Source organism: Magnolia sinica, chromosome 17, assembly GCF_029962835.1.
Source record: "Magnolia sinica isolate HGM2019 chromosome 17, MsV1, whole genome shotgun sequence".
NCBI classification, from domain to species: domain Eukaryota; kingdom Viridiplantae; phylum Streptophyta; class Magnoliopsida; order Magnoliales; family Magnoliaceae; genus Magnolia; species Magnolia sinica.
In genome coordinates this window covers 10556860-10701038 of record NC_080589.1, presented here as the reverse complement: position 1 = coordinate 10701038, position 144179 = coordinate 10556860, and the positions used below count along the sequence as shown (strand labels likewise).

At 42.0% G+C, this 144179-nt stretch overlaps 1 protein-coding gene and 1 long non-coding RNA gene across 7 annotated transcripts; both read right to left on the bottom strand.

Annotated features, from left to right (window-relative positions):
• Positions 1-44681: 44681 nt before the first annotated feature.
• On the bottom strand, positions 44682-137456 carry LOC131231549 (beta-glucosidase 22-like). Of its 6 annotated transcripts, none has more exons than XR_009164428.1 (14): positions 137244-137452; positions 137066-137129; positions 129822-129880; positions 128476-128551; positions 128306-128377; positions 128078-128165; positions 127553-127808; positions 119690-119805; positions 118939-119159; positions 118510-118538; positions 118335-118437; positions 117432-117522; positions 117017-117328; positions 113666-113823 (listed from the first exon to the last, which is right to left on the bottom strand). XR_009164428.1 is itself a non-coding variant. In XM_058227769.1 (13 exons), the coding sequence occupies exons 1-13, from the start codon at positions 76116-76118 to the stop codon at positions 44833-44835; spliced, it is 1542 nt and encodes a 513-aa protein (XP_058083752.1). In that variant the 5' UTR covers positions 76119-76170; the 3' UTR covers positions 44682-44832. The 6 variants fall into 6 exon arrangements, 4 of the variants coding, with proteins under 4 accessions (XP_058083752.1, XP_058083750.1, XP_058083751.1 ...); XR_009164429.1 differs by having other exon boundaries at positions 113666-113817; XM_058227769.1 differs by lacking the exons at positions 113666-113823; positions 117017-117328; positions 117432-117522; ... (9 more) ...; positions 137066-137129; positions 137244-137452 and adding exons at positions 44682-45061; positions 45583-45673; positions 45770-45872; ... (8 more) ...; positions 75796-75859; positions 75981-76170.
• On the bottom strand, positions 114803-115323 carry LOC131231553 (uncharacterized). Its single transcript, XR_009164431.1, has 2 exons — positions 115086-115323; positions 114803-115053 (listed from the first exon to the last, which is right to left on the bottom strand). It is a non-coding gene; the product is annotated as an uncharacterized LOC131231553 (long non-coding RNA).
• Positions 137457-144179: the final 6723 nt, after the last annotated feature.

Genomic DNA, 144179 nt, shown 5'->3' with positions numbered 1-144179 from the left:
TTGGACTTGGTCTGATAAGTACAGACCAGGCCCGAACTCGGATAACGTGTGCCTGGACTCAGTACCGAGTTCAGGTCAAGCCTATTTTAAAACCCAATTGAGTCGGGTCAGCCATAACTAGGTACGACTGGAATCGATGCCCAGCTCAGTGGAAGCCGGGACTGTCTGAGAGATGGTACAGGGAACAACAGGAATATGGTAGAGCCATCAATCTATAGAACACGTGGCAAGAACATGTGACAATCAGGTCCGTTCATCTAGAGAGCCAACTCATGGATGGCCAAATTTCCGAAAGCATACTAATCTATTCTTTTCATTTCCAATATCAATTAACACCAGCCATTAACAACGATTTCTTTCCTATCATTGCTTTGCAAGCCACTGATCTGACGGCTAGGATCATCGGATGTATGCGTGTTTTGAACCATTTTCCATCCATAGTGAGGCCCAGTAAATGGACGGTTTCGATTGACATATCATCCTACCACGTGTACTGTAGGGACTCACACAGACCTGAATGAGCGAAAGTGTCCCAAACGCACGGAGTCCTTCCATCCTCGGCTGCTGCCCCTTCAACCTTCATCAAACACAAGGGTAACTTGGTCATTAAAAATAAATCATGCTGACAAAATTATCCTTGTAAGGGTAAAAAGGACTTTTTCTATTTGAGAGTGAGAAAGAGAGCGACCTGATAAGCTGTGGTTCCAGTCCCAGCACGAAAATCAAAGCCTGGTGGTAAGTCATCTCTGCTAAGTTTGGGAATATTTTGGGCAAAACGAACTTCTGATAAAGTTAGAAGAGTAAGAAGTAGAGAAATACACCCAACATCTGTGTATTTACCTCGTTCATCTCTCAGACGTCTCTTTTATATCGGTTTGGAAAGCGGATTGCGTCCTGCCCGGCCTAGACGAAGGGTATGAGACAAAACGAACTTCTGATGTATGGGTTTTATCCACGCCGTTAATCTATTCTTCCAGATTATTTTAGGCTATTAGACAAAAAATGAGTCAGATCCAAGGCTCAAGTGGACCACACAGTGGGGATTGATGGCCACCGTTAAAAACTTCTTAGGGCCCACAGAAGTTTTGGATGAAGCTGACATTTGTCTTTTCCCTTCATCGAAGTCTATGTTACCTATTTAACAGGTTATTTGGATGGAAAATAGAACTAAACATCAAGGTGGGTCTTAGGAAGGTTTCCACGGTGGGCATCATGATCACCGTTGCTTCCTGTAGTGTGTTCCACTTGACCATTGGATCTGGCTCATTTTTGGGATCATATCCTAAAATGATTTGAAAGAATGGATGAACAGAGTGGATGAAATCCATAAATCATGGTGGCCCCACAGAGCCCCTGCCTGGACAGATTTCCTTCTAGGTGGGGGCAGGTGCGTGGATGTGGACTGCCCGTTACAATTCCTGCCTTGGAAAGCTAGGTGGGACCCTCTGATGTTTATGAAAATTCCACCCCGTCCGGATCATGTTAGGAGTCGTTTGGCACGATGGATTTTCAAATCCCCTAAGTGTTTGGCGCTAAAATTATTGGGGGTTTCAAATTCAATAATGGTTTTCAAATTTATTTTAAGAGGGGTTTTTAAATCCACAGTGAGAGCTTGGATTACACCTAAAATCCTTCCTTGAGTTGCATATGTAACATGTATGTCACTGGACTATTATTCTACTAGGCACGTGGCCCACTAATGATGTCCCCAAACAATTAGATTATCAATTGCATCACTATAATTACTTAAATATGATGATCAACACCGTCCAAACATTGTTCATGCATATTAACAGCTAAAAATTGTTGGTAAATCACTCAAACATGATTTTGTGCTTGTGGCTCATCCGAGACTCGGAATTTCATCATTTTCATGCAAAACATATATTTCAATAGGCTTACTACAACCATTGTGTTAAACATTACATATAGTTTCACTAATTAAAAATATTAAAGTTAATTCAATAATGAAACTCAATCCCTCGTAAATATATCATGCTTAGCCACTCACTTTTGGATTAAAGTTGATTGCCAGGCTACCAAACACAATAGAAGGATTTCAAATCCAAATCCAGGCTCCCAAATAGGCCCTTAGGGCATGTTTGATTTCCAAGAGCTTGGGTAATACGTAGGATATGGATAATTATTACCATTTCATCCGTTTGAAAATCCATGGAAACTTCTGCATTGGGAACCGATTCAAATAGCTATTTAAAATTTTTGAACCTCAAGGTAATGTATATGATATATCAATTCCGTCCATATGTTTTACCACAATATTTTGAGGCATGAGCCAAAAACTGAGGATGATCCAACACTCAGGTGGCCCACACCAAAAGAAATAGTGGCCTCACAAAGTTTTTAACAATAAGTATTCGATTCCTGTTTTCGTATGGTGTGGTCCACTTGAGTTTTGGATATATCTTATTTTTTTTTATTATACTATAAATTCAAAAGCCATAATGGATGAATGGTGTAGATAAGCGAAATGCGTCACAGTGAGACCCATATATATTTTGTAATGTTTTTGGTCACCGTGTCAAAAAAGTAAGTAGTCAAATCAAGTGCCTTGTAAATACACAGGGAAATAATTATTACTCTTTTACCTGGTATTTACCAGTGCACTGGAAATCAAACAGGCCCTTAGGACATGAGAAGGAGGCGGATCCAAAACTCAAGTGGGATAAATATACCTACAATTGAAACCTTACGAGTCTACTTGATGTTTATCTGTCATCCAAACCACCGATAAGGTCATTAACATTGGAATGAACTGAAAACACAAAAATATTAACATTATAACTTATATGGCCCCAAGAACATTTCAACCGTGGGTGTTTAATTCTCAATTTTTTTTCTTGGTATGGCCCACTTGAGTTTTAGATCCACCTTATTTTTGGTCTTATGTCCTAACTTCATCCGAAGATGGCTCCGAGTGAAATTTTAATAGACATCAAGTAGGGCCCCACCTAGATTTTGACTAGGGCTGTACACGAGCCAAGCTAGCTCGAAAAGCTCGCTCGGCTCAGCTCGATCTACCTCGACTTGACTCGGCTCGAATGATAACTGGAGGCGAGCCAAGCTTCAAATGACCCAACTCGTTTTGAAAACAAGCCGAGTTCGATCATAGTGGATCTTGACTTGACTCGACTCGAACTCGGCTCGGCCCGAAGCTCGAGCTTGAACTCAGCCACTCGCCCACGCTCTTTCTCTCCTAGCACCAGCAACAATGTACTTATATGACTTTATCTAAAATTATAAATATTATATATATATATATTATTAATTAAATATTTGATTTGGGAGTTAGGTCGTGTGGGTTTGGTCAATTGGGTCGAGTGACTGGGTTGAGTCGGGTGCCGATTGGGTCGGGTTGCTGGGTTGAGTCGGGTGCGAGTTGGGTCGGGTTAGGATCAGGCTCGACTCGACTCGAGGTAAGCTCGCCTCGACTCGATCCACTAGCTCGCCTCGAGCTCGACTCGAAATTTTTGAAAAATAAGCTAAGCTCCAATGGTAAGCTCGAGGTTGAGCTCAAGCTCGAGCTCAAACTCGAGGAGAGAACGGACGAGTCAAGCCAAGCTTGGCCCACCTCAACTCGACTCGGCTCGATGTATAGCCCTACTTTTGACCTAGGAGTTCTATGTGCTTGGATGAAGTAGATCCCCCGTTCGGATTGAATGGTGCTTCCAACACCTAGCTTGGAGGTGTTGGGATGTGGTGGGATTTGATTGGACCATATGTCACTGTTATATAGCAAATACAAAATAGGTGGAAATGCAATTATGTAAATAGCATGATACAATATATCTAATGTAAAAGTATTATTTACAATTAGTACTTTTAACTATTGCATTTGGGGTCAGATTTTAACTATTGAAAGTATTCATTTGATGGGCCTTATTGCAGATGGGGGTACACAAAACTTTCTCACATAGGAACTTTTCCTTTTTTTTTTTTTTTTTTTTGTTTTAAAGGGGGGGGCGGCGGTTAGCTTGTCATTACAAAGTCATGTAGTACACACCCTCCATGTTAGCCAGCCCCACTAGGGATCGATACCAAGACCTCAAGCGTTGGAACGAGGTATATCGTCTACTAAGACCTCACGTGTTGATCGATACCATAAAAGAAATTTGTGACTGTACGACCTATTTACATTTGTAAGCCTTTTTACCTTGCAAGAATAAGCCCCGTATGTACGGACAGCTTCCCAAAGGTCAAAAATGCCCCTACTTTTCCTTCTGCCGGAGGATCGGCTGGTGCTCGAAGACGAGCGCTGACGCTCCTCGAACAAAGAGTTGTACGAACGATTCAGAAGATATCAAGGTTATATGGCTCCACAGTTATGTATTTATTATATCCACAACGTTCGTCCATATTTCGAGATCATTTCGGAGCATTATCAAAATAATAATAATAATAATAAATCATACCCAAAGATCAACTTTTGTAGGGCCCACCGTAAGAGCAGCGGGAAAATTGATTTTTACCGTTAGAACTTTTGTAGCGCCCACCGTAACATTTACTTTCCATCCAACTATTCATAAGGTCACAGAGACCCGGATGAAGAAGAAAAACAAATTTCATAATCATCTAGAACTTCTGTAACCTTTAAAAGGGTATCAAGGATAGAAGTTCAATTCCCCACTGCCTTATACAGTGTGATTCACTATAGTTAGATCTCTCTTATTTTTCGTCTCAAGCTTTAATATGAGCTCGCCGAATAGATGGTCGGTTTGGATGTAACACATACCTCATGATGGGACCCACAAAGCAACAAAAATTCTAAGGCAACCCAAAAAAGAAGCCCGGACTGCTGTGGCACTACCGCCAGTACTGTCGTGCCAGTCTGGCAGAATTTTTTTTATTTTTTTATTTTTATTTTTTTATTTACGAAGAGAACTTTTTTCCCTTACATTTTTCTCTAATACATAATTACGTAAATAGGTATATATAAGTATATAAAAATATATTTTTTATCTTTTAATTCATTTCTTTGTCTATTTATTTAACAAGCATATCTCCTAAACTAGAATGAGTTACTTAACGTACCACATGATTTTGGGGTAGGAAAAGCTAATTTAGCCAACCAACATAGTTATTTTCCAAGATTCCATCGGGTCGATGGTCAAAAATCCATTTCATTCACCTTGTGGTCAATTTTATTCATTTTATTCACTTCGCGGTCAATTCATTTCACTTCACGGTCATTTCCATGCATTTCACAGTCATTTCCGACGATTCCATTTAGATTCACGGTCATGTCCATACACTTCACGGTCAATTCCTTTCACTTCACGATCATTTCGCTTCATTTCACGGTCATTTCCATGCATTTCACAATCAATTTCGGTGATTCCGTTTAGATTCACAGTCATTTTCATGCACTTCACGGTCAATTCCCTTCACTTCACGGTCATTTCTATGCATTTCACGGTCAATCGCTTCACTTCAAGGTCATTTCCATGCATGTCATGGTCATTTCCGGCGATTCCGTTTAGATTCACGGTCATTTCCATGCACTTCACGGTCATTTCCATGCATTTCACGGTCAATTCGCTTCACTTCACGGTCATTTCCATGCATTTCACGGTCATTTCTGGCGATTCTGTTTAGATTCACGGTCATTTCCATGCACTTCACGATCAATTCCCTTCACTTCACGGTCATTTCCATGCATTTCACGGTCAATTCGCTTCACTGCACGGTCATTTCCATGCATTTCACGGTCATTTTCAGCGATTTTGTTTAGATTCACAGTCATTTCCATGCACTTCATGGTCAATTCGCTTCACTTCAGGGTCATTTCCATGCATTTCACTATCATTTTTGGCGATTCCGTCTAGATTCACGGTCATTTCCATGCACTTCACAGTCAATTCCCTTTCCTTCATGGTCATTTCCATGCATTTCACAGTCATTTCACATTACTTCAGGGTCATTTCCATGCATTTCACGATCAATTCCGGCGATTTCGTTTATATTCACGGTCATTCCCGGTGATTCCATTTAGATTCACGGTCATTTCCATGCACTTCACGGTAAATTCCCTTCACTTCACGGTCATTTCCACGCATTTCACGGTCAATTCGCTTCACTTCACGGTCATTTCCGGCGATTCCGTTTAGATTCACGGTCATTTCCATGCACTTCACGGTCAATTCCCTTCACTTCATGGTCATTTCCACGCATTTCACGGTCAATTCGCTTCACTTCACGGTCATTTCCATGCATTTCACAGTCATTCCCGGCGATTCTGTTTAGATTCACGGTCATTCCATGCATTTCACGGTCAATTCCGGCGATTCCGTTTAGATTCACAGTCATTTCCATGCACTTCACGGTCATTTCCACGTATTTCACAGTCATTTCCGGTGATTCCGTTTAGATTCACGATCATTTCCATGCACTTCAGGGTCATTTCCATTCATTTCACAGTCATTTCCGGCGATTCCGTTTAGATTACGGTCATTTGCATGCACTTCACGGTAAATTCCCTTCACTTCATGGTCATTTCCACACATTTCACGGTCAATTCGCTTCAATTCAGGGTCATTTCCATTCATTTCATGGTCATTTTCGACGATTCCATTTAGATTCACAATCATTTCCAAGCACTTCACGGTCAATTGCCTTCACTTCACGGTCATTTCCAGGCACTTCACGGTCAATTCCCTTCACTACACAGTCATTTCCATGCATTTCACAGTCATTTTCGGCGATTCCGTTTAGATTCATGGTCATTTCCATGCACTTCACGGTCAATTCCCTTCACTTCACGGTCATTTCCATGCATTTCACGGTCATTTCGCTTCACTTCACGGTCATTTCCAGGCGTTTCATGGTCATTTCGCTTCACTTCACGGTCATTTCCATGCATTTCATAGTCATTTTCGGCGATTCCGTTTAGATTCATGGTCATTTCCATGCACTTCACGGTCAATTCCCTTCACTTCACGGTCATTTCCACGCATTTCACGGTCAATTCGCTTCACTACACCATCATTTCCATGCATTTCACGGTCATTTCCGGTAATTCCGTTTAGATTCACGGTCATTTCCATGCACTTCACGGTCAATTGTCTTCACTTCACGGTCATTTCTAGGCACTTCATGGTTAATTCCCTTCACTATACGATCATTTCCATGCATTTCACGATCATTTCTAGCGATTCCGTTTAGATTCACGGTCATTTCCATGGACTTCATGTGCAAGTGAAGGGAATTGACTGTGAAGTGCATGGAAATGACCTTGAAGTGAAGGCAATTGACCGTGAAGTGCATAAAAATGACTGTGAATCTAAACGGAATCGCCGGAAATGACTGTGAAATACATGGAAATGACCGTGTAGTGAAACGAATTGGTCGTGAAATGTGTGGAAATGACTGTGAAGTGCATGGAAATGACCGCGAATCTAAACAAAATCGTCGGAAATGACCATGAAGGGAAGCGAATTAACCATGAAATGCGTGGAAATGACCATGAAGGGAAGCGAATTAACCATGAAATGCGTGGAAATGACCGTGAAGTAAAGGCAATTGACCGTGAAGTGCATCGAAATGATCGTGAATCTAAATAGATCGCTAGAAATGACCATGAAATGAATGGAAATGACCATGAAGTGAAGCGAAATGACTGTGAAATGTGTGGAAATGACCGTGGACTGAAGGGAATTGACCGTGAAGTGCATGGAAATGACCGTGAATCTAAACGGAATTGCCGGAAATGATCGTGAAATGCATGGAAATGACCGTGAAGTGAAGCGAATTGACCGTGAAATGCATGGAAATGACCGTGAAGTGAAGGGAATTGACCGTGAAGTGCATGGAAATGACCGTGAATCTAAACGGAATCGCCGGAAATGACCGTGAAATGCATGGAAATGATCGTGAAGTTAAGTGAATGACCTTGATGTGCTTGGAAATGACCGTGTTGTGAAAGCTATTGCCCGTGAAGTGCATGGAAATGATCGTGAATTTAAACAAAATCGTTGGAAATGACCGTGAAGTGATGGAAATGACTGTGAATCTAAACAGAATCGCCGGAAATGACCATGAAATGCATAGAAATAACCCTAAAGTGAAGTGAAATGACCATGAAATGCATGGCAATGACCATGAAGTGAAGGGAATTGGCCGTGAAGTGCATGGAAATGACCGTGAATCTAAACGGAATTGTCGAAAATGGTCGTGAAATGCATGGAAATGACCCTGAAGTGAAGTGAATTGACCGTGAAATGTGTGGAAATGACCGTGAAGTGAAGGAAATTGACCGTGAAGTGCATGGAATCGTTGGAAATGACCGTGAAATGAATGGAAATGACTATGAAGTGAAGCGAATTGACTGTGAAATGCGTGGAAATGACCGTGAAGTGAAGCGAATTGACCGTGAAATGCGTGAAAATGACTGTGAATCTAAACGAAATCACCGAAAATGATCGTGAAATGAATGGAAATGACCATGAAATGCGTGGAAATGACCATGAAGTGAAGGGAATTGACCGTGAAGTGCATGGAAATGACCGTGAACCTAAACGGAATGGTTGGAAATGACCGTGAAATGTTACGCCCTAGACTCGAAAATCGGATTCACTGGAATCTCGATCGCTAAATCCGGTGCCAACAGCCTCCGTAGTACCCCATTCTCGGCTCCCAGCGTCCATATGCCAGGTTCCGATGTTGTGATCATACAAGGAGGATTTTCCAATATACATTTATCTCGTAAGAAGCATAATCACAAGTTTACCCAAATCACAAAGCAACATCATCATCATATATCAACTAATATAAACATTTGAATATTATACTGAAAGGGAAATGCATATATCAAAATCAAAGCTCCAGAAGTCAGCTATAAGCTCCAAGCTCCATGCTACTGCAACCTAACATCACCTGCACGTATCTATTGTGCATAAGCTTATAGAAAGCTTAGAGGGTAGTGTAAGTATGTGCACAAGGTAAGTACCAAGTATTCAATATAATACCATAATCATACAATATCAAAAATACTAGTAAGATCATGAATCATACGATATCAGAGTAAGCGGAAATACTGACAAGTCTATGAGTCAATCAATATCAAAATACGCAATATAGATCAGTTATGCAAATGAGGAGTCATAAGGAGCCAAATATCAGATGTCGATGATGTAATGCAATATACAATTCCTGATGAGTTCACGAATAGTGTCAGTTGTACCTAGACCATATAAATGCAGCAACACAGTAATTCAAAATGTCATATGCCATGAATGTAATGTAATATGTGGTGTGAATGGAATGACCATATTGGAGTGTAAAATCGGGATGATAGTACGTAGTATCACTGGCTATGGGGTCCATCACAAGGGAATTTAACCGGGAGACGGTGGAAGTCCACAGAATGGTACGATCTAGGATACGGGGCTTACAAGTCGTGCGCTCCAACCGAAATCCTGGCCATTGCGACGACACATGTAACAAATAGTCGCGCACCACCAGCCCGAGTAGATAGTGAATGAATGAATGAATGAGTATACAATGCCTGCTCTACAAATCCGTACTGTACATCTCTGGGATTATCACCGGGGTCTAGTACACTCTACATGCAAATCATCGCCCACTAACGCGTGACCATGTAAGTGGAAGAGACCTCACTATCGCCTAACCAATAGTCAGCCAATATCTACCCAGCACGTTGATAGCGGACCCATTCACGAGCTGGTCAAACTCAGCCTAACTATGCCCCCTACTCTCGAGCGGGTAAGGCTACACCCCCTTTCAACCCACCACGACACAGTGAAAGAAGCGGCCTCCTGGTATTCGGCACTCAGGCGCTCATGTATCCACTCGGTCTTGACGTTAGGGCGTCTCTTAGCCTTAGAGGTTTAGGGACTTTTACCTACAGACATCCAAAGTGCCCAGATGCTCGAACCAAACATTTTCGGTGTCCCATTTAGCCATCCACGACATGCCGTAGAGGTCACAACCGATATTTGGACCGTCGATTTCTGGACTAAACCATACGCCCACGACTTACTTAGCGTCGCATGATAGACCTGACCCACGCTTACGCTCTCAACGAGTTTCTCCCACTGACGCAACACATGGCATTAACTTGCTGTCTACACTCGCTGGATGCGTGAGAAGTTGAGTTTCAGGACACCATCTACCAAAAGAAAATAACACCTAAGTGGTCTATTTAATGAATGGTTTGGATTTCAGGTTAGTCTATTTAACCATAGCTGTTTCCAATCAAGGTTTTTTACTGTTGTGTTGTTGGGCTGATATGGTATGTAAGATAAATTATTGTTTTACCATCTAAAATATCAACAATATAAATTTTTATTTCTAATTAATAATTTTAGATATCATTTTATTAAAACTTTAATAATTTAAATACTTAAATAAAATATTATTTTTACTATTATTTAATTTAGGAATTACACTGAAATAATGTACAAGAAATTTTATTTAAATTCTAACTTTAATTAAATTATTTTTTTTTACTTAAATAATGTTAAATATTAGCATCAAAATATTTATTATTTTTATTCACTAAATTATAAAATTAAAATTTTTATTTTATTTATCACATAAACTTGACAAATACACACACACACACACACACACATATTGAAATAACTTGATTATTTTATAACAATTTTAATTTCTTTTTGATAATTCATTGTGAATGTATATTTAGGTTTAATCGATAAATTATTTAAATTTTAATTTAAACAAAAATTTTGAACTACAAGGAAAAGGTATACATATATTTTTTTTAGTTAAAAATCTAATATTATACTTTATAAAAATTTTAATTTAATAAAGTTTTAAATATACATTAATCACTAGAATTCCAAAGTATAAAAATCTAATCAATTTAGTTTTAATTCCAAAAATTTAAAAATTTTCTTAAACTTAAGTTCATTTAAATTTAATTTAATTAACTCTTCAAATTTTAGAAATAAAATTTGAATTTTAATCTTTACATAACAAAAATTATCACACTGATTTATATAATATAACATTAATAATGTAATTAAATTATTATTTGATAATTTAAAATTTATTTTTATTATTATTATTTTATCTAACTATTTAAACCTAAATTCAGAATTTTATTATTATTTATTTTTAAATCTAAATTAAATAAGGTTAAGAAAGATATTAATTTGAATTTTGAATACTATTATTATTATATAAATTATTTGTTATAACATTATGTCAGTATGATTAACCTTGTTTTATAATTGACTATCTAAATTAATAAATTTACTTTTGTTTGATACATTTAATATAATTATTATATTACTTTTATGTTAAATTATTAATATCATCATTTACATAATTTTTTTTTAGAAATAATAAATTATATTTATTACACTTTTATATATTATCAGATAAAACTTTTTTTTACTTATAACATAATCATATAAATAATATTAAATACTTATGTATTAATTATGTAATATAATATTATCTTACATATGTTTATTTTAATTATGTTATATATTTTGTCATTATTTTTTTTAACCTACAATTATATTGTATTACTAATATATTATTATGTAACATAATATTTATATTTTACTATACATTAATGATCTTATAAACCTTTTTATTTTATTTTATTTTATTATATATCTTATTATATATCATATTAATACTGATTACATATTACAATTATATAATTTATAATTTGTTATTATTATTATATATTATTATTTTATTTTTATAATCATATTTGCTTATATATACTTATCAATCTTACATCACTTATATTCACCATTCTATATAATGAATTATCAATACTTTAAATAATTAATTATATATTCTATTTGTACTGTAAAATATTGTAGGATATTATAATTTATTTGAAATTTAATTTAATAATTTTTCCTCTTAACAAAACATTTAAGAATTAATAAAATAATCTTAAATAAACTATTTATTTTATTCTGTAAATTTATTTTATTTTATTTATCTATAAATTATTTCAGTATTAAATATTTAAAATAGAATAAAATAGAAATTTCTAAATGCGTAGATTCCCTACATAAAAAAAAATAAAATTAAATTAATTAACAATAATATTTCTACGAAAATTTGGATTAAATAGATATAATAAAATTGAAAATGGTAAATTTCAGGTTAAGATCACCTACCTTAAAGTCTGACGATCCGGCCTCGCTTTAATCTCTCTCTCTCGATTTACAGCGCTCTCTCTCTCTCTCCCACTCTAATTTTTTTTTTATTTGATTGATTCTTTCAATTCTTTCTCTCTCTCTTTTTTTTATAAAATGATGCGTAATGGAATAGAGGAGTGAGAATCATGGAACGGTTTCATTTAGTGGGAGGTTCGGCGGCCATTACCGTACAAAACGGAAGGAAAGTGGAGAAGGTGGTTTAGTCGTGCGGAAGATGTAACTTTCATTTTTTATTTTATTTTTATTTTTTAAGATATAGTGGGTCCCATTAACAATAATTTAAATCTAATCCGTCCATCATCTCGGCCTGGCCAAGAGAAGATATAAAGCAAAAAAATGAGGCTGATCTGAAACTCAGGTGGGCCACACACAAGCGGACGGTGGGGTTGGTTCCCACAAAAAAATGGGTTGTTCTCGATTTTTATTTTATTTTTTAACAACAATCTAGTGGTTAAGATCAGATTAATCTCAGTGCACAGTCAATAGTTGATGTTGGCTAGATTTGGATTAGTTAATAATTAAACACGTGGTCTTAAGTATATGAATTGAGAGAGTGCATTATAAATAAACTTAAATATATTCTACCAAAATCATGTAATCATTAATGACATTAATTAATAGTTCACACTAAGCAAAACGATCACACATCAACGGTCACAATTTATATGAGCCGATAGATGCATATGTGCATGGGTGCGTGGATGTATGCATGGGTCTATGTGTGTATACTCCAATGAAGGCAATTATACATACATGTATGTGTACGCACGTGTACCAAAATTCTGGGTCATTACAGGGCTCATGTCCAAAAATGACATGAAAAAAATGGATGAATGGCGTGGATAAAACCATACATCATGGTGGGCCCACAGAGCCCCAGCCTAGAAATGACCGTGGAGTGAAGGGAATTGACCGTGAAGTGCATGGAAATGATCGTGAATCTAAACGGAATTGCCGGAAATGATCGTGAAATGCATGGAAATGACCGTGAAGTGAAACGAATTGACCGTGAAATGCATAGAAATGACCGTGAAGTGTATGGAAATGACCGTGAATCTAAACGGAATCGCCAAAAATGACCGTGAAATGCATGGAAATGACTGTGAAGTGAAGGGAATTAATCGTGATGTGCTTGGAAATGACCGTGAAGTGAAGGTAATTGACCGTGAAGTGCATGGAAATGACCGTGAATCTAAACAGAATCATCGGAAATGACCGTGAAGTGAAGGGAATTGACCGTGAAGTGCATGGAAATGACCGTGAATCTAAACGGAATCACCGGAAATGACCGTGAAATGAATGGAAATGACCCTGAAGTGAAGCGAATTGACCGTGAAATGCATGGAAATGACCATGAAGTGAAGGGAATTGACCGTGAAGTGCATGGAAATGACCGTGAATCTAAATGAAATCGCCGGAATTGATCGTGAAATGCATGGAAATGACCGTGAGGTGAAGCGAAATGATCGTGAAATGCATGGAAATGATCGTGAAGTGAAGGAAATTGACCGTGAAGTGCATGGAAATGACCGTGAAATGAATGGAAATGACCGTGAAGTGAAGCGAATTGACTGTGAAATGCGTGGAAATGATCGTGAAGTGCATGGAAATGACCGTGAATCTAAACGGAATCGCCGGAAATGATCATGAAATGCATGGAAATGACCGTGAAGTGAAGCGAATTGACTGTGAAATATGTGGAAATGACCGTGAAGTGAAGCGAATTGACTGTGAAGTGCATGGACATGACCATGAACCTAAACGGAATGGCTGGTAATGATCATGAAATGTTACGCCCCAAACTCGAAAATCGGATTCACTGGAATACTGATCGCCGAATTTGGTGCCAACAACATCCGTAGTACCCCATTCTCGGCTCCTAGTATCCATATGCCAGTTTCCGATCTTGGGATCATACAAGGAGAATTTTCCAATATACATTTATCTCGTAAGAAGCATAATCATAAGTTTACCCAAATCACAAAAACAACATCATCATCATTATCAACTAATATAAACATTTGAATATAATGCTGAAAGGGAAATACGTATGTTAAAATCAAAGCTTCAGAAGTCAGCTACATGCTCCAAGCTCCATGCTACTACAACCTAACATCACCTGCACGTATCTATCATGCATAAGCTTATAGAAAGCTTAGAGGGTGGTGTAAGTATATGCACAAGGTAAGTGCTAAGTATTCAATACAATACCATAATCATACAATATTAAAAATACTGGTAAGATCATAAATCATACGATATCAGAGTAAACGGAAATACTGACAAGTCCATGAGTCAATCAATATCAAAATATGCAATACAGATCAGCTATGCAAATGAGGAGTCATAAGGAGCCAAATATCAGATGCTGATGATGCAATGCAATATACAATTCCTGATGAGTTCACGAATAGCGTCAGTTGTACCTAGACCATATAAATGCAGAAACATAGTAATCCAAAATGCCATATGCCATGAATGTAATGTAATATGCGGTGTGAATGGAATGACCATGCTGGAGTGTGAAATCGGGATGATAGTACGTAGTATCACAGGCTATGGGGTCCATAACAAGTGACTTCTATCCAAACTAGTTACACACCTAATTTGGATAGTCAGACTCAATGTGGTAAATTCCTGATCTCAGGTTAGTCGTGTCACGCCCCAAACCCAGAAATCGTATTCATATGAATCCCGATCGCCAAATCCAGTGCCGACAACCTCCGCAGTACCCTATTCTCGGCTCCTAGCGTCTAGACGCCAGATTTCAATCCTGAGATCCTAAAAGGAGAATTTTTCAATGTACATTTAACTCGTAATAAGCATAACCACAAGATTACCCAATTCACAAAAGCAACATCATCATCACATATCCACTAATATAATCATTTGAGTACAATACTGAAAGGAAAATACATATAAAAAAATAAAATAATAAAATAAATCAAAGCTCCGGAAGACCGTTGCACGCTCCAGGCTCAATGCTGCTGCAACCTAACATCACCTGCACGCATCTATCGTGCATAAGCTTATAGAAAGCTTAGTGGGTGGTGTAAGTGTGTGCACAAGGTAAGTGTCAAGTATTCAATACAATGTCATAATCATACAATACCGGAAGTACTAGTAATCCATAAATTGTATAATGTCGGAATAAGCAGAAATACTGACAAGAGCATGAATTATCATAATAAACAGAATATTGATAAGATCATAAATCATACGATAACAGAGTAAGCGAAATACGGACAAGTCCAAGAGGCATACATTATCAGAGTACGCAATACGGATCAGCTATGCAAATAAGTCATAGAGAGTCAAATATCAGGTGCCGATGGTATAATGCAATAGGTAAATCCTACTAGTCCGTCTAGGCCATATAAGTGCAGAAACATAGTAACCCAAAATGCTAAGTACTGCGGATGTAATGTAATATGCATTGCGAATGAAATGACCATGCTGGAGTATGAAGTCGGGATGATAGTACGTAGTATCGTAGGCTACAGGGTCCATCACAAGGGACTTTTATCCAAACCAATCTCATACCTAAATTTGGATAGTCAGACTCAACGTGGTAAACTCCTGATCTCAGGTTAGTCGCGCGCCCAACCGAAATCCTGGCCATGCAAAGGTACACGTAATGAATAGTTACGCATAATCAGCCCAAGTGGATAGTGAATGAACGAATGAATGTATGCAATTTCTGCTCCATAAGTCCACATATCAGTACGGTTACTCTTTGAAAAATCACCGGGGTCTATTACACTCCAAACCAGGTTGCCGCCCGATCACGGGCAACAAGGTGAGTGGAAGAGACCTCACTATCCGCCTGCCAATATCAGGCCCGGTTCATCGATAGCGGACCCATTCCTCGAGCTGGTCAGACTCAGCCTAGCATCGCCCCCTCCTCTCGGGCAGATAAGGCCGTACCCTCTTCCAACCGACCACAACACAGTGGGAGACGCGGCCTAACGGTATACGGCCCTCATGCGCTCATGCATCCATTCGGTCTAGACGTTGGAGCAACCTCTGGAACCAAGAGGGTTTAGGGACTTTCACCCAGGGATATATATAACACCCCATATAGAACAGATTTTCGGTGTTCCATCTGGCCATCCACGAAATACCTGTGAAGGCTACGACCTTAATGTCGCTAAGGCGTACAATGATCACAATGCAAGATGCATGAGTCATATAATCCAATCATGCATCACTCCTACACATACCATGCACTCAGGTGAGACAATCTCTACCTATCAGGGAGTCTCATAACAACCTGCCCAATGACATATGCAATGGTCAACCACAAACATGCAGATGATGCGTATGAGCATGTATCATGATGCTATGCTGTCAAATACTCATAATCGATATCAATAACCGGCATCGACAATCAACCTATAAAATGTGGACATTTAACCAACATTGCCCCCAAGGAATGGCCCACATAGAGCCTAACATATAGTGGACTCGTGGCCTCACACAAGGGCTTAATACACATTACGATGGGCCTCATATAGGTCTCGACAATCGGCCTCGGCCATCGAAATCGGTCTCAACAATTGGAATCGACCTATACAATCGGCCTTGACAATCGGAATTGGCCTATACAATCGGCCTCAACAAATCAGAGTCGATACTCGACCTCGACAATCGGAATCGGCCTATACAATCAGCCTCGACAATCGGAATCAACCTCGATACTTGGCCTCAACAATCAGAATCGATCGATAATCGGAATCGACAAATCGGTCACGTCAATTAGAATCGGCAAATCGGTCACGATAATCAGGATCGATTGATAATCAGAATTGGCAATTCGGTCATGATAATCGGGATCGATTGATAATTAGAGTCAGCAAATCGGTCACGTCAATCGGAATCCGCAATCGGCTATGACAAGCGGGATCGATCGAAATCAGAATCGGCAAATCGGTCACGACAATCGGGATCAATCGATAATCAGAGTCGGCAAATCAGTCATGACAATCGAGATCGATCGATAATCAGAGTCGGCAAATCGGTCACGACAATCGAGATCGATCGATAATCAGAGTCGGCAATTCGGTCACGACAATCGGGATCGATCGATAATCAGAGTCGGCAAATCGGTCACGACAATCGGGATCGATCGATAATTAGAATCGGCAAATCGGTCACGACAATCGGGATCGATCGATAATCAGAATCGGCAAATCGGTCACGACAATCGGGATCGATCGATAATCAGAATCTGCAAATCGGTCGCGACAATCGAGATCGATCGATAATCAGAATCGGTAAATCGGTCACGATAATCGGAATTGGCAATCGGCTATGACAAGCGGGATCGATCGAAATCAGAATCGGCAAATCGGTAATGATAATCGGGATCGATCGATAATCAGAGTCGGTAAATCGGTCACGACAATCGGGATCGATCGATAATCAGAGTCGGTAGGTCACGACAATCGAGATCGATCGATAATCAGAATCGGCAAATCGGTCAAGATAATCGGGATCGATCGATAATTAGAATCGGCAAATCGGTCACGACAATCGGGATCGATCGATAATCAGAATCAGCAAATCGGTCACGACAATCGGGATCGATCGATAATCAGAATCGGCAAATCGGTCACGACAATCGGGATCGATCGATAATCAGAATCGGCAAATCGGTCACGACAATCGGGATCGATCGATAATCAGAATCGGCAAATCGGTCACGACAATCGGATCGATCGATAATCAGAATCAGCAAATCGGTCACGACAATCGGGATCGATCGATAATTAGAATCGGCAAATCGGTCATGACAATCGAGATCGATCGATAATCAGAATCGGCAAATTGGTCACGATAATCGGAATCGGCAATCAGCTATGACAAGTGGGATCGATCAAAATCAGAATCGGCAAGTCGGTCACGACAATCGGGATCTATCGATAATCAGAATCGGCAAATCGGTCACGTCAATCGAGATCGATCGATAATCAGAATTGGCAAATTGAAATCGGTGAGAATGGGCCTAACAAAGCCTAAGGGAAGGTCACAATATGGACATCCAACCATCATTGCCCATCAATGTGGATATTCAACCAACATCGCTCCCAAGCAATGGCTCACATAAAGTGAAACATAAACCAGGCCCATGACCTCACACAAAGGCCTAATGGACATCGCAATGGGCCTTGTATACATCAAGTCGGGCCTTATCATATGGGCCGAAAATATGTCTTATTGGGCCACGTCAATGGGCTGCACTAATGGGCCTCATATACATCATGTCAACCATGTCAATGGGCCCCATGGGTGGGCCATGAATACATCAAGGTGGGCCCCAATGGATGGGCCACAAATATATCAAGGGGGGCCCAATGGATGGGCCACAAATATATCAAGTGGGCCTCATAGTTTATCGCATTAGGCCACATACAAGGGCCTCATAGTAGGTGGGCCCTGCACAACCAGCAGGTGGGCCTGCACCTTCCAAATGGGCTCACTGGATGAATAACATGGATGTGCAACACATCTATCAAGTGGCCACAAGTCTAACAGACTGAACGGCGTGGCTAAACACATGAATTAAGGTGGACCGTCATACGAAAGGTGTGTAAAAGGGACGGAGTGGGTATACAATACATACACCAAGGTGGGTCCCACCTAATCGGACCTTGCTGCTGACCCAACAAGTGGATGGTTTGGATACTGCACACGTGCAATGAATGGAGTCCACAGAACTCACTGGTGTCCAAGGCAACAGCAGCTGCCTGCTGCGTGGAACCCAAACCAGATGGATGGTACGGAGGGACAGATACATCAGAGGTGGGTCCCACGGGCCTGCTACGTCAACACACACCCACACAGCTGGTGTGTGTGGAAACCAGCCAATCCATTTCATTTGGGGTGGATGGTGTGGATCAAAACACCCATCATGATCAAGGCCCACAAAACTTGTAGGTGTCGGCAGCAGTGGGACCACTGGCATAAAATATAGCAGCTATGCTGCTGGGACCCACCGTCCCTTGGACAGTCTGGATAAAACATTACATCACAGTGGAGTCCACAGCAGCGTCCAAGCAGTCCAGCACCGTCCAGATGGTCTAAACGGTGTGGATGATACAAATACATCACGGTGGTCCTGCGCTGGCAAACAGGTGAACGGTGTTGATATAAGGCATACATCAAGGCGGAGGCCACACGTGGACGGTGTGGGTCCAAAACGGACATCAAGGTGGGCCGTACGTCCAACAATTTAGACGGCGTGGCTACAACATATACATCAAAGTGGGATCTCCACACGTAACTACAGCATCCAAATTGCTGGTTTGCACAAGCCAACCACGTCTAAAGAAGAATGGACGGTGGGGATACATCCACGTTAGTGGGTCCCATCGTCATTGGCAGATGGAGCAGATCAAATACATAGATCATGGAGGATCCACTGTCCCTGATGGACGGTGAGGATATAACAAATACATCATGGTTGGGTCCCACTATACGTGTGGGGCCCACAATATGGTAATACATATATAATATCTGCATATATGAATTGAATATATATTATATTATATTATATATATATATATATATATAAAATATTCAATCTGCCAGTGTCCAGGCCCTGGACGTGGTACACGTACTACGGGGTAGTCCCCACTGCCGCAGGTGGGTCCCATGGGTAAATGGATGAACGGTGTGGAGATAAAACACGTGTCATCAAGGTGGGTACCCACCCCACACGTGTAGCACGTGTGGGTGGGTCCCATGTCCATCAGAGGGACGGTCAGCGTGCATGGAACGCATACATCACAGAGACTCCCACACGTCCAGATCTGGACGGTGAGGGTTCTCACATACATCACGAGGGCCACGGATGGCCAGGATAAAATACATGAATCGGGTGGGTCCACGCGTGTGGCCCACTAGCAGCCTGTACAAAGCTGATATTTGTGTTATCCCTTCATCCGAGCCTGTCCAGACGAACGGGCTGCAGTCCCGTCCACTGGACAGTCCAGCAAGGGTCCCAAGGGTAGATGGCATGGATAAGATACCTCATGGTGGGCCATACACACATACAATAGGTGGCCATGGAATATAGGAAAAAGAGAGGGAGAGAGAGATTATGATGAAGGGGAGGGACCCCGCCACTATGGGCCCTCCCTAAATAATGCATACATCAAGATGGGTCCCACTAACGTGGGCCCTTAAATCACAAAAAGACAAATACAAGATCACCCACCGATTTCGCTTCTTCTAGGCTCCATGGACTCCTTAGCTTCTTGTCTTCAACTTTAATGGAGGAAAATGAGGATTGGATGACTAAGATGGAAAATTGGGTAGTAGGGAGTGGGCCATACAAAGCTTTTCTCATGGAACTCTTTACCTTAGACGTTGGGTTGCTCTTGGGAGGAAAATGAAAAATGAGAGAAAAAGGAGTGGTGTAAGGGATATGGCATGGGAATGTATGGGTTGCCTTGACTTTTTGGTAAGATTGGGATGGGATAGGTATGGGTGTTGTTGACTTGTAGGTGAGAGAGGGATGGGTGTGATGGGGTATGTACTTGACATATGAAATGATTGATGAGTACTTGATTGATGGGACATGTTGTAGAGATTCTCTTGGGATTGCAAATGCGCAGCATTTTCTTTAAAATAAACGTCGGCCCACATCTCCCTGCCAGGGTATCGGATCGGTATGTAAGACGCGGCGTTAGAACCGCGGCGACGGTGCGGTCGCAATGGTATAAGTCTCCAGAGATGACTGTACTGATATGTGGATTTAGTGAGCAGGAGTTACATACTCATTCATGCATTCATTCATTCACTATCCACTCGGGCTGGTGGTTCGTAACTATTTGTTACGTGTACCTTCGCAATGGCTAGGATTTCCGTTGGGGCGCGCGACTAACCTGAGATCAGAAGTTTACCACATTGAGTCTGACTATTCAAATTTAGGTATGAGACTGGTTTGGATAGAAGTCTTTATGATAGACCCCATAGCTGCGATACTACGTACTATCATCCCAACTTCATACTCCAACAAGGTCATTCCATTCACACCGCATATTGCATGACATTCACGACATACGACATTTTAGGTTACTGCTTTCCGCATTTATATGGTCTAGGTACGACTAACGCTATTCTTGAACTCATCGAGAATTGTATATTGCATCGCATCATCGGCATCGATATTTGGCTTTTATGACTCCTTATTTGCATATTCTATATTGCTTACTTTGTTATCTTATGATTTATGATCTTGTCGGTATTTACGCTTACTCGATAATTCATGATCTTGCCGGTCTTTACGCTATTAGATAATGTACGATTTATGGATTACTAGTATTTCCGGTATTGTATGATGATGGCATTGTATTGAATACTTGGCACTTACCTTGTGCACACACTTACACCACCCTCTAAGCTTGCTATAAGCTTATGCACGATAGATGCATGCAGATGATGATAGGTTACAGCAGTGTTGAGCTGGACCGTGCAGCGGTCTTCTGGAGCTTGACTTTCAATTTATGTATTTCCCTTTCAGTATTGTATTCAAATGTTTATATTAGTAGATATGTGATGATGATGTTGTCTTTGTAATTTAAGTATACTTGTGATTATGCTTATTACGAGTTAAATGTACATTAAAAAAAATCCTCCTTGTAGGATCTCGGGATCGAAATCTATATGGATGCTAGGAGGCGAGAATGGGGTACTACGGAGGTGTCGGACAACGGATTCGGCGATCGGGATTCCTGTGAATCCGATTTACGGGTTTGGGCGGGCTGCATATACATCATACAGGTCGAATACACATCACAATGGGCCTCAACTATGGGTCACATATACATCATATAGGTCTCAACAATTGAAATCGGCCTTGACAATCGAAATCGGCGTCAACAATCGGAATCGATTTATACAATTAGCTTCAAAAAATCGGAATCAGCCTCAATACTTGGCCTCGACAATCGAAATCGGCCTCGATACTTGGTCTCGACAATCGGAATCGCCAAAATCGGCCTCACAATCGAATAGGCTCAATCTGCCTCAAACGAAATCCCGATACTCGGCCTTGACAATCGGAATCGGAGTATATAATCGGTATCGATAAATGAATCGTGAATGATACCGCCTCAAATCGGCCTCGATATTACCTCCGATAATCGGTTATACACTCTACATGCAAATCATCGCCCATTGACGCGCGACCGGCCTCGACAATCGACTCGGCCTCGACAATCGGAATCGACCAATACAATTGGCCTCGACCAAATAAACGGTCAAAATAAACTATGCCCTCACGAAATCGGCTCCCCTTCAACCACCATGACAGGGAATGGCCTCGCAATGATATCGGCACTAAGGCCTTGACAATCGGAATCTGCCTCGACCTACTCATAATCGGCCTCGATACTAGGCCTCGACAATGCGAATTGGCCTCGAAAAAATCGGTGATACATTGCCATCAACACTCGGAGTCCCCTCGACAATCGAAATCGGCCTCGATATCCATCATACAATCAGATCGGCCTCGACAATCGGAATCGGCATCAATGATTACATAATCTGTAATTGATCTCGATGCAAGGCGGGGTCTAACCGATAATGAACCAAGCAATATCAATAGGGCCCATTCGTTTGGGTTAACCCATTAGGAATATGAGAATGGGCCTAATAATGACTAAGGAAAGGTCACAATGTGGACATTTAACCATCCCGCCATTAATGTGGACATTTAATCATTATTGCTCTTACAATGTGGACACATAGAGCAAATATAGTGGCCCATGCCTCACACAAAGGCCTAATATACATAGCGACTTTACCGAATGGGTTGGAAATACATCACAATAGGCCGCTCATATGGACCTCATATACATCATGTGGGCCGTACCAATGGGCCTTAATATATAACAAGTGGGCCCCAATACGTCATATATCACATTGGACCTTATCAAATGGGCCCTAAATACATCACATCGGACCCTTCCAAATGGGCCCAAAATACATCAAATAGGCCATATTAAATGGGCCACACTACTCCATTCATCCATCTATAGAGATTATTTTAGAGCATTATCCGCATAAATGAATCATATCGATAGATCACCTGGACCATACCACAAATAATAGTGGTGATAATGTTTCCTGCTATTTAAAATTCCCAGGGCCCACCATAATGTTTATTCTCCATCCAATCTGATCATAAGGTCATAAAGACTTGGATTAAGAGGGAAAAACAAACTCCACATAGATCTAGAACTTCTGTGACCCAAAAAGGGTTTCAATGGTAGGCGTTCAATCCTCCACTGTTTTCTGCAGTGTAGTCCACCTAATACACGAATCTGCCTCATTTTCAGTCTCAAGCCTTAAGACAAGCTCACCAATTGGATGAACGGTTTGGATGTAACACATACATCAGCGGGGGCCCACATCAAATGGTTGGACAGTATAGATGAAACACATACATCAGTGGCATTACACCGTCCAGACGGCTAGACGGTGTGGATATAATATACACATCAAGTGGGCCCACCCGTCCGGCACATGGACATTGTGGATAACACATATATCACGTGTGGGACCCACAGATGGGGCGTCTCCTGGCCTCGGAGGTTTAGAAACTTTTACCTACAGACATCCAAAGTGCCCAGATGCTCGAACCAAACATTTTCGGTGTCCCATTTAGCCATCCACGACATGCCTGTGGAAGTCACAACCCTGATGTCGCTAGGACGTACAGTAATCACAATCACACAATGCAAGATGCATGACTCATGTACTCCAATCATGCATCAATCTTGCGCATACCGTGCGCTAATGTGAGACAATCTCCACCTATCAAGGAGTCTCATAGCAATCCGCACTATGGCATATGCAATGGTCAATCATATCTCATAATAAACATGCAAATGATGTGTATGGACATGTACCATGATGCTATGCTATCACATACTCATAATCAGTATTAATAACTGGCATCAACAATCGACTTCGACAATGTGGACATTTAATCAACATTGCCCCCAAGGAATGACCCGCATAGAGCCTAACATATAGTGGACCCATAGCCTCACACAAGGACCTAATATACAATACTATGGGCCTCACTCAAGAGCTTAATACACATCACGATGGGTCCTCACATTGGCCTAATATACATCACAATGGACTCCATTGCCTGGCCCTCAAATGTATCACAATGGGCCTCATCACATAGACCTCATATTCATCATATTAGGTCTTAAACACGGGCTGCATATACATCATACAGGTTGAATACACATTACAATGAGCCTCAACTACGGGTCGCATATACATCATATAGGTCTCAACAATTGAAATCGGCTTCGACAATCGAAATCGGCCTCAACAATCGGAATCAGTCTATACAATTGGCCTCAAAATGATCAGAATTAGCCTCAATACTCGGCCTCAACAATCAAAATCAGCCTCGATACTTGGTCTCCACAATTGGAATCGGCCAAAATACTCTGCCTAGACAATCGGAATTGGACTATACAATCGGCCTCGACAAATCAGAATCAGCCTCGATACTCGGCCTTGACAATCGGAATCGGTGTATATAATCGGTCTCGACAAATCGGAATCGGCCTCGATACTAGGCCTTAACAATCGAAATCAGCCTCGACAATCGGAATCGGCCTCGATACTCAGCCTCGATAATAAGAATCGGCCTATATAATCGGCCTCGACAAATCGGAATCAGCCTCGATAATCGGAATCGGCCTCGATACTTAGCTTCAATACTCGGCCTCGACAATCGAAATAAGCCTACATAATCGGCCTCGACAAATCGAAATCAACCTTGATACTCAGCCTCGACAATAGGAATCGGCCTATACAATCAGCCTCGTCAATCAAAATCGGCCTATACAATCGGTCTCGACAAATCGGAATCGGCCTCCATAGTCGGCCTCGACAATCGGAATCGGTCTCGATAATCTAAATTGGCCTATACAATCGGCTTCGACAAATCGAAATCGGCCTCGATACTTGGCCTCGATAATCGGAATCGGCCTCGATACTCGGCCTCGACAATCGGAATCGGCCTATACAATCGGCCTCGACAAATCAGAATCGGCCTCGACAATTGGAATCGGCTTATACAATCGGCCTCGACAATCGGAATCAGCCTCGACACTCACCCTCAACAATCAGAATCGGCCTTGACAAATCGGAATTGGCCTCAATACTCGGCTTCGACAATTGGAATCGGCCTCGACAAATCGGAATCGGCCTCAATACTCGGCCTCGACAATTGGAATCAACTTATACAATTGACCTCGACAATCAGAATCGGTAATCGATCTCGATGCAAGGTGGGGTCCATAGATGGATGACCGATAATGGACCAATCGATATCAATGGGGCCCATTCGTTTGGGTTAACCCACTAGAGAATAATGAGAATGGGCCTAACCAGACCTTAGGAAAGGTCACAATGTGGACATTTAACCATCCCTGCCCATTAATGTGGACATTTAACCATTATTGCTCTCAAGGAGTGGCCCACATAGAGCCAAACATATAGTGGGCCCACGGCCTCACACAAAGGCCTAATATACATCGCAATGGACCTTAACGAAGGGGCTGGAAATACATCACAACGGGCCGCTCATTTGGGCCTCATATACATCATGTGGGCCGCATCAATGGGCCGCACCAAGGGGCCTCAATATACAATAAGTGGGCCGCACCAATGGGCCTCAATATATAACAAGTGGGTCGCACCAATGGGCCTCAGTACATCACATCGGGCCTTATCAAATGTTCCCCTAGTACATCACATCGAGCCCTTCCAAATGGGCCCAAAATACATCAAATAGGCCATATCAAATGGGCCACTCCATCTATTCCATTCACCCATCTATAGAGATCATTTTAGAGCATTATCCAGACAAATAAAGCATATCAAAAGATCATCTGGACCATACCACAAATAATAGTGGTGATAATGATTTCCACTATTAAAATCCTATAGGGCCCACCACAGAAAACCGTGAGAGCAGCCACACCCATCGTTAAAACATTTATAGGACCCACCGTGATGTATTTTGAGATCCAACCTATTCATTAGTTAACACAAAGATAGATGAAGTGAAAATAAAAATATCAGCTTGATTGGAACCACCGTGGCCCTTAAGAAGTTTTAAACAGTGGATGTTACTGTTCCCACTATTTTCAATGGTGGGGTCCGCTGCTACTTTAGATCTGACTCATTCTTTTTCTCATGCCATAAGACGATCTCTCAAAATGGTTGGACGGTATTGATACAGCACATGAGGTGGGTCCCACCGTCCATGGTTTGGACGGTGTGGATAAGACCCATACATCACGGTGCACTCCACATCAGGTGGTCCACCAGAGATTTGGATCATCCTCACGTTCAAAAGGACGGTGAGGAGTACATATATCAAGGTGGGTCCCACACACGTGGCCTACCAGAAATACATATAGATATAAATTATATTATATATTATATATAGTACATTTCTCAGGTGGGTCCCACGTGGGGCCACCACATACATACATATATATATATATATATATATATATATATATATATATATATATATATATATATATATATATATATATATATATATATAAGCGCGCGCACACACACACACATACATACATATATATATATATATATATATATATATATATATATATATATATATATATATATATAAGATATAATAATAATAATAATAATAATAATATTATTATAATTATAATATAAGCTCCAGTCCAGCGTCTAACATCCAGATGCTGGACGTTTGGATATACGGTTTGATATAGCAAATGCATCTTGGTGGGGTCCACACACGTGGCCACCTCACTTGGTATCACATGAATCATGGTGGGGTCCGTATAAATGGACGGTAGGGATATAATACATACAGCATGATAGGGCCCACCATTCAGAATGATGTCAATACAGCAGCTATTTAGCTGCTGTAGGTACACCGGCCCTATCTGCCTTCCCACATCAAAATAGGCCCCACGTGTAGGGTGTGTCACACCAGATGGATGGACAGATGAAAGACGTGCATCAATGGTGGCCCGTGACCGCATCCAGGAGGTTGGACGGTCAGGATAAAACCTGTACATCTTGGTGTCCCTCACAGCACCGTCCAACAATGGACGGTGTGGATGCAAAATACACATCAGGTGGGCTCCATCGTACCAACTGGATGGCTGGATGAAAAACATAAATTAGGTGGGCCACACGGCATCACAAGAAGGAGAGAGAGAGAGAGAGAGAGAGAGAGAGAGAGAGACGTCAAATGGTGGAGGGACCCCGCCACTATGGGCCCCTCCAAACAATGCGTACATCAAGATGGATCCCACTACAAGTGGGTCATCAAATCATCAAATCTAAGCAAAAGCATATAAATCTAATCCTACGGAAGCACCCACCATTAGATCTCGGACTCTTCCTTCCACCGATGTAATTTAGAGCTCCAATGGATAGACTTCAACGGTTGAGATTGGACTTGGATGGTGGAGATGAAAGGTAGGAAGGTGGGCCACACCAAGCTCTCTCTCATGGAGGTTGGAACATGAGTTGCTTAAGAGAAATGAGAGAGATAAGAGAGATGAGAGATGTAGTGTAAAGAGAGAGAGAGAGAGGGATGGGTGAGTGAGTAATGGGTGATGGGGATAGTTGACTTTGGGGAGGGTGGTTATACTTGGGGATGAGTGAGTGATGGGGTGTGATGTATACTTAAGTGATGAATTGAGGTGATGTGTCACAGAGATTCCCTCGGTATTTGCAACGCGGGGCATTTTTTCTCGAATTGAACGCGGGCTCACATCTCCTGGCTTAGGTATCGCCTTGGCGCGTAAGACGTGACATTGGAACCGGCGTGACAGCGCGGTCGCAAGAGTACAAGTCTCGGGGTCGAGCCGACTCTGATATATGGGACACGACTCAGGATCGCTCGCAAATGCCGATAACAGATTGCGGGTAGCCGGAATTCGACTAGGAGGACCGCAGAACGGTACGGTCTAGGATATGGGCCTTATAGGAAATGACCGTAAATTGAAGTGAATTGACCGTGAAATGCTTGGAAATGACTATGAAGTGAAGGGAATTTACTGTGAAGTGCATGGAAATGACCGTGAATCTAAACGGAATCGTCAGAAATGACCGTGAAATGCATGGAAATGACCCTAAAGTGAAGCGAAATGACCGTGAAATGCATGGAAATGACCATAAAGTGAAGGGAATTGACTGTGAAGTGCATGGAAATGACCGTAAATCTAAATGGATCCGCCGTAATTAGGCTTTGATACCACTTGAAAAGGCCTAGCTATATGTTCTAGAGGGGGGGAATAGGATAATGCCAAATAAAACTTATAACAGCGAAATTAAAAAGAATATGATAGCCAAAATAGATCACAATGCAAGAAAGTAAAATAACCTTAAAATTTAGATCTTGAGAGGTTGATACAAATGTTGTTCTAAGGACAACCTTACACCAAAAACCAGAGTTTATGGTAGGACAACCTTATTTCTAGAAAGATCTTTGTATCAAATCTCAAACCAAAGAGGAATACAGAAATAAATACAAACTGAATTGAAATAAATTGTAATCACAAATGTATTGTTTTAGGGACAGCCATACACCATAAAAATGGCAGGGCAACCTTGCTGGAACAACTTTTAAAGGAAATTGAATATCAAGCTGATAAAGGAATAGCAGAAAATAAATTCTAAACTATTACAAAATTCTCACAATGCTTGAATTAAATGATTACAACATTCACCACCATACATACATCCCACAAAAGAATAATTAAAGATCAGAAGTATAAATCATTCAACCACAACACAAGGGATTATAGTGGTTCGCCTGTGTGTTCACCAACTGTTAAACAACAACCACACAGAATGCTACTCCACTCCTAATATCCTCACACAGGGGATATTAGCGTTCACTAACAAAATAGGTTTTCCCAGGTTCACCCAAAACCTTTACAATTGTGTCTTTGTCTATGGGCTTACACAATTAAAAAACCCCACTTCTGAGTTTTCCTGGCTCTCCTCAGATAACCAATACAACAAGATTTTTCTGACAAATCTTGAAAGAAACCAAAATAGAAAGGAATTTACAATTAAATGTAAAATACCTGATTATCTCCTTCGTTATAGCGGCCCGGTAGAACTAAGTCGAGTAGATGATTGAATGTCCAAGTTCAATGTCCAAGACTCAATTACAATGGTTCTAATTCTAATAGATTTTAAATTAAACCAAATAGGGCTTGCCTTAATTGATTTTGATTCCAAAGAAAGGGAATAACAATTCCTCTTATCAAATTAGATTGGAATAGCGAAACAAAATCAATTAAATAAAGCTAAGGAAAGAGAATATTAAATAAGCACACTTAGCTTAGATGGAGCACGAAATTATCTCTCGAAGTTCGACGAAGATTGGCTTGAATGGATTAATTAATTCGATGATTTCTTGAGATTCGTGCACTATTTATAGGTGAGCGGATCGCGTCACTGGTCTCAGGAGCTCTTCGACTAGTCGAAGCTTAACCTTTTTTGAAAAATCGGGCACGATAAGATTTGGCCCTTCGACGAGTCGAAGAACCTGAAAAACATCATTGGATTTTGAGTCGAAGATTTTCGAGTCGAAGATGCGATCGACATGTTCCTTCGATCGTACAGTTCTGGACTAGTCGAAGCCTAGCATTTTATCCGAAATTTGTAACAAACTCACGACTGATCGAGAAATTTCTTAGACTGGTCGAAGCAACTCTAGGACTAGTCGAAGAAGGCCTAGGACTAGTCGAAGAACAGACCAAACTTATGTAGAATAAACATTCGACTTATGTATCCAAAGTGACCTACTTCTAAGGTCAACCTAAAGTCAGTCAAACCTCAACCATGAAGTAAGGACATTGAAACATTAGGAACTAGTGACCTTGAAGTATGAGCCTTGAAGTCTTGATGTAGTTCAATCTTGAAATCTTGATGTAGCTCAATCTTGAAAGTGTCTTGAGTTCTTTACAAACTGCCTTGTACTCTTCTTGAAGTCTTGCAGCTTGAGTCTTGTCTTGTGAGCAGTTCTTGCATTTAAGATTGATCCTTGTACTTGTGAGCTTTGCTTGTTGTGAGCTTAGCTTGTTTATGAATGTTGATCCTTGAGAGAGCTTCACTTATGCAAGTTATATATAACAGTGATTTTGGCACCACAAATTTGACAACAGACAGGGATATAAACTATAGCACTTACAATGGTAGCAATTGCAAGATTATAGGCCAAGGTATGGTTCAACTTTTGCTGCTATAAAGAGAAGCGTGCATCCGATTTAAATCAACCCACTCCTTCACGGAATCACCGAAAATGACCATGAAATGCATGGAAATGACCGTGAAGTGAAGCGAATTGACTGCGAAGTGAATTAAATGAATAAAATTGACCACGAGGTGAATGAAATGGATTTTTGACCATAGACCCGATGGAATCTTGGAAAATGACTACGTTGGTTGGCTAAATTAGCTTCTCCTACCCCAAAATCATATGTGGTACGATTAAGTAACTCATTCTAGTTTAGGAGATATGCTTGTTAAATAAATAGACAAAGAAATGAATTAAAAGATAGAGAAATATTTTTGTATACTTATATATACATGTCTACTATTATGTATTAGAGAAAAATGTAAGGGGGGTAAAAGTACTCGTTAAAAAAATTTAAAAAATTAAAACAATAAAAGAAAATCTGCCAGACTCCTGCGGCAGTCTGGGCATTTTTTCTTTCTGTCTCTTTTTCTGTCCCCGTGGAATTTTCGTTGCTTTTGTGGGTCCCATCATAAGGTCTATGTTATATCCAAACCATGAGGTCAGTTTTATATCCAAACCGTCCATCTATTTGGCGAGCGCATATTAAGGCTTGAGAGGAAAAATAAGACAGATCTAACCATCAAGTGGACCACACTGTAAAAGGCAGTGGGGAATTGAACGTCTACCATTGAAACCCTTTTAGGGGTTACAGAAGTTTTGGATCATTATGAAATTTGTTTTTCCTCTTCATCTAGGTCTTTGTGACCTTATGAATAGATTGGATGGAAAATAAATGTTATGGTGGGCCCTACAAAAGTTTTAACGGTGAAAATCAATTTTACCACTGCTCTTTGTGGTGTGGTCCAGTTGATTTTTGGGTATGATTTTTTTTTTTTTTTGATAATGCTCCGAAATGATCTGGAAGTATGGATGAACCTTGTGGATATAATAAATACATAACTGTGGGGCCATGTAACTTTGATATCTTTTTATTTTTTTACCGAGTGGTGACGTGGACCAATGAGAATTAGGGTATCGGGAATTCTCTGTTGACCATTATCTCGAAATATGGATGAACGTTGTGGATATAATAAATACATAACTGTGGGGCCCATGTAACTTTGATATCTTTTGAACCGTTCGTACAACTCGGAGTTCGAGGAGCGTCAGCGCTCGTCTTCGAGCACCAGCCGATCCTCTTGCGGAAGGAAAAGCAGGGGCATTTTCGACCTTTGGGAAGCCGTCCGTACGTATGGGGCTTATTCTTGAAAGGTAAAAAGAAGTGGGCTTACAAATGTAAATGGGCCATAAATGGGACATAAGTCCCAAATTTCTCATACCAAAACTTTCTATAACTCTCTTGAACAAGCGTCTCTTTCAACAATTTTTTATTGGTCATTGATAGGATATCTTAATCATCCAATCTGTTTATTAGGTCATACAGACCCAGATGAAGGGAAAAAACAAAGATCAGCTTGATCCAAAACTTTTATGGCCCTCAAAAAGTTTTTAATGGTCGACGTTCATTCAACACTGTTTCCTATAATGTGGTCCACTTGAGAATGTTATATAACTAATTTTTGGTCTCGTGACATAAAATGATGTAAAAAAATAGATGGATGGAATGGATGAAACACATACATCATGATGGACCCACAGAGCACTGCAGGGGAAGTAGCCAATCCTTTTCCCAAATCCACTATATATTATTTGGACGCACACGGTAGCAGAGTTGTCGTGTACGGCTGCTCAAAATTTCAGCTCAAACTTCTCACATAATCTGGCAAAAGCATCTCCACCGCACACGTGGCATCCCAATTTAGTAATCGATGCCGGCCAACCAGCCATCTAGCAAACGGGTATACAGTAATCCAAAGATACGCCGACATAAAAAGGTCGGAGCTTCTCTCCCTCTTCGAAAGCGATCAGACGAGTAATATGTCTAAAAAAAATGGAAGCCGATTGCGTAGTATGTCAGTACGCTTTGCATACCGAGTAAAACTCTGTGAGGTTCACCATGATTTATGTATTTTATCCTCTCCGTCCATCCATTTTATCAGATAATTTTAAGGATTTACAAAAAAAGGAAAGAAGAAGATGAGGCATATCCAATGTTCAAATGGACCACACCACTGGAAACAGTTGAATTAAACGTTTACTGTTGAAATTTTCTTGGGGCCACATAAGTTTTGGATCAAGCTTATATTTTTGTTTTACCTTCATCCATGTCTTTATGATCTTATGAACAGGTTGGATGATAAATAAACATTTCTGTAGGGCCTAGAAAGGTTTCAATGGTAGAAATCATTATCCCCACTGTTTCCAGTGGTATGATCCACTTTATCTTTGGATGTGTTTCAATTTTGGGCTCAACCCTTAAATCAGATGGAAAAACGGATGGACGGCGTCGATAGACCACATACTTTTAAGGTGGCATCAACTGAGTTTAGCCAATACGATAAGAGCGCACTGAGTAACTCGGTACGCAATCCTGTTTCAAAAAAAAAAAAAAAGGTGTCGTTAATCAGGTGCCGCACCGTCCTCACCCATGACTCCGCGTCCCTTATCGTGGGGCCCACCTTGATGTATGTATTTTTGATCCACGCTGTACATCTGTTTTTCCATATCATTCTAGGGCATGAGCTTAAAAAAGATCTGATTTTCAGGTGAACCATAGCATAGAAAACAATGGTGAATGAATGCCCTGCCATTAGAAACTTCCTATAGCCCACTGTCCTAATGTTTATTTGCCATCCAACCTGTTGGTGATAAGGTCACACGAAACTTAGACGCTGGAGAGAAAAGAAATATAAGCTTGATCTAAATTTTGTGGCTCATTAATAGTCAATCCTATGATATGGTTCACTTTATAACGGAATCTTCTTTATCTTTTTAGGCTAATTCCGTGAATAATCAATCAAAACGAATGGACAAGGTGGATATAGGACACATATATTAAGGTGTGCCCCACGGTAATGGCCATACCATCTTAGGTGAGACAACGCTCCTCTGCTCCCATGTTTAGAAAAAAAAGGAGCGACCATTTTTGAGTTATTGATCCACTTGATTTTTTGTCTAATGTTCTAAAATGATCTTCAAAAACTCACATATGGGATGGATTTTTTGAAAACATCATGGTGGGTCTCATGCATCAATATCCCAACTCTGCTAAAGAAGTTCCTATGCTGGGATGCTAAGTGAGGTCCTTCGTGATGTTTCTGAAAAATCCGCCCGTTCGATGCGGACTGTGGATTTTTGAGTCGATTTTTTGCAGAGGTGCGAAAGGAAAGTTGCTTAAACTATAAATAGGTGTCCCTGGGGCTTTTCTAGGGTATGAGAAATAATTCTATGGTATGGGCAAATGGTTTTCTTTGTACTTCCAAGGAAGAGGTTAGTATCTTGCCTTGTAATCTTCGTTTTTCTTCATAGTGGAAGTTTGCATCCGTGGTTTTTTTACCCTTGTTGGGGTTTTTCCACGTATATCTTGTCTTGTGGTTTGTTTGGAATGCTTTGATTCTGTTTCTAGTCTATATTTCTTCTTGTTTATCGTTTGTGGGTGAGACCGGAGATTAGATCTCAGTTCACTGCGTTGTTGGCGTGCTGCGCAACAGTTGGTATTAAATCTATTGGTTTTAGTTCTATTGGGAGTGATGACGGAAGAAGAGAAGACTAAAACTGAGAAGTTTGATGGTTCAAACTTTACCTTCTGAAAGATGCAGATGGAGGATTATCTGTATCAGAAAGACCTCTATATTCCTCTAGGAGGAAAAGAGAAGAAACCAGAAAAGATGACAGATGATGAATGATTTTAATTGGATTGGAAGGCTTTAGGAACGATCTGACTTTCTTTGTCTAAGAGCGTCGCCTTCAATATATCCAAGATGAAAACTACAAAAGAATTAATGGAGGACCTAGCCACCATGTATGAAAAACCCTTAGCGTCCAACAAGGTTCATCTTATGAAACAGTTATTCAACATGAAGATGTCAGATGGTGGGAGCGTGACTGAACATCTAAACAAGTTCAATACAGTCACGAGCTAGTTGGAATCCGTTGATATTGTTTTTGAGGATGAGGTCAGGGCGTTATTGATCTTATCCAGTCTGCCAGACAGTTGGGATAGTTTGGTGATTACTGTGAGCAATTATTCAGGGTCGACAAAACTGAAATTTGATGATGTGGCTGATCTAATTCTTAGCGAAGAATCTAGAAGAAAAGGCATCGGGAGTTTCAGGGGATTCAGGGAATGCTCTAAACGTTGAAGGAAGAAGAAGTTCGCTGAACAAAAAAGGCAATAAATACGGACGTTCTAAGTCGAGGAAGAAGTCCAAAGGACTGAATGACAAAGACGAGTGTTGGCATTACGGCAAGAAGGGGCACATGAAACGTGATTGCAGAGCGTTTAAGAAACAAGAAGGAAGCTCTCAAGGAGGGAAAAATTCAGTGAATCTATCTGAGGAGAGTGACACAGAGGTGTTGATCTTGTCTCTTGATGCGATGAATGAGTCTTGGGTTATAGACTCAGGTACTTTGTTTCATGCCACTTCATGTAAGGAAGTTCTGCGTGATTATGTGTAAGGTAACTTTGGGAGAGTCTACCTGGGTGATGATGAGCCGTGTAGTATCGTTGGAAAGGGAGATGTTCATATAAATCAGAAAGACGAAATGACTTTGAAATTGAAAGATGTCAGACATGTACTGAGTCTGAGATGAAACTTGATCTCAGTGGGGCAGGTGGCCGATACCGGTTATGTAACGATATTCACCGGTGATTCCTGGAAGATCACAAAAGGTACCTTGGTAATATCTTGAGTTAAGAAGGAAGGTGCTTTGTATGTGACTTTAGGATTGTATAGTTGACTCGCAGTTGCATCAACTGGAGTGAATGGGCAGTTATGACATCAGAGGTTGAGACATATGAGTGAGAAGGGGATGCAAGTGCTATTATTAAAAGGGAAGCTACGAGGGTTGAAGTCTATTGACTTGGAATTCTGCGAGGACTACGTGTATGACAAGTAGAAGAGGGTAAGTTTCAAGAAGGTAGGACGCACTCCAAAGACGCATCTATTGGAGCTTGTACACACTGATGTGTGGGGACCGGCACAGATATCATCTCTTGGTGGCTCACGTTACTTTGTTTCTTTTATTGATGATGCTAGTAGAAAACTTTAGGTCTATTTCTTAAAGCATAAATCTGATGTATTTGATGTATTTAAGAAGTGAAAAGTAATGGTAGAAAACGAGACATGTAAAACAGTAAAGTGTCTCAGATCTGATAATGGGGGGAAATATTATGATAAAAGGTTTGAGTAGTATTGTGCAGCAAATGGAATCAAACATTAGAAAACGATTCCAGGGACACCGCAATAAAATGGTGTGGCTGAGCGCATTAACAGGACCATCCTTGAGCACGCCAAGAGCATGAGGTTACATGCAGGGTTGCCCAAGACCTTTTGGGCAGATACTATGAATACTACCACATATCTCGTCCACAGAAGCCCCTTAGCACCATTGGATGGTGGGCTACCAGAAGAAACGTGGACTGAGAAAGAAGTGAACTTTGCATATCTCAGAGTGTTAGGTTGCACTTCATACGTTCACATTGATGCAGAGCACAGAAACAAGCTAGATGCGAAGTTTAGGAGGTGCACATTTATAGGCTACGGGCAACATAATTTTGGCTACAGGTTTTGAGATGTAGAAAACAGAAAAATTATCAGAAGTAAGGACGTAGTCTTCAATGAAAAAGTGATGTAGTGTGTAAGAAAATAAGGCCGAAGAGAAAGAATTCGTAGAGTTGGAAGAGTTATCGGACACGAGTATTACAGCGCCATAGGATGATCATGCACAGGAGCATTATGAGGCAAAGCCACATACACCAGTTGTGAAGTGGTCTACCCGGGAGAGGAGATCCACGGTCCGATACTTACCCTCCTTACATTGTTTATTGCTGACAGATAATGGTGAACCAGAGTATTTTGAAGAGGCATTACAGTCGGATACACAAGTTAAGTGGGAGCAGGCCATGGATGATGAGATGGACTCTCTTGAGTCTAATTATACATGGGAGCTAGTCACTCTACCCAAGGGTAAGAAAGCTCTTCATAACAAGTGGGTTTACAAACTGAAGGAGGAGCACGATGGTTCGAAACGGTACAAGACTAGACTGATTGTGAAAGGGTTTCAACAAAAGGCAGGTATCGATTTTACTGAAATATTTTCACTTGAAATATTTTCACCTGTGATGAAAATGTCTACGATTTGTATGGTCTTGAGTATAGTAGCTACAGAGGACTTACATCTAGAGCAGCTAGATGTTAAGACAGTCTTTCTTCATGAGGACCTTTAAGAAGATATATATATGCTTCAGCCGACAGGATACGTGACACTAGGAAAAGAGAACAAGGTATCTAGACTTAAGAAGAGTTTATATAGCCTGAAGCAGGCTCAGAGGTAGTGGTGCAAGAAGTTTGACAGTTTCACGTCGAAAAATGGTTTTAGGATATGTCATGTAGACTACTATTATTATTTGAAAAAGTTTGATACGTCATACATCATCCTTCTTCTATACGTTGATGATATGCTTATGGCCGGTTCAAGCATGAAGGACATCTCAGATCTCAAAAGATAACTGTTTAGAGAATTTGCCATGAGGGGTTTAGGAGCTGCAAAACAAATCCTAGGCATGAGGATAAAGCATGACAGGAAAAACAAGAAACTAGTTTTGTCACAGGCAGAGTACATAGCCAAGGTACTTGATCGATTCAATATGGGAGGTGCTAAGCCAGTTAACACTCCATTAGCTAACCACTTCAGGCTATTTAAGGAGAAAGGGGCAAAGACGCAGGGGGAACGGGACTACATGGCTAAAGTCCCATACGCGTCAGCTATTGGGAGTCTCATGTATGCTATGGTGAGCATGAGGCTAGACATTACTCAAGCTGTAGAAGTTGTTAGTAGGTTCATAAACAACTCCGGGAAGGAACATTGGGAAGCTGTGAAGTGGACCCTCAGATACCTGGTAGGTACTAAGGATGTAGGGCTGTGTTATGGAGGATTGAAAATCAAGCTACAAGGCTACGTGGATTCAGATTTGGCAGGAGATATCGACAGCAGAAGAAGCACTACAGGTTATATTTTTTCTTTCGGTAGTGCTGCAGTTAGTTGGGTCTCTCAGTTACAGAAGATAGTATCTATCAGTACAACGGAAGCATAATATATTGTGGCTACAGAAGCGTGCAAGGAGATGGTATGGATGCAAGGTTTTATAGAAGAGTTGGTAAGAAGCAAGTAGATTGTAAGCTGTACAGTGACAGTTAGAGTGCAATACACTTGACTAAGAATTCAGTCTTTCATTCAAGGACTAAGCATATTGCCATCAGATATCACTTCATACGTTCGTTACTAGAAGATGGATCGATTGCCCTTGAGAAGATTCATATAAGTGAGAATCCTGCAGATATGCTGACCAAGGTGGTCACACGGGAGAAGCTGAAGCTCTGTTCAGCTTTGATTGGTCTTCAGGCTTGAGGAAGGAGAGGTGGTGTACTCCGTATGTAGAAGACGAAGGTTTATGACGATGTGTCTACAAGTGAAAGATTTTTGAGATGTGGAGCCACATCTGGGGGCCGCTTGACCAGTTGAGTGCCCTGCTCGACCAGTCGAGGGCTGGCTCGACTCAAAGTCCAGTGAGCATCGAGTTTTGGGTTCCGAGGTGCTCGACCGGTCGAGGCCCATGCTCGACCAGTCGAGGGTTCGCTCGACTGGTTGAGCAACCTGCTTAACCAGTCGAGGTTAAGCAGATTCATTTTCGGATTTAATGAGGACTGTGAATTTTTGAGTCAGTTTTTTGTAGAGGTGTGAAAGGAAAGTTACCTAAACTATAAATATGTGTCCCTAGGGCTTTTCTAGGGTATGGGAAATAATTCTAAGGTGTGGGTAAAGGATATTCTTTGTACTTCCAAGGGAGATGTTAGTATATTGCCTTGTAATCTTCATTTTTCTTCATAGTGGAAGTTTGCATCCGTAGTTTTTTACCCTTATTGGGATTTTTCCACATATATCTTGTCTTGTGGTTTGTTTGGAATGCTTTGATTATGTTTCTAGTCTATATTTCTTCTTATTTATCGTTTGTGGGTGAAACCGGAGATTGGATCTTTGTTCACTACGTTGTTGGCATGCTGCGCAACAGAATCTCCACTGTTTTCTCTCATGTAGCCCAGTTAAGGTTTGGATCCACATGATTTTGATCTAATGTCCAAAAATGATCTGAAAAAAATAGATTGATGGGGTGGATTTTTCGAAAACATCATGGTAGGCCCACGTAGTATCCCAACGCTGGAACTTCCTACAAAAGGCTTTGGTAAGAAATCCACCTTCTAAAAAAAGGCATGAGGCAGCATTCACGACAATGATGGAGCTCTGAGGCTGCATAGGGCCACTTATGATTTCAGGTGTTTACAAGCAGCTTGTCACAAACAAATCTAACGAATAAATGCCACACACATGATATTCTGATAAAAAGAACTAGAAAAGGTAGGAAAAAAGGTGTTTATGGAGAATAGAGAGAAAAAACAAGAAACGATGTCTTCGTAGGAGACGCTTATCACCAGGCATGAATTAGGTGTTACTCGTGTAATAACTTTGTAGGTGTTACCCTAGTGTAGGGCCCACCTTGATGATGTGTTGTATATCAACGCCGTCTATCTATTTTTCCAGCCTGTTTTAGGATGGGTTACCAAAAATTATGCAAATCCAAATCTTAGGTGGACCACACCACAAGAAATAGTGGTAATTGAGTGCCTCACCATTAAAAAATTTAAAGGGCCATTGCAAGGTTTTTGTATTGTTTATTTGCAATCCAACCTGTAATAATATTAAGAAGATCGGGATGAATGAAAAATAGAAATATCATATTGATCCAAAGCTTTCGTGGCCCATAAAAAGTTTTTAATGGTTATTCATCACAGTTTTTATGTTGTCTAATTGAGATTTGAATATTCTTACGATTTGGGATCACATCTGAAAATGCGCCAATCGATGGGTATGATTAGAAGTCAGTTCGACGGTCATCGATGGTTGATTTGACTGCAACTATACAGATATGTGTATGGTATTAACTTAGGTTGTTACCCTAAATTTAGTTATGATTTAATGGTCCGAAAGCCATAACTTTAGTTAAGACTAGATATAGACAATTAATTTAAGTTCTTGATTAATTTAAGAAATATTCACATATCTTATGCACTGGTCGTGCGGTCCAAGTTGAGCGATTCAAGATGCGATCTTAGCTCGATGTCCCGCGATGGACGTTAAGCCCACTAAGACAAATGTGTTTTTATAATATCAAGTTTAGTGCCCCACTAATGAGCAATGTAGACTTTGTGTAGATAATCAAGGCATTTCATGAATGAATTGGATAACAAGATTTCTTATGCGCGATGATTAAGGTTTGGATTAGCTAAGTTAATAATGCAGCATATTCACAACTAGTAAAAATGGTAATTCGATTCTAATCACCGTAAACCGTTGATTCTTGGGCTAGAGGAGTAACTAAGTTAATTTAGTTTGTTAATTAATATCTTACCCCTAGCTATTTCAACTTTTAGTATCTCTTTATTTAGTTGTGGTTATCTTGATTAGTCGGTGATAGATCAGCTAGATTTGTGCTCTAAATAAATAAATCATGAGGCTAGACTCAAGGTTTACGTAATCGGGTAGATTCGTTGGTTTCCACGGTTGATTAATTGGATTTGTGTAATTCTTTACTAGTGCCACTTACGTAATAGGCTCACCTCGAGCATTAAGAGTCAGTAAATGACAACGTAAGCTAATTATAACAAAAATTTTCAAAGAACTTTTAAAAAATTGAAATAGTGAAAATCAAAGACGTTACATAAAATGAGACATAAAAACATATGCACAACGTGGATATATAAAAATATATATCAAGATTGGCCACTCACGGTTAAGATAACACCTACTAAGTTGTTACCTAGGTTACAACTAATCTGCTCTCATTATCACCCAAGAGTGCTATGGCATCAGAGACTTGTGCATGATCAAAACCCTGAAGGCGGTCATCCTCCTAGTGACATATGGCCAAAAGATATTAGCCACACACACGCAGAGCATTTAGAAAGCATGCATACCTCAGTCATGTAACAGTAAGGCGGTGATACTCAATGCCACATGGCTAGATTTAATTAGCCATGCACACATAAGAAATGCTAAGCAGTGCAATAAAGCCATCAGGAAATAGAAATATAAGTACATACAAAATAATTAGCTAGCCTCACCTTGAATTAGAAGTTAATAGGCCAAAGCCACTAATCGATTGGCCAATCGATTCCAAAAACCAAGGAACCATACACAAGGCCACTGCTTATATAAGTCCATAAAAGCAACAAATAAGGAAGAGCTTTGAGCCCTCGCTAATCCAAACACAAAAATCTCTTATTCGGTTCATGTTACCTATTAAATCCTTTCATTCTACATGGATGCTTATTTTAACTTACCCGAACTTAGGTTAGTCTATCCACTTTTGTCCTGCACCAGCAGAAATTCAAATCAAATAGTGTAGCTTAGTTTAGTCTCTCCATTTTTTCCCAGTGCACTGCCGCAACAATTCGGAATTAGTTTAGCTTCATGCATGACCTCATCATTAGACCCCAAAAACTCCTAAATCTTTACTTAGTGATTTCTCCATACTAACACCTAATGGCCAAACCACGTCTGTCTCAAGATTGTCCAAGTTCAGATGACTCCTGACCATCTAGGTATAAACGATTGTCCATCATCCATGGTTGTATTGCCTGCTAAAACTGCCTTCATATTTTGTTAATAAAAGTTACAAGGTTATCACCAGGGTGATAAAAAGTCCCTGTATCTAAGGTAAAAGACCTCCTCTAATGGGTAACCCTCCCTTTTGCAAACTGTCTGATTCCTTGTCAATCAATTGCAGAGTAGTTAGGCCAATATTCACAAATTTTGTCTTAATCTAGCTATTTCGGCTCCTAGGGTCACAAAGAATTTGGTTTAATTCTAATTGTATACAACTCTAGCACACCTGACACATACCTACTTGCACACATGCAATCAAAATTGGGTCATTCACTACATGTTTGGTTGAGTGTCCAATCAAAACCCAACATCATTTTTTTTTGGCACACCTAGTGGGACTTGCCATGCTAATTAGAGTTTATCAATAAGGTAACATGGTCAGCAAATAACAAACTCAGAAACTTAGCAATCTTCCAGCTGTGATATACTTGCATTTTCTCCATTTGCACATTAGCATTTTTTTTATTGAGTTTCAGTGGATCCACATGATTCTTGTGTTATTTTGAATTGGGTTATGGGGTGGTTCGTGAGGTTTAGGTTGAACGAGTACCTAATCATGGTTTTTAAGTTGCAGGTTTCCTAAGGATTGCTGGCTTCAGGTTAGCCATTGGTTCTGGTTCAATATTGAGTGCATGACTTATTTGGGTGGGGTGTTTACATAGTGGTTTTTCTTTTTAACCACTTTTATATACATGAGTGTGGTGCTATAAGTTGGTTTGAGCGCAACCCAGCCTGTTTCGACACTTAACACCTTACACCCAAGCTCTGCCATGCCTGACATGAACTTAGCATAGCAGGCCGAAGCCCAAGTCCAAGCCTAAAAAATTAGTTAAACCGGGTTTAACCAAAGCTTGGCCAGAAATTCGATAAAATATTCTTTATTTCTTACCTGAATATTCCTAATGTATTGGCTGATCAAATGGTCCACATGTACAAGAAAAAACAAAAACATTTAAAGGAACAAAATTAATGGTTTACATTTAATGTGGATATGTTGCCAAGTGGTAGACTGAGTGAAAGATACCTCGTTTCAACACTGAGGTCTTGGTATCGATCCTAGTGGGGGTGGCTAAGAGGGAAGTGTGATTTGACAGTGTTGTGTAATAAAAATAATTAAAAAAAAAAAGTCGAGAATTAATAAAATGAAATTCACAGTATATAAGATGTACTTATAAAGTTGGATTCGTTTGTGCAATTCAATCAAACACTTGATCACGGGTGTGAATGAGAGCCTGTATTCTGTTTACTTGTGCAATTAAGAAATGCAGGCCTGCTAGAGTCATACTCAACTCAATGTCTGACTGAAGATTGGTATCCCACACTAAGATGGACCAATTAAGATTTAGATTCTATGATCCAGCTGCCTTCTTAACCATTGGTTGTAACAACGCTCATGCAATTTGCACAAAGGTATGGATTAATCCTTCTAGATGGATTCTTTTTTGCCTCACCCTCACACTAAGATGGATTCTTGTTCTATGCTCCATCCAACACATCCACCTCATATTCAAACTCAGATGGATTCTTTTTTGCAAATAAACATTACGAGAGTGGGCCCAGGAGACCATGATACTCACCATTAAAACATTTGTATGGTCCACCATAACATTTATTTTCCATCCAATCTAATCATAAGGTCACACAGACCTGGATGAAGAGGAAAAACAAATATCATATTAATTCAAAACTTCTATAACCCCCAAAAGGGTTTCAATGGTAGACGTTCAATCCCCCACTGCTTTTTGCAGTGTGATCTACTTGATCTTTGAATCTATCTTATTTTTCAATTCAAGCCTTATGACGAGCTCTTCAAATGGACGAACGGTTTGGATATAACACATACCTCATGATGGGACCACAAAACTTGATGACGTTAACACACTAGCTAAGTTGGTGGTGTGTGGTACACCAGGGAAGCAGATTAGCTGGTGTACCACACATAGGGGTGTACATCGAGTCAAACCGAGTTGAGCTGGTCTCAGCTTGACTCGGCTTGTCCATTGGCTGACCTCAACTCAAACTCGGCTTGTCCACTGGCTGACCTCAGCTCGAACTCGGCTCGGCTCGGTCCTCGAGCCTGACTGGCCAGCTTAGCTCGGTTCGGTCAGCAACTCGGGCCAGCTCAGGCTGAGTTCGAGCCGAGATCGAGTTGAGTTCGCCATTGAGGCATTTCCACAAACACCTGATCTGCAACTTCAAAATCCCACTATTTTACAAATAGAGGCAATGGTTTTACAGGTGTTTTATCAAACACCTTCTAAGCAACATAAAAACTAAGAAAAACAAAGAGAAAAAGGGTATTTGCTAACTTAAGACCCTACTAACTTAAGAATCCTTGTAAACTAAGGAACACTAGACTTGAAGTCCAAAATCTGTTCTATATGCTAGTGTCATCTTCAATCATCCCTCCCACATAGTCGGTGTTTGAATCTTCTTCAAAGTCTGCAATTATGCATATTTGGGCTTTCTAAGTGTGATCTTGAGAAATCTGCCATTGCAATTGTAAGGACAGGCCAACAATTTTCTAGGACCCAAAGTTCCTGGAGATATTAAATATCCACCTTCCTCATTTATTGTGTATAGCGGCAAAATCATTGGAAAAGAAAGCTCAACAACCATCAGTATGTGAGAAGTGTTTTGGCTGTTGGGGTTCAGCCTTTTGTTTCGTAGATAGAATGCCAACTTATCAATATGTACATACCTTCCTTGCCACCAGCCACCTTTTGTTGAGTCATTTTATCAAACAGTTGGTGAGCAACATCAATGGCAAAGTAACCGAGTCACCAATCTGGTTCGATCCAAGTTCAATTTAAGCTGGATTCAATCCGAGTCGAGTCGAGCTGGGGCCTGCTCGAACTCAGCTCGAACTCATTTTCAAGCTCAAAAAATCAGCTCAACTCGGCTCGAACTCAACTTCGAACCGAGTCGAATCGAGCTTTTTCAAGTCAAGTCGAGCGAGCTAACCACGCTAGCTCGGTTCGTGTACACCCCTAACCACACCACCATGTTATATGTGTTTTATCCACTCCGTCTATTCAATTTACCACCATGTTGTATGTGTTTTATCCACTCCGTCTATTCACTTTACCAGCTCATTTCACCCTGATACATAGCTCAAGTGGTAGATTGAGTGAAAGATACCTCGTTTCAACACTGAGGTCTTGGCATCGATTCCCTAGTGGGGGTGGCTAACAGTGAAGTGTGAACTGACAGTGGGTGTACTAACAAGCTAACAAAAAAAAAAAAATTTACCTTCATGTCAGATCATTTCTGGAAAATAATAGACAAATTTCTAATTGTGAAATGGACTAACCAAAGGTCAAAAAAGAAAAGAAAAGAAAAGAAGTGTAGCATGGACCATTAATTATATCTATCCTTGTCTATAGTCATTTCAGGCACATATATGATCATGCTACCTTGTCACTGAGTTCCATCCCACCATTACTTCCAACTTGATAACATTAGGCATTTAAAAAAAAAAAAAAAAACCTACAATGCAGGGCGGGTCGTTGCTAACTGACTGGACATCTCTATGTCAATTTCCTTGCTTTTCTTCAGAAATTCCGCGTACCAGTGGGCTGAGAACTTGGGCCGCCTTGTTCGAGCCTTATCTTCAAAGTCAACATGATAAAGCCCATACCTGTTCGTATATCCGCCCAAGACTTCGAAAACATCTAAGAATGACCACACAAAGTATCCTTTGGTGTTTGATCCGTTCCTGTTTGGCACCCACATTTTCATAAGATAGGTGGGCTATGGCTAGGGCCTCAATGCCTAAAACTGTAAATGGCACTACAAGAAAATTGGGCTATACTGGCAGCCAAAAACACCCTAAAAAGTCCAAAAATCCATCGGTAAATCCTTTACCAGTGGTCGTACATGAGCTGCTAAAGAGGGGCGTCATTGTATCTTTTACCGGCGACTGTACTTTTTTACCGGTGCTTTGGACGGCCGGCATTATAATGAAAACTTTTAGCGGCACTTATTATCCTTTACCGGCGCTTCTGTAACTGCCGCTAAAAACTGTAAAAGTACCGGTAAGAAATGTAAAAAGCGCCAGTAAAAAATGGAAAAAAATGCCATTAACGGTTTTCATGACATCAGGAAAAGATATGCAGAAATGCCAAAAAAGGTCTGCTAAAGCGTCATTTAGACATACCAAAACGCCAGTAAAAATATTTTTGAACACCACAATATGGTTGCCAAAACGCCGATAAAAGTACATTCGATGGGCCATACCTGATCGTACTTAGCGTTGCATTAAGGTACCCAGATAGATACTCCACCCTGGAAGTGTCGTTGAGTGTCTCATTTTTTGGCCCAGCAAAACCTTATGATGTGCAAGGGTTAGTAAGAACTTAGGATAAGCAATGGGCTGACTGGGCGATATGGTGTTGGATTGAGCATCATAAGGAAAAGAGATTACCATTTTCATGGATATAGATTGGAGGATTGCCGTACTCATTTTTGACGTGTTCTAGAAAGTCTTGTAGGCCGGACGGGACAGCAGGTAGGTTGAAAGGTAAGATCTGATTCCAATCCCTGTTAGGGATCCAATGGCTAAGAATCAAAACTGAAGTGACTAACGGTTTAGATGTTACCTGACCGCTGGGTGTATTGTCCTTCCAACCTGCAATTCAATATCAGCTGTTGATGAGAATTTGGAAGAACATGCCAAATGAATGTGCCTCATACGTGCTGTTCATCAGGCGGGCCATACAGTGATCGACTGCTCCTTCACACAAAAATCCAATCCCCTTACTCATCGGTGGGCCATCCGAATACACCCCCCCCCCCCCCCCCCCCCAAAAAAAATGCTCATTTTGAAAATGTACACCAACGTTCTACATTCAAGGAACATGTGTGGCCGACCTGATGAGTGTGCTAATTACACGATGAACGTCAAATGGCATTCTGCTGAGAACCATACTTGTAATTATGGCAAACATGTCTGCAAAGAAGTCTTGAGCTTTACTATTTGGACCGTTGGGGTCGTCTTCTACGTAGAATGTTGAATAATGGTTTAAGCCTAGGAAGTCGATTGAACCCTTCACTCGTTCTGATTCAAGTTTGGTGAAGGATGGAATCCTTGAACCTGCATTCTTCTTCATGACTTCTGGATAATCTCCAAACATCAGTGGATGGATGATCCTGCATGCGGTTGGATTAACTTGTCATTAATGCATCATGTAATGCTATTTGCTGGAGCATTGGCTAACTTACTGGCTGAGGATAAGGCTTTACGATGAATGCTTTTTTTTTTTTTGAAAAAGAAAAACAGAATCAAAATTTCTAAAAATGTCAGGATTCAAAATGTTATTTATTTATTTAAATTTAATGTTTAACATGACACCGGTAACATCTTAGTGAGTGTTATCCTTACTGTTTGAGGCCCACCTTGATGAATGTGTTATATATCTGTGCGGTGAATGTGTTATATATCTGTGCGGCCCATCCAATTCTTCAGGGGATCACACAATTGGAAAAAGTGGTCAATGACCATTAAAAGCAATTTTTAGGTTAAAAAAGTTTTGGATCAAGGTAATCTTTGTATTTCCCTTTCATCCAGTTCTAGTTAACCTTATCCGTAAGTTGGATGATAGATAAACATTATGGATCTACTTACTGTGGGCATAGGAAGCTCTTAATGAACAATGTTCAATCACCACCGTTTCCTGTGGCGTGGTCCACATGAGATTTGTATTTTTCTTAATTTTTTGGATAATTTTCTAAAATGGGATGGAAAAATGGATAGCCGGCATGGATATACAACATCTTCAAGGAGGTGAAATATATATATATATATATATATATATATATAAGAAATGGTACTACGAGGTCGACCTCATATGTGAACTTCCCATGAGGTCCACCTGTGTGGGCCCCACCATGGAATGGTGCTTCTGGTTGATGGGGTAGATGTTTGAGTGGTGCAGCCCACATAGCTCAACCTCACCGGAAGTTACCATAAGGTTGACCTCATAGTACCATTTCCCATGTGTGTAGCCGAGTGCTAACATGCTCACTAGTTTGCACAGAACTCGTGCAAACTTTTTGAGAACTCATTATACATGATGCACGTGAGTTCAAAATTTGAATGCTCCACGTGATGCAACACCTTGTGAAAACCCCTATGCTCAACACCTTGGTAAGCCACATACACACACATACATATGTATGTATATATGTATGTATGTATGTATGTGTTGCTGTCAAAATCCGGACTACCCTCTACTTGACGCTCCGAATTCCCAGTGAGCCCTGGGCTTGCACAAGAACAGTGAGCAAAGGAGACCCTGGCTTAAACAGGGGACCTTCCGATGCCTAAGTCAGGTCAAAGGAATCTGGGTCTAAGTCGAGGTGTAGAGGGAGAGTACGAGATATTGCGTACATGTTTCCTCTCCGAAAGATGTTATTTATACATCCTCGTTTAGGATGGGTATGTCCGTACAAGTCGTCGTATTTTGGGGCATTTACCACATCCCACGGACGATTCGGCCACTCAGTCGTTTAGTGGTTATGCAGACATGGGCAGTTGGGTAACCGCCACTAATCGTGTGGTAGTGGGATACCTCATGGTTCCCCTCATTAGTGGATTCTGATTTGAACACCGAACCAACTGCCTCGGCTTCGGATTAGTCCGAGCCGACCGCCTCAGCCCCGGATCACTCCAAGCTCCGAGTTGGTCTCCTAGGCCTCGGGTCGAAGGCGTGAAGAATGTCGGGTCAGAAGTCATGCCTCTACTTATTAACACAACTTAGAGCTTGGTCTTGCGCCTCGAGTGGGCTCTGAATAACCTCGGGCCTCGGAGTTCAGGTGTCTTTGATCTTCCCATAATAGAAGCCCCCTACTCTTCGAGTTCGGACATGAACTTAGAGAGTAAATACATGCGGAAAATCAGTAGCCTCCATCGCCAAGCATCTAATGCGTACGACCACAATCATGACTCCCATATCTAAGAAGATACGTACTCGAGGTTTACTGTCCGCAGGTTCACCTCAAGCGGACTTATGGCGACGGTTAGGATTTCAAAATACCAGGGTAATCATGAGGGGCCACCACTTAAGCTAAGAAGGACAGTTAAGTGATGCTTCCACTACTCGGAGCACGTCGCCCGATGCCAGGGCATGCAACTCGGTAGCGCTTGGGCCAGTGGCTCTTTGCCACGTGTCTTCTAAAGTATGGTTCGGCTGCAGTCATCACGTCTCGCCATAAATGTGAGAATCACTCAAGGGTTATATAAACCCTAGCGTTCAGAGATGTCCTCACTTCTTATATTATAGATTTTTCTTGCTGCGAGCTACCTGAGCAGGTGATATTCGGTGAGAGTGACCTGTGGGAGAGGCGAATTCGACCGATCACCAGTTTTCGGTAGAGGCAATTTTCGGTGACCGTTCCGGACAGTTTTCGATGAGTCCCCCCCTCACTTCCGGATTACTCTTATTCCTTCATTTCGGTGGAATGTCAAACGACTCGGAGATGGTCCGAGATGACTATGCCCTTGAAGATGATTCTGGGCCAGATAGCTCAGATGATAGGCGAGAGGCCTCCGAGGGCCCCCTTGATGCAGTACCCCTCTACCCTCAGCCCAGGAGGGGCAAAGATGTAGGGAATCAGACGTGCCGTAAGGGCGGAAAAAAAGGCCTCCTGAGACCCAACGGGAGGGGTTACAGAGATGCCCGCAAGTGGGTGAACTGCAGAGATCATCCCAAGAGGCTCCGTGCTGGTCGAGTCTCAGATGGACTAGGTCCGATCAAAATTTCAGATCCCGACTACGTCCAGATACGAGGCCCCAAGCCTCTTAACACTCCTGGAGATCTTGTTGAAGGGGAAGTTGTGATTTTCCTCTGCGCGCTACAATGTAGGCTCTGCCTTCCAATGCATCCCTTCATCCACGCCCTGACAGCTTACTTAGGACTAGCCCCAAGCCAGTTTACTCCCAATGCTTGGAGGGCTTTAATATCCTCACACATCATCTGGCGTCAAGCCAAGAACCCAAAACTAACACCGGAGCTGATGAGTCTATACTTAATCAAACACGATAGTCAAGAGCCATGGTACTACTCTGCGACTCGCGGCAGCAAGGGCTCTGGGCTAGTCCTACAGCTTCCATCCTCCAACAAGGATTGGAAGAACAAGTGGTTCTAGGCTTCGGGCCAGTGGGAAGATCTGGCGACGGAGCTGAGGAATCTTAGGACTTGTGTTCCTACCCGATTTGCTCTTCCGGGTTGGATCCCGAACAATCCCTTTGCGACACTTCCGTGTTTGCTATAGTTTGATTAGCGTCTTAACTTCATTTTTGCAGACTTTTTGAGGGGCCAGTCTCTCCTCTCCTCAGATCAGAAGAATCAGATCACCAAGGTCAGGGCACGTTCAGAGGATATACGCTCCTGGTCGGTCCTGATCATCGCAGACAACCTTTATTGGTACGGGCTCTGCAAGTCCAAGCCGCTCCCCACTTCATTCAGTAAGTGCCCCTTTTCCTTTTACTTTAATGAAACTGAAGATCTAGCAGCTCAGACATTAATTTATTGTCCCGTCCGCAGGCATGGCTAAGGCCTCTAGATCTCGGAAGAGGAAGACTTCCCTATCTGTCGAAGAGATGTTGAGGTCCGTACCGCGAACAAAGACGATGAGTCGGAAGAGGTAGGCGACTCCTCGCGGCGAGGACCCATCAGCCCTGATTTCTGCTGCCGCAGCTTCAGCTCTTACTGTTGCGGCTTCAATTTGTATCGCTGTAGCTCCAATTTCTGTCGCTGCAGTTCCAATTTCTGTTGCTGCAGTTTCAACACTTCCAACCAACATCACAGACGGAGCTACGGTCATCAATGTTCCAGCTCTGATTCCTTCTCCCATTATCGCCCCTCATGCCTCCGAGGCGCTTCCTCTCGCCCTGAACCCTACATAGCCATCCTGTCTTCCTCCGAACGGGAGGAGGCCATTTAGATCACCGATGCGATGCTCTCTCCTCCCGAAGTCGGAAATGATCCAAGGGCCGAGGCCCAAGCTTTGGAGGGCAGCAGGACTAGGGCAGCGGGAGCGACGGGGTCTGCTTGGGTCGAAACTAGTGGGGACAGACTCCTGCCAAGCTATCATATGTTAGGCTTAGTTCGCTGGGCTGCGAAGCATGCTCCAGAGGAGGAGATTGCCGCCCTCCTCAACAAGTCGGACGAGTCCTTTGTGAACGACATTGCTTCTATCTCCTATAGGGTATCTTTACTAACCTTTCTTGTCATTTTTTACACACGCACACACACCCCCACACACTCACACCGTAGTGGGCTTTCACCACCTATGGATACTCGAACCCTTGACTGGGTGTTGAAACTCCCGAGTGTCTACCACCTGAGCAAGAGCAAGGATCCTTTCTTGCCTTGATTCCTTTCTCATCGCGTTTATATGCTTATATTCTTATTTTGATTCAATCCATCCCGAGGCTCCTGATGACTGGGGAGAGGTTGAGAGAGATTACAAAGAAGGACAAGGAGATAGCCGCTCTCAAGGGTGAAGTCGGGACTCTCCGAGACGAGGCTGTAGTCCTCCGAGTAGAGCAGGTGGAACTGCACGGGCTGTTGGACGACGTAGAGGCGAGAGAGTTGTAACTCAAGGGGGTCATCAACGACCTTCAAGCCCGTTGCGCTATTGCTGTAGCTGAGCTGTCGGGAGCCAGGGCTCACATCGACTCACTCGCAAAAGATAATGCCCGACTGGGGGACTCACTGGAGCAAGCCAAGGTTGAGGCAGTGGAAGAGCTGAGTCGAGCAGTAACGAGGGCGAAAGACCCTTAATGGGTCGAGGACAAAGCTTCCCTGACATCGGCAGTGGCAGCTGCAGTGGATGCATTCAAGACCTCGGAGGAGAGGACCGCTGAGGCTAACAAGTTCTACAACTGTAGCTTTGACGCCTGCATTGACACGGTCCAGGAGCTTTACCCAGATCTTAACCTTGAGTCCCTCACCTCTGAGGACGCAGGGGAGAGATCGGCTGAGGACTTTTTCCAAGGCCCGACCGTTAGCCCTCAGCTCCCTCCATCTAACTAACTTTTGATACCCCCCCTCTCTTTTAACTCCTTAAACAAATTTTTTGATGGATTGATGGATAATTTGTGGATAATCTTTTAACCCTCAAAAGAGGGCATGATATAACATGGTTGGTTTGTTGAAGGATGATTCTTACTGAATGATGATTCTTAGATGCTTAAGTATTAATTGAGGAGCCGACTCCTTAGTAGGTCAGTTCATCCCAAGGCTGTCTTACCACTCCTAGGGGGCCCCTTGGCTATTTTGTAGAATCTTATGATGTTAAAATTGTAAGGACCGACCCCTTGAGGGGTCAACACCCCCACGAATGGCAAGCGACAATCATTTTTGTAGATCCGTTAGTCATACGATGAGCCGACCCCTTCATCACGGGACCAGGTCGTCCATGGGCTTTTCCCCTACATATATATGAGGGGATCCCTTGGCGAATTTTCATGGGTTAACGTATTAGCCCCTTCTTTAAGAGATCGGTCCGTTGAGTCAGCCCCCGCTTATGAGAGGCAACTTTTTTTCGTTTGTCGACAAGTCGTACAAGTAGATTATGTAGAAATAGAGACTTTATTGAAAGCCTTAAGAGGCTAGCTGCTCGGAGTTGTACATTTATTAGGGGCTTTCATCGGTCAGTACATCATGGGTAATAGATTCTCAGGTGATCGGTGTTCCAGGGGTGGGGGAGCTGATGCCCTTTAAGGTCCTCCAAGTGGTAGGACCCTGGCTTGGTCGATCGGACCAAGTGGTAGGCCCCTCCCAGTTGGGTTCGAGTACCCGAGCTCCCGGCTCTGTAGTATTCTGGAAAACACTGTAGAGGACCAAGTCACCTGGTCGAAATCGTTGAGTCTTGACCTTAGAGTTATAAAATCGTGCCACCTGCTGATGCCGAGCAGCAACTCGAAGTCTGGAGACATCTCTAGCTTCCTCAAGTAGGTCCAGATTGGCTATAATCTGCTCGACATTCTAATCTTCTTGATAATTCCTGACCCGAGCTATAGGGAGACCAATCTCGACTGGCACCATTGCTTTCGAACCATTAAATAGTGAAAATAGGGTTTCCCTTGTAGATGACTGAGCTGTAGTCCTATAGGCCCAGAGGATGAATGAGAGCTCCTAAGCCCAGTTGCCTTTCACTTTCTCCAACTTTATCTTGAGATGGTACTTGATGACTTTATTTACTACTTCTACTTGTCCATTGGATTGCGGGTAACGAGGCGACGAATACACGTTCGAGATGCCGAGCCCCCAACACATGCCTCGGAACTATCGTTGTCAAATTGCCTGTCGTTATCAGAAATGATAGTGCGCGGGATTCCAAACCAACAGGTAATGTTCTTCCAAACAAAGTCGATCACTTTCTACTCTGTGATTTTTGCGACAGGCTCGGCTCAGCCCACTTGGTAAAGTAGTTGACTGTAACAATAGCGAACTTAACCTATCCTTTTCCAGTGGGCAAAGGTCCGATGATGTTAATTTCCCATTGGGCGAACGGCCACGGCCCGCTCATAAGGGTCATCTCTTCTACAGGTTGCCTCAGCTCGACCGTATATCGTTGACACATATCGCACCTCTGGACATAGTTCTTCGAGTCCTCCCTGATGGTTGGCCAGAAATATCCTTGACGGAGTATTTTCAGATCCAGGGTCTGACCACCAGAGTGATTTTTGCAGATGCATTCATGAATTTTCTGAATCACATAGTCTGCTCCTCGGGTCGGAGACACTTGAGGTAAGGCTGTGAATGCCCCTTCTTGTACAAGATCCATCCAAGACTATATACCGTGCAGATCTGATCCTCAGACGTCTTGCCTTTAGTCTGTCCGAGGGGACCTCACCAGATGTGAGGTAGTTCTAAATCAGATCCATCCAGCTTGGTGTGACCTCCACTGGGTTGACTGTTTCTTGATCCGTTCGGTCAATGCTCGGATGTTCTATGAACTCCATGGGGATGACCAGAGGAATCTTTCCCTCTATAGCTGAGGTTAACTTGGTGAGGGCGTTTGTAAGACCCATATCTTAGACCGTACCGTTCCATAGGCTTTCGTTGTCCTCCCGATCAAATTTCGGCAACCCTCGACCTGTATCCGATATTTACGCGCGATCCTAAGTCGAGTCCTGATACCAAAGTCGACTCGACACGAAACTTGTACCTTAGTGACTGTGCCAACTGCGCGGTTCCAACGCCGTGACTCGCGCGCCAATCTGATACCTAGGCCAGGAGATGTGGGCCTACGTTCAGTTTGAGAAAAATACCGATCGTTGCAATTCTGAGAGGATCTCTACGAAATGTCACATCAATCCATCAATCAAGTACAAGCAACCCAACCCATCCCTCTCTTACACAAGCTTACCTAAAGTCAACTTCATCTTACAACAAAGTACACACCCATCACTCCCCATCACCTCATCACCTCTCACCCATCCCTTATCAGTCCATCACCCCTCTCTCTCATTTCTCTCTCATTCCAAGCAACCCAAAGAGAGATCCAACGTCCAAGCCCTCCAAGAGAGAGCTAGGTGTGGCCCACTTCCTACCCTCTCAATTCTCACCATCCAACCCTTAGATCATCGTCTCCACCATTGAAGGAGCTTCTTAGGAGCCTTGGAGCACTAGGGAGGAAGAAGAAGGAAAGGCGGGTGATCCACCATCGATTTTCTATTAAAAGGCCCACTTGTGATGGGACCTATTTTTATGCATGTATTGTGATCATGGAGGGCCCATAGTGGCGGGGTCCCTCCATCACTATCCGATCTCTCCTTTTTCACTTTCTCTCTCTTTTCTTTTCTTTTTTTGTCTGGTAATGATGATGATGAGATGTGTGGCCCACCATGATGTTTACATCCAAGCCATCTACTGGTGGACCCCATCCATGTGGGACACACCGTGATGTTTATATGTCATCCCGACCGTCCATATAGGACGTGGCCCACCCCACACGTGTGGGTGGGGCCCTCCTTGATGTATTTATCCTAATCCACCTCGTCCATCCACCCTAATCGGTGTGGCCCACCATGATTTATGTTGTTATCGACGCCGTCCATCTGTTTTATCCAGGCCATCTAGCGGGCCCGGATGATGAGAAAACATAAATATTAGACCGATCCAAAACAGGTGGGCCATATGGGACCCACCTTGATGTGGTACATATCCACACCATCTACCAGTGGAGGGTGTACTGACGGTGGGTTAGGCTAACAATGAACTGTCAACTGATAGTGGGGTGGCTAACGGTGAAGTGTGAGCTGACAGTGGGTGTACTAGCTAGCAGAGAAAAGAAAAATAAATAAAATAAAATAATAAAATATATTATACTTCTGTATGAGTGGTAACCCATCATGTGGGACCCACCTCTTTTTTTTTTAAAGAGCTGCAATGTGCAGCAATATTTGTGTCAACAGGGTCCGTGGGACCCATTCACGTCGTCCATCCATTGGATGGGCCACACCATATTGCATGTGATGGTGGGACTCACCCCACGTGTGGGATACACTTTAACGTATATATATACACAGTATATATATAGGAAAAAGGTACTATGCGCTCGACCTCACGAGTCCGTCCCATGAGGTCGAGCTGTGTGGACCCCACCGTGATGCGTTTCGAACATCTACCCCATCATTCAGATGCACCATTCCATCGTGGGCTTAGGTCACAAAAATCAAGTCAATCCGTGACTTGTGTGGGCCACACCACATACAGAAGTGGAGAGGGGATGTGCACCATTAAAACATTCATAATCATTTTTGGGGCCCATCGAGATGTGGTTTGCAAATCCAGCCCATCCATTATGTGTGTCCCACTTGGATGAGGGTTCAGACCAAGTTTCAGATGCATGCAAATTTCAGGTGAGCCCCACCAAGTGCTTTTATATGTTTTAACAGTGTCTTCACATGATTTTAGATGGTATGGCTCACCTGAGTTCCGTATATGGCTGATTTTTAGGATATCCCATAATTTAAAGGGGACCCATTAAATGTACAGTGTTGGTGGTCGACACGCATCACGGTGGGGCCCACACAGCTCGACCTTACGGGAGCTTATCGTGAGGTCGAGCGCATAGTACCTTTTCCCATATATATTATATTATATTATATAATATATACTTGATGGTGGGCCCTATGTGGGACCCACCTCTGCCTTTTTAGTGCAGCCATCTGCATGTACAACAGCTATATTGCTGCTCCTTTTGATGGCAGCAAGCCCGTAGGCCCCACATTGATATATGTATTTTAGCTACACCGTCCACTATTTGGATGGTGGGGCCCACCATGATGCACATGTTGTATCCATTCTGTCCAACCACTTGTGGGATCATTTTATGGCATGGGAAAATGAATGAGTCAGATCCAAAGTTCAAGTGGACCCCACCATTTAAATAGTGGACAATGTCATCCACCGTTCAAACTTCTAAGGGCCACAGTAGTTTCCAATTAAGCTGATATTTGTTTTCACTTCATCTATCTCTATGTTAACTTATGAATAGGTCGGATCTCAAAAATACATAAGGGTGGGCCCGATTTGATATACGTGAGGCCCATTGGCGCGGCCCAATTTGATATACATGAGGCCCATTGGCACGGCTTGATTTAATATACATGAGGCCCATTGGTGTGGCCCAATTTGATATACATGAAGCCCATTGATGCGGCCCATCACGATGTATTTTGGCCCATGGGCGGGGCCCACCCATTTGTATCGTTAGGCCCATGTAATGAGGCCCACTTGATATATGAGGCCAAGTATTAAGGCCCATGCGATGAGGCTCATATGATATATTTAAGGCCCAGGTGCAAGGCCCACCTATTGTGTATTCGAGACACGATGTGATGTATGTTGGCCCATATGACTAGGCCGATGCGACATAAATGAGGCCCATTATGATTATATGTGAGGCTATGGGCCCACTATATGTTTAACCCTATGTAGGCCACTCCTTGGGATAAATGTTGGTTAAATGTCTACATTTATGGGCAATGATTATTGGATGTCCACATTGTGACCTTCCCTTAGGCCTTGTTAGGCCCCATTCTCATAATTCTTTTGTGGGTTAACTCAGATAAGTGGGCCCCATTCGCCATAAATGGATGATTTCGCGCTATCGAATTTAATATAACCCCAGCCGATCCATATATTATGGTTGAACGACTTTTTCCCTATGGACCTCGCCTTATTTATATGCTGATTATCGGTGTCAATTATCGATGTTGATTGTCGGTGACGATTATTGATGCTGATTTTCAGTGCCGATTATCGATCACTGGTGCCAATTATCGAGACCGATTCCTATTCCGATTGTCGAGGCTGAGTCAAATTATCGAGGCTGATTCCAATTCCGATTGTAGAGGCTGAGTCAGTTTGTCGAGAAGCCGATTATCGAGGTCGATTCCGTTTGATTGAGGCCGATTCCTTCAAGTCGAGGCCGATTCCGTTTGTTGAGGCCGATTTCGTTTGTTGAGACCGATTCTGATTATCGAAGCCAATTCCAATTGTTGAGGTCAATCATCGAGGTCGATTCTGATTATTAAGGTCGATTCCGATTGTCGAGGCCTAATGTAATGTATATAAGGCTCATGGGATGTGGCCCTTCCTGATGTATATTAGGCCCGTGTTAAAGGCCCATTGTGATGTGTATGTGGCCCATGTGAAAGGCCCATCGTGATGTGTATTAAGCTCTTGAGTGAGGCCCATGGTGTTGTATTTTTGGCCCCTTGTGTGAGGCCATGGGTCCACTATATATTAGGCTCTATGTGGGTCATCCATTGGCGACAATGTTGGTTAAATGTCCACGTTGTCGAGGTCAATTATTGTTGCCAGTTACTGATATTAATTATGAGTATGTGACAGCATAGCATCATGATACATGCCCATACGCATCATCTGCATGTTTGTTATTAGATGTGGTTGACCATTGCATATAACATTGGGTAAGCTGTTATGAGACTCCCAGATAGGCGGAGGTTATCTCACATTAGCGCATGGTATGCTTAGGATTGATGCATAACTAGATTGTATGACTCATGCACCTTGTATTGTGTGTTGTGATTACTGTACGCCTTAACGACATCAGGGTCGTAGCCTCCATAGGCATATCGTGGATTGCCACATGTGACACTAGAAATCTGTTATTAGCATCGGCATGCCATAAATGGCCCTGGATGAAAATTCTTAAACCCTCTTGGTACCAGAGGATGCCCCAACGTCGAGACCGAGTGGATACATGAGCGCCCGAGTGCCGAATACTAGGAGGTCGCGTCTCCCACTGTGTCGTGGTTGGTTGGGAGGGGGTGTAGCCTTACCCGCCTGAGAGAGTAGGTATAGTTAGGCTGAGTCTGACTAGCTCCTAAATGGGTCTGCTATCGACAAGCCCGGTAGGCATTGGTATACTGCTGACAGGCGAGTAGTGAGGTCTTTTTCACTCGCTGTGCTATGCGGCTTGTAGGGGTGATAGCTAGTTTGGAGTGTACTAGATCCCGGTAATGATCCTAGAGATGTACAGTACTAATATGCAGACTTATTGAGCATGAGTTACATACTTATTCATTCATTCATTCACTATCCACTCGGGCTGGTGGTGTGCAACTATTTGTTACATGTACCTTCGCAATGACTAGGATTTCGGTTGGGGTGCCCGACTAACCTGAGATCAGGAGTTTACCACATTGAGTTTGACTATCCAAATTTAGGTACGAGATTGGTTTGTATAGAAGGCCCTTGTGGTGGACCCCGTAGCCTGCGATACTACGTACTATCATCCCGACTTCACACTCTAGCTTGGTCATTTCATTCGCATCGCATATTACATTACATCCGCAGGCATATGACATTTTGGGTTGCTATATTTCTGCACTTATATGGCCTAAATAGACTTAACAGGATTTACATATTGCATTGTATCCTCAGCATCTGATATTTGACTCTCTATGACTCATCATTTGCATAGCTGATCTGTATTGCGTACGCTAATATTGTATGATTTATAGACTTGTAGTATTTTTGCTTACTCTGATATCGTATGATTCATGATCTTGCCAGTAATTCTGATGTTATATGATTAAGGCATTGTATTGAATACTTAGCACTTATCTTGTGCACACACTTACACCACCCTCTAAGCTTTCTATAAGCTTATGCACGATAGATGCGTGCAGGTGGCATTAGGTTGCAGCAACGTTGAGCTTGGAGCATGCAGCTGACTTCTGGAGCTTTAATTTTCAATATATGTATTTTCTTTTCAGTATTGTATTCAAATGTTTATAAGTGGATATGTGATGATGATATTGCCTTTGTGATCTGGATAACTTGTGGTTATGCTTCTTATGAGACAAATGTACATTGAAAAATTCTCATTGTAGGATCCCAGGATCAGAATCTGGCGTATGCGCGCTGGGAGCCGATAATGGGGTGTTATGGAGGCTGTTGGCACCAGATTGGGTGATTGAAAATTTTGTGAGTCCGGTTTCCGAGTTTGGGGCGTGACAGCATCAGCCTAGGAATTCTCAGTTTTTAGTATTTGATTAATGACGCAGCTCTAAAATTTCTCTATCAACTTCCTTGCCTCGGCTAGGTAAGCCACCATCTTGGTCTCATTGGCCTCATATACAGTGGAGATATGATTTACCACCAGCTGAGAGTCGCATCGCACCTCGAGGGATTAGACACCGGGACTGGCAGCTAGTCTGATTCCCGCCAACAGGGCCTCATACTCTACTTCATTGTTAGAGGCTTTGAAGCCTAGTCTGATTGCATACTAGATTGTGTAGAGTCAGGCGCGACTAGGACGATCCCTACCCCAGTGCGCTTAGCGTTGGACGACCCGTCCACAAAGAGGATCCATCTTAATTCTGATTCTGCAACTTGATTGGTTGGAGGAGCGGGCGAAGGAGCTGCTTCTACTTCAGCGCTTGTCTTCCCTTCACTCGGAGCAATGAATTTTGCAATGAAATTAGCCACAACTTGGCCCTTAATAGCGGTCCTCGGTCGGAACTGGATATCGAACTCTCCGAGTTCAATCGCCCACTTAGTTGGCTGACCTGATGCCTTAAGCTTCTGGAGGACTTGTCTGAGGTAAGAGTTGGTTAGGACGATGATAGAATGGGCTTGAAAGTACGGGTGTAACCTCCGTGCCGAGACAATCAGGCAAAGTGCTAACTTCTCCAGAGTCGGGTACCTCGTCTCGGTAGGCACCATTACTTTGCTTACATAATACACCAGGTGTTGCTTGCCCCCCACCTCTCTAATTAGCGCGTAGCTAATGGCTGAGGCTGAGACCGCCAGATATAGGAATAAGGACTTGTCGTCTTCAGGCTTGAACAGTAGGGGCGGTGAGCGGAGATACTGCTTCAAGTAATGGAAGGCTTGCTCGCATTTTGACGTCCACTCGGCCTTCTTATGGCCCTTCAACTACTGAAAGAAGGGGAGACATTTGTCAGTAGCTCTAGATATGAACCGTCCGAGTGCTTTTACTCGTCCGGTAAGACATTGTATATCTTTTGTCGTCCGAGGCGAACTCATATAGAGGACTGCCTTGATCTTGTCGAGGTTTGCTTCGATACACCGCTACTGACTTAAAACCCGAGGAATTTGTCGGAGCCGACTCCGAAGGCACACTTCGCGGGATTCAGCTTTATACGATATTCTCAGAGGATGGAGAAAGTCTCTCCGAGATCCGCTAGGTGATCGGATGCCCTGATACTCTTGACGAGCATATTGTCAACGTAAACTTCCATGGTGCGTCCTATCTGCTTGGCGAAGGCGAACATCTGGTTCACCAATCTCTGATACGTGGCCCCAGCGTTTTTCAGGCCAAACGGCATAGCCCGGTAACAGTAGAGCCCATTATCAGTGACAAAGGTAGTCTTCTGTCTATTTGGGGGGTGCATCGCAATCTGGTTGTACCCGGAATAGGCATTCAGGAAGGAGAGCAGTTCATGCCCAATCGTACTGTCTACCAGCTGGTCGATCCGAGGCAAGGGAAAACTATTATTAGGACAGACCTTGTTCAGGTCCGAGTAATCCACACAGACCCGCCACTTTTCATTCGCTTTCTTGACGAGGACCACATTTGCGATCCAATCTTGATAGTGCACCTCTTCGATGAAGCCAACGTTAAGGAGTTTGGAGACCTCATCGGCTATAGCTGCATATCGCTCGGCGTCAAACGCTCTCCTCTTCTATTTTACTGGCCTGTAATCTGGGTCCACATTTAGCATGTGGACCATAACATCGGGAGAGATTCCCGACATATCTTCATGTGACCATGCAAAGACGTCTCTATGATGTTGTAGGAAAGCCAACATATGAGACCGTTGCTCGGGATTTAATGACATACCAAGCTGAATAGTTCTGCTGGGATCTACTTCGTTAAGTGGCACGGCCTCCAAGTCCTCCACGGATGAGTTCTCTGTGGGGTCCCTGAGATCGAGGACATTAATGATGAGGGCCTGCTTCACAGACCATTTCCTTACTGCTATCGCATAATATTTCTGAGCCTCGCGCTGATCGCCTCGGAGATAGCCTATCCCGTCCTCGACGGGGAATTTCATCATTAGATGGTATGTGGACATGACCGCCCTTATTGCATTGAGGGAGGGTCTGCCCAAGATGACGTTGTGCATTGATGGCACGTTAATGACAAAGAAGTCCACCAAAAGGGTGACTTGATGTCGTCCTTCTCCCACAGTCACAGGGAGGGAGATAGCTCCATCGGAGATCACCCTTTCTCCGGTAAAGCCATGCAAAGGGGTCTTCACATGTCTGAAGCGTGACCTTCGAATCCCCATTCTTTCGAAGGCCTCCTAGTAAATGATATCAACCGAGCTCCCGGTGTCGACCAAGATGCGGTAAAACTTGTAGTTGGCTATGGTCATTGCCACCACTAAGGCATTGTCGTGCGAATGCTGGATTCGACGCACATCATCTTCCATGAAGGTCAGGCTGCAGGGACTGACTTAGAGCTCTTTCTTCGGCCTCTTAGTCATGTGGACATAGGCCTCTTGATCGGACTTCCGAGAGTGGGCTTTATAAGCCCTATTTGAGTCTCCTCCATCGGATGAACTGCCAAAGATGGTACGAATTTTAACCGGTTCTTCTACAGCTTTGCTCGGCTGCTCTTCTCTCTGGGTTGTTTTCTTCTCCTTGGTGTATCGGCGCAAATGACCCTTACGGATGAGGGTCTCGATCTCGTCCTTAAGATCCATGTAGTCACTCGTGTTGTGACCGTGGTCACGATGGAACCGACAATATTTGCACTTGTCTCGGCGTTCCGCATTGGCTTTCATGCAAACAGGCCAATTCAGGAGCCTTTAACCCCTGATGTCCAGCAGTATTTGTTTTGTAGACGTGTTGAGGGGAGTGTAGGAACGGAACTTGCCCTCAGGCTTCCGGCTCGGCCGACGATCACGAGGAACGTAGTCGTCCAATTTCTTGTTGGATGACTGGGGCTCTTCGTTCCTCAGCCTCTTCCCTTTGGTTGACGGCTCTGCTACTTGGACATTTTTACGGAAGTTGGAGAACTCCTCGACATTAGTGTATTTTTGGGCTCAGGTGACGAGCTCGGCCAACGTCTTCGGCGGATTCTTCCCAATAGAGAAGGTAAACTTTCGCTCTTTCAGTCCATTGAATATGGCAGAGAGCGCCATTTTGTCATCATAATCCTCCACTTGCAATGCCTCCTCGTTAAAGCGGGCGATGAGGTCCTTCAATAACTTTTTATGCCCCTGCTTGATGGTGAACAAATGAGTAATTAGCTTGTGACTCTTCTTACCACTGATGAACTGAGTAAGGAATAATCTGCTGAGCTCTGCGAAGGAGCCGACCGAAGTGGGCTTGAGTTGCCTATACCAACTCCAAGCGGATCCAGTAAGGGTGATTGAAAATTTCCTGCACATCATCACGTCCGTGGCCGTCTGAATTTGCATCCATGAGCGATGGGCATCAACGTACTCAGACGAGTCTTCGAACTCGGAGTACTGGATGACGGGAGGTATCCGGAATCTCTGCGGCATCACCTCGCTCATGATTGCAGAGGTGAAGGGAGGTTCGGTCTCTTCCATCATCACCTGAACGGTGAAAGGGATGGATGAAGGCTGCTGATTTTGTTGTAGTGTTAGAATCTGATTGCTAAGTTCCACGAACCGCACCTCTCACGGATCTCTGTTTTCAGCTACTGTCTCCTACGAAGCCTCTACTTCAGGGATTCTCCCTTCTCCTTCTCTCCAGCTCGTGACGGAGGTTCGTCGGTGCCAGGGCTGAAGTGACTGAAGCATTTGTAGGTACCCGAGTCGTTGGATTCTCAGCCGGAACTTGGTTTTGGGTGTTGGGGGGGGGGGAGGGTTCTGGACTGAAGCTGGAATTCGGATGGATTGATGTTGCGATCCTTCGGGTCTTACACTCCACAGTGCGGACTCGACTTCCATCACTAGTCCGACTGTTTCCCGGACGGGGTGTGACTGCTGCTCCTGTCGTTGCTTCATCCGATTGATTTCGTCGCGTAAGGTTTGGATCTTATTTTGCATGGCTCGATACTTACTCACTCGATTACGAGAATGTTGGGATGGTCCTGGAGCCGACTCGGCATGAAATAACGAGGAAGACCGAGTCTGGTCATTCGGCTCCGGCTCCATAGCTACGGACTTCTTCTTTCCTCTTGCCATTATATTAGAAAATAGGAAACTGACTTTTCATATCAGTTTCCCACAGACGACGCTAAAAATGTTGCTGTCAAAATTTGGACTACCCTCCGCTCGGCGCTCTGAATTCCCAGTGAGCCCTGGGCCTGCACAAGAACGGTGAGCAAAGGAGACCCTGGCTTAAGCAGGGACCCTCCGATGCTTAAGTCAAGTCAAAGGAATCTGAGTCTAAGTTGAGGTATAGATGGAGAGTGCGAGATATTGCGTACTTGTTTCCTCTCCAAAAGATGCTATTTATACCTCCTCGTTTAGGATGGGTATGTCCATATAAGTCGGCACATTTTGGGGCATTTACCACATCCTGCGGACGATTTGGCCACTCAGTCGTTCAATGGTCGTGTAGACGTGGGCGGTTGGGTAACTGTCGCTAATCATGCAGTAGTGGGATACCTCATGGTTCCCCTCACTAGTGGATTCTAATATGGCGTACCTATTTCCTCCCCGAAAGATTTTATTTATACCTCCTCATTTAGGATGGGTATGTTCGTATAAGTCAGCGCATTTTGGGGCATTTATCACATCCCGCGGACGATTCGACCACTCAGTCGTTCAATGGTCGTGCAGACGTGGGCGGTTGGGTAACTGCAGCTAATCATGTAGTAGTGGGATACCTCATGGTTCCCCTCATTAGTGGATTCCGATATTGTGTATCTGTTTCCTCTACGAAAGATGTTATTTATACATCCTCGTTTAGGATGGGTATGTCCTTATAAGTCGACGCATTTTGGGGCATTTACCACATCCCGCAGACGATCCGGCCACTCAGTCGTTCAGTGGTCGTGCAGACGTGGGCGATTGGGTAACCGCCGCTAATTGTGCGTTAGTGGGATACCTCATGGTTCCCCTCATTAATGGATTCTAATCTGAATACTGAGCCGACCGCCTCGGCTTCGGATTAGTTCGAGCCGACCGCCTCGGCCCCGGATCACTCCAAGCTCCGAGTTAGTCTCCTAGGCCTCAGGTCGAAGGCGTGAAGAATGTCGGGTCAGAAGTCATGCCTCTACATATTAACACAACTCTGAGCTTGGTCTTGCACCTCGAGTTGGCTGTGAATAACCTCGGGCCTCGGAGTTCAGGTGTCTTTGATCTTCCCATGACACTATGTAAAGGTGGGTATAGTGTGTTTGATACACATATATCTTTGTGACGACTTTTGACATATGATGTGGGCACAAAATTCGGATTGTCCACTAGATGAGTCACCTTGCGAAGAACCTTTGAGGCTAACTTTTGGCATGGTGAAAAAATAATTAATAGCCCATAGCAAAGTAAAAAACTCTAAACCTTTGATTTTACCTCTCACTTCACGACAAAAAGTTACGGAGGGTTTCATGAGGTTAGTAGACCGTCCAAATTTGTGCCCATGTCTCGTGTTAGAAGTTCTCACCAAGTTTCCAGGAACGCATTTCTCTTTGTATATATGAACTGTTTCAAATGCATCAAGTGTTTGAATGTATGTACTTACCACCCATGAACGAAATCGAGCGCTCTTTGGGTTGCTTTAACATCCGCCGTAGAATTCGTAAGAGGGATGCACCAGAAACTGTACATATTGAGGCCTATGAAACCCTTTTGCTTCGCCTGCATAGTAAACTGGATTAGTCAGTCTCTCCCATTTTCTGGTGGGTCTGACTTGGACGAGCCTGATTTGAGTCGACTTCCACGAGTCTCTGCGAACTGACTCAAGTCGCAACTCAACTCAGGACTGAAATCTCACTGATTTATCATCTGACGCCCAGGAAGCCCACTCTCATTAATTTACAATCTTAAAAAATAAAAAATAAAAATTGCGCATTGGATAATTTTTCAGAGTGGTGGGCCCTACACATTGTAATTTCCCTTCAAAGCAATGAAAATCTATATTTTTTTGAAGTATATAGGCAACCGAAGTATGTAGTCAGAGAACTCACTTGGTATTTTTCTCTATACAACGCGGCAGCTGATGCATGTGCCAGCAAGACATGGTGGACCACGATGTACGGTTCCACGGAGGAGTTGCCAGCCGTGCAATTGACTATTAATGAATAGGAGCATCGCCCAGGTGGTAATATCCCATCGTTGTAAGAGGCAAGGGCCATGATGTTGGGTTCATTGATGGTGGTCCAGTGGGCCACCCGGTCACCAAATTCTCTAAAGCATACATCTGCATAGGCCGTGAAATCCTCCCTGCATTAAATCAAAACCCAATTAATCAAGTTACTGTTCTTCCAACTGCCAAACTGCAACAGGTCTGGGACATCCAAGCGATCCATCAGGTGGGCCCCACCACAAAAGACTTTCCTATACACGTGTGGCCAGCCTGATAAGCAACCTGATATGCCTTTTATGCTGGTTCATCTACCAAGGGAAGCCCGTCTGATGAACAGATCGGATGTGGCGCACATGTGCCATGGTTGCACGTGCGAGCTTAGTATTTAGTAGAACCGTTCAACTCACACCATCTTTGGACTTAGCCATCCTCCATATTCGTCTTCAAGTATTTGTGGCTGATCTAAATGATGGATTGTAACATGTGGCTGAATTCCTGCATCCAACAAGAAATGGGAGAGAACCATAAAACGGAGCGGTTGTGGGACATCCCCACCGTACATCAGGTGGGCCGGGCGATCTAAAGATCAGTCCAGACAACTCATTGTTAGATAGGAGAAGAAGAAGAATACCGTGGTTGATCAGCTCGTTGATGAGATTATTGTAGTATTGGACACCTTTCGGATTAACGGTTCCTCTTCCAACTGCATCAAGCGTACGTGGATTGCATCAGATAAAATTTCTATGAATGGATCGAAGACATTTCATTAATATGGCTTGGCAAGAAAAAGAAATGAGGGATAGTATACATACGTGGGAGGAGCCTTGACCAAGAGATGGAAAATCTGTAGGCATCAAGGCCCATCTCTCTCAGCAGCTTCACATCTTCCTGTAAGGCTTGCAATGAAGAGATAATTAGAGTCTTCCACGTACAAACACATGACAGAAATGATAAGTCTACACTCACAATCGTCATCGAGAACAACCCGTAGATACAGAAGAGGTGGGAGATTCATAAACATCTACTCACAGACCGTGCTTTTAGTTGGGAATTCATATAAAGAAGGTGATGGTAATCAACAAGGCCACCTCTCTCTCACATACAACATGTTTGGATACACAATCTTCAAATGTCACTTGAGTGTAAATTGAGCTCTCGTCATCTATTGAATCTTTTCTTTATATAATATACCATGCATCCAAACCCGATAACCACCAAGCCACCAAATGACCATTCACATATAAATTCCTCTAAGATTCACATGTGCAACACTACACAACCAATGAGTGAATTAATTGTTGGGGTTGTTTCTATTGGGAATCCATAGAAGCAAGTCATGAATTTGAATCAAACAATGAAAAGATAAACACAACAAAGCATGCACAAGGAACACAAATTTTACATAAAAAATCTTTGTGGATAAAAAGTATGACAAAAGTGAGAGGAAAATACACTATGATAAATGAATTACAAGAGATGAAGAACTTATCGAGGCAAAACCCTTCAAAAAAATCCTAGCCTCCCTTCAAAACTCCTTTAAAAATGTTTATGATCTCTTAATCATACTTTAATCTCGCAATTACACCCATGTATAGCATAGTAACCAGAATAGGAAACTAATCACGTAATTACACAAAATTGCGTGCGTCGTCGATGTAAGCATTGATCAATCGATCGAGCTACACATGTTCGATTGCTCGAATATGCTCAAAAGTATCCAGGGAGTTTTCAAGTATTTTCCAAATATCATCGGTTGCTCAAGCCTCCAAGTCGATCGACTGAACCTGTCCAATACTGTCCATATACCAATCTGTATAATATGGAGCTCACTCGATCAATCGACTACGCTAGTAGGTCAATCGAGACCTTCGTTTCATTTACAGATTGAAGACATCAAACAATGATCTCCACCATTTCTTCAATCATCATAAATCATATCCCCAAGCTCCATCTCTAATCGGTTCCATTAGATCTTCATCATTGTCATTGCTTCTAGTGTATACGTACGCTGTCTTCCTCAAACCTTTGCCAGATCCAACAAAGTTGAACAAAATCAAAACTTCTCTACAAGAATCACCTTCGTAAGTATATCTACTGGATTTACACTTATGTGGATCTTCTCAAGAATAACATTGCATTCCTCAAACACTTTTCGGATGAAATGATGACGAACATCGATTTGTTTAGTTCTAGAATGGTAAACCAAATTCTTTGTCAAATTGATCACACTTTTATTGTCACAATTAATCGGCACGACCTCCTACTGAAGTCTCAATTCATTCATCATTCCATGTAGCCAAATACATTCCTTGAAAGCCTCTGTCGGTGTTATATACTCAGCTTCGGTTGTAAAAAGAGCAACCACAGATTGAAGCTTTAACACCCAAATGATTGCTCCACCCGCTAATATAAACGGGTAACTAGAACTCGACCTTCTGTTATCCCACATTCATCTAAATCTACATAGCCTACAGTTTTTCCTCTAATTTCTTAAATGTCAAAACATAGTCTATTATACCTCGTAGATAACGAAGTTGCCATTTCATCGCCTCCAAATATTGCTTGCTGAGGTTTAATATGTATCTACTCACGACACCAAGTATATGTGAAATATCCGGTCTAGTAGAGACCATAGTATACATCAAATTGTCAACCATACTCGAATATGGAACATGAGACATAACCTGCTTTTCTTTATCTGTTATAAGACATTGATCTGAAGAAAGTCTGAAGTAGGTAACATATGGTGTCTTAACTGGTTTAGCCTTGTCTATCCCAAACTTAACCAATACATTCTCAAGGCATTCGGCATGAGAAAACTGTAGTATAATCCTCTCCTTATCTTTATGTATGTGTATGTCGAGAATCCTCTTTGCAGCCTCCAGATTTTTCATTTCGAATGTCCCTGATAACTAAGTCTTAATATGGTGATTTCAAACATGTTTTGACTAATAATAAACATATCATTAACATATAATACCAATGAATGAATCTCCATTACTTAGTTTATTGAAGTAAACATAGTGATCATATTCACTCATAATAAACTATTGACTCACCATAAAAGTATCAAACTTCTTGTACAACTATATAAGTGACTGTTTCAGGTCGTACAATGAGCTCCCTAACCTGTAAATTAGATTCTCTAGCCCCGTAATTTCAAACACATTTGTTTGCTTCATGTAGATCCGCTCTTCTAATTCTTCATGTAGGAAAGCAGTCTTTATATCCATTTATTCTAATTCAAGGTTGTATTGGGCAACCAGTACAAACACAAACCTAATAAATACCTTCAAGGCCCTTGGGTTAAGGCCCATCGAAATGTATTTAGAGCCCATGAGCAGAGCCCACCTTATATATATATATATATATATATATATATATATATATATATATATATATATATATATATATGTTTCTTCTTACAAACTTACCTAGACATGATCACTTTATGCCCGACAGGAAGCTCCACCTGCTCACATGTCTTAGACTTGTACAAAGAATCCATCTCGTCTTATATTGTCATCATCCACTTTTCAACATCTGGATGTTTCCTAGAAGGTAAACGGATCTCTCTCATCTGTAATGAGGGTGAATGCAATATTTGTAAGACCTATATCCTAATTCGTACCATTTCGTAAGCTTCCGCGGTCCTCCCGGTTAAATTTCAACAACCCTCGACCTGTATCCGACGTTTGCGGGCGATCCTAAGTCGAGTCCTGCATACCGAAGTCGGCTTGATCCGAAACTTGTACCTCAACGACCGCGCCGTCACCGCGGTTCCAACGCCGCGACTCGCGCACCGAACCGATACTTGGGCCAGGAGATGTGGGCTTACGTTCATTCTGAAGAAATGTTGCGCGTTGCGAATTTCGAGAGAATCTCTACGACATGTCCCATCAATCAATCAATCACTCAAGTTAAGTACACCCTATACCTCAAGTACAAGCTTCATCCCTCCTTTCCATAAGTTAACTCTCTCTCTCCCTTAACCATCCCTCTTTTTATGAAAAAATCAAATTCACCCATACCTCCCATCCCCTTCCTTACAACACCCATCCTTATCACCCCGTCACTTCCCTCTCTCTCCCATTCCCTCTCTTCACTCCCAAGCAACCCAAAAATTTCCATACGTCCAAGCCTCCCCAAGCTCTCTCCCAAATGCTAAGTGTGGCCCACCTTCTCATCTCCCATCTGAACCTTCCAATAACCATCAACCTCCATCAAGAGTGAAGGCAAGGAGCACAGGAGTCCAAGGGATTAAGGAGGAGTGCAATAGCTGGGTGATCCACCGTTAAATTTCTTTTTTGGGACCACATGTGATGGGACCTGTTTGAAGCACACAATGTAAGAAATGGAGGGTCCATAGTGGCGGGGTCCCTCCTCTTCATCACAATCTCTCTCGTCTCTTCTTCTCTCTCTATCTTTCTCTCTCACTTTTATTTTTGCGTTGATTTGGCTGTGTGGCCCACTCGAATGGACCCCACCATGAAGTATACATCTTATCCATGCTGTCCATCAAGTGGGCCCACTGACATCCCATAACCCACAGGCCGGATGTAGGAAAAACACAAATATCTGGTTGATCCGAATAGGTGGGTCACGTCCATATGGGACCCACCATGATGCCTGTGTTGTATCCCCTATCCAACGTCTAGGGACGCTGGACGTAGCTAACAGTGAGGTGTGAGCAGATGTGGGTGCGGCTAACAGTGTAGTCTGGACTGAAGTGGGTTGTGGATAATAATGAAGTATACACTGCTCATGTAGGCCCCACCATGATGAATGAATATAATCCACACCGTCTAACCTATTCCTTGGCTCATTTTAGGCGTTGAGCCGAAAAATGAAACCAATCTGATTATCTGGCGGGCCATTGTATAAAAAATAGTGGTTGTATCATTGAAATACACTTTAACATTTCTATACACTGAAACATGCCAGTGAACAGAATGGATTCCCCTGATGTGGGTCCCACCTACGAAAATCCCCAAGAAAACCCCGAATCGAAAAAAAAATACACAAGGGCAGCAGGCACGGCCGCTGATGCCAAAGGATGCGCAACGGCATCTTGCTGCGCCATTGACGGACGGACGAACAGGCAGGGACCCACGGTCCCAGCCGTCGGCCCCACCATGATATGTGTTTATCATCAACACCGTGCATTTTGTTGGGTCCCCTCTAACCAGTGGGCCACTCTAAAAATCAACTGTATGTGGGACTCAGGTGGCCCGCATGGCAGGAAGCAGTGAGAGTGAACGTCTGCCATTGAAACGCTTTTGGGTATCATAAAAGTTTTAGATCATTATAAAATTTGTTTTTCCTCTCATTCGGGTCTGTATGACCTTATCAACAGATTGAGTGGAAAACAAACATTATGGTGGGCCCCACGTGGGACCCATTGATGTATGAATGTATCCATGCCTTCCAGCAAGCTGGAAAGGTGGAGTCCACCGTGATGTATATTTGTATCCACGTCGTCCATTCATCTGGCGAGTTCGTCTTTGGCTCCAGATGAAAAGGAAGTAGATTAAATCCTTTCGTGGGCCACGTATGTGGACCCCACCCCTGATGTTTGTATTGAATCCAAATCATCCATCTATTTTGGGCCACCTCGTCTCACGGCTTGAGACTAAAAATGAGGCAGATCTTGGTATCAGGTGGACCACACTGCAGTAAACTGGGGATTAAAAGTCTACCATTGAAACCCCTTTTGAGTTAAAGAAGTTTTGAACCAACATGATATTTGTGTCTCTTCACTGTTCAGGTCATTGTGACCTTATGAATAGTCTGGATGGGAAATAATTCTATGGTGGGCCCTCTAAATTTTAACAGTGTGAATCATTTTTGGTATGGTCCAGTTGATCCTTTGGATATGATTCATGTTTATATAAGTTCTTTAATGATTTCTAACAATGGATGAATGATTTTGAATCGGCCCATTGGTATGGCCCACTTAAAGTATTCGGGGCTTACTTGATGAAGCCCGATTCGATGTATTTGGGGGCCCGTTTGACTCGGCCCATTTGGTCGGCCCATTTTCTATGTATGAAGCCCAAATGAGATGTATGTGAGTACTTTATGTGGGCCGACTGTGATGTATATGAGGCCCATAGCAATGTGAGATTCCACTACGGTTTATGTAATAATGTTCATGGCAGGCCGTGTCTTGGGAGCAATGATGGTTCGATGTCCACATTGTAAGGGTGATGTTGGTTAAATGTTCGCATTGTCACTCTCCCTAGGGCCCATTGATAGGTCCATACTTGTAATGTGTAGGCCATTTAGGCCCATCTTCGTTATGAACAGAGTCCATCACCACATAGCACGTTTAGTATAGATCCATGATTCATGATCATACGCATCATATATATGCCTGATATGAGGAGTGACTGATTATAGCATATGCTTTCAGGCAGATTGTTTATGGGCTCCCTGATAAGTGGAGTTGCCCTACATAAGCCCGCGGTACGCGCATGATTATTGCATGTCTGGTAGGGTGATTCATACACTAGCGACATCGGGGCCATAGCCTTCACAAACACATCGGGGGTGACTGGATTGGATACCGAAAATACTGTTTCTAGCATCGGGGCACCATAAATGTCCCTGGGTGAAAATTCCTAAACCCGATGGTACCAGAAGATGACTCCAACGTCGAGACCGAGTGGATATATGAGCGCACGAGGGCCGAATACCAGGAAGCCGCGTCTCCCACTGTGTCGTGGCCTGTTGGAAAGGGGTGTGGCCTTACTCGCCTGAAGGTAGGGGGCATTACTAGGCTGAGTTTAACCAGCTCGTAAATAGGTCCGCTATCAACGTGTCAGATAGGTATTGGCAGGCTATTAGCCAAGTGGATAGTGGAGTTTCTTACGCTCACTTGGACTGTGTGGCTGGGAGAGGGGCAGTGCCATTTGGAGTATACAAAACCCTGGTGATTATCCTGAACAAGAACTGTACTGATATTTGATGAGCTCTATGTGGATTTAGATGAGGATTGGTATACTTGAGTTGCATCATGCATCGCATGGTCTTGATATGGCTAATAGCATTCATATCTTGCACCACATAGCCTTGGTACGGCTGCTTGCATTCATGTACTCATCAGCATAATTCCGCATTAATCTGACCTTACATTCTGAGCACGCTCATATTGCACACATACTTACACCACCCTTTAAGCTTTCTATAAGCTTATGCACGATTGATGCGTGCAGGTGACACCAGGACGTAGCCATAGCCTCATCGCAGTTGGAGTGTGCAGCCGAGCTTCTGAAGTTTTTGTTACTTTCATTATATTGTATTTCCCTTTCATACGCATTGTACTCAAAGTTTTTTATCATAGTGAATTTTATAATGGTGTTCTTGTGGTTATTGTTCGGGGGTTATGCTTATGGTTGTGCTCATTACAAATCAAATTGATATTAGAAATCCTCCTTTTAGGATCCCAGGATCGGAACTTGGTAAATGGGTGTCGGGAGCTGAGAATGGGGTTCTACGGAAGCTATCGGCGCTAGATTCAGCGATCGAAAATTTTGTGAACCCGGTTTTCGAGTTTGGGGCGTGACAATATTCGAGTCATCTCTATATCTAGTCGATAATCTGTTATCTATATGTGGATTTCTCCTTACAGTTAGCTCCTCCAACTATTCCTGTAATTTTTCTTACGGTTCAGCTTCATCCTGTATCTCACATTTTTCTATTTCAATGTTAATAACCGCTAATTTTCATGTTTCCTTGTGTTTTTCTATTTCATGTTAATAACCACACATTCCTAGAGTAGCCATCTATGAATGATACAAAAATTGATGACCCCCCTTTCAGAAGCCACAGGTGATGGCCCCCATACATCAAAATGCACATAATCAAGCACTCATTTAATAACCTGACTTAAAGATAATCATGATTGCTTACCATATATACAACACTCGTATATATTTAAATCAACATTTTTAAAAACAAGAATCAAGCATCAATTAGAAAGTACATTTATATCGTGCTCACTCGTGCGGCCTTGATGAACATGCCATAAACATGTCGATGTGCACACTGCTACAGATGTTGCAGCTCCACCTAATATGGTATTCCTAATTAACTTGTAAAGGCTATCGCTCCACTGCACTTTCATCACTATGAGTGCCCCTTTTAAAAAATTTATAACACGATCAAACCCGGTGAAACTTACACCCAAGTGCATCGAGAGCCCCCAGAAAAATAAGATTCTTCCTCAGCTCAGGAACATGTCTCACAACTGTCAAGATGTGCCTCGTTTTATCAAACATCTTGATGTACACCGGTCCGATTCTAATAACCTTATAGGCAATATCATTGCCCATAAATACTTTTCCATCATCACACTCACTGTAACTGGTGAACCAATCTCGTTAAAAATTTATGTGGTATAAAGTCTCCAAATTCAAAATCTACTCATTATTGAGATACCCGGATTTTAATACTGTCAGAACATCACTACTATCCACCCCCTCATTATATTCTACCGTGTTAGCCTACATCGACATTTCATCTGATTTTTCTCCCTTATAGGCTTTAGAATTTTGGCAATCCTTATTCAAATGCACCCCATATTCCATAATTTCAACACTTAATCTTCCTCTTACCTTAGGCAGTTAGGTCAAACTTTATATGTCTATCCTACACTTGATTGGTACTTGGGTCGAAAGCGTTCAATCAAACATGAGTTAAGTGCTACTTTACACGCTATTCTAATTGCACACATTTCGCTAAATACAGGTGGTTCACTAGCACGCATGGTCTGGTGTCCAATCAGTGCAAGCCTTCAGCCATACCCGCTGAATGGACAGTCCATATAAACATGTTCGTGGTCTATAGGCTAGATAGGCAATGTGTTAATGCGGTGGATGTACCTTATATTTGTGGTACTGGTCTGCAGATACGTCTGCTGTGCTCTTGTCTATCATTTTCCCTGCAAAATTTCACATATTCAGGAACCAGGGAAAAGAAAAAGAAGGAATTTGTAAATGTGGGGCCCATGGATCAGTGATCCAGATCATCCCCACTGTGGATGGAACATGCCCCCGTACATCTCCTTGTTAGAGCAATCCTAACCTTTCAATTTGTGGCATGTAAACAGACGGTCAAGAACATAAATATATAGCACCAGTCCACATCCAAGATCCAATTGAACAAAAGACCAAGGTTGGTGGATCTAATCCGGGAGATGTTTGGGATGGTCAATCTACAGTGGGCAGTATACTGGACACATCCTTGGGTCATTTCTACGACCCTGGCCAAATGAGATCCAGACCGTTCAATTGTTATTTTCAATAGTTAGTGACTGGTCATGGTCAGATGAAGGCCTTAAATTGGTATTGCACAAACAAATATTAAAAAAACAAAAACCTACTGCAAAGGCGAGAAAAAGTTCTATTTATCAGACAGCTAAGATAATCCAATAGAAGAAATCTTTTGTAATTGGCCATTCAACGGTAGAGATCACAGGATATATGGTCCGGATCATTACATACGTGCCGCATCTATTCGACACAGTCAGTATTTATACATTTCTTTCGGCCAAAAGGTTGAACAGTACCATTTGAGTTTTAGGCCCAATTATTAACTGCACGGACATAGGGCCCAATAAATAGTCCACGCCCAGACAGACTTGATCAACATTGGTGGGCTGAGTATCTAATGGTGGGCCTAGACTGACCAAAGCCCAGATAACAGGTCCATAATTGATGGGCCTAACTGGGCCATGCTTAGGCCTGGCCCATCAGGACCCAATTAATATTCACAAACCGTTACCAGGTGCGGAATGATAACAAACATGCGAGCCCCTTTCGGTCCGGAAACGGATTGGCTACTAGCCTAGCGGCTGGTGGTCGGTGCTCTGTGGGCCCCACCATGATGTATGTGTTTCATCCATTTTTAAAGATCATTTTAGGGCTTGATCCAAAACAAGAGAGGGATATAAATCTTAGGTGGATCACACCACAGGAAAACAATAGTGATTGGATATCCACCATTAAAATTCTCCTAAGGCCCACTGTGCTGTTTATTTGACATCCAATCTATTGACTAGTTCATACAGGCCCAGATGAAGGGAAAAAACAAAGATCAACTTGATCCATAACTTTTATGGCCCCCAAAAGGTTTTTAATGGTTGACGCTCATTCAACACTGTTTCCTGTAATGTGGTCCATTTGAGATTAAGATATACCTCATTTTTGGTCTCATATATCATAAAATAATCTGGAAAAATAAATAGACGGCATGGATGAAACACATACATCATGTTGGAGTCCACATATCACCGACCCCCAGCCATTGGCTGGTGGCAGGGGAAGTAGCCAATCCGTTTCCGGTCGGTCCAGATGTTAAAGTAGAGCCGGAACAACAAGAATACGGTAGAGCCATCTATCTATGGAACACGCGGCAAGAAGATGAGACAATCAGGTCCGTTCATCTAGACGAACAACTAATGGATGGCCAAAATTTCGAAAGAATACTAATCAGATGATCACAACCATCAATTCTTTTCATTTCCAATCACTTAACACCGACCATTAGCAATCTCTTTGCTGGACACTGTTCTGACGGATAGGATCATCAGATATATGCATATCTTGAGCCATTTTCCATCTATCTTAGAGGCCCACTAGATGGACAGTTCTGATTGACACATCATCATCCTGCCTCGTGTACGGTAGGGATTAAGCCAGACCTGCATGAGTGTAAGTGTCCCAAATACTTGGAGACCTTCCATCCTCGGCTACTGCGCCTTCAACCTGCGTCAAATGCTCCCACACAAGGGTAATTTGGTCATTAAAAAATAAAGCATTACGACAAAATACTTACCACCGTTAGGGTAGAATGGACATTTTCCATTTGAAAGAGGGAAAGAAAGACCTGATAAGCTGAGGTTCCAGCACCAAAAACAAAGCCTGGTGGGAAGTCATCACTACTAAGTTTGGGGGTATTTTGGGCAAAACGAACTTCTGATAAGGTTAGAAGAATAAGAAGAAGTAGAGAAGATACACCCAACATCTGTGTATAGCTTCTGTTACTCGGTCTTCAACTCTTTCTTCCTTCTTTCTCTCAGACCGACGTCTCTTTTATAACCTTGATAGGAGTGTCAGTGGACCGGGCTCGGGCCTGAAATATCAGAATGATAAAAGAGCTACCGACGACCCGGCCCGGCCCGAAATAGTTGAAAATTCTGGCCGAGACCTACCCAGGCCGGCCCATTGACAGAACTATGCGTGAGACTTGACATAGCGGTGCAGGCAGTGGATTGGCTGGTGTACGACACACCAGCTGGTGTCGATACGTGTCGTGCGAAGAAGAGCGCCGACGCTCCTCGAGCTCCGAGTTGTACGAACGGTTCAAAGGAGATCAAAGTTACAGGGGACCCACAATGATGTATTTATTATATCCACACCATTCATCCATTTTTCGAGATCATTTTAGAGCATTAGAAGAAAAATGAATCATATCCAAAGTTCAAATGGGCCACACCAAAAATGGCAGTGAGGATAATGATTTTCACCCTTAAAAAATTTGTAAGGCCCACCATAATGTTTATTTTCCATCCAATTTGTTAATAATGTCACAAATACATGGATGAAGAGGAAAAACAAAATTTATATTGATTTGAAACTTCTACGGCCCAAAAAGGTTTCAATGGTAGACGTTCAATCTCCCGCTACTTTTTGCAGTGTGATCTACTTAATTTTTAGATCTGCCTTATTTTTAGGCTCAAGCCTTAAGACGAGCTGGCAAAATGGATAAATGGTTTGGATATAACACATACCTCATAATGGGACCCGCAGAACTTGCCAACGTCAATACACCAGCTGTATAGCTGGTGTGTGGTACACCAGCCAATCCCCTTCCACTGGATAGTTTGGATTGAGTCTTGGCACCGTCTGGACGGAATCAGTCCAGGCAGGACGCGGCTCGCGTCCAACCACCCCCGCCCTTCCGGGCAGGGCTCTGTGGGGCCCACCGTGATGTAAGTGTTTTATCCACTCCATTTATTGCTTTTATCAAATAATTTTAAGGTATCATCCAAAAAAATTAGGCTGGCAAAGGGATTAAATGGACCACAAGATGGGGATTGAACGTCCACCATTAAAAACTTCTTAAAAGCTGGAGAAGTTTCAGATCAAGCTGTTATTTGTGTTTTCCCTTCATCCACGTCTACGTAACCTTATGAATAGGTTGGATGGTAAAAAAACATCACGGTGGCCCTAAGAAAGGTTTCAAGGGTGGGTGTCATGATTACTGCAGCCTCCTTTGGTGTGGTCCACTGGAGTTGTGGACCTGCTTCATTTTTAGGATCATGCCTTAAAATATCTGAGAAAAGTGATGAACGGCTTGGATAAAACACTTATATCATGGTGGACCCAAAGAGCCCTGCCGGGACGGTGATCTGTCTGGTATGACACGATCCGGGCAGTGGCTTTGTGGGCCACCGTGATGTATTGGTTTTATCTATACCCTTCATTCATTTTATTTTTTTTCCATATCATTTTAGGGCATGAACCCAAAACTTAGGTAGATCCAAGGCTTAAGTGGACCACGCGGTGGGATTGACCCACCATTAAAAACACTTTTAAGGGCCACAGAAATTTTAGGTTAAGATGACATTTGTATTTTCCCTTCAGGTAAGTGTTATTATGTGAGCTTTGTATTAAGCTGGTATTTGTATTTTTCCTTGGCCGAGGTCCTTTTGCCCTTCAGCAGGATGCATGGAAAATAAACGTTACGTGTGCGTAGGTAATTTTTAGTGGTGTGCATTCAATCACCAATGATTTGTGGTGTGGCCCACCTGAGATTTGGATCCGATTAATTTTTGGGGCCACGTCCTAAAATGATATGATAAATATGATGAACAGAATGGATATATGATGCATTCATAAAAGTGGGCTCCACGGTTAGGGTAACACTTGCTAAGGTGTTCCCCGGGTGACACCCGATCCACTCCATTACCTACGAGAGCCTCTTGGGGGCGGCTACCGACAACTTTAGCAGCGAGACTCGCCACTGAAGTAACGTTACGAAGTTTTGTGGGCCCCACCATAATGCATGTCGTGTATCCCCACTGTCCATGCATATGGAGAGATCGAGAATGAGCAGATCCATAGGTGGTGAAATCCCCTGGATCCTTACGCTTGCTCCGGTGGTAGACTCTCAGGAGTTTCAACACCCCGTCAAGGGTTCAAGTGTCCTTAGGTGGTGAAATCCCACTGCTGCGTGAGTGTGTGGGGTGTGTGTGCGTGTGTAAAATAAAATTAATAAAAAATATAAGCTTATCGGAAACTTTTGTAGCCCTAAGAAGCTTTTAATGGTAGGCATCACTCTCCCCACTGTTTTATGTGATGGGGTACACTAGAGCTTTGGATCTGACTCATTCTCAAAGTCATGCCATAATATGATATCTCAAAATGGATGGACGGTATGGATACAAAACATAAATCATGGTGGGTCCACATTACTTGGTGGCGTCACTTCAGTAGCGTGTCTCGCTGCTCAACCTGTCGGTTGCAAATCCGCTTCCGCCTGTTGGGGGAAACGGATTGGCTACTCCCCCTGCCAGCCCGGTGGCTGATAGTCGGCGCTCTGTGGGCCTCACTATGAAGTATGTATTTCATCCATGCCGTTCATCCATTTTTACAGATCATTTTAATGCTTGATACAAAAATTGATAAGGATATAAATCTCAGACTGTCCACACCACAGGAAAACAATAGAGATTGGATATCCACCATTAAAATCTTCCTAAGACCCACTGTACTGTTTATTTGACATCCAATCTGTTGATTAAGTCATACATACCTAAATGAAGGGAAAAACCAAATATCAGCTTGATCCAAAACCTCTATGGCCTCCAAAAAGTTTTTAATGGTTGATGTTGTTCGATCAACACTGTTTCTGGTAATGTAGTACATTTGAAATTGGGAGATACCTAATTTTTAGGCTCATACCATTCATGATGGAAAAATAGATGGACGGCATGGATGAAACACATATGGGGCCTACAGCGCACCGACCACTGGCCATCGGTGGCAGCGAGTAGCCAATCCGTTTCCCTGTTTGGGGGAACTTTCTGCCACAGAAAGTTATGTGGTCCCAGCTTAATTTTTTAGATATCCACACCATCCATCCATTTTGAAAGATCATGCGGGGACATGGACCCAAAAATGAGGTAGATCCAAATCTCAAGTGGGCCACACAACAGGAAAAGGTAGGTAGGAAAATATCTACCATGAAAATCTTCTTAAGGTCCGCCGTAATGTTTGTATCCCATCCATACTGTTCATAAGGTCATTCATACTATGATGAACTGAAATGAAAAAATATTAGCCTGATTCGAAACTTCTGTGGCCCTTTAAATGTTTCAACGGTGGATGTTCAATCCTCACTGTTTTCTAATCTTGTGGCCTACTTGAGTTTTGGATCTGCGTCATTTTCGATCATGGCCTAACATGATCCGGAAAAGCGGATGGAAGGAGTGGATTTTTCATAAACATGACAGTGGACCCACGTAGCTTCCTGTGGCAGGAAGTTCCTGCGCCATTCCACGTCCTTGGAAACGAAGCGGCTTTGGTGGATCCCCGGATTGACTGAGGCGGTTGGATACCTTAACGTGGAGCCATATTGTTGTATGTTATATAAATCCACGCCGTTCATCCGTTTTTATAGATTATTTTACATTATTATGCTTAAAAAGGAGTATATCAAAATCTTAGGTGGACCACACCCGAGAAACAGTGGTGACTGATGAATGTTTATTTTCCATCCAACATATTGGTAAGGTCTCAAAGACTTGGATGAAGGGATACACAAATATCAGCTTGATCCAAAACTTTTGTGGCCCACGATAAGTTTTTAATAATCAATCACCACTGTGTCCTGTGGTATGGCCCACCTGATATTTTGATCCACTTAATTTTGTGGATCATAGTCTAAAATGATCTTTCAGAATGGATGCACGGTGTGGATGTAAGGCATATGCATTGAGGTGGGCCCACAGTCAGGGATCCATGGGGATCTATCAAAGCTGCGTCCCGTGGAGCTGAGAGACTGTGGCTTCAATTCCAATGCTATTATTTTCTTTGGTACTGATCTGGGTCAGATTTTCATGATCGAAACCGTTTATGTGATGGGCCTTATCGTAGATGGGGTACCACGGAAAAACTTTCTCACATGGGAACTTCTCTACACAACAAATGTACACAAACCATACATATGACTGATCCAATCATAAGGTGGCTAAATCCATAAAAGAAATAATGTATACTACTTAAAATATCACAATTCACGTGTAGCCCATGTGATGATTTGATTGACCTGATGTTTTATTCATGTTATCATCGTGGTATGGTGTATTTATTAAAGATGTTATACACAACATGTGGGCCCCAAAAGTTTCGAGCTTCACTATTTTTTTAAAAAAAGTTTTTTTTAAATAAGATTACTTTTGTGATTTCATCTCTCAAAAAGCACATCGACCAAATTTCATACCATCTACATGTATATCATTTAACATTTATATCAACAATGCCATAATGCTTTTATTTATAAACTTGGTCAAACAGTCAACAGAATAGATGATGTAAATAATTTTTTTTTAAAATTATATAAAGCTATGATATTTTTGTTTAGGATCTATTTGTTTGATCAATTATGAAGTAAAGAAAAATGATAATATTTACAAATTACTGTACTTATCTAATGACATCAATCATTACAAGAAACAGCGTTTTTACTAACGAAATTTTTGCCGACGAAAAAAATTTCGTCGGTAAAAGTACATTTTTACCGACGAAATTTATTTCGTCGGTGGTTTTATCGACAAAGTAAAACCGTCGGGAATAATGTTTTTACTGACGAAAATTTTCATCGGTAGAAGTATTTTAATTTTTAAGATAGAAAATTTTCGAGCTATTTTGAAAATTCCGCGGTAAGACTTTTGCTGATGAAAATTTTCGTCGGTAAAAAGCACAAAATCACTTTTAACCATGAAATTTTCGTCGATACAAGTGTTATGGTTTTCACTTGAAATTTTCGCCCTGAGTTTTATCGACAAACTCAAACCGTCAGGAATAATGGTTTTACTGACAAAGTTTCATCGATAAGAGTTATGTTTTTCACTTAGGAAATTTCGCCTGAGTTTTACCGACGAACTAAAACCGTCGGGAATAATGGTTTTACCGTCGAAGATATTCTTCGGTAAAAGTGTAATGTTTCTCACTTAAAAAATTTTCGCCCTAAGTTTTACCGATGAACTAGAACCATCGTGAATAATGTTTTTAGCGACGAAAATTTTCGTTAATAGAAGTATTTTAATTTTTAAGATAAAAAATTTTCGCGCTATTTTGAAAATTTAGCGGTAAAACTTTTACCGACAAAAATGTTCATCGGTAAAAAGCACAGAACCACTTTTACCAATGAAAATTTTCGTCGGTAAAAGTGTTATGGTTTTCACTTAGAAATTTTTGCCCCGAGTTTTACCGATGAACTAAAAGTGTTATGGTTTTCACTTAGAAACATATTCTCAATTCCCTAAAGGTAAAACCTATAACCTAAACCTAAATCTACAATATAAACCTATAATTTTAACCTAAACCTAAACCTAAAATCTAAATGTATTCTCAAATCTCTAAACCTAAACCTACACCTAATTCTAATCTCAACTCCTTAACCTAAACCTAAACTTGAAAACCCAAACCTAAACCCGAACCCGAACCCGAACCCGATTTCCTAAACCTAAACCTTAACCTATTCTCAATTCCCAAAACCTTAACCTATAACCTAACATAAACCTAAACCTATAACCTAAACTTATAACATAAACCTATAACCTTAACCTAAACGTAAAACCTAAACCTAAACCTAAAACCTAAATGTATTTTCAAATCTCTAAACTAAAACCTATAACCTACAACATTAACATAAACTTATAACCTAAACCTATAACCTACAACATTAACCTAAATCTATACTTATAACCTAAACCTATTCTCAAATCTCAAAACCTATAACCTATAACCTAAACCTAAACCTTAACCTATAACCTAAACCTTAACCTATAACCTATAACCTATAACCTAAACTCAATTCTCTAAACCTTAACTTATAACATAACCTAAACATAAACCTATAACCTACACTTATAACCTAGACCTAAACCTAAACCTAAAACCTAAATGTATTCTCAAATCCCTAAACCTAAACCTACACCTAATCCTAATCTCAACTCCTTAACCTAAACTTAAACCTAAACTTGAAAACCCAAACCTAAACCCTATCCCGAACCCGAACCCGATTTCCTAAACCTAAACCTTAACCTAATCTCAATTCCCTAAAGCTATAACCTATAACCTATAACCTAAACCTAAACCTTAACCTAAACCTAAACCTATAACCTTAACCTAAACCAAAACCTATTACCTAAACCTTAACCGATAACCTATAACCTATAACCTAACCTTAACCTAAACCTAAAACCTAAATCTAAACCTATAACTTAAACCTATAGCCTAAAACCTAAATGTATTCTCAAATTACTAAACCTAAACCTACACATAATCCTAATCTCAACTCCCTAACCTAAACCTAAACCTAAACTTGAAAACTCAAACCCAAACCCGATCCTGAACCTGAACCTGATTGATGTAATAATGTAGCCCAATCACATGGCAACAAGCAAGAAAATCTTGCATTGTTGGCAAGCATACTCGAACTCGAGCATCACAATGCATTTATTTCCATTTCCACTATCTCTTATAGCATAGATTATTTGAGATTTGGATTTATCTCATTTTTAGAGTCATGTCCTAACACAATATGATAATATTAATAGACAAGGTGGATTTGTCACCAACATTATTCCAAGACCCATATAACTTCTCTTTATAGGAAGTTGGGTAGTCCATCAAAGGAGATAAGGATCACCTCTCATATGTTCTCTCTTTTCATTTGTTTTTTTCCATAAGATTGTTTATTTTTGTGGTATCTGCTCACGTACAATATTTTATCATGTTAATATAATTATAAGTGGCCTAATCTCACCTTTCTAAAAACAACTAATAATAATTTCTACCTGATGAGAAATCACTAAGTACCATTAGGCTCAACCCAAAAAGATAAATTAGCATTTTCTTTCTTTCTTTTTCTTTTAACACACACTTACACACTAGAGTCGCTTACGGCCACAATGGGTACTTGAACTCGTGACCTTGTATTGAAACTATTTTGAATCTACCATGAAGGCATGAGTAAAGACCTAGGTGTGTGTGCAATGTCGGCGATGTGTTCACCACATTGAATTTTGTGAACCCCACTAGAAAATAGGCTATGAATAATTTTTTGTATTTTATTTATGATGTTAAACTTATATGTATTTATGCGTGGATGAATGTGATGTGGATAAGATTGTTTGTGTTTGGATGGATGTAGTTTATGTTTGGATGGATTTACGTAGTTTGGGTTTAGATAGATGTGAATGTGAATATGATGAAATATATTATATAACAGGTGTATATCAGGAAGAATATGATGAAATATATTGTGACAGGTGTATATCAAGAATTTTGTGCTAGAATATTAAAAAAAAAAAAAAGAGAGACTTTACCTACGAAACTTTTCGTAGGTAAAAGTCTCATCCACGTTTTTACCTACAACAACAATCGTCGGTAAAAGTTTTTTACTTATTTTTTGCCGACGAAAAATTTCATCGGTAAAGTCTTGCCTTTGCCGATGAAAATTTTTTTCGTCGATAAAAGCTAGGGGTGGGTAAAATAGATCCGATCCGGTGGATCCGACCCGATCAGACCCGATCCGACCTGAACCGACGGTCTGGATCGGTCAGGATCGAGTTAGATAATTCAGATCCGAACGAATTTCGGATCAAATTCGGGTATGGGTGGATCTGGACCGACGACCCGACCCGATCCGAAATCGGGTATTATATAAGGGCATTTTACATTTTACCCTAATCTAAAAACACGCCCAATCCCTATCTTTGTCTCTCGCTCTCTCTCTCAACGCTCACCCCCGCCGATTCCCTCTCCCAAACCCTTACCGCCTACTCTCTCTCTCTCTCTCTCTCTCTCTCTCTCTCTCAACGCTCACCCCCGCCTATTCCCTCTCCCAAACCCTCACCGCCTACTCTCTCTCTCTCAAAGCCCCAACCCCCACCTCCTATGCCGATGCGTGTAACACCGTTTAGAAGGTGACCCCGCACCGGCCAGCTAGCTGGCGTCAAAGCTCTCTGGCCCACCATTATGTATTTTTAAATCCCCGCCGTTCAAAGCTCTCACGCACCATCAGGCATCAGGTATCTCTCTCCCATTCTCTCTATCTCTCATTCTCTCAAATGCAAAAATTGGAGAGTCAGAGCTTCCAATTTTGGGAGTTTTAGGGCCACAGATTTAGGATTTTTATGGTTATGGAATCCATCATTCAATAGTGATTTTAGGGTTTTGAGATAGAATTTAGAGCTTTCTTTAGAGTTTTAGGGCCACAGATTTAGGGTTTTGAGATAGAATTTAGGGCCACAGATTTAGAGCTTTCTTTTCTACTTCTTCTTCTTCTTCTTCTTCTTCTCTCTGTCAATGATTTTAGGGTTTTGAGATAGAATTTGAGATAGGATTTTAGTCGGACTCGAATCAGCCCATACACATTCCGGATCTGTTCGAGTTAGGTGACCTGGACTCGGTCCCGGATCGGAACGAGTTCGGGTCAGGTTATCGAGATTTCGGATCTGGTCGTGTTGGACCCAATCTGATCCGACTCGGTCCGATGCCCAGCTCTAATAAAGGCTTTTACCTTCGGTCTTTTACCGACGAAAATTTTCGTCAGTAAAAATTTTTACCTATGAAAAAAGTGGATTTAGCGACGTAATTTTTCGTCAATAAAAGTGAGTTTTCTTGTAATGAATCGCATTTTACTGCAATGATAATATTGGTAATTGTTTGTTTTATTTAGGTAAAATGGACAATAATTTTACTATCTTTTATTACATGTAGAATTATAATGATTACAATTTCTTTTACTTTACTTTTATTACATTTGTATTTTATTCTTGAATTATGTATGATAATACTTATTTAAATAAATATTATGAAATAGTATAAATAGCTTATTTACATTACGTTACCATGAAAATCAGCGAAACAAACAGGCCGAAAGCAACGATTACATAATGTATAATGGTAAGCTTACATTCTGTATTACAAATGACTTCACGAGATCCACCCTGTTTGTCAAGTGTATGTTTGATGTGAGCCGAAACACTTCGCTGGTCCAAAACTCTGATAGGCCTCATCATAATAATAGTGTAAAAATCATGGCAAAAATATGGTGTAGAACTCCTAAAAGTATGATGACAACTTAATTTTTGGATGGTTCATTTGTCTTGAAGATTTACATTAAATTAACAGATTGGATAGTGTATATAAACCATGGAGAGCCCTATAATCAATTAACGGTAGGTGTCTCATTCCTACTCTTTTATATGATGTAGCCTACTTGAGTTGCAGATTAGTCTCATTTATTTTATGTTTTTTTCTTTTTCTTTGTTTTTGTTTATGGAGGCAACCCTATCTAATGTAGGGTAGATCGTAAGCAAATTCATAGTGAGGGTCCAGCGGATAAGTATCTCGGATCTCATAAGTTGCCAATGGGTGATCACTAGCTATTGGATAGGCTAAGTATAATAGTCACTCAACATGCATATTCAAAAGGCCAACTTGTGAAAAAAGAGAGGCTTGTTGTATCTTTGACCTGCGTGATTATGCATCGCTGCCCATCCATGGTAGATCCCATCAGATGGTTGGTACATATGTAAGGACCTTATGCGCAAGGGACATAGATCAGGTGGCGTTGCCTATTGGGATAAAGATTCCTTCATGACTACACACAACAATATCGAAAAAAAAAAAAAAAAGCAGAAAAGGGGATGTGAACCACAACATATAGATTAGGTGGTTCCCTTTTGATACGCACATGGATCCATGGCAATCCACTATGCTCAAAAGCAAAAATCGAAGAAACGACTCTCAATTACTCCATACAAACCAGGGTTTGATGAAAGTCCTAGTTGGATGAATATTACACATATGACGATCAGGGCTCTGTAGACCCTAACATTGCCAAAACCACTCCCAATAGTGGTATTGATGTGTTGGCCATTGTGGGGCCTAACATGATGTATCTATTTTATATCCATGCTATCCATCCATTTTGTGTTCTCATTTGAAAGCATGAAACAAAAAATGAAGTAGAAGCAATTGCGATTGAATGCCCACCAATAAAAACTTCTTAGGGGCCACAAAAGTATTAGATAGGGTTAATATTTGTGTTTTCCATTCATTAAAGGTCGAGTGGCCTTATCAACAAGTTGGATGACAAATAAACATTTCCATGGCCTTAGATTCAATGGTGGGTGTCATTATCCCCACTATTTCCTTTGGTGTGGTCCACTTGAGCTTCGGATTTGTTTCATTTTTGGGTTCATGCCTTAAAATGAGTTGGAAAAATATATGAATAACATAGATATAAAACATATACATCATATAGGGCTCCAAAGTGCCAAACGCATCAACACACCACTAATGGGGGTGGTGTGGGAAACACTACCTAATCCGTATCCCTACACAAGTGGGCTTTTGATAGGATACTTTACCCGTTGTGCCACAAAGTGGGTTCTCACCCTAGATTAGATCATTTCCCTATTTGGAATGTGGGATTAGGTGGCATGAGATTGCATTTGGTCCAATGTAAATTTTATCCTATATTTGAAAATGATAGCAAGGATTGAATTAATTAAGGTATCATATCATTTAATCTAAGCAGGAGATATGACGAGATTTCCAGTGAATTTCAAAATGCATGACATCTATGGGCTCCATATTGATGCATGCAGTTTTCCCACCCTCATCCATCATATGGACCCTTTACACATAACAATCGAGTTGCATATGCATATAGGTGAATGCCATCAATTGTGAAATATGGTCCGTTGATTATAATTCCATGGTCCACCAAATGTAGGTTCACTTAATACAATATTTTTCCCAAAGGAAGAACTTAATCCCAAATATGGAATTGGATGGTCAAACTACCATGGTATTTCCATATAATCATTACGTAATAATGTTATTAATTTTCAATAATTAAACTCAATACCCTTTGATCTTGTGTTCCAAAAAGCCACTCCTTAAGGATTTTAATAGAACGTTGTCATGTGCGCTAGCTATGGGACACAACTGTGGCCTTTACTATGCATGTGGCATATAGCTTAATCCTCAGTGATCCAATTAGTGCAACTCATTTTGATAGATTTTAACCCAAAGATTTATATATATATATATATATATATATAAAGGTTAATAACTAAACATCTATTGTATGGTAAAAAAACAAAACCTAGTACATGTTTCCCGCTTGCACTCGGACCCATCCAAAACTCAGGTCAGCCACTGATCAAATCTAAGGGTTGACAACCCCAAGTGTAGGGCTGCGATGCAGTAATAACTCGGTGAGACCAAAGTCGAATCCTCAGGAAATAGGAAACACAACTAGAACTAGTGTAAAGGTAAATGGTTATTTGCATTTTTCGTCCAGTGAATAAAAAATGGATTTTAAAACAAATAATAAAAATGACTAAGGATCCAGGAATTTATTTATAGCATCATAATATTTAATTGATTGATTCAACTCTCATAACTCAATTGGAATCGAAGTCCTATCTTATCCAATTGGAGAATAATTCTATTAAACTAATTTTAAACACTAAAAAAACATGAATTCGATTGAACGATTCAAAGCATTCAGATCTCAACCGTAGGGAATCAAGAGCATCCAATGTACCCGGTGGTGATAATAAATCAATCAATTATATATTTTGATTCATTCTCTAATCAAGTTAAGTAATTGTACATTCAAAACATCTATTATAACCATAGTTCACAATGAATCAAGGAAATAAAGAACTTAAAAACTTTCATAAAGTAAGTTCAAATCAATTTAATCTAATATCATCATTTAACTATTGTCGTTGAATCAAATAAACTAAATATTATAATTAACTACAAGTTTCATCTCTTAGCCTTACCTAAGATATTAACCTAAGAAACCTAAAAAGACAAACTAGAACTGAATGATTGAAGAAGAATGACAGCTCCATGGAAGCTCCACCATCCCTTGGTCTCTCTATCAAGTCGTATTTCATATCTAGAGCAACCTAAAGCTTCCCTTTAAATATGATAAATCTACACTAACTTTGGACCGATTTTAAATTTTTATACTTTTATTACTCTCCGGTCGCACTGAAAATAGCCTTCGGTCGCACTAAAGTCGAGTCGAGTCTAGTCGAACATTCTTTTGGTTATAGTCGAATTTCGTTGAATTATGTTTGAAGTACATGTCTCATTTAAGTCGCACCGAACTCTCCTTCAGTGATACTGAACATAACTTCAATCATACTTAAAAGTCGAACCAAATTAAATCTGGAAATCATTATTTCTTGTTGGACTATTGAGGCACTTTCGGTAGGACCGAACCAACCTTACGTAGGACTGAATAGTCTGTTATTTTTGTTTTTTGAACTGTGTGAATTTTTGGTCTTTTTTTCATCCTTTGTACTTGGTTTTGTTGGATATTTGTCACTTGATTTCTTTAATATTATCCTTAAAATATCCAATTCTACATTGCCTTTGAGCTTGATATCTTTTTCAACTTTAAATCCTCATTTTAAGCATGCATTTAACTTTAGATCCAAAATCACCTCGCATGTAGAAAACATATTTATTGGATCAATTAATCAATTAAATTCAGGCAAAACCAGTGCAATTGAGGAGATAAATATGCAATATTTAGGTGTTATCAATAGTTGACAACTTCACTAATTGCGTGAGCACTATTAGGTTCCAATTATTATAAGGCAAGCTTCATGTTACCAATCGTTTATTTAGCTCAAGGGGGCATGTTAACAACCTATCACATCTATGCCACAACTACCTCTGAATGGTTAGTGAGATCACAACGGAGATTTCAAATTCAAGTCTATGCTTTATCCAAAGGTTATTATAAACACATTAGTTTATAAATACCATAGGATCCATGAAATCTATTATCAGATTGTTTTTTATATATACATATGAAATTCTCTTTAAATACATGGCAAAAGTTTAACATGAAAGTCATATAATCATTTCCTAGATGGTAAAGTATTAGAATGAAGGTTCTTTTCATCATTTTAATGCATTTAATGTTTTAAGTCATTTGTCTAGAGGACTGTTTGGATATAAATAAGATCTTTTGTTATGGTTAAGAAAAAGGTCAACTTGGCTAAGTCCAATCAAAACTGATCCATCCTTACATATATGTCTTATATCCTATAAATGTCATTTTAATCCTCAATTAGGCAACCCATGCACGTTGAATATAAACAATTAATTTTGTTCCTTTAAATGTGTTTTTTCGTGTATGTGTGGACTACTTGATTAGCAAATATAGGAAACATTCAAGTAGAAAATAAAGATTTTATCCGATCTTTAGTCAAACTTGGTTGACCCTAGGCCAAGTTGATTTTTTAGGCTTTGATTTGGGCTTAGGCCCACAATGCTAGGTTAATGTCGAGCTTGGGTGTAAGGTCTTGAGTGTCGAATCAAGTCGAGTCAAGCCTAAATAGACTTACTGCCACCCCACTTATGTATATGAAAGTGGTTAAAAAGAAAAATCACTATGTAGACACCCAACTCTAATAAGGTGTGTAATCAATATTGAACCAAAACTGATGGCTCACCCAAAGCTCATAACCCTTAGAAAACCTGCAACCTAGAGATCTTGATTAGGTTCTCATTCACTGTCAACCTACTAAATCACCCTATAACCCAATCCAAAATAACACAAGGGCCCTATGGCCCACTGAAACCTAGTAAGAAAAAGACTAAAATGCAAAATTCGTTCTCAACGGCTAACACATTCTAGCTACTCTAGATCCAAAGAAGGACACCATAGTTCATCCCAAAGTAGCTAGTATGAAAAGAATGTAAGTATATGAGCTAGTAACAATAAGATTTTCTAAAATCTCCATAGGGCTATGAGCAGTTCTCTAGGATTTCTAGGTCAGTTATATTGAGATTTAACTATGGTGGGTGGCAAAATGGTCGCCCTTAAATTTCTTTCTTATTACTCAAATGTCATCAAGCCTCCTATAAATACCCCCCACCTCTTCTCATTACAAATACAATTTCTCTACCAAGGAGAGGGAGGAGAAGAATGAGAGTAACAGTAATAGAATGGGAGTCAAAATAAGAAAGGGTAAGAGTGAGAGATTAAGAGAGAGAAAGTGTGTGCATCTCATCCAAGCCATCTCACATAGTCCATATGTCCATCCAAGCCATCTCAATTGTTCAAGGTCATCGAAGTAGGGTCGTGATTTGTATCTTTCTTTTATTTATATTGTGCATTTTTCTTTTCATACACCCCCTACTTCTCTTTCAAGTGACATGTTGATGTATGCTCTATACCTTCGCGTATCGGGAATTAATGATCATTTTTGTTTTTTTTTCTTTTATAACCACCATTTCCCCAAATCAACATCGAGATTAAGACATTACAAGCTCCCAAGTAGTGATTTGAGTAGATCAGTAGTTCTCTATTTGATTTTGGATCTTGTTCGCAACCAACTACTCAATAAAGCTATTTGGAACCATAAAAATTTTCAAAGATTTTAAAATCCTACAAAGTAAACACCACATGTAAGCACATGTAGAGAAGGGTGCCTAACCCCTTCATTCTTTACCACCAAAGTTTTTACTCAGAATCCCCGGCTTCAAACCATCCAAGAAGTCATTATAGTTGGGAAGTGTTGATTCCCCCAACTAAAAGTGATTCTATGATATCTAACTGACCACATATTCTAAGTTATTTGGCTAGTAAGACAACTCTAAGTCAAACTTATCATCATCTTAAGTCAATATTACATCCCTTGACCAAGTATATCCACGTGGAAACATCCGCCACATGTGTTGGGTTATAGGGGGCAAGCCCCCCTTGTGGGAGAGTGTCCACACATATTAGGGAATTAAAAAGATAATCAACTTTTGAAGCTTTGAATTAAAATAGTAACTTAGTAAAAAACTTTTTCACTTTTCGTTTGCGTAACCAAATAAGATTAAGAAAAGTTAGTTGATTATTTTTTAACTTAACTGATTATTGTTGTATCCGAACAAAGGAAAGTATTATAGCATATTTAGTGTAAAAGTGTGTTAAATAATATATATATATATATATATATATGTGTGTGTGTGTGTGTGTGTGTGTGTGTGTGTGTGTGTGTGTGTGGATGTTGGGGGACTGTGGAAGCACAAAGAGATGAATATAGGATAGCAATCCAATAGCACCAAGCAAACACAATGAGAACACGATGATTTAACGTGAAAAAACCCTTTTGGAAAAAAATCAAGATACAAAGCGACAGATGATCACTATGAAAGTAGAAATTACAAAGATAAAAAGCTTTCTCGATTCGAACAACTTCGAATCTCACCCTTGCTACACCCTTTGAAACCCTGGGACAATTTAGAAACCCTTAGAACACCTCCCAATCCCGTTTACACTCATATATATAGCCTTGGAAAGAATCTCAAATGAAATCGAAAACAAATCTCGCAATTTCGCAGTTTTACGAAAAAATCTGCGCATAATCTATCGATGCCATTGAACACTCATAGATGACATCGAAACTAATCAGTCGATGTCATCAAATACTCATAGATAACATCGAACTAATACCTCAACTGTCCATAGACAAAACATGATTTTTCAAAAATTCTCGATGGCATCGAACTAATCCTATCGGTGGCATCGAACATTCATCGATGACATAAAAAAAAAGCTCAATTAGTCTAGCAACCAACTAAAGAAAATCCAGAAAATATCGATGGGATCGAGAACTGTTCGATGCCATCGAAGGTGACATCGAACACTGTCGATGGCATCGACAGACCTGGTAACAGACTCAATTTAAGACACTATTACAACAGTAGGTGACTATAATTATGCTAATTTATAGGTGCTTAGTTGTAATTTTCTTTGAATATATTTCTCACTCAATTGTTTGAGATTCCCATTGGCATTACTACTTGGGGACCGGAAGGGAGGAAAGTGTCATGGTAAACACATTATTATATATAAGAAAACATTAGAGCTATCTCCCTAAAGTATGCAGGATGGATTATTTATCAGTCAGATCCTCTCATATTATGGACCCTAACGTGGATTTAAAACCATTTAAAACATAATTGAATAGTTGTAAGACTTGTATCCTAATCCGTACTGTTTCGTCAAATTTCGCGATCCTTCCCGACGAATTCCAACAACCTGCGACCTATAATCGTCGTTTGCGCGTGACCCTAAGTCGTACCCTATAGGTTTGAGTCGGCTTAAACCGAGACTTGTACCATTGCAACCGCACCATCGCCACGGTTCTGACGCCGCGTCTTGCATACCAATCCGATACCCTGGCAGGGAGATGTGGGCTCGCGTTCAGTTCAAGGAAAAACATTGCGCGTTTGCAATCCCAAGAGAATCTCTACAAAATATCTTATCAATCAATCACTCAATCAATCAATCAATCCATCAATCAATGCTTTCTTTCTCCCCAAGTCAAGCAACCACCAAGTCAACTCTCTCTCACCCTCTCTCTTACACACCCATACATGTCAAGTACACCATCACCTCACCCATCACTCACATCCATCACTCATCTCTCACTCTCTCTCCTTACAACCCTCTTTCTCTCTCTCATTTCTCAACACACTTTCCAAGCAAGGGAAGAGAGTGCAGTTCCAAGCTCTTCCATGTGAGAGAATAGTGCATGTGTGTAGCCCACTTCCTCTCCCAAAAACCTTCATCCTAGCCATTCATTTCTCATCTTCCACCATCAAAGTGAAGCACAAGGAGACTGGCATTCCATCGGACCAAGAAGATCGAACGATGGGTGCTTCTATAGGTTAATTTTCATATTTTTATGATGGGCCAAGTGAGGCCTACCATCGATGGTATGGATCTCACTTTGGACCCTAAGATGTGGCCGATGGCCCACCTTGATCCTCATGATCATTCCATGATGGGGCCATCCTCCATGGACCCCATCATGATGTTTATTTTCCTTGCATGGATAGGGTCATCTAGACCTTCCATTTTGGTGGAGAAAGGATCTCCACCGTTGATTTTGATCGGTGGGCCCGTATGAAATGGGACCCACTTGATGTATGATTGATTGCAAAGGAGGGCCCATAGTATCGGGGTCCCTCTATCACACGCGTGTCTCTCTCTCTCTCTCCCTCTCTTTCATTTGTTTTCTTGTTGTATGTGATGATGTGGCCGTGTGGCCCACCCGAATGGACCCCACCATAAGGCATGTATTTTATCCAAGTCATCTATAGATGGGGCCCACTTTACGAGTGTTGTATCCACACCACCCATCATTTGGTGGCTCATGTGGGCAGCCCACTTGAAATGCATAACCGTTCAGTGTCCCTGGACGCTGGACGTTGAATAGAAAACACAAATATTAGCTTGGTGTAAAGCATTTGGGGTGGGCCACTTGTGTAGGCCCCACCTTGATGCATGAATGTAATCCATGCCGTTCATCCTATTCTTCAGATTATTTAAGGCGTTGAGCCGAAAAATGAAGCTGATCCGATTTTCTGGTGGGCCATAGCATAGCAAACAACGTTTTTACCGTTGAAATTAGAGGTGGGCATTGAGCCGAGTCGAGTCGAGGTAGGCGAAGCTTGGCTTGACTTGTCCATGATGTACTCGAGTTCGAGCTCGAGCTTCGCCTCGAGCTCAACATTGAAGCTTGGCTTGTTTGCCAAAGCTATCGAGTTGAGTTCGAGTCGAGCTAGTGGTTCGAGTCGAGTCGAGTTTACCTTGAGTCGAGCTCAAGCTTGTTGGGTGAGAGAGTAATGGATTCAATTCTTGATCCTCCTCCATTGATGAAAATTCAAAAATCTAAAGAGAATCAAAACAAAACCTAATGAAAAAACTGAACAAAGCTTCGAATCGGATGAGGAAACTTGTAAGAACCGATCTGTTCTTGATCTTCTTCCATGAGCAGAAATCCAAATACTAGAAAAGAAACAGAGCAGAACACAGATCAGAAATCCAAGTAAAGAGTTCTAGCCAATCAGATCATTGGATTTCCTTGAAGCTCTAACAAATCTGAGAAGAACCCATCTCGAATTTCTTGGGTTTCTCGCCTAAGAAGTAAATCTCAAGAGATTGAAATCATACTATTATGGAGCTGAAACGAAAACTAGTGGTGGTGGTTGGGGCGGGCGTGCGGCTGGCAGTGGGCAGAGAAAGAGAAGAAAGGGAAAGGGAAGGGGGTGTGCGGTCAGGTAGAGACTCTAGGGTTTGTTTTATATTTTTTTTATTTTTAAGTTTAAACTTAAAACTCATATTAATATAATATATATATATATATATATATATATATATATATTTAATATATTTATTAATCGAGCCGAGTCAAACTAGAGTTCAAGCTTCGAGTCGAGTCGAGTTCAAGTCGAATCGAGTTGAAATGCCCCCTGGTCGAACTTGGCTTGAACTCAACTCGAGCTTCAAATAATTAGCTTGGCTCGGCTCGAATTGATCATTCAAGCGGAGTCAATCCGAGCTAACTCGAGTCGAGTCGAGCGAGCTTTTCGAGCTAGCTTGACTTGTGAACAGCCCTAGTTGAAATACCCTCGTGTCATTTCTATACCCCAAAATATATCGAATATTGGGCTTATTTGGCTTGTCTTGAGCCATAGGAGCCATGGCTGGGTCGGATCCACCTGATGCGGGCCCCACCTGTGAAAAATCACGAAAATTCAGTTTTTTTCAAAAAAAATAATAGCAAACAACAACAGCTGACGCTGCTGCTGCTGCAAGGACGGCACAACGTCCTCTGCGCTGGGACGGTCCTAGCCAACCGTGGGTCCCCAAATGTGGGCCCCACCGTGATGTGTGTGAACATCAGCACCATGCATTTTGTGGCCCCTTTAGGGCAGCGGGTCCCCTCCAAAAATCAGTTGTATGGGGGACTGAGGTGGCCCACATCACAGGAGACAGTGTGGTTGAATGTCTGCTATTGAAACCCCTTTTGGGTTAACAAAAGTTTTGGGTCAATATGAAATTTGTTTTTCCTATTCATCCAGTTCCGTGTGACCTTATCAACAGATTGGATAGAAAATAAATGTTATGGTGGGCCCCACAAGGATGTATGTGTTTTATTCACACCGTCCAAGCGAACGGTGGAACCCACCACGTTGTATGTGTTGTATACATGCCATCCACCCATTCTCTGTAGAGACGGTGGGTCCCACTGCTGTTGACTTTAGCAAGGTTTGTGGGACCTATGTATGATGTATACCACACCGTCCATATCACTGGACAGTGGGACCCACCATGATGCATGTGTTGCATCTAAACCGTCCAACCATTTGGCAAGCTTGTCTTACAGGCTTGAGACAAAAAACAAGACAGATCTATAGTTCAAGTGGGCCGCACCTTGGTATATGTTTGAGGCCCATCTTGATTTATTTGTGGCCGTCCATTGAGGCCCACCCTGGTATATATATATAAGGCCCAAGTGATTGGGCCCATCTTGATGCATTTGTGGCCCGTTGTTGAGGCCCACTTTGGTATATATATATATATATATATATATATATATATATATATATATATATATATATGAGGCCCATATGATTAGGCCCATCTTGATGTAGTTACGGCCCATCCATTAAGGCCCACCTTGAGGCCCAAGTTATGAGGCCCGTTTGATGTATTGGAGGCCCGTGGGTCAAGGCCTAATGGGATGTACATAAGGCCCATTGAATGTGATTCACTGTGGTTTATGTGTTGACCTTTATGGCGGGCTATGCCTTGGGAGCAATGATGGTTTGACGTCCACATTGTAACAATAATGTTGGTTAAATGTCCGCATTATAACTCTCCCTAAGGCCCATTGATAGGCCTGTACTTGTTGTGTGTAGGCCATCTAGGACCACCTTCATTGTAAAAACAATTCATCACTTTATAACATGCTTAGTAAGCTCCATGAATCATGTCATACGCATCATATGTATGCTTGATATGAGGAATGTTTGATCATAGCATAAGTCGTTGGGCTGAGACATTTATGGGACTCCTTATGAGACGGAGTGCCCCACATGATCGCGTGGTACGCACTGGATTGTTGCATGATTTGACGGTGTGACTTATGCATCTCGCATATGTGTGACTTGATCATTGTATGCCCTAGCGACATCAGGGCCGTGGCTCCACAGGTACATCGTGGATGGCCGTATTGGATACCGAAAATACTTGGTTCTAGCACTGTGGACACTTAGGATGTCCTTGGGTGAAATTTCAAAACCTTTTTGGTACCAAGAGATGCTCCAACGTCTAGACCGAGTGGATACACGAGCGCTAGAGTGCCGAATACCTGTAGGTCACGTCTCCCACTGTGTCATGGTCTGTTGGAAGGGGGTGTGGCCTTATCTGCCCGAGTGAGGGAGCTATAAGCCAGGCTGAGTTTGACCAGCTCGTAAATGAGTCCGTTATCGACAAGCCGGGTAGGTATTGATAGACTACTGGTCAGGCGAATAGTGTGGTCTATTCCACTTACTTGGTTGTGCAGCTAGGGAGGAGGCAGTCAGTGTGAAGTGTATTAGACCCCGGTGATATCTCAGAGAGGAACTGTACTGATATGTGTACTCGATAAGTACTGGCATGCTTACTTTGCATCTCACATATGACATTTGACTACATAGGCCTTGCATCATATAGCTTTGGTACAGCTGATAGCATTCATGGACTTACTACATATTTTCGCATTACTCTGATATTGTACACTTGGCGCTTGCCATGCGCATACACTTACACCACCCTCTAAGCTTTTGTAAGCTTATGCACGACCGTTGTGCGCAGGTGGCATTGGACTGCAGCAGCGCTGAGGAAGGAGTGCGTATCAGTTTATTTTTGAGCTTTTTGATCACCCTGTATTTTCCTTTCCGCATTGTACTTAAAGTTTTTGATATAGTGGATATGTGGTGAGGTTATTTTGTGACTTAGTTATGCTTGTGGTTATGGTCTATTACAAAAAAAAAATCATACTGAAAATCATCCTTGTAAGATCCCAGGATCGGAATTTGGCATGTGAGTGCTGGGATCTGAGAATGGGGAACTACGGAGGCTGTCGGTGCCGGATTCGGTGATCGAAAATTCTGTGAGCCCGTTTTTCGAGTTTGGGACATGACAAAAGTTGGTATCAAAGCATAACTTGGGAATACCTAAGGATCACATCACATATCTATTATGAACTTAGAATGAATAGATTCCGAGTCCGAATAACTTAGCGATTTTTCAACCTACACCCTTAACGTTTATGCCTTCGAGAGTGCCCAAGGATGATAGACCCTTGTTCCTTCCTATAGGACGTGATGCTTAGAAGAGCGACCCGAGCGAATTTCGCTCCACCACCTGCGACTCCCGCTCCACCACCTGCGACTCCTGATCTACCACCTGTTACTCCCGCTCCACAACTGGATATTCTTACTTTCCAGCCTGAGGATGCCACTCCTCTACCTAAGATCGATGGGGATCCGACCGTACCTGTGAGTGCCGCCCAGCTTTAGCAGATGCTGCAGGCGATGACCGCTATTCTTCAGGGGCAGAGCAGGCGTCCCATTGTGACACCGACCGAGGCTGAGAAGGAGCATGCGAGCACCCTTCTCAAGGACTTTGGACAACACGTTTTTGGGGCGAGCCAGACCCTAACGCAGTAGAGATATGGTGCTCCGAGGTGGAGAAAGATATTTGACACCATGAGATGTACGACCTAGTAGTGAGTCTCATTAGCCGTATTTCTTCTTCAGGATGAGGCTTAGCATTGGTGGGCATCTGTAGCCCAATCGGTGGTGGTCGATTTCTAGTGGACCTAGGAGGACTTTGTAGACCGATTTGACTGGAAGTTCTTTCCCGAGCATGTGCGACAGCAGCGCGCACTAGAGTTTGAGACTCTGGTCTAAGAAGACATGAAGGTGTCCTAGTATGAGGCACGTTTCGTCGCGCTGTCGAGATTCGCAACATACCTTGTTAATGATGAGGGGCGGAAGGCCCGCCGTTTTGAGAACGGTTTACGTCCTGCCCTCGGGAGTCGTGTGATCGGACACATGCTTCCGATGTTTAAGCAGATCGTGGAGAGGACCCAGATCTACGAGTTAGATTGGGCCAGTTTGCAAAGAGCCTATGACTAGAGGGGAGATCAGAAGAGGAAGACGCCCTCTGGTAGTTCCCACCAGCAGCGTCGTTCACAGCAGTGGCGCACGACCCGCCCAGCATTTCGAGCACCAGTGGCACTCCTAGCATCACCTTCGGGACTGTTCACAGGTACCTATTTTGGATGTGGTAAGACAGGACATCGTGTGCACGAGTGCCCCCATTCGCAGCAGCAGCAGCCGAGGGCACCATATCCAACTCGGCGACAGCCACCACAGCAGCAGCAACGACTACAGCACTAGCATCCAGGACCTCCCCTGCAGCAGCAGAGACCTCAGAGGGGACCTGCACCTCCCCAGCACGCCAAGGGTAGATTTTATGCTACCCAGCAGGACCCTCAGTCATCAGGAGCAGTCGTCGACGATTCGTGTGACTTCGCCCCTACACCGTCTTATTAGATTGCTCATGAATGATGCGTCTTGGGAGTTAGAGCTTGAGATTCATGGGCATTATCCCCATCTCTTAGGTGTTTGATTATAATGATATATTGTGTTTTGATTATATATGATGTTATGTTTCCTATTCCCTTATGAGTTATGCTTAGTGCGATGGTAGTATAAATTTTGAGAATAAAATTTTTATTAGGTGGGGAGAGCTGTAAGACCCATATCCTAGTCTGTACTGTTTTGTCAAATTTCGCGATCCTTTCCGACGAATTCCAGCAACCTGCGACCTACAATCGAGTTTGCGCCCAACCCTAAGCCGTATCCTGTAGGTTTGAGTCAACTTAATCCAAGACTTGTACCATAACGATTGCACCGTCGCCGCGATTTCGACGCCGTGTCTTACATATCGATCCGATACCCTGGCAGGGAGTCTGGACTCGCGTTCAGTTCGAGGAAAAACATCGCGCGTTTACAATCCCAAGAGAATCTCTACAAAATATCCCATCAATCAATCACTCAATCAATCAATCAATCTATCAATCAATGCTTTCTTTCTCCCCAAGTCAAGCAACCACCAAGTCAACTCTCTCTCACCCTCTCTCTTACACACCCATACATGTCAAGTACACCATCACCTCACCCATCACTCACATCCATCACCCATCTCTCACTCTCTCTCCTTACAACCCTCTCTCTCTCTCTCTCGTTTCTCAACACACTTTCCAAGCAAGGGAAGAGAGTGCAGTTCCAAGCTCTTCCATGTGAGAGAATAGTGCATGTGTGTGGCCCACTTTCTCTCCCAAAAACCTTCATCCTAGCCATTCATTTCTTATCTTCCACCATCAAAGTGAAGCACAAGGAGACCGGCATTTCATCGGACCAAGAAGATCAAACGGTGGGTGCTTCTATAGGCTAATTTTCATGTTTTTATGATGGGCCAAGTGAGACCTACCATCGATAGTATGGATCTCACTTTGGACCCTAAGATGTGGCCGATGGCTCACCTTGATCGTCATGATCATTCCATGATGGGGCCATCCTCCATGGACCCCATCATGATGTTTATTTTCCTTGCATGAATAGGGTCATCTAGACCTTCCATTTTGGTAGAGAAAGGATCTCCACTGTTGATTTTGATCGGTGGGCCCGTATGAAATAGGACCCACTTGATGTATGATTGATTGCAAAGGAGGGCCCATAGTGTTGGGGTCCATCCATCACACGCATGTCTCTCTCTCTCTCTCTCTCTCTCTCTCTCTCTCTCTCATTTTTTTCTTGTTGTATGTGATAATGTGGCTAGATGGACTCCACCATAAGGCATGTATTTTATCCAAGTCATTTATATATGGGGCCCACTTTACGAGTGTTGTATCCACACCACCCATCATTTGGTGGCCCACGTGGGTAGCCCACTTGAAATCCACAACCATCCAGCGTCCCTTGACACTAGACATTGAATGGAAAACACAAATATTAACTTGATGTAAAGCATTTGGGGTGGGCCACTTGTGTAGGCCCCACCTTGATGCATGAATGTAATCCATGCCGTTCATCATATTCTTCAGATTATTTGAGGCGTTGAGCCGAAAAATGAAGTTGATCCGATTTTCTGGTGGGTCATAGCATAGCAAACAGCGTTTTTACCATTGAAATATCCCCTGTTATTTCTATACCCCCAAAATATATTGAATATTGGGCTTGTTTGGCTTGTCTTGAGCCATAGAAGCTATTAGCTGGGTCGGATCCACCTGATGCGGGCCCAACCTGTGAAAAACCATGGAAATTCAGTTTTTTTCAAAAAAAAAATAATAACAAACAAGAGCAGTGGACGCTGCACCTGCTGCAAGGACGGCAAAGCGTCCTCTGCGCTAGGACGGTCCTGACCGACCGTGGGTCCCCAAACATGGGCCCCACTGTGATGTGTGTGGACATCAACACCGTGCATTTCGTGGCCCCTTTAGGGCAATGGGTCCCCTCTAAAAATCAGCTGTATGGGGGACTCAAGTGGCCCACGTCACAGGAGACAGTGTGGTTGAACGTCTGCTATTGAAACCCCTTTTGGGTTGACAGAAGTTTTGGGTCAATATGAAATTTGTTTTTCCTATTCATCCAGGTCCATACGACCTTATCAACAGATTGGATGGAAAACAAACGTTATGGTGGGCCCCACATGGGACCCACAAGGATGTATGTGTTTTATTCACACTGTCCAGGCGGATGGTGGAACCCACCACGTTGTATGTGTTGTATACATGCCGTCCACCCATTCTCTGTAGAGACGGTGGGTCCCACTGCTGTTGACTTCAGCAAGGTTTGTGGGACCTATGTATGATGTATACCACACCGTCCATATCACTGGACGGTGGGACCCACCATGATGCATGTGTTGCATCCAAACCGTCCAACCATTTGGCAAACTTGCCTTACAGGCTTGAGACAAAAAACAAGATAGATCTATAGTTCGAGTGGACCCCACCTTGGTATATGTATGAGGCCCATCTTGATTTATTTGTGGCCGTTCGTTGAGGCCCACCCTGGTATATATATAAGGCCCAAGTGATAGGCCCATCTTGATGCATTTGTGGCCCGTTGTTGAGGCCCACTTTGGTGTGTGTGTGTGTATATATATATATATATATATATATATATATATATATATATATATATATATGAGGCCCATATGATTAGGCCCATCTTGATGTAGTTACGGCCCATCCATTGAGGCCCACCTTGAGGCCCAAGTTATGAGGCCCGTTTGATGTATTGGAGGCCCGTGGGTCAAGGCCTAATGGGATGTACATAAGGCCCATTGAATGTGATTCACCGTGGTTTATGTATTGACCTTTATGGCGGGCTATGCCTTAAGAGCAAGGATGGTTTGACGTCCACATTGTAAGAATAATGTTGGTTAAATGTCCGCATTATAACTCTCCCTAGGGCCAATTAATAGGCTCGTACTTGTTGTTTGTAGGCCATCTAGGCTCACCTTCATTGTAAGAACGATTCATCACTTTATAACATGCTAGTATAGCTCCATGATTCATGCTATATGCATCATATGTATGCTTGATATGAGGAATGTTTGATCATAGCATAAGCTGTTGGGCTGAGACATTTACGGGACTCTTTATGAGACGAAGTGCCCCACATAATCGCGTGGTACGCGCCGGATTGCTGCATGATTTGACGGTATGACTCATGCATCTCGCATATGTGTGACTTGATCATTGTACGCCCTAGTGACATCAAGGTCGTGGCTCCACAGTTACATCGTGGATGGCCGTATCGGATACTGAAAATATTTGGTTCTAGTACTGTGGGCACTTAAGATGTCCTTGGGTGAAAATTTCAAAACCTTTTTGGTACCAAGAGATGCTCCAACGTCTACACTGAGTGGATACACAAGCACCTGAGTGCTGAAGACCTATAGGCCGCGTCTCCCACTGTGTCGTGGTCGGTTGGAAGGGGGTGTGGCCTTATCCACCTGAGTGAGGGGGCTATAAGCTAGGCTGAGTTTGACCAGCTCGCAAATGAGTCCGCTATCGACGAGCCGGGTAGGTATTGGCACACTACTGGTCAGGCGGATAGTGTGGTCTCTTCCACTTGCTTGGCAGTGCAGCTAGGGAGGAGGCAGTCAGTGTGAAGTGTATTAGACCCCGGTGATATCTCAGAGAAGAACTATACTGATATGTGTACTCGATGAGTACTAGCATACTTACTTTGCATCTCGTATATGACATTTGATTACATAGGCCTTACATCACGTAGCTTTAGTACAGCTGATAGCATTCATGGACTTACCGCATATTTTTGCATTACTCTGATATTATACACTTGGCGCTTGCCTTGCGCACACACTTACACCACCCTCTAAGCTTTTATAAACTTATACACGACTGTTGCGTGCAGGTGACATTGGACCGTAGCAACGCTAAGGTAGGAGCGCGTATCAGTTTATTTTGGAGCTTTTTGATCACCCTGTATTTTCCTTTCTGCATTGTACTTAAAGTTTTTGATATAGTGGATATGTGGTGAGGTTGTTTTGTGACTTGGTTATGCTTGTGGTTATGCTCCATTACAAAAATAATAATAATAATAATAATAAAATAAAAATAAAAAATCATACTGAAAATCCTCCTTATAGGATCCCAGGATCGGAATCTGGCATGTGAGTGCTGGGATTCGAGAATGGGGCACTACGGAGACTGTCAGCGCCGGATTCGGCGATCGAAAATTCTGTGAACCCGTTTTCTGAGTTTGGGGCGTGACAATTTTTAACTCAGCCAGCCAACTGCTCACAATCACAGCCTGAGAAGTAAAGAAAAATAATAATAGAGATAGCTTGATTATGGATTCCTAAACTCCATGAGCCAGGAAAATGCGACAAACCATGCATGCAGCTGACATCATTGTCGTGAATGCCCTCTCCTAGCTTTTTGGAACATCTTTCATCTAATCCAACGGCTTTCTCGAAAATGAAGAGGGGATCTTTCCTTTTGCAGGTATCTCTGGATTACTATATACCCATTTAGGGCCCCACCATAATGTATGTGTTTTATCCACGCCGTCCATCTATTTTTCCGATCATTTTATGGGATGGAGAAAAAAAATGAGGCAGATCCAATTATCAAGTGGACCACACCATAAGAAACAGTGGTGATTGAACAAACACCATTAAAAACTTCATAAGGCCCATTGTAATGTTTATTTGCCATTGGACCTATTGATTAAGTAACATAGACCTGGATGAAGGGGGAAAAAAATCATATTATTCCAAAACTTTTGTGGCCCCAAGAAGTTTTTAATGGTGGACTTTCAAGCACCACTCATTTCTGTGGTGTGGTCCATCTGGGATTTGAATCTGCCTTACTTTAAAGCTCACATATTGAAATGAGCTGGAAAAATAGATGGATGGCATGGATAAAACACATACACCGTGGTGGAGCTCACAGAGCTTTTTCCAACATCGACTCACGGCGAACTTGGTACGTGTCTATCCTGCTTGGTAAAGGGAAAGGGATTGGCTACTCCCTTGCCACTAGCCAATGCCTGGTGGTCGGTGCTTTGTGGGCCCCACCATGATGTATGAGTTTCATCCATGTTGTCCATCTATTTTTATACATCATTTTATGGTATGAGACTAAAAATGAGGTATATCCCCATCTCAAGTGGACCACATTACAGGAAATAGCGTTGAATGAACGTTGACCATTAAAAACTTTTTGGGGGCATAAAATTTTTGGATCAAGCTGATCTTTATTTTTGCCCTTCATCTGGGTCTGTATGACCTAATCAACAGATTGGATGTAAAATAAGCAGTACAGTGGGCCTTAAGAGGATTTTAATGGTGGATATCCAATCACTATTATTTTCCTGTGGTGTGGTCCACCTGAGATTTATATCCTACTGATTTTTGGGATCGAGCCCTAAAATGATTTGTAAAAATGGATGAACAGAATGGATGAAACACATACATCATGGTGGGGCCCACAGAGCACCGACCACCAGCCACCGGGCTGGTGGCAGGAGTAGCAGCCAACCCGTTTCCTGGTAAAGGCTCATGCCCCCTCGTACAAACTAAAAGGACCGAATGTACGATATTAATTATTGAAGGCTTTTTGGTTATTTCTATATTAGTTCGAGGACCCAAAATGCCAGCCTCCGATTGCCTACGAGAGGAAGCTAGCTGGGCCACCGCAATGTTTGTACCCACATCAATCCATTTTTCCAGATCACTCCACAGACAATAATAGGGATTGAATGTCCACCGTTAAAAACATCTTGAGGCCACAAAAGTTTTGCATCAAGCTAATATTTATATTTTTCCTTCACCTAAAACTGTGTGGCATTATCCATAGGTTGGATGGCAGATAAACATTATAACGGACCTTAGGAATTTTTTAGGAAGTAGTGCTAAGGAGGGGTTATTTCACCTTGCTTTGGACACTCCCCTTTGATTTTTTAAGGGGTCCATCGCGATAGGTACATGAGATTCATTGCAACTATTACATGTTTAATACTGTTTAAGGCCCTTGCTTCAAGCAGTCACATAAATGAAATAATAATAATAATAATGATGATAATAATTTGAGAGAGGCATACACTTTTGATTTTTACACGGCTTAGTGTGATAATTATTATTGAATACATTCTAACTATTAAATTCCACACTTAAACTTAGTCTTGGGGTCAAAATATCAGGACGCAGATTGCATCCTACCCCTGCCCGGACATATTTCCGTCCAGGCAGGGCTCTGTGGGGCTCACAGATATGTAAGTGTTCTATCCACGCCGTTCATCACTTTTATCATACCATTTTAAGTTACCATCATAAAATTGAGGCAGGTCCGCCGCTCCAGTGGACCACACCAAAGGAAGCTGCAGTGATAATGACACCCACCATTGAAACCTTTCTAAGGACCACTGTGATGTTGTTTTACCATCCAACCTATTAATGAGGTCATGTAGATGTGGATGAAGTGAAAACACAAATATACGCTTGATCCGAAACTTCTCTAGCTCCCAAGAACTTTTTAATGGCGGATGTTCAATCCCCACTTTGTGGTCCATTGGAGCTGTGTACCTGCCACATTTTGGAATCATACCTTAAACTGATTTGAGAAAAGAGATGAACAGGGTGGATAAAACACTTACATCACAGTGGGCCCCACTAAGCCCTGCCTAGATGGATTACCATCCGGGCGGGGGTAGGACGCAATCCGCATCCAAAATATCAAACCCATCAGTGATTCATGTGGGCCACACGAAGGAAAAAAGTTTGAAAGGTTGTAATCTATATCATTTTTGTGGTCCACCTTAATCACAGATGAGACTGATTTTTAGGTACTCAACCTAGCATACGGGGGGGCACATGGTGGTTGGGGTGGATTTCATATGAACATTACGCTCAGTCCACCCAAGCGGGCAACTCCATTTCTTTCTCAACCTTAGTATTTATTAATATTAATTAATCATAATTTTCTATGTTGGACCTTTGTCCAATAGTATTTATTAATATTAATTAATCATAATTTTTTTTATGCTGGACCTTTGTCCAACCGATTGGACTATACCTCACACTGGGGTCCACCCAAGCCGGCCATTTCTTTCCTGACCTTGGTGTTTATTAACTATAAATAATTGTAACTCGCTGCTAGTTGGACCTTAGGTAGCGATGGAGGGAAGGCTAACAGGTTGGACTTTAGATGGTCACCAGGAGAAGGGTTTGACCATTAGGGTGGGCCCATCATAGTGTTTATGTCAAATCCAACCCAACCATCAGTTGAGTCACCCCATGTTAAGTACATGATAAAAGCCTCAGACCCATCTATGTATTAGGTAGACCACACTATTAGAAATAATATACAGGGAAATGCCCACTTGGTGTGGCCCACCCAAAGCATGAATAGGCCTGATTTTTAGGCCATAGTGCTAAGTTATATTGTTTCATCCAATCGTTGGAGTGGATTACACATAGTCATCATTGTTTCCCTTAGCGTGGCCCACCTAAATCACACGATAGCCCGATTTTTTTCCTTTTATATAATATGAGATTATACATCTAGTGCTTGGAGTGGATCTCACATTCACCTCACCGTGGGCACGGTATAAAAATGAGGGATGGGCGTCCGTCTCTCACCCTTGTCCTGTAAACGATGTCCCAAGAGAAGGTCCCAAGTCCAACATGCTGGATCATAGGTTAAGGTTACCTTAACCTAATGATAACTTCCTGACATCTAACTTGTCTATTAGGTTGGCCATATCATAAATTTCACCTTTTGGAAAATTTCTTAACAGCCATTAATTGAGGAATCACACTCATATTTCACTATTTACCAGTGTCAAATTTATTGTTTTTATTGTGTGGCCTACTTGACATGTAGATAGGACTGAAATTGCAGTAGGTGATCTTTGTTGTGGGGCCAACCTTCTAGAAGGGCTAGATGTGACATGCACTTAATATTTCGGAGGTTATAATATGGGTGAATTATAGCTTATGGTCCAACTCACTGTACTTGTCTCTCTTTCTTTTTCTTTTTCTTTTTTTTACTTTTTGGAATATAATAGTTTGTGGAACCATGTGGGAGAGGGGGTCCCACCCTTCTTATTTTACAGGGTCCACAGTGATACGAATGTGAGATCTACTTAATCCAATATTAGGGATATAGCAAAAAATTCAGGATGACCTATGATTCATGTGGTTCACACCAAAGGAAACCATTAGAGATGTCCACTATTAATTTTTATAGGCCTTACTGTGATGATATAATATGCAATCCCAGGGCTTAAAAATCAAGCCCATTCTTATCAAGAGAAATAGTTTGAAAGGTGCGTGTTGTCGGGTTGGATTTCACATAAATCCTATGTTGGGCTTACCCTAGTAGACCCCTTTACTTTCCCTCCCTCTCTAGTCTAACCGGTTGGACGTCCAACAGCTTAGATTCCTTCACCACTTAGAAAAGGGGTGAGTGGCTGGGTGGGCCCACCATAGTATTTATGTGATTTGCCTGATTTGGAAATCTTATTAGACATGTTGGATGTAGCATATACATGAAAATTGGAAGTTATCTATTGGTTGGACCTTAATCTACATGCCGGGATGTTGGACATCTTGGACTTGACTTCCCTGTCGAAACAACGATAAATTTTGGTTAAAAAGCAACCAATGTACGAACGGTAGCCCTTAGATTTTTATTTTTTTTTTTTTTTTAAATGGGGCCACGGTGTTGTGAATGTGAGATTCACTTTAGCCATTAAATGTGTAATACCATGTTATGTCTAGAGCTAAAAAATTAAGTTGACCCGTGATTCAGGTGAGCCACACCAATGAAAATAATTGGGAGTTTGTCCACCCTTGATTTTTATAGGGCCTATTATGATGATTATATGAAATCCATTCCAAACATTAGATGGCAGGCCAAAACTTGGCCCTGGACCCCAAAGTCAAGCCCATCTAAAATCCAAGTGATGCACACCAAGGAAAATAGTTTAGGAGGTTGAGTGTAGGCCTATATATTGTTTCTAATTGTGTGGTCCACCTGAATTAGAGACGGTTTTTTTCCCTGGCTTTAACATAGGGTAACTCACATGGTTAGGGTAGATTTCACATAAACACTAGGCTCAAGAGTGGGCAACCCCTTTTCCTTCTTTGCTTCACATTTATTAAATGTATTTAATATTAATTAATTATGAATTAATTTTCAACTCCTTCACATTTATTAAGATTATTTAACATTAATTATATATAGTGTGTGTGTTATACACACACATGTATAGTGTGTGTGTGTGTGTGTGTGTGTGTGTGTGTGAGAGAGAGAGAGAGAGAGAGAGAGAGAGAGGAATGGTAACTTGCGCACCTTCTTACGTGAGCACCCATGAGCACTTTTGCACACAAGTCATGGACACAGAACGGTCCACGTAATGCGGCACCCCTTAAAACCTTATAAGCCCAGCTTTTAGCCCGATACAAAACTTTGGTGGGCCATGGAAAAAGGAAATGATTTCCTCCCTTGATTTGCATCTCTTTATTACGGCCTACCAGAGTTTTGGATTAGCTAAAAATTGAAGCTATAAAGTTTCAAGGGGTGCCGCATCAGGTGGACCATTCGGATTCTATGCCCATGACACATGTGCAAAGGTGCTTACACAAGAAAGTGAAGGTGTGCGGGTGAGCATTCCTCTCTCTCTCTCTCTCTCTCTCTCTCTCTCTCTCTCTCTCTCTCTCTCTCTCTCTCTATATCTATATGTGTGTGTGTGTGTGTGTGTGTGGAAATGGTTCTATGCCATCAACCTTATGGACCTCATGGGAAGTTTCCATGAGGTCAAGCTGTGTGGGCCCACCATGATGTGTGTCAAACATCTACCCCATCAGTTAGATATGAACCATTCCATGGTGGGCCCCAAGCTCAAAAATCAAGTCAATCCATGACTTGTGTGGGCCAAACCACATACACAAGTTGAGAGGGGTTATCCTCCCATTAAAACATTCATAATCATTTGTTAGGCCCACCAAGACGTGGTTCACAAATCCAACCCATCCATTATATGTGTCCCAATTGGATGAGGGGTCAGACCAAGTTTCAGACGCATCCAATTTTCAAGTGGGCTCCACCAAGTGCTTTTATATGCTTTAGGCATGTCTCACATGATTTTAGATGGTATGGCCCACCTGAGTTCTGTATATGACTGATTTTTGGGATATCCCATAATGTAAATGGCGCCCATCAAATGCACGATATTGATGTTCGACACGCATCACAACGGGGCCCATACAGCTCGACCTCATGGGTAGTTCCCATGAGGTCCGCGACATGGAGCCATATATATATATATATATATATATATATATATATATATATATATATATATATATATATATATACCGTTGACAGGTGATATTCTGGTTATATGTGTGCACCATTCCATGGTGGGCCTCGGGCTTAAAAATCAAGTCAATCGATGACTTTCTGGGCCACACCACATACAAAAGTTGAGAAGGGTTACCCTCCCATTAAAACATTCATAATCATTTGTTGGGCCCACCGAGGTGTGGTTCACAAATCCAGCCCATCCATTATGTGTGTCCCACTTGGATGAGGGGTCAAACCAAGTTTTAGATGCATCCAAATTTTAAGTAGGCCCCACCAAGTGCTTTTATATGTTTTAGACATATCTTCACATGATTTTAGATGGTATAGCCCACCTGAGTTCCGTATAATATGGCTGATTTTTAAGATATCCCATAATTTAAAGGGGACCCATCAAATGCACGGTGTTGATGTTTAACACGCATCATGGTGAGGCACACACGGCTCAACCTCATGGGAAGTTCTCATGAGCTCCACAGCATAGAACTATATATATATGGGAAAAGGTACTATGCACTCAACCTCACGAGTTCGTCCCATGAGGTCGAGTTGTGTGGGATGATATGTTTCGAACATCTACCCCATCAGTCAGATGCACCATTCCATCGTGGGCCTAGGTCTCAAAAATCAAGTCAATCCGTGACTTATGTGGGCCACACCACATACAGAAGTGGGGAGGGGTCGTGCACCATTAAAACATTCATAATCAGTTTTTTGGGCCCACCGAGATGTGGTTTGTAAATCCAGCCCATCCATTATGTGTGTCCCACTTGGATGAGGGTTCAGACCAAGTTTCAGCAGCATTAAAAACTCAGGTGGGCCCCACCAAGTACTTTTATATGTTTTAACGGTGTCTTCACATGATTTTAGATGGTATGGCCTACCTGAGTTCCGTATACGGCTGATTTTTGGGATATCCCATAATTTAGAGGGGACCCATCAAATGCACGAAGTTGATGGTCGACACGCATCACGGTGGGGCCCACACAGCTCGACCTCATGGGAGCTTATCGTGAGGTCGAGCGCATAGTCCCATATATATATATATATATATATATATATATAGGAAAGGGTACTATGCGCTCAACCTCACAGGTCCGTCCCATGAGGTCGAGCTGTGTGGGCCCCACCGTGATGCGTTTCGAACATCTACCCCATCAGTCAGATGGACCATTCCATCGTGGGCCTAGGTCTCAAAAATCAAGTCAATCCGTGACTTGTGTGGGCCACACCACATACAGAAGTGGGGAGGGGCCTTGCACCATTAAAACATTCATAATCATTTTTTGGGCCCACCGAGATGTGGTTTGCAAATCCAGCCCATCCATTATGTGTGTCCCACTTGGATGAGGGTTCAGAACAAGTTTTAGCAACATTCAAAACTCAGGTGGGCCCCACCAAGTGCTTTTATATGTTTTAACGGTGTCTTCACAGCATTTTAGATGGTATGGCCCACCTGAGTTCCGTATACGGCTCATTTTTGGGATATCCCATAATTTAGAGGGGACCCATCAAATGCACGGTGTTGATGGTTGACACGCATCACGGTGAGGCCCACAACTCGACCTCATGGGAGCTTATCGTGAGGTCGAGCGCATAGTACCTTTTCCCATATATATATGAGTAATGCACAGGCACAACTAGTTGTACATCCAATTAGTTGGCATGGGACTTGATCAACTACTAATCCAACTAGTTGGCATGGGACTTGATCAACTACTAAGCGCGGGTACACCGTAGAAAACCATAAAATAACTCCTAAAAACTCCACATGCATATGCGGCATCACATTTTCATGGTCGGAATATAGTGGTTTTGGGGGCATCCTAATTTTATGGTGAGACAACCTTATATTACGGAAAAGATGTCGTATAAACACCATCATGCTAACTGACGTACAACCAGTTGCATGTGAGCATTTCTCTCTCTAGAGAGAGAGAGAGAGTAATGCTCACACAATTAGTTGGAGTGTAGGGCCCACCAAGGTCTTTGTATGAAATCTTGCCCATTCAGCATGGTTCTCCCACCATGAAAATAGGATGCTCCAAAAATCAGGTCAATTCAACTCTTAGGTGGGGCACACCATGGAAAATTACAAATAACCACCCAAAAAACTTTATATTCATGTGGGATGCACTTAATGGTTTGATCAACCTGATTTTTAGGGCATCCTATTTTCTTGGTATGACAACCATGCTAGACCCAAGGATGTCATACAAACAGTACCCACATGCTAACTAGTCCAACTAGTTGCATGCGAGCATTACTTATGGGAACTTCCATGAGGTCGCCCTCATTGGGCCCTGACATAATCTATGCCAGACATCTAAACTGTGCATTTGGTGGGTCCCTTCTAGGCCATGGGATATATTAAAAATCAATTGTATCCGAAACTCAAGTGAGCCATACCATTAGAAACCATGTGAAATTGTGCCTAAAACACCTAAAACCACTTGTGGCCCACCTGAGTTTTTGATATAGCTGAAACTTTAGTGTGACCCCTCATCCAAATGGGAGACACATAATGGATGGTTGGATGGCCCAACCACATTTTAATGGACCCTATAAACGATTATGAAGGTTTCAATAGATAATATATGTAACAACTAAAAATTTTACATTGGCTAAATTTTTAATTTCAAAATTTTAAAGAGAGTGATCAAATTGGTTGCAATATCCTTAACCCTTATCTTATCCAACGAACCGCTCTCTCTTTAGAAGGTGAGACATTCTCTCCAAAGCATAAATGAATTTAAATAAATAAGTAAAAGAAGAAGAAGAGAGAGAGAGAGAGAGAGAGAGAGAGAGAGAGAGAGAGAGAGAGAGAGAGACCCAATTAGTACTTTAATATTTATTTATTTATTTATTATTTTTTAATCATAAGAATTACATCATCATCATGCAGAGTAGAAACCTTGATCGTCATTTAGTCTCATTACATAGGATGACCACACAAGTAATAACCACATATTTGTCCTACAACACGTTAGGTGGTCATGGTATGATAGGATGCTGAAATCCATAGCGCACAACTTTCCCTTGGTCAGTGACACGTCCACTCTCAAGTACTCAATAACAATTAGAGAAATCCCTCACTTTTATCCCATATTTATGTACATTGGATACTCGCACATATTAACTATGATATAATTGCATGTTCATTTGGTCATCTTCAGCTATGGTTAAGATCATTAATGTCATTGGATATCATCTATATTATCAATGGATAAAATTTGCATTGATTTTTGAGAGCACAACTCTAATACTTTTAATGATCGAAACCAGTTAACAAGGGATAGCTAAAAACAAACATTCTTAGATAATAACATTTCAAACCTTTGATCTTTTTAACTCTTTTCCTTTAAATGTAGCCAAACTCCTTAACCAATGAATAAATGAAGGGTTTAAATATTTCAATCTAAGACTTTTAGTCCCAATGCGTCCTTTAAAAATAAAATAAAAACTCTCAGGATGTACTATGAAAAATTCTACTAGTGGATTTGCAAGGCTTCACACCCATGTGAACAGCACATTTTGTAGCCACCACATGCGCAAACATGAGGACATTGGTGAAAGATTCAAACCATCCGTCATGGAGTTCCCACTGTATTGATGCTTTGCCCTAAAATCAAGTCAGTATATTGATCAGATGGGCCACTGTTTATGTAATCACTGTGAAGTTTTCTAAGCCTCCTCATGTTTCTAACATTATGGCCACTGGATCGGTAAGTGTAATAACCTGATTTTGGGCGATGGTATCTTTAAAGGTATGATACATAACGAACATATGCCCTAGAAAAATGTTCTATTCCTCCGGTGTATCACACTTGTCTGAGAAAAATAGACTATCGAAAGGGATACAATGGTCCACAATCCAACGTGATTATATTACCCTAAAATTTTATTTATTTTTATTGTGTCTAGAGGCTATGTTGCCTAATGTGCATATATGGAACACAAAGTGCGATATTTCTTTACCAGTTAGCCATATTGTTACATCTTTAAGCCCAAAAATCAGCAAGTTTTTGTCACAGGTGTCCTCACAAGTAGTGAAATGGCTTGATGTTTTAGGTTGAAAGCCTAAGGATTGTTTCCAGCCAGATGGAAAGTTCAGAGATGGTCAGACATGTGCATGCATATGAGCAGAATAACCATATGGTATATATATGTTACATTTAACTGTATATGTATGTATTTAATTTGGTCATGCAAATTAGCAAAGGCATTACAGTCATGCAAATTAAGTCTTCTATGGAGAATGGAGAGATGGTTATTTTGCCTTATAATAGTAGTAAGTATAGATATTATGTTTTACTGTCATGCCCTAAAATTTGGCACCCAGGTATGCTCGACTCTGATCCCTTATCCCAGTACATGACTCATGGATTAAACATTCACTATTCATGATTCCACAAACCATTACATATAACCATTCTATAAAAAATGCACTTCTTAAAATAATTCTAATAACCATTAACTGAAATAAAATAAAATATCTCAATCAATATCATTATAATCTAAAGTCTTATCACTCTTTCACAATAAGTCCTATTACAATAATTTTGAAACCTCAAAGAAAACTAAACAAAAATAGAAATGGCTAGAGATCCCCTCCTCATGCTCCTTGACGAGAGCCTATTCCTGATATTCAACATCCACAATAATGGATGAGCTCAAGTGTTAGGGACTATATCTTGCATAAGTGTTTTAATTAGAAATACTCTCACTCGGTATGAAACATCTTTATTAAATATTTATAAATTCCAATGCAATGCTTTAAAAATGAAAGACTAAATAACTAAAGATTTCAATATATATAGTTCTGTATGAAGTAAAATACAACTTTCAAAGTAAAATAAAATCCTTATGCAAACTTAGAATGAGTTTATAAATATTAGAGAGTAGCCTAAGAAGCTCCACAGAGTTCCGCACCTCAAGAAAATTTCCTTAAGACAAAGTTAGAACTTTGAAAAGAGCCTATTGTCCGGACTGTGAGAATAAAAACCCCAGGCTGACTATCTCTATTTACCCAATCTTCACTGAAGATATGTTTTTATGTTTGGGTTAATTCATAAATGCCTAAAAGTACATCTAATTTTATTTTGTTTTGCTTCTATTATACACAAACCTTTTCAATTGACGTAAGCAAAGCAAAATCACAAAAGAAAATAGCAGAGAGAGAGAGAGTCACAGAGGTTAACGTGGTTTGGCAATTTGCTTATTTCATGAGGAGCAACACAGAGCTTTCTTCTTTAATTAAATAAGAGAAATCAAATAACACAAGACTTACCTCCCTTTCACTCTCACACCATGCACAGTGTCCTACAAGAACTCACCCTTGCTCTATATGTGTTTCCTTGTTATAGATAACACACAAGCCAATAGAGACCTTGCCTACACGTACCCTAACTAAGCTTCACATTTAAGAATGCACTCATGCGCGCAGAGAGAGAGAGAGAGAGAGAGAGAGAGAGAGAGGAAATGACATACGTGTTTCATGCATATACAAGTTGGGTCCAACAATTTTCAGGCCCGGTCTAAGCAGTTACGGTCCTAGCAGGTTCTAGTCCTTGAGGTGTGGGACGTGAGAAAATAGTACATGCATGAGGGGAGTTTTGTGGAGAGATTGATTGCTTCCTCTCTTTTTTGTTAATTCTTGAGAATTACGTAACACAGGTAAGGAAATGATGAAAAGAGCATTTTACAAGAAATGGGAGGGAAACAGAAATGAACATTTCCTTACAGCAAACGGAAATGGGGTTTCTAGAAAATTTATAAAATGAAACGACAAAAATGCATCCGTAGGGTGGGAGAGTATTTTACTTTGCTTATTAAACAGGGGATGGTTTCTCTTTCATCTTCATGATCACACTATTTTCTTATTAGATCAATTTTTCTAACACTTCATTATGTATGTGTGTGTGTGTGTGTGTTAGCTGCCATTGGTGAACCACATAAATTTTGTGCTCCCTTTGTGTCTAATTATTTCTTAAAAATAATTAAATGGTTGAGAAATAAATCGATGATATTGTTACACCCATTTTTAGTACACTAACATAGACCAATAGGAGGTTGCCATATATCGACACTATAGATTCAATACTGGCAAAATCGTACTTGCATCTGAAGAGTCTTCCCTTATTAATGGGATGGCATAGAACCGTACGTATACCTTTAGATGATCAAAATGTCAAATGACACGTGACTATGATTCATGTGGCAATTAAACTGGGTGGCTTATCTAGCACATTTATAAAAGACCTCCTGAAGCAAGAATCATATCACGAGTATAAATATCATATGTTTGGTAAGACTGTCTCTCACAATCTTTTCAAAATGAGAGATCTTCCTATAGACGTTCGGAACTCTCGTGGAGATTACGAAGATTCTAAATATCTAAATATTAGACCAGTATCTAAGCAAATTGGCACCAATGGATTAGAACCAATATCTAAGTGGATCAAAATCAAAAGAATGGAGAGCGCGATTGAGTGAATCCAGTTCCACCAGCTCCTCGAATACTCAAGGGCACGATAAGAGAAAGGCGAAGATGGTGATGATCAAGCCAGATCTCAATGCAACAGTGTTATGAAGGTCTCCAATATGAAAGCATCTATGTAAAAGTGGAGATCAGAAAATAGCTTCATATTTATGAAGACTCTGAGAAGACTACAAGCCATAGATACGAAGGATCTTAGACCATCGAGGAAATCGAGCGAGGATTTTGCTACCTCAACAACCTATAAAAGAATAATGCGATGAAGAGCTCGAGGCTCACGCTAAACATAATCTATATTTTTTTACATTTATCTTAGAATAGCCTAGTTTAGCCTTAGTTTTATCATAAATCACTACTATCCAGCACCATCACTAGAGTATCATAGAGTATATTAAACGTCCACAACCTTATGTTGTTGGATCAACCGAGTTTTTGCTTGGGCGATTATCATTCTGGTCACATCCTATTGACCATTCGCCTGTATTATCTAATTATACGAATGAATTAGAAATTTATCTTTTTTATTTTCTCTAGTTGTTTTCAATTGTAATGAGTCACATTTGCGTATTAATAAAATTGACATTGCTTTAGCTTTTTTAATTTATCTGTTCATCTTTTATTCTTTTTAGAAATACATTAGCTGCAATTATTGGTGAAAAGAAAAAAAAAAAAAAAAAAAAGGTCCTTAATGTAAGGTTTTAAAAAAAAAAAAATCCATCAAGAAGGACTATCCCCTACCCTTTTGCAAATCACATGATCATTGTTACAACCGATGGTTAAGATGATAGCTGAATTTTCGAATCCAGTTTTACTCGGCCCGTCTCAACGCAAGCACCATCATTCAATCAAACATTGAGTCAATTACAACTCTGACACACCCACACTTTCTAATTGCACACGCAAGCTAAGTACAAGTGCAAGCACTTGATAACACATGTGGCCTTGTATTTAATTGAATTGTACAAACAAATATAATATAAAGGAAAGGAAAAGAAAGCAGGTGAAGAAGAAGAGAAAAAATTGTAGATCATGAACCATTGATTGAAAGCTGGCCTTCTATAAGTTCATTTCATGTACATGTTTTGGACCTCAAATCATCAAGACACCAAGAATGGCATGTCACACATCCACTCGAATTAAATAGAAGAAACTGGGAATCCACAGTGGCTATCCTAACCTCTTATTCATGGACACTTTTTTGTTGAAATAGGACCATTGGATATTTTTTCATTTTTAACCATCCAAGAAACATCCACCAATTCGATAGTAAGATAATGAAATAGCTTAATTTTTAGTTAACGAAACCACAATTTTTTACTAGTCAAATTGACTTACCTGCATGCCACATATACAATCTCCAAGTGCTCGTGTATCATCCATCACACTCTACTAGAGTATCAAAGCAATCCTTAAAAACCCAAGAACTACTGGGTGACCATTCCTTGCTGGGTGGCCATGACTATCTTCATTTCCTTGCTTTTCTTGAGCAAATCCGCGTACCAATAGGCTGAGAATTTGGGCTGTCTTGTTCGGGCCTTGTCTTCAAAATCCACATGAAAAAGCCCAAACCTCTGCATATATCCGTTCAAGATTTCGAAAACATCTACGAATGACCACACAAAGTATCCTTTGGTGTTTGATCCGTTCCTGTATGGGACCCATTTTGTTATAAGATACCGTTTTCAAGTTAAGTGGGCCATGCCCAGGCCTTTAACGGCTAATATAAACCGTTGATTTAGACAGTCCATACCTAATCGCTCCTAGTGTTGCATTAAGGTATGCACTTATGTACTCCACCCTAGCCGTGTCATTGAGTGACTCATTGGGCGTCCCACCAAAACCTGATGGCGTGCAGAGAGATTAGTAAAGACGCGGTTTGGCTAGTGACACTGCCACTAGCCACTATGTGGGCCCCACCATGATCTATGTGTTTTATCCACACCGTCCATCCATTTTTTACACATCATTTTAATAGTTTATGCTATAAATGAGGAAGATAAAAATCTCAGGTCGACCACACCATGGAAAACAGTAGTGATTGAATGTCTACCATTAAAAACTTCCCAGGGCACATTGTAATGTTTATTTGACATCCAACCTATAGATTAGGTCATTCAGATCTGGATGAAGTAAAAAAAAAACAAATATCAGCTTGATCCAAAACTTTTGTAGCCCCGAGAAGTTTTTAATGGTGAGAGTTCAATCAACACTACGTGGCCCACTTGAGATTTTGATCTACCTCAGTTTTGGGTTGATACCATAAAATTATCCGGAAAAATGGATGGACGGCATGGATGAGACATATAAATCATGTTGAGGTCCACAGAGCACCTACCACTAGCCATTGGTTAGTGGGGGGGGCAGTAGCCAATCCGTTTCCCGTTAGTAAGAGCTGTGAAGAAGAAATGAGCTGGGTGGGCCACACAGTCTCATCTGGACCGTTTACCCAGCTATTTAATAATCAGGCATGAGATTTAGCCCAGTTCCATTGTCTGAGATCAATAGACCCCCATGGATTGATTAATCCAATTAAGGTGGGGGTGGGCCTTTAATGTCATTGAATCTGCGCCTGGGCCCATCTAGTTCACTTCGTAGGGTGGACCCCACCTGTGAGAAGAACAGTGGTTTGAGCATCTTAAGGAAAATAGATTACCATTCTCTTGGATATAGATTGGAAGATCGTCGTACTCATTTTTAAAGTATTCTAGCAAGCTTTGCATGCTGGATGGAACGACCAACCGGTCCGTTGGCCCAACCTGATTCTAATTCCTGTTAGTGATGTCCAGTGATCAAATCAAAACCGAAATGATTAACGGTTTAGATCTTACCTTGCTTGTCGGTGCATCATCTTTTGAAGCTGCAATAAAATATCAACCATTGATGAGAGCTTGGAACATCAATCAAGTCTCTATGTTGAATTTCTCTAAATAAGAAGTGTATGCCAGATGAAAACGCGCGCCTCACACAAGCCAACATGACACGTGTGCACGATCCGGCCCGTTAATCAGGCAGACCACACAGTGAGTGCTCCTTGGCACAAAAATCCAATCACTTCACTCATCAGTGGGCCATGCTAGTAATAAATAAATAAATAAATAAATAAAACTCAGTTTGAAAATATACAATCAACATTCCAGATTCAACCTACATGTCTGGCCCACCTGATGAGTGTGCTGCTATGATTTTTAAGCCAGGAAACATTCACAACCTAACCCACAATAATGAAATCTGGAATATCACTCTTCTGAGGATCATACTTCGAAATTTGGCAAACATGTCTGCATTGAAGTCTCGAAGGTTGTTCTTCGCGCCATTAGAGTCATCCTCTACGTAGTTGGTTATATAATGGTTCACTCCAAGGAAGTCGATAGAGCCCTTCAACCGTTCTGATTCGGATTTGGTGAAAGATGGGATCCTTGACCCTGCATTCTTCTTCATGATCTCAGGATAGTCTCCAAACACCAACGGGTTGATGATCCTACGGTTACATGAGCTTCTCATAAGGCAGAAGTGGGCCATTGTGCATGCACATATGTAGACATCTACATATATTTATAATTATACATGTGCATGTATACGTGTGTGTGTATTTATATATATGAAAAAGGTTCTATGTGATCGAGCTCATGGGAACTTCCCATGAGGTCGAGCTGTGTGGGCCCCACCATGATGCATATTGAACATCTACCCCATCAGTCAGATGCACCATTCCATGGTGGGCCTAGGGCTTAAAAATAAATTCAATCCGTGACTTATGTGGGCCACACCACATACAAAAGTTGAGAGGGATTACCCTCCATTAAAACATTCATAATCATTTAAAGGGGACCCATCAAATGCAGTGTTGATGTTGGACATACATTATGGTGGGGCCCACACAGCTCCACGTCATAGGGAGTTCCCATGAGCTCGACCGTATAGAACTTTTTCCTATATATATATATATATATATATATATATATATATATACACACACACACACACAAACGTGTAGTTGTATGTACTTACCACCCATTATAGAAATCGAGGGCTCTTTTGGTTGCTTTAACGTCTGCTGTGGAGTTGGTAAAAGGGATACACCATAAAGCCCATACATTTATCCCTATGGAACCCCTTTGCTTGGCCTGCGTAGTAAGCCAGGTTAGTCCCCCTTTTATGGTGGGTCTGAGTTGGATGATAACGAGTCCGAGTCGACTCGGACATGGTCGAGTCAACTCGGGCCCATGGTTGAGTTGCTGAGTCAGAAGCCATTTAGGGAACCTTATGCTGTCTGACTGGGCCATGAGACAAGACCCAGTCACACACGCCCTATCAGGGACCATTCCTCTATCATGTGGTAAGAATTCTTATTTCTTCGTATCTTATTTTGGTGCAAATTCCTTTGTGGGCCAAAGTGACCCCACCTGTGATCAACAAAGGAGTTTACATTTGAGGGCCTATTGTGGGGGGACCCACAAATAATCATGAATGGATAATCACAGCCATAAAATTTAAGAACATGGCAAATGGATGGCAGTGATCTTAAAATCCATTTTCACAAGTTGTGATCTTAACTCAACCAATTCGAACGGTTGGTGATCGTCGACTCAGAATGGCATTGAAGCCATTGGAAATTTGCAACATATAAATTTTTGTCACACCTATTGAACGGCCAAGATCTGCCACAAAAGTGAGCGAGTTGGGCTTGGGCCTATTTGATTAGGCCTGTCATGGATCCAAACTGGGTTTAAGCCTGCAATTTAGTGTGGGCTCCTCGGCCTGGGCTTGGCTTTCATTTTAATCTTAGGCCCACATGCTGGCGGGCTGCTGATTTTTGGGCCTGAAAGGAATAAATGGACCAGATATGGCCCTAGATTCAACATCATTTTTGTATTATTATTAAGAGACCTGATTGTCCTAAATTTCTGGCCCAAAAAAACCATGGAGATTAAATAGGACCTATGATCATCTCGGGGAGCTCATGTGTATGGTATAAAGGTTCTTTTAGGGGCTTGCAAATGGGAAATGAAATTAGAGGTAAATGAATTGGGAGTAAATGGTTTATTCAGTTGTATTTGGACAAGAACAAATGAAATGCATTCAAAATTCAAATATTCTATTTGGACGGGAGTAGGTGGGAGGAAATAGAATGCATTAGAACTTTTTAATATATTGATATCCCAAAAGCAGCTTTCATATCCCAAATTATTGTACATATGTGATAGTTAACAGAGTGATTGTAATAAACCCATTGAAATATATACTTTCGCAAAGAATGAGAAAATTTCGAGCCTTGGGCTACCAACAAATATACAGATCACAACCAAGCAAAATGCCAATGTTTTTAACTATTCATCTAAATAGTTTGGATGATTCTATTGGTGTGATTTTAGTAATGTAACCGATGATTGAATTGTTTTGAAGTATCATCAGTGTCCTGCGTTTATGGTGGACATTCACCCCCATTTACTTCCAAATTTCTCTTCTAATAGAGGATTTCATTTAAAGGTCTATTTACTCCTAATTCATTTCATTTTCATGCATTTACTCCTGTCCGAATGCTCCTCAAAGGTGATTTACCTCCATTTACTCCCAATTCCTCCAATTTACCTTCATTTACTCTCAACCATACAACCCCTTAAGGTGGAGATCATTGTATTGTGCGTTGTGTTCCTAAAACATTAATCTCTACCATCCATAATGTCCAACCCACTTTGCATGAGCCACATATGAATCCAATATTCTGTTTTTGTTTTGAATGACTAATTTCTTCTAGAATGTTGAAAGGTAAAAGGTTAAACAGAAAGACGCCCCTATGGTAACTTAGAAATGCATATTTAACATTTTTTTAAAGGATATACCTCATGGAACCTTTTTCAAAGAAGTTTTCAACAAGCTACCTTGATTAATTCAAGTAATTATCGTCCTAGTACCTTCTGTTAGATTTTTAGTAGGAAGTTGGGAATGTTGCGATATGTCTTAAATCTGAGTCCTTTCGCAACTAGGATGTGAAAGAGAAATTGCCTAAACTATAAATAGGTGTTCCTAGGGCTTTTTTAGGGGATGGAAAATAATTCTAAAGCTTTCTAAAGGGGTTCTAGAGAAATCAAAGGGGTGTAGCAAGGGTGAGATTCGAGGTTGTTCGAATCGAGTAAGTCCTCTCTCTTTGTAATTTCTATTTTCATAGTGGAGATCTGTCGCTTTGTGCCATAGTTTTTTCCCATAAGGGTTTTCCAAGTTAAATCTGTGTTCTCTTGTGTGTGCTTGGTGTCATTGTATTGCTATCCTAAATCTAGATCTATGTGATTCCGCAGCAAAAATCACAACAAGTGGTATCAGAGCTATCGTTGGAGCACAGATCTGAATCTGAGGGATTAATAATAATGACGAGCACTAGGTATGAGATTGAGAAGTACTCAGGGAAAAATAATTTTGAGTTATGGAAAATCAAGATGATGAGTTCCTTAATCAAGCAAGGCGAAGATGGTACTCTTGAGGAGCGGAAGTCTACTATAACTAATGATGATTGGAATACTCTTGATAAGAAAGCTTTATCATCGATCCGTTTATATGTCACGGATGAGGTTCTCTACAACATCATGAGGGAAAAAACTGCAGCTAAGTTATGGGGGAAGTTAGAGGATGTCTATGCGAAAAAATCCTCTGAAAATTGCCTGCACTTGAAGCGGCAGTGGTATAACTTCAAGATGGCAGAGGGTGGAGATCTGGAGGCTCACATCAGCAACTTTAATAAATTGGTTTGCAAATTACTGGATATGGAGGAAGTGATGAAAGATGAAGAACAAGCATGTATGTTGCTGAATTCTCTTCCGGCGTCTTATGAGTCATTCAAGGACACAATGTGCTCAGCGAATAAAATCCTAAGTATCGACACCGTTATCTCGGCCCTTCAAGGGAAGGCCATGAGAAAGCTCAACGTCGACATGGGGATATCTTCTGATGCACTGTTTATAGGGGGTAGGAATTCTGAACAAGGTACAGGTTCTTCAGGTTCTAGATCCAAATCCAAGGGCAAGGGCAAAGGAAAGGTAAAGTGCTGGAATTGTGGGAAGGAAGGACATGTGAAGAAGGATTGTGAAAATCCAAAATCGAAGAGAGAAGATTCTGAGGCTTCATACAGGGAGGCCAATGTTGCCACATTAGATAAATTGAGTGGATGTGATGGTGATGTTTTGTCTGTGTCTACTATCAGACGACCATACGATGATCTTAAGGACGAGTGGATGTTAGACACAGGGGCATCTTTTCACATGACTCTTCATCGGAGTTGGTTCGCTAGCTACAGGGAGTGCGATGGTGGACAGGTGTTTATGGGCAATGGTTTTGCCTGTAATGTTACGGCCGTTGGTACGGTATGCATCAGGATGTTTGATGGGGTTGAGCATACCTTGACTGATATCAAGCACATTCCTGATTTGAAACAAAATCTGATTTCTTTTGGTGTACTTGATACAAAAGGATACAAGTACACAGGTATTGATAGTACTCTTAAGGTATCTAAGGGGGCACAGGTAATTATGAAAGCGCAACGACTCGGTAATATGTATAGGTTGATCGGGAGCACTTCAAAAGGTGGAGCTGCAGTGGATGTAGCAGATTTCACCTCTGCATGTGTGTGACATGTTGGGCATGGCCACATGAGCGGGCAGGGCAGGAAGGCTGAGACGCGTGGACAGGGATACAGAGCAGGTGGAGCAGCCACCTGTGAGAAGAATCACACAGCATAATCGCATGATATCGGTGAGGTACATGGACAACTCCAATATCGCAGGAGATTTATCTTCTATTCAGATGGCTCTAAGTGAGCCTGGTGTTGAGAAGTGAAAGGTGACTATGGGCGATGTGATGGATTCGTTGTACCAGACCGACATATGGGAGCGGGTGGAGCTTCCAGTGGGCCAGAGAGCGGTTGGATGCAGGTGGATCTTCAGGAGGATACAGCATAGATACAGGGCGAGGTTGGTAGCGAAGGGTTATGCTCGGAGAGAAGGGATCGACTTCTCAGAGATATTCGCACCGACAGTATAGCAGGTGTCTATTAGATCCGTAATTGGTGCTAGTTGGCTAATGTGATCTTGAGCTGGAAGGATGGATGTGGAGTCTACGAAAGTGAAGAGCAGATCTACATGAAGCAACCAGAGCAGTTCAAAGTTAAAGGGGCTGAGAAAAGACTTTGCAAGAGGTAGTGGTTCGACCTGTCACCTAGGCAGTGGTTTGATTCCTTCATGGTGAGTCAGGAATTAATGACATATTCGCCAATTATGACATGTCTGAAATCAATGTACTGAAAACTCGGTTAAGTGCGACATTCAAGATGAAGGATCGGGGGGCTGCAAAGATGGTTCTTGGCGTTTAGACTGAAGGAGGAGTAGGCTTTGGTAATCACAGGAGGAATAACTTATGTGTAGGTATTGATCAAGGATGTGATGAGTAAGGTAAAGCCGGAGAGCGTTCCCTACGCATCTCTCCTCAAGTTTTCCTCAGGACATGTCACAAAACAGATGAGGAAAAGCAAGATATCTCATGAGTTTTATTCGAATGCGGTTGGCAGCATATGCCATGGTTTGGATTAGACCGGTTATTTTATAGGCTGTCAGTGTTGTGAGCAAGTACCCCGGCAAGCAATATTGGGTAACGATGAGATGGTAAGAAGACTACGTCTTTCCTTTTGAGAAGACATGAGCAAAGATGGTTGGGCATGTGGATTCTAATCCAATGGACATGCTCTCCTAGATCGTTCCTGTAGAGAAGCTCAAGGTCTGTAAAACTTCTCTAGGCTTAGCGATGGTGTAAAAGGAAGATGGACTGTACAAGAGAAGCTATGATGTGGTGCAGAAATAAGAGAAGAGGTCAAGAAGCTACACGGTTGAAGATTGAAAATATGGTGGAGATTATTACGATATGTCTTAAATTTGAGTCCTTTCGCAACTAGGATGCGAAAGGGAAGTTGCCTAAACTATAAATAGGTATTCCTAAGGCTTTTCTAGGGGATAAGAAATAATTCTAAAGCTTTCTAAATGGGTTCTAGGGAAATCAAAGGGGTGTAGTAAGGGTGAGATTCGAGGTTGTTCGAATCGGGTAAGTCCTCTCTCTTTATAATTTTTATTTTCATAGTGGAGATCTGTCGCTTTATACCGTAGTTTTTTCCTGTAAGGGTTTTCTACGTTAAATCTGTGTTCTCTTGTGTGTGCTTGGTGTCATTGTATTGCTATCCTAGATCTAGATCTGTGTGATTCCGCAGCAAAAATCCCAACAGGGATATCTAGTGCAAGCAAGGTGTCGAAGGCTCGGATGGGTCCCACTATGATGTTAGGCCTAGGGCCCAAAAATCAGCACTATCCATGATTGAGGTGGACCATGCAATTAGAAAGTGTAAAGGGTAACACTCACCCTCCAAATTGTTTCCCATTGTGTGGCATGCCTGAATCACGTGTAAGCCTAATTTTTTTGCCCTAAGCCTAAATTTTGGTTTGGAATCTAATAGTTGGAGCAGTTTTTATATACTAAATACAGCAGGCCTGATAAAAATCAAGGCCGAACATCTCAATACCAATTGTGACCTTTGGTGTGACCAACCTGAAATCATAAGTTAGCTTGATTTTTTAACCCTAGGCCTAACGTGGAATTACACATCTAATGATCAGAGTGGATTTCACATACGTATTAAGGAGGACCCTTCAAAAATACCAATGGCCAACTAGTTAGACCACAAATTACAGTCCATCCAAAAGATGTCTTCCAACCTTTAATATGCATGCAATATCCGACCCCTCCAATGGGTTAGAATCACCATGGTGATTTCTTCGTGCAAATATCAGTTGCACTTATTCATTGGGCCTCACTTGTATTTTGCTATTTATCAAATGGTAGAAATTGCTTTCTATAGCCTAGACCACTGACTGATTAGATGGGGTTGATTTTTCAATAGTCGGTCCTTACTGTGAGCCCAACTTATCATAAGAGTAGGATTTTGCATTCAACTAACAGGTTGAAAGTTATATATTGGGTGGACCATAATGCTAAGTCAGTCTAACCTGTTGGACTTGACACATTCTTATAAAAAATAATAATAATAATAATAAATAATAATAATAATAATAATAAAATGCTCTAAGTGACCCAATTGAACGTGTATGTGAGATCCACTCGGACAATTAGATATGTAATCCCACATTAATCCCACACTAAAATTGGGAACAGTTGGGACAGAGACATAGGACCTTGATTGCTAGGATTATATGAAATCCACTCCAATCAAAGTACTTGATTCAGGTAGGGTGCACTGAGGGAAGTAGTGTGGATTTCATATAAACATCACTCTTGGGCCTACCTATGCTTTTTTCTTTTTTTTTTTTGTAATTTTTTAATAAGTCATTTTTTAAAAATGAATTGTTTAATAATAGTTTAATTTTACAGCTACTAATTTAGTTCTTCCTAAATTTTCTAAGAAATTCTTATAGTTTTTACTTTTCTTCTCTTTACAATCTCTCCAATCACATCCAAGGAAGGCCATATACATAGATGCACCACATCAAAGGTGGGACCCTCATAATGGATGGGGGACATTGAAATTAGGCCCACCTGATGGATAGTTGACATTGAAGGTGGGTTCACATGATAGATGGTTGACATCTAAGGAGGTGGGCCGCGCACGACAAATGATCCACATCAAAGGTGGGACCCAGATGATGGATTATGGACATTAAAGGTGTGCCCAAATCATGGACGGTTGACATCGAAAGTGGGCCTAAACGACCCATGTTGAAGGTATGTAGCACACGATAGATGGTCCACATCAAAGGTGAGACCCACGTGATGGTTGTTGGGCATTGAAGGTGTGCCTACATGATCGGTGATTGATATCAAAGGTGGCCCACATGATGAATAAACCATATTGAAGGTGGGGCCCCACAAGATAGATGGTCCACATCAAGGTGGGCCCACATAATGAATGGTTCACATCAAAGGTGAGCCTCACATGATTGATGGCCCACATCGAGTTTGGCCCTGCATGATGGATGGTCCACGTCAAGTGGGCCCCACTTGAATGGTCCACATCCAATGTCTTGCTTGATGGACGACCCATATTCAAGGTTGGCAAACTTGATGGATCGTCCAGGTTGAAGGTGAGCCCTGCCCGATGGACAATGGACATCAAAAGTGGCCCCAAATGATGGATGACCCACGTCAAAGGTGGCCCACATGAAGGTTGGTCCACATCGAAGTTGGGCCGATAGATGGTCGGCATAAAAGGTGGCCCCGCATGATGGACGACCCACATCGAAGGTGGGTCCCACCTTTGGTTGCCCATTCCTATTTATTTGATGATTTTAGCCATCCAATCAATAGTGACAATGTTGGTCAATCACATTCATCCTAATACAATTGTTGTAATTTTAAAAAATCACACCATCTTTGAAAAAAAAACTTTCATTAGAATATTTTACCGAAGGTACTCATTCCCTGTAAGAACTTTTTTTTAATTATGAAAGAGTAATTTTAATGAGCCAGCTTTCCTAAACTCAAATGTCTGTGCAATAAAGCTCTTGCATACATGCCACACATGCCATCATTGCATGCATGGTAGGTCTAACATCCCAATCCATCCATCTAAGCCCATCCATTGGTTAGGTGGGTTATAGTCAGCAAAACAAATGTATGGCTCTGAAAAACTTGGTTGAAGTTTTCTATCCCATCCACATGTTTCCAATATTGTGGGGCCTACGTACTGAACGAACCAGATTTATTCTTGGGAAAACATATATAAGATCCGACCAACTTGATGGATGGATTGGATCTCTCTCCTACGTGTATACAAGCTTTATCGTACGACCATGTGCAAGCAGGCAACGTAGTAATCAAAGAACTCACTTGGTATTTTTCTCTATACAAAGCTGCAGCTGATGCATGTGCCAGCAAGTAATGGTGGACTACTATGTACGGCTCCACAGAGGAGTTGCCAACTGTGCATTTCACGCCAAATGGATAGGAGCATCGCCCAGGTGGAAAGGTCCCACTGTCGTAAGCTCCAAGGGCTGCGACATTGGGTTCATTTAGGGTGGTCCAGTGGGCCACCCTATCACCAAATTCCCTAAAGCATGCATCTGTATAGGCTGTAAAATCCTCCCTGAATCAAATCAAAGCCAATTAATATTATCATTGTTCTTCTAAATGCCAGCATGACACATGTCCCGGACATCTGAGCCATGCATCAGGTGGACCCCACCAAAAAGTACTTGCCAACTGTCCACATTTATGGCCAGCCTGATACACGGCCTGGAATGTCTTTCGTACGGGTAGATCTACTTGTGGAGCTTGATGCATGGATTGGACGTTATTCACATGTGCCATGCTAGCACGTGTGGGATTATTAGTTGGTAGAACTATTCAACTTACACTATCTTTGGGCTTAGCCATCCTCCATATTCATCTTGAAGTATTTGAGGGAGATCCTCATGGTAGATGGTAATATGTGGTTGAATTCCTGCATCCAACAGGAAAACGAAATGGGTGTGGGACATCCACTCCGTACATCAGGTCAGGCCCTCACTTTATATGGTGAGATTAAAAGATCAGGCCAATCAACTCATTAGATTGGAAGAAGAAGAAGACGAAGAAGAATACCATGGTTGACCAGCTCATTGATGAGATTGTTGTAGTACTGGACACCTTTAGGATTAACGGCTCCTCTTCCAACTGCATCAAGCGGACGTTAATCGCATTGGACATACAAAATTTCTATGAATGGTTAATATGGCTAAGTAAGAAAAAGAAATGTGGGGAAAAATACACACGTGGGAGGAGCCTTGACCAAGATATGGAAAATCTGTAGACATCAAGGCCCATCTCACTCATCAGCTTCACATCTTCCTGCAAGGCTTGTAATCAACAGGTTAGTCGTCCACATACATATGCAAATACACATACCATGGTTAAAAGACTCGACCTGACTCGTTCGGCCTGAATCAAGTTGTGACTAGGGCTGAAAGTTGAGCCGGTTCAACTCGACTGACCTGTGACCGACCCAACAGTGGGTTGGGCTTGGGCAGGATGTATTGGGTTCGGTCTCATAAAACTTGGGTCGGGCTTGGGTTGAGGTCTCGGGTTGGTCTCGTAAAACTTGGGTCGGGCTTGAGTTGACGTCTCGGGTTGCCCGACCTAACTCGATCAATATATAAGTTACTTATAAGTTATAATCGAGTGTGAATAGTATGTGTTGAAGGCATTTGAAATTTTACTGCAGTCAGGTCTCATTGGTCTACATCATTTCTGATAACTCAAGCTAACGAGATACATTGGATCTCTCTCCCAAATAAATTGCATGCTGCACAACACGACTTTTGAAGTTCTTTATAATAAATAATTACATGTATAATTAATAAAACCATAGGTACAAAAAATAAGATATATATTAAAATATAATAGACTAATGTGATAATGAAAAATATTAGCATATATCCACCCAACTAGCCTGACCAAGCTTGCTTGGGTTGAGAGAATTCCTAACCCGAGGTTGGGTTGGATTAGTGTTGAGGTATAGGAATTGGGTTGGGCTGGGGTTGAGCACCGACCCGACCCGACCCGACCCAACCCAACCCAACCCAACCCGACCCGCCTGACTTTCAGCCATAGTTGTGACTCGCATGAGTCAGGGCTGAATCGGCTTGACTCGAGGGTGACTCATGGCACCAAATCAGATGGGGTTCGATTGAGTCGAGTTGACCCGTATGAGTCGACTCAGATTCTTCCCTCTTATAACCTTAGCATACGCATATGGGAGACAGAATTCCCCTGGTGTTGACCTCTGTGGGCTCCACCGTGATTGGTGCCAGCAATCCAACCCGTTCATCAGATGCAACCCAGTCACCCATTTTAGGCCTAAAGACCAAAATAACTCTGGTGGGCCACACCATAGGAAACAGTAACGGAGGGCAACCACTATAAGATTATTATTTTTTCTTGGCCCACCATGTTATTTATATGCTATCCAATCCGTTCATCATATGCAGGCCCTATGGATTAAGGGGCATCCCAAAAAATAGGCCATTCCAAAACATAGGTAGTCAACACTAGTCGACTTAGTGGTTAAATGATTTTAGACCTTTTCAGATGGTGTCAGTCGCCTAATTTTTCGATGTACCTTATATTTGTGGTATTGATCTGCAGCTACGTCTGCTGTGCTATTGTCCACCATTTTCCCTGCAAATTTTCACATATCTTGGATTTCGTTTCAACAAATAAACAAAGGAAAAGGAGGAATTTGAAAGTATGGGGCCCGTGATTCGTTGATCGAGACCATTGGTCTGCTAGATCCCAGTGTGGACGGGACATCCCTCATAAGTCTCATTGTTAGAAAAATCGTAACCTTTCAATTTGTGGACTGCAATGAGATCTATACCATTCAATTGGTATTTCCAATAGCGAGTGGGCCATGGTAAGGTAGTCACAACGCTTGGGCAATTCTAGCCGTTTAATTGATGCGTACAAATGATCTGTCTGCTAGATGGTTTAGATGGTCCGATGGACGAAATCTATTGTCAGTAGCCAGTTAACCGCGGAGATCAAGGGATGTACGGTCCACATCATCACACACGTGCCGCATGCATGGGAAACAGTCAGTGACTAAAGAATGCTCTGGGCTTGCCTCAGCTTAAGGCCCAATATATAGCCCAGTCTAACTTACATAACAATTGGTGGGCCCGAACACCCGAGCCGACTTAGGTCGGGACGTATGTAAGTTTCCATACGTTCGAGCTGTGTCGGGCCAAAGTGTAGCTTATGTGCTATCCAAACCGTCCATCAGCTGAGACTGCCCATTTTCGGCCCAGATGTCAAAAATAACCCTAAAATCCATAAGGATGCGGATCTCTTGCTGAAGCCTTTCGCAGGAAATGCTAGGTGGGGCCCAGCGTGATGTTTACGAGAAATCTACTCCGTCCATCCGTCTTTCCGGATCATTTTAGGACAATAGACCAAAAATCGAATAGATCCAAAACTCAAGCCGGCCATACGTGAGGAAACAGTGGGGATTCAGTGACCACCAGTGAAACATTTGTGTGGCCGCAAAAGTTTTGTATCAGGCAAGCTTTTGGTGCTTTCACTTAATTCCACTTAATACCTGTACCTGCCTTATTTTTTGGATCATATCTTAAAATTATACGAGAAAAACGATAAACCGCGTGGATAAAATATTTACATCAACGTAGGCCCCACGGATCCTTGCCCGGACGGATCACCGAGAGCAATAGAGACCGAGGCACTCACCGTTGAAAACTATACTGTCTGCGTTACCAAAAATGCCATGTGCATGTCAGCCAATCGATTCATGAGAGGCACCTCATCAGGATGAAACATGTTGATGATAAAATCTGGATCACTTGATGACAAAATCTGGATCACCCTCCACTCCATGCTAGGTGCCTCCGAAGAACCCTAGTCCTTCCAATGTAGATGGGACTCTTATTTATAGTGAAGATATGACAGTGTATTCTGTAATTCCAGGCATAATTTTAGCCATTACACAAGATGACAGAAAGTGATGGATGCCAGCAGTTACGCAAGAATCACGTCGTGGGCAGTTACTCCTATCATGCGTTACTGGAAGAGAATCTCGTACCTAACTGATCTGCCCCAGCCGAGTTGACCGAGGCCGAGCCAAGCTGACCTGTCGAGGCCGAGCTGACCAGCCGAGCCGACCTGCCGAGGTCGAGCTAAACTACCGAGGCCGGGTAGACCTGTTGAGGCGGAACTGAAATGTTAAGGCCGAGCTGACCTACTGAAGCTGAGCTGAGCTGGCGAGGCCAAGCAGAGGTGCCGAGCTGAGCTGGTTTGGCGAGGCCAAGCAGAGGTGCCGAGCCGAGCTGGTTTTGGCCGACATCTCTGCCTTGGCCATTGAGGAGCTCATTAATCATAATCAGCGCTGGTTGACCTCATATCTTGCGGAGCTGTCCGAGCCGACCTCTTCTCTTTGGTCAGGCCATTTTTACCCGTAACAGTAAGCCCCCTACTTTTGAGCTCGCCTAGCGGGTTTGTAAAGTAAGTTGGTTTTGTTGAGGTCGGACATTTTAGATGAGTAGGAGCGTTGGAGTGAGCTCTTGCTTCCCAGTTGATCTTGTCATTTGCTTTTGTTAAACAGATGGGTTGGCTGCAATGACCCCTTCATGAGGAGCCAAGCAGTTTCCTTAGGATGATTATTTTCTCTTGTACTATGAGATCCTCATTGTAGATCGCGCGATTCGAATAGCGTTACCAATTAGTGGTCCGACCTCTTCTTTAAGGGTCGAACGACTGGTGAGGACTGTTTTTTCCTTACACTAAGAGAAGTCCTCAGTAGTTCGTGTAGCTCAGATTGTAGAAAAAGATATTTTCTTCCCGATTTGGGGAAGCTCTTCCATAGTAGAATTCATGGTAGAGGACTTTTTTCCCTTTTAGAAAGAGAGATCACCCTTGTCAAGTAGGTCGGCCAGTCGACGCGCTCCTAGTCAAATGACCTCTTGAGTCCCCGGGAGTAGTAGACCTTCATACGTTTAGCATCCCATAGGCGAGATAAGAGCCCCCCATGTCTTTTAGTCGAAACGTCGCTCAGTATTTAATGTCGAGCTCCGAGTTGGCCGATGAGTCTTATTGTTGAGGTTAGCTGTCGAGGCCGAGCTGACCTGTTCAAGCTGAGTTGACCTGACCGAGGTCGAGTTGAGTCGACTAGGATCGAGCTGAGCTGACCGAGGTCGAGCAGAGCTGCCGAGGCCGAGCTATTATGCCAAGGCCAAACTGACATGCCGAGGCCAGGCTAACCTGTCAAGGCCGAGCGGGCCTGTTGAGGCCAAGCTGAGCTGCCGAGGCCGAGTTGAGCTGACCTATTGAGGTCGAGTTGCTCTGTTGAGGCCAAGCTGGCCTGCTGAGGCCGAGTTGAGCTGACATGTCGAGGCCGAACTGACATGCCGAGGCCGAGCTAACCTGTCGAGGCTGAGAGGGCCTGTTGAGGCCGAGCTGAGCTGACCGAGGTCGAGCTGACCTGTTAAGACTGAGGTGAGCTGACCGAGGCCGAGCTAACCTGGTGAGGCCGAGCGGGCCTGTTGAGACCGAGCAGGCCTGTTGAGGCCGAGTTGACCTGATAAGGCCGAGTTGCTCTGCCGAGGCCAACCTAAACTGTCGAGGCCAAGTGGACTTGACTGAAGCCGAGCGGGCCTGTTGAGGCCGAGTTGACCTGATGAGGCCGAGCTGCTCTGCTGAGGCCAAGTTGAACTGTCGAGGCCGAACTGACATGCCGAGGCCGAACTAACCTATCAAGGCTAAGCGGGCCTGTTGAGGCCGAGCTGAGCTGACCGAGGTCGAGTTGACCTGTTGAGACCGAGGTGAGCTGACCTAGTGAGGCCGAGCAGGCCTGTTGAGGTCAAGTTGACCTGATGAGGCCAAGTTGCTCTGCCGAGGCCAAGCTAAATTGAACTGTATAGGCCGAGCTGACCTCCCGACGTCGAACTGACATGCCGAGGCTGAGCTAATCTGTCAAGGCTGAGCGGGCCTGTTGAGGCCGAGCTGACCTGACCTGACCTGTTGAGACTGAGGTGAGTTGACCTGGTGAGGTCGAGCGGGCTTGTTGAGTTCGAGTTAACCTAATGAGGCCAAGCTGAACTGTCGAGGCCAAGCTAACCTGTCAAGGCTGAGCGGGCCTGTTGAGGCCAAGTTGAGCTGCCGAGGACGAGCTGAGCTGATCGAGGTTGACATGACCTGTTGAGGTCGAGCTGTTCTGCTGAGGCTAAGCTGGCCTGCGGAGGCTGAGCGTAGCTGACATGTCGAGGCCGAGCTAACCTGTTAAGGTTGAGCAGGCCTGTTGAGGCCAAGCTAAGCTGTTGAGGCCGAGCTGAGTTGACCGAGGTTGAAATGACCTGTTGAGGTCAAGCTAACCTGTCAAGGCCGAGCGGGCCTGTTGAGGCCGAGCTAAGCTGACCGAGGTCGAGCTAACCTATTAAGACCGAGGTGAGCTGACCTGGTGAGGCCGAGCGGGCCTGTTGAGGTCGAGTTGACCTGATGAGGCTAAGTTGCTCTGCCGAGGCCAAGATGAACTGTCGAGGCCGAGCTGACCTGTTGAGCCCGAACAGACATGCCGAAGCCGAGCTAACCTGTTAAGGCTGAGCGGGCCTGTTGAGATCAAGCTGAGCTGCCGAGGCCGAGCTGAGCTGACCGAGTTTGACATGACTTGTTGAAGTCAAGCTGCTTTGGTGAGGCTAAGCTGGCCTGCGAAGGCTGAGCGGAGCTGACATATCGCGGCCGAGCTAACCTGTCCAGGCTGAGCGGGTCTGTTGAGGTTAAGCTGAGCTGCTGAGGCCAAGCTGAGCTGACTGAGGTTGAACTGACTTGTTGAGGTCAAGCTGCTCTACTGAGGCCAAGCTAGCCTGCTGAGGGTGAGCCGAGCTGACATGTTGAGACCGAACTGACATGGCGAGGCTGAGCTAACCTGTCAAAGTTGAGCAGGCCTGTTGAAGCCAAGCTAAACTGTCGAGGCCGAACTGACCTGTTGAGGCCGAGCAAGCCTGTCAAGGAAGAGCTCTGACTTGGCTGCAGCAAATGATTCTGAAAGAGATCTGGCTTGGCTCCACAGATGCTTCAGGAAGAGATCTGACGTGGCTGCAATAAAAGCTTCAGGAAGTGCTCCATGAAGAAAGGAAGTGTTCTAACTTGGCCGCAGCAAATGCTCCAGGAAGAGCTCTGACTTGACCGCAGCAAATGCTCTGACTTGGTCGGGCCAAGCTGTTAAGGTCGAGCTGAGCTGCCGAGGCCAAGCTAACCTGCCGAGGCCGAGCTGAGCTGTCGAGGAACAAATCTAACTTGGCTGCAACAAATGATTCTGGAAGAGCTCTCGCTAGGCTGCAACAATGACATCTGGAGCTTTCTTCTTTGCTTTCGCCATTACGGTTTTTTTGGTAGAGTAGGAACGGTCTTTTATTTCATTTCCCACAGACGGCGCCAAAAATATTGATGATAAAATCTAGTTCACTTGATGACAAAATCTGGATCACCCTCCACTCCATGCTAGGTGCCTCCGAAGAACCCTGGTCCTTCCAATGTAAATGGGACTCTTATTTATAGTGAAGATATGACAGTGTATTCCGTAATTCCAGGCACAAATTTAGCCATTACACAAGATGACAGAGAGTGATGGATGCCGGCAGTTACGCAAGAATCACGTTGTGGGCGGTTACTCCTATCGTGTGTTACTGGAAGAGAATCTCGTACCTAACTGATTTGCCCGAGCCGAGCTGACTGTCGAGGCCGAGCCGACCTGCCGAGGCCGAGTAGACCTATTGAGGTGGAGCTGAAATGTTAAGGCCGAGCTGACCTACTGAGACTGAGCTGAGCTGGCGAGGCCGAGCAGAGGTGTCGAGCCGAGCTGGTTTGGCGAGGCCAAGCAGAGGTGCCGAGCCGAACTGGTTTTAGTCAACATCTCTACCTTGGCCATTGAGGAGCTCATTAGTCATGACCAGCGCTGGCTAACCTCATGTCCTGTTGAGTTGTCCGAGCCGACCTCTTCTCTTTGGTCAGGCCAATTTTACCCGTAACAAAACATTAGGCCCTTCCATCACTCAAGTGGGGCACACAACGTGAATATAGAGTTTTTAAGCAGTTTGACCCATCTAAATTTTGTATGGGCTTGATTATTGGGATGTACGGTTAACATTGGGTTTATCATCTGTTAGCCGGTTCGGTGCTAGTCCATGCTCCGTGGCCCCACCACGATGCGTGCGTTTTATCCTCACAGTACATCCATTTTGACTGATCATTTTAGGGCATGAGCCAAAAAATGAGACGAATCCAAATTCAGGTAAACTACACCATAAGAAATAGTGGTGATTAAATGTCTGCCATTAAAAACTTCATAAGTCCCACTGTAATGTTTGTTAGCCATCCAACTCGCCGAATAGGACACAAAGACCTATGGGTCCCACCATGATATATGTTTTGTATCCACACCGTCCATCCATTCGGAGAGATCATTTTAGGGTATGACCTAAAGAATGAGTCAGATCCAAATCTCAAGTGGACCCCACCACATAAAACAGTGGAGAGAACGATGGCCACCATTAAATACTTCTAAACGCCACAAAAGTTTTAGATCAAGCTTATATTTGTTTTTTCCCCTTCGTTGATGTGTGTTAACTTATGAACAGATTGGATCTCAAATAAACATAATGATGGACCGTACCAAAGTTTCAACGGCGGGCGTCACTCTCTCCACTGTTTTCCGGTGTGTCTACTGCAGCTTTGAATTTGTTTCCATATTTGGTTCATGCCCTAAAATAATCTTTAAAATGGATGGACGGTGCAGTAGGGCCACGGAACTTGACATCACTTCAGAAGCGACTATCGCTACTCAACCTGACAGTAGCTAATCCGCATCCGCAGGTGGGTGGAGAAATTAATTCCGACCATCCGTTTCGTGAACTCATTTTAGAACATGAAACTAAAACAGAGGCGGATCCAAAACTCAAGTGGGCCACATGATAAGAAATACTAGGGATTTGAGATATTGAAACATTGGTATGGCCAGGCCGTATGATCTTCATGGTATCCTATGAAGGTTTTAACCGTCCCACTTTTTACTCTCGTGTGGTCCGCTTAGAGTTTTGGATACGCTTCCGTTTCAGTCGCATGACCTGAAATGAGCTCGCAAAACGGATGGACGGGGTGGATTTCTCACAAACATTACGGTGAGCCCCACCTAGCATCCAGCGCAGGTAAACGGATTGCCTACTCCCCTGCCACCAGCCCGATGGCTGACGGTCGGTGCTCTGTGGGCTCCACCATGATGTATATGTGTCATCCATTCCGTTCATCCATTTTTACAGATCATTTTAGGGCTTGACACCAAAAAATTCTAGGGATATAAACATCAAGTGGACCACACCACAGGAAAACAATAGTGATTGGATATCCACCATTAAAATCCTCCTGAGGCCCACTGTACTTTTTATTTGACATCCAATCTATTGATTAGGTCATATAGACCCAGATTAATGGGGAAAAAAAAGATCGGCTTAATCCAAAACTTTCATGGCCCCCAAAAAGTTTTTAATGGTCTACGTTCATTCAACACTGCATCTTGTAAAGTGGTCGACTTGATATTGGGATATACCTAATTTCTGGTCTCGTACTATAAAATGATCTAGAAAAATAGATCGACGGCATGGATGAAACACATACATCATGATGGGGCCCACAGAGCATTGACCATCAGCCATTGGCGGGTGGCAGGGGAGCAGCTAATCCGTTTCCCATGAGATCCATGCGTATCTGAACCATTTTCCATCCGAATCCATTGCGAGGCCCGTAGATGGACAGTTTCGATTGACGCATCATCATGCCACGTGTACTTTAGGGATTCACACAGACCTTCGTGAGTGAAAGTGTCCCAAACACTCGGAGTCCTTCCATCCTCAGCTACTGCACCTTCAACCTGCATCAAATGCTCCCACAAAAGGGCAACTTGGTCATTAAAAAATAAATCATTATTACAAAATTACACCTATAAGGATGAAAATGACACTTTCCATTAGAGAGAGAGGCATACCTGAAAAGCTGAGGTTCCAGCACCGAAAAGAAAGCCTGGTGGGAAGTCATCTCTGCTAAGCTTAAGGGTATTTTGGGAAAACCCAACTTCTGATAAAGTTGAAAGCAGAAGGAGAAATAGAGAAGATACACCCAACATCTTGTGTATTGACTCTGTCGATAGTCTTCCCTGGCTTTTTCTCCTTCACAAGCCTCTTTTTCTACTCTTCAATTCGACAACTTTTATGGAAGCGGATTGCCTGGTGTACTACACACCAGCTATATAGCTCCTGTAGGTACGTGTCGCGCGAAGACGAGCACTGACGCTCCTCGAGCTCCGAGTTGTACGAACGGTTCAAAGGAGATCAAAGTTACATGGACCCTACAGTGATTTATTTATTATATCTACACCGTTCATCTATTTTTAGAGATTATTTTAGAGCATTATGAAAAATATGAATTATATCCGATGATCATCTGGACCACACCAAAAATAGCAGTGGAGATGATTATTTTCACCATTAAACTTTTCGTAGGGCCCCCTATAACGTTTATTTTCCATCCAATCTGTTCATAAGGTTAAAAAGGCCTGAATGAAGAGGAAAAAGAAATTTTATATTGATCCAAAACTTCTGTGACCCCACTAAGGGTTTCAATGGTAGACGTTCAATCCCCCACTTCCTTTTGTAGTGTGGTTTACTTGATAGTTAGATATGTCTTATATTTCATCTCAAGCATGATACGAGCTCTTAAAATTGATGGACGGTTTGGATATAATACATACCTCATGATCATGATAAGACCCACAGAACTTACTAACGTCAGTACCGCAGCTATAAAGCTGGTGTGAGGTACACCAGCAAATCCGCTTCCAACTTTATGAGTGCGGAACGTCGGTGCTTTAGGGGTAAGGAGCGGATTAGGTGTTACCGAGAAACACCTTAGTGGTTGTTACCCTTATAGTGGGGTCCACCTCAATGATTTATTTTATATCCACACTGTCCATCCTTTTTGTATCCCATTTTAAGATTTTTTTTTTCTAAAAAATTAAACGATTCTATTAATCCAAAACTTTTTTTGGACCTAAAAAAGATTTTAATGGTCATTCACCACTCTTTTCATTGGTGTGGTCTACCAAGATTTCGGTATAATTAATTTTTGAGATAACATCATGAAATAGTCTATAAAAACGGATGGACGGCGTGGATATACAGTATATTAATTAAGATCGGCCACAGATAATAAGGGTAACACCCATTCTTCCAAGGTAACACCTATTCCGCTCCCGAACGGAGCGGGGATTCGTGAGCCGTCGCTCCTCATTGGAACACGTTGACATCAGCTGACACCGGTTGAGAAAATCACGGAATCGGACCGCCACCAGCCAATGGCTGGTAGTCGGAGCTCTGTGGGACCCGCTATGGTGTATGTGTTTCATACACTCCGTCCATCTATTTTTCTAGATCATTTGATGATATAAAATAAAAAATGAGAAATATCAATCTCAAGTGGACCACATTACAAGAAACAGTGTTGAATGAACGTTGACCGTTAAAAAACTTTTGGGGGCCATAAAAGTTTTGGATTAGGCTGATATTTGTTTTTCCCTTCACCTGGGTCTATATGACCTAATCAACAGAATGGATGTAAAATAAACGGTTCAGTGAGCCTTAGGAGGATTTTAATGGTGGATATCCAATTACTATTATTTTCCTGTGGTGTGGTCCACCAAAGATTTATATTCCTCTCATTTTTGGGACCAAGACCTAATATTATCTATAAAAATGGATGAACAGCATGGATGAAACACATACATCATAGTGGGGCTCACAGAGCACCGACCACAAGCCAGGGGGCAGGGGAGTAAACAATCCCGGAAGCACATGCCAGTAGAGCTGGGCATTTTAGATCCGATCCGGTGGATCCGACCCGATCAGACCTGATCCGACCTGATTGATTCGAACAGAACTGATGGTCTACATCGGTCAGGATCGGGTAGCCCCATCCAGATCCGAAACATTTTCGGGTCGGGTACGGATAGCGCCTATTCTGAACTGACCAGATCCGTAATCCAATCCAATTGGATCCGATTCAGACCAATCCAATCCGGACCGTATTTATTAGGTTATATATATTTATTTTTTTACTTTAAAGTTTTACCTGACCCTTTTTTTTTACCTTACCCTAACTGCACCCAAAGAACGCTCGCCGACACTCCAAACCCTAAATTCCCAAATCCTTCCTTCTCTACCCTACCCTACCCGCACCCGCAGATTTCGAACCCTCCTTTGCAGCCTGTTTTTTACCCTACCATGTCCCTACCCGCACCTGAAGAATGCTCACCACGGCAGATCCAGAATCCCCAAATCGTCCCGATCCCGATCTCTACTGGCCGGGTAAATCTCTCTCTCTCTCTCTCTCTATATATCTCTCTCTTTCTCTCTCTCTATCTCTCTCTCTGCAACTCTTTCTCTCTCTAATCGGGCACGGATTAGCTACTGACAGGTTGAGTAGCGAGAGTCGCTACTGAAGTGACATCACTAAATTTCGTGGGCCCCAGCATGATGTATGTTTTGTATCTACGCCGTCCATCCATTTGGAGAGATCATTTTAGGGCAAGATCCAAAGAATGAGTTAAATCCAAAGCTCCAATGGACCCCGACAGAGAAAATAGTGGGGCAGTGACACCCACAAGAGTTTTAGATCAACCTGATATTTGTGTTTTCCCTTCTTTCATGTCTTTTTTAACTTTTGAACAGGTTAGATTTCAAATAAACATTATGGTGGGCTGTAGGATAGTTTCAACGGTGGGAATCACTCTCCACACTGTCTTCTGTGGTGGGGTCCACTACAAAATTTTATTTGCTTCATTCCTTTGTTCATATTCTAAAATGATATCTCAAAATGGATGGACGGGGTAGATACAACACATACATCATAGTGGGGCCCACAGAACTTGGTGACGTCACTTAAGTAGTGTCCCACCGTTTGTACAACTCAGAGCTCGAGGAGCGTCAGTGCTCCTCTTGGCACGACACGTACCTAGAGTTGATATAATCAATGTCAGCTAAGCAGCAGTAGCACTGTACTTGAAGCTTCTTCAGGAAGCTATAAGACTTGAAGCTTCTCCAGGAAGCTATAAGCTGGTGTGAGCTTGTGTGGGGCTCATCTTGAATATTTTGGTTTATCTACACCGTCCATCAGTTTTTCCATATCATTTTAGGGGTTGATACTAAATTTTAAATATATCCAATAATTAAGTAGAACGCACCATAAGAAATAATGAGAATAATGATTCCTACACCGTTGAAAAAAATGACGATCCAAACATTGCCTAATCCGATCCGACTCAGGTTTCCTATCCGAGTCGGACTCGGATCGGCTCAAGCCAACAGAGTTCGGATCGGGTTCGAGTCCAATGACCCGATTTCGATGCCGGATCGAATCAAGTTCGAGTAAAGCCCTGCAAATATCAAACCGAGTCGAGTTGGACCCAATTCGATCTGACTCAGTCCGATGCCCAGCTCTACATGCTAGTGCACAACACCACCAATCTAGCTAATGTGGGTACGTGTCGTACCAAGACGAGCGCTGACGCTCCTCGTGCTTTGAGTTATACCAACGGTTCAAAGAAGATCAAAGTTACATGGCCCCAAAATAATGTGTTTATCATATCCTCACCGTTCATCTATTTTTCTAGATCATTTTATATCATTAGCCCAAAAATGAATCATATCCAAAGCTCAACTGGACCACACTATAAATAACAATGGGATAATAATTTTCATCGTTAAAATATTCGTAGGGCACACCATAACATTTATTTTCCATCAATCCGTTCATAAGGTCGCAAAGACCTGGATGAAGAGGAAAAACAAATATCATATTAATCCAAAACTTCTGTGACCCCAAAAGGGTTTCAATGATAGACGTCCAATTCCCACTTCAAAAATATAGTGTGGTCCACTTGATTTTTTATATGCCTTATTTTTTTGATCAAGACTTAAGACGATCTCACCAAATGGATGAACGGTTTAGATATAATACATACCTCATGATGGGACCCACAGAACTTAGTGACGTCAATGCACTAGCTAGGTCGGTGGTGTGCGGTACACCCGCCAATGCGCTTCCTTTCCGCATTTCCTTTTTGAAGTATGGATCTTTTGTGGACCCACCACGATTTATGTGTCAGAACTACACCTTCCATCCATTTTCCATATCATTTTAAGCCCCAGCCCAAAAACGAAGCAGATCCAAAGTTTAAGTGGGCCACACATCAGGAAGCAGTGGGAATTGAACCACTACCGTTGAAACCTTGATAACCTGGATGAAGGGAAAACAAATATCAGTTTGGTTCGAGCCTTTCGTCGCCCTAAGAATTTTTCAACAGTAGCTGTCCAATTCTCGTTGTTTCTTGTGGTGTGGCCCACTTGAGCTATGAACGTGGCTCATTTTTTATGTCATATATTAAAATGTTTTCGAAAAATGGATGAACGGTGTGTATCAAACACATACATCATGCTAGGGCCACAGAAGTTCTAGCAAGTCAAAACCTCTCTTTCTCTCGGTTGGATCGGCATGCAATGACAGGCGGCTTCAGTGGATCCCTGCATCTTCTGAGGTGGGTGGTATCCTTGACCGTTGGCCCACTGTAACATATGTACTTTATATCCACACCGTCTATCCTTCTTGGATACTCATTTAAAGGTATGATCTCAAAAATGAAGTAGATCCAAATCTCGGGTGGACCATAATACAGGAAACGGTGGTAATCAATCATTAAAAACTTCTCATAAGCTACAAAAGCTTTAGGTCAGGCTGATATTTTTGTGGCCTCTTCATCCAGATCCTTGTGACATTATCAACATGTTAGATGACAGATAAATATTCTGGTGGGGTGGCCCCACGCAGTTTTTAATGGTGGGGGATTCAAAACTCAAGTAAGCTACTTGATAGAAAATTGTGTGGTTTGCACAACATTAATAGGGCCAGGGAAGAGCTGGACATGAATCAATTAATTAGCTTGGTTAACTCGCCTAACAGGGCTTGGAAAAGCCCAACTCAATTCATTTTGAAGCTGGGGTTGAGTTAAGTTGTTTAAGTGAGCTCGAAAAAAATAATAATAATAAAAAATAAGCCAGTCCATCCTAACCGAGCTGACTTGGGTAAGACTCGAAGCTGGGTTCGAGTTAAGTTAAGCTGTCTTATTGAGCTCAAAAAAAAAAAAAAAGGCCCAAGTCCTACCTAGCCTAACTCGATTCGGATGAGATTCGAAGTTGGGCTCGAGTTAAGTCAAGCTGTTTTATTGAGCTCGAAATTTTATTTTATTTTTTTAAACCTGAGTCTAGCCTAACTGAGCTCGACTCGGATTAGACTGGAAGCTGGGTTCAAGTTAAGTTAAGCTGTTTTTATTGAACTCGAAAAAAAAAAATAATAATAATATAGCCTAAGTCCAACCTAACTGAACTTGACTCGGATCAAACTCGAAGCTGGGTTTAAGTTAAGCTGTTTTATTGAGCTCCAAAAACCAAAAAGGCCAGAGTTCAACCCAACCGAGCTCGACTTGGATCAGACTCGAAGCTCGCTCAAATCAACTCTGTCACGCCGGCTCGACTCAGCTCGAATAAAATACATTAATCAAAAATACAGTTTCATGGCTATATATACGGAGAGCAAACATCCACATAAAGTTTTTCTATATGTTAGGTGAGCATATGTATCTACACGAGCGCACAGTCATTGCACACGTGGCGTACAAATGATTCGATTCAGACCATTTAGTCGTTTGGACCCCATTTATAAAGTAGATCACTGTGGAAAAAATAATAAAGATGATTATGAGATTATTCCTACATAAACTGGCCCACAATTTGACCGGTTTGGATTGCTCTACATACATACAGATATGTATTAGGCATGGATGTTGCATATGAACGGTCACGATGAGGCGGTGTATGAGTCCTATCTTTTTCTTGACAAAAATGGCTTGCAGAATGAGAATTGCAATTGCATTCCCTTGCAGTTACAGTGCACGTCTTAAAACGCACTCGCTCACACGTGGAGATGCTGGACACGTATCCTACATTGGAGTCAATGTCATCCTACTCATTAAATGCTATGTATCTAAAACTAGAATAGTCTGATGATTAACTGCGCCGTACATATGAAAAAACATTTGAAGGATTAATATAAGTATAATCAAAGGTGCTAATTATATTTGCAATTATGGGATATCAGACTGAGAAACCAACCTAATTTTTAAGATATAGAGTCCTGAGATGGAGGGAATCGCTTGATTGGAGGCTCGAATCTCGCAAGGTTTCACTCTCTTACACGTTTGTAGGTGCATTCATGAGTGGTATTTCTCTACTCTCATCCTTTTTCCTGAGTAAAAGACAACAACGGAAAAGGAGATGAGGCAAATATGGAAAGACCAGATCTTTTGCCATAGAAGTACAAGAAAATGACCAAAAAGTCTCCCTCATTAATGGTTAGGCTTGATAAGGAAATCTCTTGGAAGACTTGGTATCCTTGCTCTTGCTCCGGTGGTAGACTCGTGGGAGTTTCAACACCTTGTCAAGGGCTCGAGTACCCATAAATGGTGAAACTCCACTACGCGTTAGTATGCAGGGGTGTGTGTGCACGTGTAAAAAAAATTAATAAAAAAATAAAAAGCTACTGACCAAATCTAGGAAGTAGGCTCGTGAACTGAGCCAAGCCAAGTTCAAGATGAAGTTAGTTGTTAGCCAAACTGAGTTGTATCAAGTCCGACTTGGTTCAACTCGCGTACACTTCTACAAGGATGTATCCTTACTCATGCCTCATCTGTAGGCTCACAAGAGTTAAAACATATGGTAATGGAGTACCCATTGTGGTGAAAATTCACTATGGTGTGAGTGCATGTGTAAAAAGAAAAACTTTAAAAGGTTTTAAGGATAGGCATTTTCCTAATAAC

Coding starts and splice junctions, on each gene's coding strand:
- LOC131231549 (XM_058227767.1), bottom strand. CDS start 137,381: ATGTTGGGTGTATCTTCTCTATTTCTCCTTCTGCTTTCAACTTTATCA. Junction 64,643..64,971: donor TGTATAGAGAAAAATACCAA/GTGAGTTCTCTG, acceptor TTTACTATGCAG/GCGAAGCAAAAGGGTTTCAT. Junction 45,062..45,582: donor GCAACGCTAAGTACGATCAG/GTATGGCCCATC, acceptor GGTGCCAAACAG/GAACGGATCAAACACCAAAG.